The sequence below is a fragment of the Tiliqua scincoides genome, chromosome 3 (assembly GCF_035046505.1).
Source record: "Tiliqua scincoides isolate rTilSci1 chromosome 3, rTilSci1.hap2, whole genome shotgun sequence".
Classification (NCBI taxonomy): Eukaryota; Metazoa; Chordata; class Lepidosauria; order Squamata; family Scincidae; genus Tiliqua; species Tiliqua scincoides.
In genome coordinates, this window is record NC_089823.1 from 241,506,368 (window position 1) to 241,645,721 (window position 139,354).

A 139,354-nucleotide genomic window follows, 5' to 3' on the forward strand; every position below is an offset into this window, starting at 1 on the left:
AAAGTGAAAGCACCCCCTTTAGGGACACGATCCTGGGGATCGCTTCCCTGCCCTTGCCCCTCCCCCACAAAGAGAGTAAAGCTCTCTGGAAGTTTGATAACCACTGTCCTAGCAAATACCCCTGGGGGCTGGGGATAAGAACAGGCCCTCAGTTTGGCTGTACTTGTCGTAAGAGGCGACTAAACAGCCACCGGGTAGATGGGACTCGTCAGCCTGGGAAGGCAGCTCATCTGAGAGAAGGAAAACTCTGACCCCAAACCTCCACTGCCTTGTGGCTACATCCAGTTCTGGAAAAGGCTTCAGGAGTCAGCCTCGAGGCAAAATCCGGAGCCGGAGTCCCTGAGGCAGTTCATGGCTGAACACAGTCACGTTCTGGCAACTCCTGCGACGCCGCTGGAACCAACCGTATTGGCTCTGCCTTTCCATTGGACCATTTCAGCGACGTGGAGAGGGGGGATTTGCTGCATGGGTAACAGCCTATCCTCCTAACCAGTCTATCCTCCATATCTACTTAGCCAGGCTTCACGCTCTGGAGAGGACACTAACCACCATTCCGAGCGCAATACCATATTCTTCCGAGACTGAAGGATGCCAACAACGAGCAAATAATGTGGTGGGACCTGGGCTGGACAATGCTACTGTCAGGGGGCAGTGCCATAGGTAAGGGGGCGAAGAGAGTAGCAACTGCACCAGACAAAAGCTTTGGGGGGACAACAACCTTAGCTTGACAATAGTGGCCAAAATTGTGAAAACCTTAATATTGTTGAAGAATACAATCATGTTATATACTGGGGTGCCCAAACCCTGGCCAGGGGCCATTTGTGGCCCTCGAGGACTCTCAATTCAGCCCACGGGGAGCCCCCAGACTCCAATGAGCCTCTGGCTTTTCAGAGACTTGCTGGAGCCCCTGCTGGCCTGATGCAACTGCTCTGAGCATGAGGGCAACCTCTCATGTGAGCTGTGGGATGAGGGCTTCCTCTATTGCTTGCTGTTTCACGTCTGTGATGCTGCAGCAGCAGTGAAGGAAAGGCCGGCCTTGCTTTGAGCAAGGCCTTTTATAGGCCTTGAGCTATTGCAAGTGAGAGAGGCTGTAAAGGGCAAGGAAGCTTCCTTCCATAAATGGAAGTCTTGCCCTAATGAGGAGAATAAAAAGGAACATAAACTGTGGCAAAAGAAATGTAAGAAGGTGATATGGGAGGCCAAGCGAGACTAACGCATGCATGACGCATGGCCAGCAGCATTAAGGGGAATAATTAACGCTTCTTCAAATATGTTAGAAGCAGGAAAGCCGCCAGAGAAGTGGTTGGCCCCTGGATGGTGAGGGAGGGAAAGGGGAGATGAAAGGAGACTTAGAGATGGCAGAGAAATTAAATGAGTTCTTTGCATCTGTCTTCACGGCAGAAGACCTCGGGCAGATAATGCTGCCTGAATGGCCCCTCCTGACCAAGGAATTAAGTCAGTTAAGAGAGAAGATGTTTCAGATCTAATTGACATATTAAAGATCAATAAGTCACCGGGCCCTGATGACATCCACCCAAGAGTTATTAAGGAACTGAAGAATGGTTGCTGTTCTCTTGACTTGCAACTTGTCCCTCAAAACAGCCACGGTGCCAGAAGATTGGAGGATAGCAAATGTCACACCGATCTTTAAAAAGGGAAAGAGGGGGGACATAAGAACATAAGAACAGCCCCACTGGATCAGGCCATAGGCCCATCTAGTCCAGCTTCCTGTATCTCACAGCGGCCCACCAAATGCCCCAGGGAGCACACCAGATAACAAGAGACCTCATCCTGGTGCTCTCCCCTACATCTGGCATTCTAACTTAACCCATTCCTAAAATCAGGAGGTTGCGCATACACATCATGGCTTGTACGCCATAATGGATTTTTCCTCCAGAAACCCGTCCAATCCCCTTTTAAAGGCGTCTAGGCTAGACGCCAGCACCACATCCTGTGGCAAGGAGTTCCACAGACCGACCACGCGCTGAGTAAAGAAATATTTTCTTTTGTCTGTCCTAACCCGCCCAACACTCAATTTTAGTGGATGTCCCCTGGTTCTGGTATTATGTGAGAGTGTAAAGAGCATCTCCCTATCCACTCTGTCCATCCCCTGCATAATTTTGTATGTCTCAATCATGTCCCCCCTCAAGCGTCTCTTTTCTAGGCTGAAAAGGCCCAAACGCCGTAGCCTTTCCTCATAAGGAAGGTGCCCCAGCCCCGTAATCATCTTAGTCGCTCTCTTTTGCACCTTTTCCATTTCCACTATGTCTTTTTTGAGATGCGGCGACCAGAACTGGACACAATACTCCAGGTGTGGCCTTACCATAGATTTGTACAACGGCATTATAATACTAACCGTTTTGTTCTCAATACCCTTCCTAATGATCCCAAGCATAGAATTGGCCTTCTTCACTGCCACCGCACATTGGGTCGACACTTTCATCGACCTGTCCACCACCACCCCAAGATCTCTCTCCTGATCTGTCACAGACAGCTCAGAGCCCATCAGCCTATATCTTAAGTTTTGATTTTTTGCCCCAATGTGCATGACTTTACACTTACTGACATTGAAGCGCATCTGCCATTTTGCTGCCCATTCTGCCAGTCTGGAGAGATCCTTCTGGAGCTCCTCACAATCACTTCTGGTCTTTACCACTCGGAAAAGTTTGGTGTCATCTGCAAACTTAGCCACTTCACTGCTCAACCCTGTCTCCAGGTCATTTATGAAGAGGTTGAAAAGCACCGCTTCCAGGACAGATCCTTGGGGCACACCGCTTTTCACCTCTCTCCATTGTGAAAATTGCCCATTGACACCCACTCTCTGCTTCCTGGCCTCCAACCAGTTCTCAATCCACGAGAGGACCTGTCCTCTAATTCCCTGACTGTGGAGTTTTTTCAGTAGCCTTTGGTGAGGGACCGTGTCAAACGCCTTCTGAAAGTCCAGATATATAATGTCCACGGGTTCTCCCGCATCCACATGCCTGTTGACCTTTTCAAAGAATTCTATAAGGTTTGTGAGGCAAGACTTACCCTTACAGAAGCCATGCTGACTCTCCCTCAGCAAGGCCTGTTCGTCTATGTGTTTTGAGATCCTATCTTTGATGAGGCATTCCACCATCTTACCCGGTATGGATGTTAGGCTGACCGGCCTATAGTTTCCCGGGTCCCCCCTCTTTCCCTTTTTAAAAATAGGCGTGACATTTGCTATCCTCCAATCTTCTGGCACCGTGGCCGTTTTGAGGGACAAGTTGCATACCTTAGTCAAGAGATCTGCAACTTCATTCTTCAATTCCTTAATAACCCTTGGGTGTATGCCATCAGGGCCCGGTGACTTATTGATCTTTAATTTATCAATGAGGTCTGAAACATCTTCTCTTTTAACCTCTATCTGACTTAACTCCTCATTTAGGAGGGGCCGTTCGGGCAGCGGTATCTGCCCGAGGTCTTCTGCCGTGAAGACAGATGCAAAGAACTCATTTAATTTCTCTGCCATCTCTAAGTCTCCTTTTATCTCCCCTTTCCCTCCCTCACCATCCAGAGGGCCAACCGCTTCTCTGGCGGGTTTCCTGCTTCTAACATATTTGAAGAAGCTTTTATTATTCCCCTTAATGTTGCTGGCCATGCGTTCCTCATAGTCTCGCTTGGCCTCCCCTATCACCTTCTTAAATTTCTTTTGCCACAGTTTATGTTCCTTTTTATTCTCTTCATTAGGGCAAGACTTCCATTTACGGAAGGAAGCTTCCTTGCCCTTCACAGCTTCTCTAACTTGGCTGGTTAGCCATGCGGGCACTCTCTTGGATTTAGTGGAACCCTTCTTTCTTTGCGGTATACACCTCTGCTGGGCCTCTATTACTGTTGTTTTAAGCAGCCTCCATGCACTCTGGAGAGACTGGACTCTTTTTACCCTCCCTTTCAACCTCCTTCTAACCAGCCTCCTCATTTGAGGGAAGTCCGCCCGTCAGAAGTCAAGGGTTTTTGTTAGAGATTTGCCTGGTATTTTCCCCCCAACGTGCACGTCAAAACGGATCGCAGCATGATCACTGTTCCCCAATGGCTCAGTAACGTTTACATCTCTAACCAGGTCCTGCGTACTGCACAAAATTAAATCCAGAGTCACCTGTCCTCTGGTGGGCTCCGTGACTAGCTGCTCTAAGCCACAGTCATTTAGCACGTCAAGAAATCTGGTTTCCTTATCGTGACCAGAACACAAATTGACCCAGTCAATATGAGGATAATTGAAGTCCCCCATGATTACAACCCTGTCCTTCCTTGTCACCTCCCTGATCTGTTTCCTCATTTCAAGGTCCCCATCAGATTTCTGGTCTGGAGGACGATAGCACACCCCCAGTATTACATTGCTGCACAAGCCTGGTAATTTAACCCACAGAGATTCTACGGTGGAGTCGGACCCACCTTCAATCTCTACTTTGCTGGATTCTATCCCTTCCTTAACATAAAGGGCCACCCCACCTCCAACACGCCCCTGCCTGTCCCTCCTGTAGAGTTTATAGCCCGGGATTGCGGTATCCCACTGATTCTCCGCATTCCACCAGGTTTCCGTTATGCCCACTATGTCAATATTTTCCCTTGTCACCAGACATTCCAGTTCTCCCACCTTTGCTCGTAGACTTCGGGCATTCACATAAAAGCATTTATACACAGAATGCCCCAGGATGGGCTGCTTATTCGCTCCTTTGTCCCCGCATCCTCTCATTGTGCCAAACCGTCTATCACATCCCATCACCCTACCTTTCCCAATTTCTTCTCCTACCCTGCCTTTGTCTTGTTGTTCTCTAACCTCCCCATCCTCATCCCTATGGGATGAGGAGTCCCGAACCGGATACCCCTCGGCTCCTGTCGGCCTTCCCCCAGGGATCAGTTTAAAAGGACCTGGGAAACTATAGGCCGGTCAGCCTAACATCTATTCCAGGTAAGATGGTGGAATGCCTCATCAAAGATAGGATCTCAAAACACATAGACGAACAGGCCTTGCTGAGGGAGAATCAGCATGGCTTCTGTAAGGGTAAGTCTTGTCTCACAAACCTTTTAGAATACTTTGAAAAGGTCAACAGGCATGAGGATGTGGGAGAACCCGTGGACATTATATATCTGGACTTTCAGAAGGCGTTCGACGCGGTCCCTCACCAAAGGCTGCTGAGAAAACTCCACAGTCACGCAATTAGAGGGCAGGTCCTCTCATGGACTGAGACCTAGTTGAAGTCCAGGAAACAGAGAGTGGGTGTCAATGGGCAATTTTCACAATGGAGAGATGTGGAAAGCGGTGTGCCCCAAGGATCTGTCCTGGAAGCGGTGCTCTTCAACCTCTTCATAAATGACCTGGAGACAGGGTTGAGCACTGAGGTGGCTAAGTTTGCAGATGACTTTTTGCAGCACCCTTTCTGAGTGCTGAAGACCAGAAGTGATTGTGAGGAGCTCCAGAAGGATCTCTCCAGACTGGCAGAATGGGCAGCAAAATGGCAAATGCGCTTCAATGTCAGTAAGTGTAAAGACATGCACATTGGGACAAAAAAAATCCAAACTTCATGTTTAGGCTAATGGGGTGTGAGCTGCCTACGACAGATCAGGAGAGAAATCTTGGGGTGCTGGCGAATAGTTTGATGAATGTGTCAACCCAATTTGCAGCAGTGGTGAAAAAGGCTAATTCGATGCTTGGGATCATTAGAAAAGGTATTGAGAAAAGACAGCTAATATTATAATGCCCTTGTACAAATTGATGGCAAGGCCACACCTGGAGTATTGAGTTCAGTGCTGGTCCCCACATCTTAAAAATGCACCCAGGTGCATTTACACATACCGGGGGGGGGGGGAGGCTCACAGTCTCCCCTCTGCTGCAGTGGGCTCCAATGTGCACTCAGAGCCCACTTCCGGTTTTGGAAACGCCATACTCTTGTGCTCCAACCACAAACTGGAAGTGGGTGCCGACTGCAGATCGGACCCCAGTGGAGGGAGGCTCACTGAAGGGGCTGTGAGCCTCCAGGACCCTCCAGGGGGCTGCACAGTTCCCCAAGGTATATATAAATATGCCAGGGTGCCCAGAGTGCCGCAATGGCTGCGGGACAGTGGGAACATCCCCCCCCCATTCCAGATTCACCCCATTAAGACTTCCCTGTGCTTCTCAGACTCCTGGTGATTTTGAGAACCACTGTTTTAGGAGATGACAAGCTAAACAGAAACTCAGGGGTGTCAAACGTAAGGCCAATGGGCTGGATGTGGCCCCTGGAAGCTCTTTATCCAGCCCATTATAATAAGGCTCTCCTCCAGCGCCACCCTTTCAGCAGTGCCACTTCTGCCAAGGGCTTTGGGTGGGAGAGACAGAAGGAGGCCTCTAAAGGCAAGGAATGCTATGGGCAGAAATGGGTGGAAATTGTTATTTTTCCATGTATTTTGGTATTTTCCAAAGTTAGAAGTGCAGAATGGGTGTTGTGTGTTTTCATTTAAGGGTGCATTTTTATAAATTATATTCGCTTTAAAAGTGGACTAGGTCGGTGATACAGTGTCAGCAGATTCAGCCATGTGCATGTAGAGGTGTTAGAGAATGGTTTCATTTTAATCTTTTGCAGATTTTAGGTTTTGTTTTTACAAGAATGAGAAGTGCAGCGTTACCACTGAATAATCCCCTCTAGCTATGGGAGAAGGGGCAGAACCAGAGGGGTGAGGGAGGAAGGCGCAGCCGAGGTGCTGTGGGAGAGCCCAGTTGTCACATGGGCCATCCTTTCAGCGGCACAGCTTCTCCTTCGCAGAGCAGCTCTCAGCTGCTGAGCTGCACAATGAGGCTGCAGAAGAAGCTGCACGGCTGGAAGGGCAGCCCAGGTGATAACTGGGCTGCCTCACAACTTGAAAATATGACCAAGATTTGCACATTTTTCTCGTCTGACATCTGCAGCTAGTAAGAACAGAAGTATTTACTTTATATCCCAGCTTTCCCATGCCAAGCAAATGCCCAAGGCGGCTAACAAGGCTTTATAATCAAGTACAAGGTATAGCAACAGGTAGAAACATCAAATTAGGCCTTAAAAACATTAAATTTTCACATTATAATGGAACGTACCAAAACAGAGAACAGGTTAACTTTTTATTAGAGAATGTTTCAGTTTCATGAACAGAAAAGCAACTGGATAGCAAATATAAGATCCCAGAACACAGTTACATACAGTGAGAGAGTGTTGTCAGTCACAAACACAGAGCATTCAAGTCTGGTATGTAGGTCCGTTCCAGGGGGTTACATGGGGTGAGTTGGAAGTCCATAAGTCACTATATTTAAGGCTAGAGTGAGATGCGCTCACTCCCACCTTGCACATGGCCAGCAGTGCCAGGCCAGGCTTCTTCCGCCAAGGGCAGCCTCCGGTCGCGGGTCCTGGATCCAGGGGGTCCTCCGTGGGTGGCCTCCACGGTTGTCGCCGGCGTGTCTGGCTTCTGGGTGGGCTGTTCACACTTTGTAATAGTGAGGCACAGATCAGCATAAGGTGACATACAAAGCAGTAAGTAATTAGTTAAAGACAAAAAGAGAGTAATATAGGAAAGGAGTATGTCAGTCCTTCTGACAGCATGTGCAGGTGCAGTTTCTTAGATGGTATAGAGTCCAAGGTTGGAGGCGGGCAAGGCCCATCTCCTCAGTTCATGTAAGTCCAGGGAGGCAGTCAAGTCACAGCCGTATTTCAGAGGGCAAATATCTACTCAGCAGCCAAATGATAGACAAAACAGGTATGTTTTGATACAAAATTATGCACGGGAAGGATAGAGTGGATAGAGAGATGCTCTTTTCTCTCTCACACAACACCACAATGAGGGGACACCCACTAAAATTGAGTGTTGGGAGAGTTAGGACAGACAAAAGAAAGTATTTCTTTACTCAGCATGTGTTTGGTCTGTGGAACTCCTTGCCACAGGATGTGGTGACGGCATCTGCCCTGGATGCCTTTAAAAGGAGATTGGACAAGTGTCTGGAGGAAAAAACCCATTACGGGTTACAAGTCATGATGTGTATGTGCAACCTCCTGATTTTAGAAATGGGTTATGTATCAGAATGCCAGATGCAGGGGAGGGCACCAGGATGCAGGTCTCTTGTTATCTGGTGTGCTCCCTGGAGCATTTGGTGGGCTGCTGTGAGATACAGGAAGCTGGACTAGATGGGCCTATGACCTGATCCAGTGGGGCTGATCTTATGAGCCTTCGCCGAAAAGTCATGAGGGAGGGAGTAGATCTCAATCCCTGTGGAAGGGAATTCCATAGTTGTGGTGCCACTACAGAGAAGGCTTGCTCCAGAGCTGCCACCCCCTCTCACTTGAGACAAAGGTGGCACTTGTAAAAGAGCCCCCTCAGATGACCTAAGAGGGCAGGCTGGAATGTTTGCAAAGAGACAGTCTTTCAGATAGCCTGGACCCAGATCGTGGAGGGTGTTAAAGGTTAGAACTTACACCTTGAATTGGAACTGGAAGCAAATGGGCACTCAGTGTAGCGGCTGAAGCAGTCGTCATATTGACTGGCCCCCTGTAACCACTCAAGCTGCCGCATTCTGCACTAACGGCAGTTTCCAAACTGTTTTAGAGGGTAGTCCCACATAGAATGCACTGCAGTAGCTGTTTGCCCGGGTTGCACTAAAGAGGCTCCAGGTACTTGCAGAGAGCGTCTATCCAGAATTGCAGTGCGGATTCCGAGCCAACAGGTCCACCACTGATATGGTATTCACCCTTAGACAACTGCAGGAGAAATGCAGGGAACAACGACAGCCACTCTTTATAGCCTTCGTAGATCTCACGAAGGCTTTCGACCTGGTCAGCAGGGACGGCCTCTTCAAGATTCTCCCCAAGATTGGATGTCCACCCAGGCTCCTCAGCATCATCAGATCTTTCCACAAGGACATGAAAGGCACTGTTGTCTTCGATGGCTCCACATCAGACCCTTTGACATCCGAAGCGGAGTGAAGCAGGGCTGTGTTCTTGCGCCAACCTTGTTCGGGATTTTCTTCGCTGTCCTGCTGAAGCATGCCTTTGGAACTGCAACAGAAGGCATCTATCTCCGGACCAGATCAGACGGAAAGCTCTTCAACCTCTCCAGACTGAGAGCAAAGTCCAAAGTTCAGTTGAAATGTCTGCGTGAATTCCTCTTTGCTGATGATGCAGCTGTCACTACCCACTCTGCCAAAGATCTCCAGCAGCTCATGGATCGTTTTAGCAAGGCCTGCCAAGATTTTGGACTGACAATCAGCCTGAAGAAAACACAGGTCATGGTTCAGGATGTGGACTCACCTCCCTGCATTACAATCTCTGCGCATGAACTGGAGGTTGTCCATGACTTTGTGTACCTTGGCTCAACGATCTCCGACACTCTTTCTCTCGATACCGAGCTAAACAAATGCATCGGTAAAGCAACTACCACGTTTTCCAGACTCACAAAGAGAGTCTGGTCCAACAAGAAGCTGACGGAACATACCAAGATCCAAGTCTACAGAGCTTGCGTCCTGAGTACACTTCTGTACTGCAGCGAGTCAAGGACTCTTCGCTCACAACAGGAGAGGAAACTGAACGCTTTCCACATGCGCTGCCTCCAACGCATCCTCGGCATCACCTGGCAGGACAAAGTTCCAAACAACTCAGTCCTGGAACGAGCTGGAATCCCTAGCATGTATGCACTGCTGAAACAGTGATGCCTGCATTCGCTCGGTCATGTCGTGAGAATGGATGATGGCCAGATCCCAAAGGATCTCCTCTATGGAGAACTTGTGCAAGGAAAGCGCCCTACAGGTAGAACACAGCTGCGATACAAGGACATCTGCAAGAGGGATCTGAAGGCCTTAGGAGTGGACCTCAACAGGTGGGAAACCCTGGCCTCTGAGCGGCCTGCTTGGAGGCAGGCTGTGCAGCATGGCCTTTCCCAGTTTGAAGAGACACTTGGCCAACAGTCTGAGGCAAAGAGGCAAAGAAGGAAGGCCCATAGCCAGGGAGACAGACCAGGGACAGACTGCACTTGCTCCCAGTGTGGAAGGGATTGTCACTCCCTGATTGGCCTTTTCAGCCACACTAGATGCTGTGCCAGAACCACCATCCAGAGCGTGATACCATAGTCTTCCGAGACTGAAGGTTGCCAACAAGTCCAGTCTTAGTTACTAAAGCATGAGTCACCATAGCCATGTCCAAACAGCTCAAGTATGGAGTCAGTTGGCGCAGTAGCCTGAGCTAGGTGAACACACTTCTTGCAACTGCTGTCACCTGGTTCACCAGAGAGAGCTAAGAGTCCAGGAGAACTCCCAAGTTGCATACCTGTTCTTGTAAGAGGAATGGAACTCCATTCAGAGGGCAGATTATCAGTACCTGCATTGAGGGTTTCTTGATCAGGAGAACCTCTGTCTTTTCAGCAAGTAAGTTTCAGCTTATTGGCTTTCATCCAGTCCATAATGGCAACCAAATAGCACCCCAGGACTTTCACAGTTTCCTTGGAGCAGGATGGCAAAGCGAGATACAGTTGGGTGTCATCTGCATATTGGTGGCAGCCCACTCCAAATCCTTGGATGATCTCCCCCAGCTGTTTCATGTAGTTGTTAAAAAGCACAGGGGATAGGATAGACCGCTGAGGTACCCCATATTGTAATGGTCAAGGTACATCAGAAGAGCCCTACTGGATCAGGCCAAAGGCCCATCTAGTCAAACTTCCTGTATCTCACAGTGGCCCACCAGATGCCTCAGGCAGCACACAAGACCACAATGAGTGATGTGTTTCTTGTGAGAACAATGTTTATTTCTGGACATCTGCTTAATGATATCACTTCTGACCCTCTGTAGGTGCCATGAATGCTATTTGACCCAGGATACAAGACAGGTTTTACACCTCTACATAAACCAGCACTGTGACATGGCATCAAAGAAGGTGAATGTGATTCTCAGCTGCATCAATTGGTCACCGAAGGCATGTTTCAAGGGAGTGCTATGGAGTGCCTTGTCAAGTTCTGGGCACTGCAGTTTGAGAGGGATCCTGACAAACTGGAGCAGGTCCAGAGGTGGTGACTAGGATGGGGAGGGAGATGCAATCCGTGTCCTACCAGGACAGGTCAAAGGAGAGTTTAGTTTGGAGACAAGGTGGTTAAGAGGGGATGCACCTACCCACAAATATCTAAGAGGGTGTCCCACGTGGAAGGTGGAGTGGGCTTGTTCTCTGCTGCTCTGGGGCTAGTGGGACCAGGACAAATGGTCTTAAACCACAGCAAGGCAGCTATTCCACCCCAGTGGAGGCCAAAGGGCACATGGTGCCGCCTCCCACCACTTGCTGCCTGGGTGCTGAGCTAGAACTAGCCTCTCTGTGGCTGGCACAGCACTGGACTGGCACAGGTCCCCCTCTGGGCATTCTCTCCACTGCTGGTGGCTGCTGGGCCAGGTCCGGGCAGGCCGCCTTCACTGCTCAGAGCACAGCAAGAATATGGGGCCTCGTCCATCCTTTCCAGTTTCTGCCCTTTCTGCTGGGCAAGCAGGTTTGGGGCCAGTTGGAGGACTGCCATTCAACCCCCTCATTATGTCCTGGGTCTCCCGCTCCACGGAGCTTCATGCTCCAAGGCGGCCACTGGGGAGCAGCTGCTTTCTCACCAAGGCACCATCTGCAGCCAACTGCTTGGGGAATGAGACTAGCTGCTAAAATTAGCTGCCTGGAGAAGTGGGGGCTGTAGGAGGGCTGGCTGAAGTGCCTGTTGAGTCACAGCCTCCACCAGTGGCCAGCAGGGTCAGGCAGGAGTGCAAAGCACATGGTGGCAGCAGGCACCAGCTGTGGCCTGAGCCCCTGTGTGGCGGTGCTGGTTGCTGAGGCAGTTCCGGCTCCACAGGGCCTTAGCCTGGGGGGGGGCAGCAGCAGTAACAGCAGGCCCTGACCCCACTGGGATCAACACAGGCACACCTCACTGGCAGGGCCCTCTCAGCAGAGCACGTGGCCTGCTGATGCGCAGCCCCAGAGCCAGGAGGCCGCCTTGGCCGCCTGAGTAGTGCAGCAGCAGCGGGACCCCGTCGGCAAACTGGCTGGAAACCATCGGGAAAAGCGGGAGAAACCACCGTGTCCAGCCAGGCTTGGAAAGGGGCCGTGTTGCCAGCCAGCCCTGCCGGCCAGGCCAGAGCCTCGCGAGAAGCTCCTCGCCCTGCCGCCCACCAGCACGGGCAGGCTCGAGGAAGCCCTTCCTTCCCGGAGCGCCACCCTTCTGCGGACTCCTTGCCACGGAGCAGGCGACGGGAGCAGCCCGCGGGCACTGCCAGCTGGGGGGCTGGAGCGGGCGGAAGGGGCGAGTCCGGGCACTGCCCGACTGCCACAGAGCCTTCCCGTGGGGGAAGCAGGGTGGAAGGCGCCGGCTGGAGGCGGAAAGGCATGCACGGGCGCGGGGCAGCCCCCTTCGAGGAACACCACCAGAGAAGCGGCTGGGCCCCTGGAGGGGGGCAGGAGGGGGCAGCAGTGGCGTCACTCGGTTCGCGTCTCCCGGTGCATGCGCTGCATGAAACTGCGCACTGATTGATACATAACATGCTGCTCTTACTCCTCCAAACTGATTTGAGTGATTTTGGTCACTAGTGGTGCTACACCCCCCCCCCCCCCGTCAACTTACTAACACCTTATTGCGGCAGTTCTCAAACCTTTAGCACTGGGACCCACTTTTTAGAATGACAATCTGTCCAAGTGATGGGGGAAGTGATGTCATGGTGGAAGTGACATCATCTGGCAAATTAAAATAAATAAGTATAAATAATTAAAGCAGGGGTGCCCAAACCCCAGCCCGGGGGCCACTTGTGGCCCTCGAGGCCTCTCAATGCGGCCCTCAGGGAGCCCCCAGTCTCCAATGAGCCTCTGGCCCTCCAGAGATTTGTTGAAGCCCACACTGGCCCACCTTTCAGAGCGCGATACCATAGTCTTTCGAGACTGAAGGTTGCCAATACTTTCACACTGGCCCAACGCAACTTCTCTCAGCGTGAGGGCAACTGTTTGACCTCGCGTGTGAGCTGTGGGATGAGAGCTCCCTCCACTGCTTGCTCTTTCACATCTGTGATGCAGCAGTGGCAGCAAAGGAAAGGCAGCTCTTGCTTTGTGCAAGACCTTTTATAGGCATTGAGCTATTGCAAGACCTTCATTCATTCATATAAGTTCATCTTTAATATATTCATTTATGTACTTATGCAAATTTATTCAAATTTTAAATGTAAATTAATTCTTTTTTTTGGCTGTGTCAGAGAGCTGATGTGGCCCTCCTGCCAAAAACTTTGGACACCCCTGAATTAAAGTAAAACAAATAATTAAGTAAGCAGAAGCCAGCCCTGTTCCACCAAGTGAATTTCCACTGTAGCCTGCCTGCAGTAACACCCCCTCCAAAACCAGTCAGGTTTTCAGCCCTACCCAGTGCCCAGTTCAATTTAAGAGCTTCTGTTTAAACCAAATCACTGTCAGGATCCACCTGGCTTTGCAAGTCTCAAAAAAGTTCAGCTTATCAGCTGAAGCCTCTGTTTTGATCCTTTTTAGTAGGGGGAGTCTGCCTTCTGGAGCATTTGTTAAGCTCCAGTTCCATAAGATCAGGACCATTCCAGTAGCCTTGCACTCTCCTTCACCTGATCTTCCACACCAGCCAAGGCACGTGAGGTTTAGTTTCGCTTCCCATAGGGCTCCATACATTCATCTGCTTGGAGGGACTTCCTTCTCAGGTGTTTTTGGGGGCTGCATTCATTGGATCAGGACCATTCTGGTGTTGTTGGATTCCTCTCAGCCTGCACTTTCCGCTGGACTAAGGCACGTTCACCTACTCACGAGTAAATGCACGATATGGCTCACTTCCACTTTCCATAGCGATCCATGCATTTTTGTTCTCGTTTTTTTGGCCATAACTTTTGATAGAAAGGAGATATTTTACTCAGGTTTTTTGCATTGCATTCCGCTCGAAATTCCACATCCAACAGTATATAATACAGTGGGGTTACTCCTAACCACCACGACTTTAGCATGTTACCCCCCCCACATCACCCGGTGCGACCCGCGCCCCCGCAGCAACACCACAGGGAGGCAAAGAAAGTTCCTTGCATCTGTCTTCACAGCAGAGCTGGGCAGACACCTCTGGCGCTGCACTCGATGGGCTTCTGTTCTTTTGCCCAGACATCTGGAATGCCCCCCACAGAGCAGCCCCTGGAGAAAGTACTTCAGTACTTTCCTTTAACCCTTTGTGAACTTGGCTCACTGTTGGTAAAGCTTCCAATAAGATTCTTTAGCAGCAGCCCTCCTGATGGTGCCAATTGGTCACCTGCCAAATCCAGTTGTTACAAGAAGTGGTCAGGGCAATGTTGCCAAGCATGACATCTCCCATCACACACAAACCAGGGCATGCCGAACCCTTTGGCTTGGGTAACACTGGCACCCGTCCCACGGCCTCCTTGCTTCCACTGTCCACCTGGCATATTCCTGTCCTCAGTTTGAGGTCCTTTAACTGTACCCCAGCCCCAAAGAGGATGCGTATTCCTATCCCACAAATACAACATTTCCCAACCTCAACCTTGTCAATAAAAAACCCTTATTCAAAATGCAATGGAGTGGGTGTCCACACATCCTCCCTCCACTGGACCCCCTCCCTCTCTTGCTAGTCTTTCCAAGAATGCTGGAGAAACGTTGCCAAGGAGAGAGCTTACCCTGCAGCCAGGCTCACCACTCTTCTCCACATCTGGAGACCCATTCGCTGTTTTCTGGGGCCTGAAATCAGCGCTGCAGAGGCAGCATTCATATTTCTAAGCACTTGATCTTGCCACCACCCCTTCTCCATTTGCCTGTCAACAGGCATCTTGCGTGTCAGCATTCAGACAGGAGATACACCTTCTGAAAAAAGTTTCTCTCTCTGCTGCAGATTCTCCAACACTGCCGTTTAAACTGGGCACCTTCTGGGTTTTTCTGTGATCCTCAAAAGGGAGAAAATGGAACCTTTCAACTGTATTCTCTATATTGAAAAATGTCTCCTCCTGAAATAGTTCTAGCACTTGAGCCAAGACCAGATTCTGCCTCTCTCAAGCCAGAGGAAGAAACACCTGCTCAAAGAAACCACAACAGACAAGCAAATCACACTTTTATTTCAAATCACTTAAATCACAAAATTTGATTTTTACAAGGGTATTTACAACGTGCATTTACACAAAAATGCCTCTGGTACCTTCACAAAGCAGCAAAACTCGTTTTTACCTAGGAAGATGAAGTGTTACTTCTGAGTAAAGAAGACACAAAACAGCACAGTCCTGTCCCCCTAAAAGTTCTGAGATGATTGTGGGGGGCCCCCAGCACTGGAAGGTTTCACCCCAAGAACATTCTGGGGAGCTGGGGAGGGGGGGTGCAGTTATCTAATAATGTATCCAGCCGTCCAAGTTCATTGAACATGGTCTTTGATAAGCCTGACTATATGGAACACCACATTGGAGACATTCAAGAAGCATTTTCATCAGCTGTACAAACCTCTAGTTTTAAAACTTGGGAATCTGGAGGGATACAGTTGCACAACTCTCTTGAAAACCTCAAGACTTGGGGTGATCAAGGAAAGCATTTCCAGAACAAAGAGAGCTGGCAGCATTGAAGGGACAAGGGTTTTGTCAGCTCTTTCATACAACTGCGACATATCCAAACACAATACTCTACAGCAGATTCACTCATCCAGTTCAGGTGCACTGATCAGCACGGTCCTTAAAACACACTCCAGGAGAGAACAGAAATTTAAAAACCCAAGTGCAATTTGTTAAAAGGTACAAAGAAATAAACATCTTTGCTTAGTGCCTGCCTTTATCACCTCCTAGTCAAGTGTTGCTTGCAGCATATTTTACAGTAGAATTTAAAACTCAAATATACAAAACGAGAGAATTTTGCCCATGTCTCTCCCCCCTGCCCAGGCTGCAGTTGTGTAAAGCAGAGGAAAAGTGTGGTGGGCACTGACCTGTGGACCACTACAACATGCACCTTCCTAGAAAGGCGGGGGGGGGGGCTCTGCTTGCATGCAGCGGGCAGAGGAGGGGGAAGAGACACGCAGGAAAGGAGAACAGGGTTGCCCTGAGGGATGCCACGTCACAGAAAAGGTCTGGCCAGTTTCACTTCCAAATAACGTATCATCTCATAGTTGCTCGTTTCTTGAGCAAGCTGGTCCTTACGAAAGATCAACAAACATGACAACTTCTAATAAAAATAATAACTGGCCATATTTACAATCCTAGCACACCAAAAAGACAGATTTAACATTTTAGATCTGCATAACTTTCAAATAATTTAAAGGAGGAACTCTGAATCCAGGTTCTCAATGCAACACTGAGCTTTACAGCAGGAAGATCAAAACCACCTCTGAGGCAGTCCGTGAAAGAGACCAGTTCAGCTTTTGAATCTTTTTAGCAATGACAAGGACTTGAGGGCAGAACCAGGCTGAGTAGCTGGAGTCATTCCGAGGCACAAGGCCATTTCTGCCTTCTGCAGACCCAAAAGAGACAAACTTTCCTTTTCAAATGCCTTCAAGACAAGGAGCAAAGCTGGCACCTGGAGATGCTGCGAAGTGTTCATACAAAGTAACCCCAACCCCTGTAAGCCCCACAGGCTGGATTAGCCCCCCTCCTAGTTTACATTTATAGACTGCTCTGAGATCCAAATTCAGGCTTCCCCAGTCCACAACGTCCCTCAGCATCTCCTTCCTGGGGACACAAGCAGACGGTCTCCACAGTAGCAGCATCCAGCAGCCCTCCTCGCCTCGATCAACCCATGGCTTGCGCTCTCTCTCTCTCTCTCTCTCTCTCTCTCACACACACACACACACACACAAGTCACTGGCAAATTAGGCGAGGTGGATGTAAGTCACAGTTCCAAGGTCTAAAGATGCATAGCTTCATGGAAATAAAAGGTTGTGTTTTTTTTTACACATTTTAAATGGGGGGAAATGGTTGCAACAAGGGCTTTCCCATGTTGCACTGATGAGAAAACCCACACAGCTGATTCTGTCCTGAGGCATCAACAGCCTTCCCAACTCTCCAGCACCAAAAGCCCTCCAGGCCATGGAGCAGGGATGGCCAGGCACAAGGGAGGCAAGGAGGCAGGCAGGGCACATGTGCCCTAGAGTCTACAAGATGCAAGCAGGTCCCACTGTTAGGGGTGAGGTAGCAGCAGCAGCCCAGCACCCGGGCAATTTGCCCCCTTCCTGTGCAATGCTGTTGTCCCATCTCCCCACAGATCTCCCCAAAAGATCTCAGGACCATTTGCCACAATCTCTCAGTTATGGTCTCGTGCAACAACACAGAACTGGCCGTGACCCTCCAAGAGACGCTCTGAAGTGGAACATTTAAGAGATGCCCCAAGCAAGACTGCAAGACTTCTCACCCAACTTTGTGGAATTGTCCCCTCGGACTGGTTTCCACGTGCAGATACGGCACGCAGCTTTATGCCTGCTTACTGCAGATCTGTGCTAAAGAACCCTTGGGGAAGAGAGCAGGGGAAGAGCAGGCAGGGCCTGGACGGCCTGGACATCTGGCTCCTGCCCCTGGCAGTACAGCTGGGCTCACCATGTCAGTGTTTGTCCCTCCTCAAGCACCCTTCCTTGGCACCTAGCACCACCTAGTGGCAAGAAGCATATACAGCTGCTGAAGCCACTGCCAGCCAGGCCAGTTCACCAGCCTCCCAAACCCAGATGAGGCAAACCCAAGCAGGGATTGTTGGTGGCGGGAGAGGGCGTTTTGCTTGCTGGTTCCCAGTTATTGCATCTGAGTGCAAGGTCGTTAAGACAGCAGGAGTGTGCCAGTGACGAGCTGCCAGTCTGGCGGGCAAACGCAAAAGCGCTGCCCTGCCGGCCTCAGCACTAGCCCTGAGATCAACAGCACCAACAGTGCAGATGTGACTTCCTCCTCCCAACTCCAAGTCCTTCCTTGACAGAACCTGAAGCCGGCCCTGTTGCCTCAGCCAAGCACGGAGCTGGACACGGGCAAGGCCAGGGTGGGAGAGGCAGCACCACCTGCTTGGCAGCACCTGGGAAGAAACTGCCAAGTGTCTGGTGCCAGGACCATCCCTGGGCCACTGGGCAGACTGAGCAGCTGGCCCTTCTGTGGCCAAGAAGAGGGATCAGTGACCTGCCACCAGGGAACACTTCCAGAGGCACCAGACTGTCTGCGAGTCGCCTGCGTGTCAGCAAGTGCAGGCTTGAGGAGGAGGAGAGCTTTGGGTACCGTGAAGTGGAGACTTAACGCAGAACCCACAGATGGAACACGGGCCAAACATGCCAGGAAGGCACCCATCCGCTGCCTCATGCATCTCTGTCCGTGCGGTGCTGCACCGAGGGAGGGATGCCCAGGGGGACTCTGGAGTTCAGGTGATCAGCAACTGGAGACGTCCTGGGCACCCTGCAACAGGAAGCACCACGGCCACTCGCTGCTACGTCACCGTGACGATCTGACAGGGGCTGTTTCCTCCCTGGGCGGGGGCTCTGGCTTCTGTCGTCGTGCTGGGCTTGGGTGGCCACTCAGGGTCTACCAGCAGCTCCTGGGCCAAGTGCATGTATTTGGCTTTGGGAGGTTTCCTTCGAAAACCAAGCAGAGCAGGGAGGGTGCACCCCCACCAGCGATCCAGCACCTCCTGGAGAAAAAGAGAGCGCAACTGCTGGAAGCCACACTCCAGGGGAGGCAGCAAGACCAAAGTGCTTCTCTGGCCAGAACACGACCCCCACCCCCAGTATGCCATAGGCAAGCTCCTCAGGGTGCTCGGGAAGCAGGCGTGAGAAGGAGCCACCGGGTGGCAGCAGAGAGGAGGGCTGCACAGGAAAGAACCACAGCGCTGCCCGTCCTGCTGTAGCTCCTTAAGACGCCTGCTGCCATCGCGCCAAGGGACCCAACCAAGAGGAAGCCGTGTGGGGGACTGCCTATGGTGCACGGCTCGCCAGCTCAGTGGTGACTGCAGATGCCAACCTAACGCTGAGGGGCCTGAGGATCACCAACCACCCCGACTCCAACGCAGAGTGGCCGGGCAGGAAACTGGTGCTGCAGAACTCACGGCTCCTGCTTGAAACTGTGGCAAGCTGAGTGCTGCTGTGATGGGATGCAGGCACCAGGGCACGCGAAGACTGCATCACATCTCACGTCTGACCCCACCTCACCTGCCAGTGACCCCTGATTATGCCAGCTGATCCAAGACACCTGAGGCCTGCCTGCAGGTCTCCTCTGAACAGGAGAAAACTCTGAGGAGCTGGAAACTGGCAGGTCAGGACCTGGACTGGGACACTGCAGTGGTTCAAGTTCTGTCCTGGGACGCAGGCAGCCCCTGGCTCAGGCCTCTGCTCACGGGGCCCGGCCTTCGCGCAGACTCCACCCCACCTTGTGGCACCACTGCAGCTGAAAGGTGAGCTGTCCTGTGCTGTTGGGGCCTCCCTCCCCCCACCTCCACCCCCAAAAGTGTCAGCATCACAACCACCAGGCCGCTTGCCTAACCACCACCAGGGAGTGCTCAACCCTTTATTAAGGACACTGCAGAAGAGGAAGAAGAGGAGGAGTTTGTGGGCCTGGACAAGCATGCACTGGACAAGTCCCCCACCCCACACACAGTCCTCTCAGAACAGGCAGCAACCAGGACAGCTGCATGCGTGAACAGTAAAGCACGGAGTTCCAACCTGTGGTGGGTGGGAGGAGGAAGAGGAGGAGGAAGAGGCTGGGCGGAATTCCCCTTGCTTGTCTCGATTGAAGACAACTTTCCAAAGGACCGTGTCAAGGAGGAAACTCTGTGGCGTGTTGCAGGGAGCGGGAGAATCAAGAAGACGAGTGATCATTCAGGGTTAGTGAGGACGTCGCAAATAGCAGCAGCAGCAGCAGCAACACAGGGGCAATTCACGGAGTGCAGAAGAGGACAGCCCGTGGGGGGGGGGCAGTTTAGTCCAGCAGTGGGAAAGCAGCCACTTGCTCCTCGCTTGGGACGTGGGCCAGGCACATGGGGGACCCAGAAAGCAGTTCTGCTGCCCCCTGATCTTTTGATGATTCCCCAAGCACTCCTGCCTGACCAGTACTACACAGACCAGGCTGGAAACCTGCGCTGTGTTTCAGGTCAGCTCTTCCATCTCTTGCGTGGGTCTGCTCAGTCCAGTAGTTACCCATTTGCTGTACTGAGTTGCTCCAGCACAACTGGCAAGAGAGACCCTCAGGCAAAGCTCCCACCCTCTGCCCTCCACTCCCCAACCCACCCCGCTGCCACTCAACTCTTGCAGACACCCACCAAGTCCTTGTCCCTGGCTTCAAGCCCCAGCCTAGCCACCATGAGTCAGGGTTGTGTAACTGCAAACTCTGCAGTGGACCAGTGTGGGAGCAGACCATGGGACACCTGACTCCGGATCATCTACACAGACTGGCAGCAACTCTCCAGGGTTTGGGAGGTGGAGAATCTTTCTGAATCCTACACCTTCGGGCACCCGGGATTGATTCTGGGGCCTCCTGCAAGCAAAGCCCCCCCCCCATCTCAGCTTCCATTTTAGAAAGAAAATTAGAATGACTATTCTGCAGAACAATCACTCAAGTGTGCTCCAGCTGCTGAGTTTATATGGAGCACAGGATCTTTCTTTCCCTTGGTGCAGAATGTGCAGACACACAGTCCTAACCCACATGCAACCCTTTAGGAGGCAGCCCTGCTGCCCAGGGCATCTGAGGGAAAGAAGTGTTGCAATCGCATTAAGAACTCCTTCCACTTTTGGGGACACACCGGGCACCCTTGGTGGGCTTCAGCTCAGGCATGAGAGCAGCGCGCTGGCTGTTTCAAGTCATGCATGTTCTGACCTTTGGCCCAGAGCCAGTCCATACACTGGGGACCAGCGGATGCCTCCAGAGTGGAATACAGACTGCTCAACCCAGGTCTCCGCAGAAAACTCACTCTGGTCTCTCCCCCAAAGCCCCAAATGACTCACCTCCACCAGGACAGACATCAAGGTGTTAATGATGACAAGGAGGAGAATCGAGAAGCGCCATGAGGAGGGCAGGCACACAAGCTGCAAAACCAAGACCCATAGGTGAGAGGGGGGACATGCAGCAGTTGGGGGCTGGGGAGGGTCACCCTGGCAAGAGCCTCCCAGCTTCCCCTTGAGGCCATCCCACAACCAGGCACTGAGGGAGCCAAGACCCAGGAAGCAGTGCGGTGGGGAGCACCCTCTTACCTCTTCTGCCCCTGCCCCACGAAGCTGCTCAGACAGGGGGTCTAAGCAGGCACAAGGACACAAAGGAGGTTCTTCCCAGCCCAAGAAGTGGAAGGAGAGGAAAAAGCCAACCAAAATTTCTTCTAACTTCAATCCAGGTATATCCTAATTATCCACACATTTTTTACCTGTGGGTTTTATCTCAACTCAATGAGAAGGGCCTTTAATTTAATGGAAAAAAGTTGTTTAACAACAGCCTCATTAGCGCAGGAGAGGACAGCTGACAGACAATCCATCAGTAGTTCTCTTAGAACAGCTTTGCTTGAGGCAAGTGACCCCTTCCTTCCTCCTGAGCAAGTGAAAGAATGCAGTGAAGGGTCACTGCCTTTCTGGAGAATGATTTATTCTGCCTGAGGGCCTGCCTGATGCTTCTGTCTTGCATTACAAAGGTCAGCAAGGCTGTTTTTAAATTGCTGAGCAGAGGGACGTTGTTTTTTAAATGGATTTTCTTTAATGTGATTTTTGGTATCCAGTGGTGCTGGGAACAGAACCCTAGATATGGACTCAACCTGTATGCATAACCCTGGACAGAAGTGATCATGAGATCATAACAAGTAATTCAGACATATATGGATGAGACCTCCAACAGGACCAGACTCCTCGCATTCCCCAGCAAGCCCCTGCCCAGCCTCTTAAAAGGCCAGAAGTGCAAGGGTGGAGGAACGGAGGCCAGTCAGGGGCTTTTCTCAGGGCCTCAGGACCCAGCAGGGAAACAAATGGAAGTGGTACTCACACACCCCTCCCCAACAATCCCAGTTTTGAGAGGGACCCCAGGACAGAGGGTCAAACTCACCCACCACAAATGGTGGAGAGGAATTTTAAAGTGGATGGAGCCATTAGCAGATGTGGTTTTTATTCATTATCTGAGGGGAGGGCAGGAGTACTGTGCCCTCCCCCCAAGACAGAAGCAGGGCTCAAGCCCATTCCTCTAGAACAGGGGTGCCCAAACCCCAGCCCTGGGGCCACATGCAGCCCTCGAGGCTTCTCAATGCGGCCCTCAGGGAGCCCCCAGTCTCCAATAAGCCTCTGGCCCTCTGGAGATTGTTGGAGCCCGCACTGGCCCAACACAACCGCTCTCAGCGTGAGGGCGACTGTTTGACCTCTCAAGTGAGCTGTGGGATGAGGGCTCCCTCCACTGCTTGTTGTTTCATGTCTGTGATGCAGTAGCGGCAGCAAAGGAAAGGCCAGCCTTGCTTTGTGCAAGGCCTTTTATAGGCCTTGAGCTATTGCAAGACCTTCACTCATTCATATAAGTTCATCTTTAATATATTCATTTATGTAAACTTATGCAAATTTATTCACACTTTAAATGTAAATTAATTCCCCCCCCCCCGGCCCCTGACACAGTGTCAGAGAGATGATGTGGCCCTCCAGCCAAAAACTTTGGACACCCCTGCTCTAGAAGAAAGTTCCCATTGTGACCCCCCCCCCCCATAGCTGGCCCAGACAGCAGCATGACCTTGGACTCCTGTGCAACCAACACTTCATTCTGCAACTCCCCTCCAGGCCCTTCACACATTCCTCTTGTGGACTGCAAGGGGAGTGACGGCATAACCAGGTCAGCGTTGAGGCTTTCTGGGCGTCTGGAGCCCCTCCCTTTCTGGTGATCTCGACAGGGCACGAGGTGCCAACGTAGAGGACACGCATTGCTACATGGTCTCATGTGGTCCGAGGCAGGAGGTAACAGGCCCCACCCTCCACAGAACCATGTGCTGCCGGGAGGGAGTGGGGGAGACTCCCTCACGCTGGGGTACAGGGCGGGGATCTGTCGGGACGAGGGGAACAGGCAACAGTCCACCCTAGTCATACCTCAAGGTGCCAGTCAACAGCTTTCACTGGATGCAGCAGGATGAATAGGGTGAAGGCACAGAGAGCTGTCACGGAGACGACAAACAGGTCTGCAAGTGGGTGGAAAGAGAACAAGAGGTGGGCAACCTTCAGGGCACACTTGATGCCTGCCATCCTGCGCTGCAGGAACGCCTACTGGGGTCAGAATCCAGGGGCTCTCCTGCAGCACACCTGCCAAGCACGGCTCCCTCCCTTTGGGCAGACAGTAGGGTAGTGCGGCCCAGGGTCACCCCACCACTGGCCAGTGCCTCCCCTCCTGCCTTGCTCCTGTCTGTAGCCTAGTGCAGCTCTGCTCATCCACCCACTCACCCTCACCACTGCACTACTGCCTAACGGCTCCCACTTCCCAACCTTCCAAGCGCAGCCTTCCCAGAACGGGAGAAAGAGTGCTCCGTGGCCCTTGGGATTATGCCACACAGCGGGACTAAACAGGGCCCCTCAGGGAAGACTTTGTACCTCTACAGGGGGAAAGAGGCTGTGACCGAGACCTTCCTCTGCTGGAGTGAGAAGAGAACAACCTGGGCTTGGCCACGAATCCAGCAGGAAGGGCTGGGGTCACAGCTCCCTCTTTCACAGAGGCAGGGCGCCTGCCCTGGTGCCTTCTCTACACAGGAGCCCAACATCCGTGGGGTAGTCAGATGCCTCTGTTACCCAGGAGGAGAGGCCCGCTCCCCAGCCCCCTCTCCTTTGCCCCCTTGCTCGGGGGCCCTTGTTTTGCAGGGGTCCCTTGCAGAACAGGCACGTACAGTTCTTGTAGCAGGGCTGCCTGAAGGGCTTCCCCTTGGAGAAGGCCACGGCCACAGCCAGGTACTGGAAACTGGAGATGAAGAAGAGGGTGGTGTTCTCGTAGTTGCGAATGTTGTGCTCGTCGACTGCAGTCTCCACCAGGAGAGTCCTGTTCTGCACGGCGCTGGCAGCACGCGAGGCGTTACAGGCACTGCAACACACCAGAATCACAGGACACAGGATCAAAGGTCTGTGCATGGCCACCCTCCGCTGGCTGGCTGGCATCCCCTACTTCCCGGACACCTCTCAGAAGGAGGCATTCGCTGTAACTTCAAGGGCTTCCACAGCTGGATTTATCATCAAAGAAATCCTAAAGGGATCTAACAAGGCTTCCCAATTGCCTGGGAGCCTCTCTTTGCAGAGTCTTCTGACTCCTACCAAGCAAACAGCGAAACAGGCAGCGCCACCCTCCCCGCTTCTGGGACAGGGTCCGTGTGCACCAGCGCACAGGTAACCCCGTGTTGCGCTATAGAGGCACTGGTTCAAAGGAAAGGCACAGAGAGAAAGAGGGCGCTCATTCAGTGGGTCTCACCCCTCCCTCCCTCCTGATGCTCAAGGACCAGGACTGCATCCTCACCAGCCACCCAGCAAGGAAGGCGAGGCAGTGAGACAAGCTCAGAAGCAGCGCCACAGGGGCGTGCCCCAGCCAGCCAGCCAGCCAGCCAGCCAGCCAGCCAGCCACAGGGCTCAGGGAGGCTCTGTATCTGCAGCCAGTGCTTTCTTTGCATGCAAAGCGCCTGCCACATGTATTAACTTGGCGTTATCCTCACAACCCTCACGTAAGGTGAGTTAGCACCAGCACTCCCATATTGCAGATAGGGAAGACTGAGGCCAAGAGAGTGGGGCTTGGTCAAAGCCAGCTAGCGGGAATTCCTGGCAGAGCCCAGATTTGCAGCTCCGTCCCTGAGCCATGCCGTGACCCCAGCTCAGGCACTCCCAGCCACTTGGCTACTCAGGCTCAGAATGCAGAGGGACCCTAACCCTAGAGGCACTGGCCCACCTCAGCTGAAAGACTCTCCCCTCCACACACACACTCATTGACTCTTGATGGCCCAATAAGAAACCTAGCATGTGGTTGTCAAGACAGCGCAGGCTGGAAGGGCCAGAAGAGCCTGAGAAAAGCCACCTCCAGACCAGAGGCTGGCCAAGAACGGAAGGAGCCACGGGACTCTCCACACTCACGCTGCAGCCCCACTGCTCCTCGAAGGTGAGTGATGCCTTCACACCCAAGGCCCCCTGCACACGAGCCACAAGCAGGACAGTCTGTGGTGACTTACTCTGAGTGTGGGGTCCAGGCCTCGTACCACAGCTGCTGCCTGACCCACAGAAACCCCAGGGTTTGGAAGCCGAGGCACACGAGGATCTGAGAGAGGACAGAGCAGAGAAGAGGCGCCGAGATGAGGCCAGACGGCGGCCTCTGGGCCACAAGTTCCTTCCAGGCAGGATTCAGGCTCACTGCAGAAAAGGCAGGAAGCAATCAAAGCAGGGACGTCAGAAGTCTCCACTGGCATTCAGACGCACAGCCTCAACTGTTACACCAAGACAGGGCAAGCCTGGGGCACAGCGAGCTGAGGCCAGACCGAGGCCCTGCTGCAGCATCATATCAGCCACAGCCTCCAAGCCCATCCTTAGGGCTGGAAGTGTCCCATTCTCAGGGTCCCAGCACTGGGGGACACGTGGCGGTCCAGTCCAGGCAAATGGCTTGCTGCTTCTGTCACACCTGTAGTGTGCCAGGGACACCATTCTTTTTCCACACAGCGCTGCAGCCATCCATGGGGCAAGCGGAAGAGGCTGCATGGCTGGCTACGCACCTGACTGCATGCACCAGATCTCCCTCTGCAAGCAAGGGCTGCAGGAGTGCCCTGCAAACGGCTGGGGCGGGCGGCAGGCAAGTCACAGGCTACGAAGGGCTCTTTCAAGTGCAATACTCACTGGTGAAGACCACCACCAAGATGACTGCCAGGTCAATGAAAAGAAACTGTAGGTCTCCCAAATTGCTCTGGATCTGTGAAGGAAGCGGAAGGGAAGCTTTGCAGGAGACCAAGGCACACTTTGGGATGACACCCCAATTGTCCGAGCATCTGTCACAGTCCTCAAGGTTGACCCTGCCTTCCATCAAGGCAGCTCATCACAAGGTGACTGAACAGGCCAATTAAAAAGGCAAGCATAAGACAAAAACCACACCCACCACTACTGAAACACCACCGCTAAACAATTTGCCGCCACCGCTGAACACCAATTCCCGACAAAACCAAAGGGGGGAAAAGTCTTTGAATGTCTCCAGAAAGAGTGCTGGGCAGCCAGGCCCTTGCGGAGGGCTGACACTGGCCCACTGCGCCACCAAGGGAATGCTTAGGCTCACAGTCCAAGCACACTGGAAGGTGTGGGTCAGAGGCCACTCATGAATCCCCCACTATTAGGGACTTCCAAGGGCAGAACCAGCACCTTGAACTGAGCCCCAGAAATACACTGGCAGCCATTCACAAGAATCCAAAAGCGGCAGACCAGCTAGAAGCCTGCTGCACTTTGCCATGGGGAGCTCTTCCCCTTCCACAGAGCATGGTGCAGCAGGGAAGCAAACAGAAGATGGCCAACCACCAGTAGGCAAGACTCTCCCAGCAGGTTGAAGCCAGCAGGCTAGCTGCAGCTGATCAAAGGGGCCCCTGGACATCAAGGCCTTGAGAAATAGCCTCTCACTCCCAGACCGCACACCTGTGCAGGAAGGGAGGGGTTAGTGACTTGGAAAACTCAACGTGAGCTCACCAAGCTTGACCAGTCCCAGGCACCAAAAGGTTCATGGAGACTCCACTAGAGTCCTCGTGGATGTTCCCACCCTCTTCTTATGGTGGTGGGGGGATTCCACCCCATTATACTCAGGGAATGGTTCCCCTGGGCTTCCCAGTGGCACCCCCTCTCTCTGCCTAAAACAGGCATCCAAGCTCGGCAGCAGTGGCAGTCTCACTGTTCTGCCCCAGAGCCTCCTTGTATCTGATCTTTAAGAACATAAGAACATAAGAACAGCCCCACTGGATCAGGCCATAGGCCCATCTAGTCCAGCTTCCTGTATCTCACAGCGGCCCACCAAATGCCCCAGGGAGCACACCAGATAACAAGAGACCTCATCCTGGTGCTCTCCCCTACATCTGGCATTCTGACTTAACCCATTCCTAAAATCAGGAGGTTGCGCATACACATCATGGCTTGTACCCCATAATGGATTTTTCCTCCAGAAACTCGTCCAATCCCCTTTTAAAGGCGTCTAGGCTAGACGCCAGCACCACATCCTGTGGCAAGGAGTTCCACAGACCGACCACGCGCTGAGTAAAGAAATATTTTCTTTTGTCTGTCCTAACCCGCCCAACACTCAATTTGAGTGGATGTCCCCTGGTTCTGGTATTATGTGAGAGTGTAAAGAGCATCTCCCTATCCACTCTGTCCATCCCCTGCATAATTTTGTATGTCTCAATTATGTCCCCCCTCAAGCGTCTCTTTTCTAGGCTGAAGAGGCCCAAACGCCGTAGCCTTTCCTCATAAGGAAGGTGCCCCAGCCCCGTAATCATCTTAGTCACTCTCTTTTGCACCTTTTCCATTTCCACTATGTCTTTTTTGAGATGCGGCGACCAGAACTGGACACAATACTCCAGGTGTGGCCTTACCATCGATTTGTACAACGGCATTATAATATTAACCGTTTTGTTCTCAATACCCTTCCTAATGATCCCAAGCATAGAATTGGCCTTCTTCACTGCTGCCGCACATTGGGTCGACACTTTCATCGACCTGTCCACCACCACCCCAAGATCTCTCTCCTGATCTGTCACAGACAGCTCAGAACCCATCAGCCTATATCTAAAGTTTTGATTTTTTGCCCCAATGTGCATGACTTTACACTTACTGACATTGAAGCACATCTGCCATTTTGCTGCCCATTCTGCCAGTCTGGAGAGATCCTTCTGGAGCTCCTCACAATCACTTCTGGTCTTTACCACTCGGAAAAGTTTGGTGTCATCTGCAAACTTAGCCACTTCACTGCTCAACCCTGTCTCCAGGTCATTTATGAAGAGGTTGAAAAGCACCGGTCCCAGGACAGATCCTTGGGGCACACCGCTTTTCACCTCTCTCCATTGTGAAAATTGCCCATTGACACCCACTCTCTGCTTCCTGGCCTCCAACCAGTTCTCAATCCAGGAGAGGACCTGTCCTCTAATTCCCTGACTGTGGAGTTTTTTCAGTAGCCTTTGGTGAGGGACCGTGTCAAACGCCTTCTGAAAGTCCAGATATATAATGTCCACGGGTTCTCCCGCATCCACATGCCTGTTGACCTTTTCAAAGAATTCTATAAGGTTTGTGAGGCAAGACTTACCCTTACAGAAGCCATGCTGACTCTCCCTCAGCAAGGCCTGTTCGTCTATGTGTTTTGAGATCCTATCTTTGATGAGGCATTCCACCATCTTACCCGGTATAGATGTTAGGCTGACCGGCCTATAGTTTCCCGGGTCCCCCCTCTTTCCCTTTTTAAAAATAGGCGTGACATTTGCTATCCTCCAATCTTCTGGTACCGTGGCTGTTTTGAGGGACAAGTTGCATACCTTAGTCAAGAGATCTGCAACTTCATTCTTCAATTCCTTAATAACCCTTGGGTGTATGCCATCAGGGCCCGGTGACTTATTGATCTTTAATTTATCAATGAGGTCTGAAACATCTTCTCTTTTAACCTCTATCTGACTTAACTCCTCGGTCAGGAGGGGCCGTTCGGGCAGCGGTATCTGCCCAAGGTCTTCTGCCGTGAAGACAGATGCAAAGAACTCATTTAATTTCTCTGCCATCTCTAAGTCTCCTTTTATCTCCCCTTTCCCTCCCTCACCATCCAGAGGGCCAACCGCTTCTCTGGCGGGTTTCCTGCTTCTAACATATTTGAAGAAGCTTTTATTATTCCCCTTAATGTTGCTGGCCATGCGTTCCTCATAGTCTCGCTTGGCCTCCCCTATCACCTTCTTACATTTCTTTTGCCACAGTTTATGTTCCTTTTTATTCTCTTCATTAGGGCAAGACTTCCATTTACGGAAGGAAGCTTCCTTGCCCTTCACAGCCTCTCTAACTTGGCTGGTTAGCCATGCGGGCACTCTCCTGGATTTAGTGGAACCCTTCTTTCTTTGCGGTATACACCTCTGCTGGGCCTCTATTACTGTTGTTTTAAGCAGCCTCCATGCACTCTGGAGAGACTGGACTCTTTTTACCCTCCCTTTCAACCTCCTTCTAACCAGCCTCCTCATTTGAGGGAAGTCCGCCCGTCGGAAGTCAAGGGTTTTTGTTAGAGATTTGCCTGGTATTCTTCCCCCAACGTGCACGTCAAAACGGATCGCAGCATGATCACTGTTCCCCAATGGCTCAGTAACGTTTACATCTCTAACCAGGTCCTGCGTACCGCACAAAATTAAATCCAGAGTCACCTGTCCTCTGGTGGGCTCTGTGACTAGCTGATCTAAGCCACTTCTTTCCACTTCTGCTATACCTCCCAAGAAGGCTCTGCACCCCAATGACCTGAGGGCAATGGCTGTCTGGCGCAAAGCTCTGCAAAGAGTGGGTGTGAAGGAGGCCACGGGGCAGAATGGCAAGGCTTCACCACCACTGCTCCATGCCTGAGCTAATTATGTTCTTGCAGTGGATCTGGCCCACGAACCAGAGTCTGGAGGTCCCTGGCATGAGAAGATGCCTGTCCCTGGTGACAAGGGAAAACATTGACATAGTGGGCATAACGGAAACCTGGTGGAATGCGGAGAATCAGTGGGATACCGCAATCCCGGGCTATAAACTCTACAGGAGGGACTGGCAGGGGCGTGTTGGAGGTGGGGTGGCCCTTTATGTTAAGGAAGGGATAGAATCCAGCAAAGTAGAGATTGAAGGTGGGTCCGACTCCACCGTAGAATCTCTGTGGGTTAAATTACCAGGCTTGTGCAGCGATGTAATACTGGGGGCGTGCTATCGTCCTCCAGACCAGAAATCGGATGGGGACCTTGAAATGAGAAAACGGATCAGGGAGGTGACAAGGAGGGACAGGGTTGTAATCATGGGGGACTTCAATTATCCTCATATTGACTGGGTCAATTTGTGTTCTGGTGGTCACGATAAGGAAACCGGATTTCTTGACGTGCTAAATGACTGTGGCTTAGAGCAGCTAGTCACAGAGCCCACCAGAGGACAGGTGACTCTGGATTTAATTTTGTGCGGTACGCAGGACCTGGTTAGAGATGTCAATGTTACGGAGCCATTGGGGAACAGTGATCATGCTGCGATCTGTTTTGACATGCATGTTGGGGGAAGAATACCAGGCAAATCTCTAACAAAAACCCTTGACTTCCGATGGGCGGACTTCCCTCAAATGAGGAGGCTGGTTAGAAGGAGGTTGAAAGGGAGGGTAAAAAGAGTCCAGTCTCTCCAGAGTGCATGGAGGCTGCTTAAAACAACAGTAATAGAGGCCCAGCAGAGGTGTATACCACAAAGAAAGAAGGGTTCCACTAAATCCAGGAGAGTGCCTGCATGGCTAACCAGCCAAGTTAGAGAGGCTGTGAAGGGCAAGGAAGCTTCCTTCCGTAAATGGAAGTCTTGCCCTAATGAGGAGAATAAAAAGGAACATAAACTGTGGCAAAATAAATGTAAGAAGGTGATATGGGAGGCCAAGCGAGACTATGAGGAATGCATGGCCAGCAGCATTAAGGGGAATAATAAAAGCTTCTTCAAATATGTTAGAAGCAGGAAACCCGCCAGAGAAGCGGTTGGCCCTCTGGATGGTGAGGGAGGGAAAGGGGAGATAAAAGGAGACTTAGAGATGGCAGAGAAATTAAATGAGTTCCTTGCATCTTTCTTCATGGCAGAAGACCTCGGGCAGATACCGCTGCCCGAACGGCCCCTCCTGACCGAGGAGTTAAGTCAGATAGAGGTTAAAAGAGAAGATGTTTCAGACCTCTTTGATAAAATAAAGATCAATAAGTCACCGGGCCCTGATGGCATCCACCCAAGAGTTATTAAGGGATTGAAAAATGAAGTTGCTGATCTCTTGACCAAGATATGCAACTTGTCCCTCAAAACAGCCATGATGCCAGAAGATTGGAGGATAGCAAATGTCACGCCTATCTTTAAAAAGGGAAAGAGGGGGGACCCGGGAAACTATAAGCCGGTCAGCGTAACATCTATACCGGGTAAGATGGTGGAATGCCTCATCAAAGATAGGATCTCAAAACACACAGACGAACAAGGCTTGTGGGGGGAACACAAGAACAGCCCCACTGGATCAGGCCGTAGGCCCATCTAGTCCAGCTTCCTGTATCTCACAGCGGCCCCACCAAATGCCCCAGAGAGCACATCTGATTACAAGAGACCTGCACCCTGGTGCCCTCCCTTGCATCTGACGTAGCCCATTTCTAAAATCAGGAGGTTGCACATACGCATCATGGCTTGTAACCCATAATGGATTTTTCCTCCAGAAACTTGTCCAATCCGCTTTTAAAGGTGTCCAGGGCAGATGCTGTCACCACATCCTGTGGCAAGGAGTTCCACAGACCAACCACACGCTGAGTAAAGAAATATTTTCTTTTGTCTATCCAAACTCTTCCAACACTCAATTTTAGTGGATGTGTTCCCTGGTTCTGGTGTAACGTGAGAGTGTAAAGAGCATTTCTCTGTCCACTTTATCCTTCCCACTCTCTTTTGCACCTTTTCCATTTCCACTGTGTCCTTTTTGAGATCTCTCATTTTCCTGTATCAGTCAATACTTCAACTCTTAGGCCCAAATCCTAACCCACTTTCCAGCACTGGCATAGCAGTGCCAATGTGCTGCATCCTGCAGTTGGCTGGCACTCACGGAGGCCTCCTCAAGGTAAGGGAATGTTTGTTCCCTTACCTCGGAGCTGCATTGCCCTTATATTGGTGATGGAAAGTGGGTTAGGATTGTGCCATTAGTCAGTTGTGTGAGTGTCATCAAGTTGGCCACTGATTTTTTTGTTGGTTACTGATTTATTGGTGATCTGTACTGTTATATATTGAAATAATTAATTAATTTAATGGAGGTGACACCATGAGTTCCCACATCAGGTAGCACCAACACTAGAGATGCCACTGGTGGGAAACTTGGGTGTTGTTGGTCACTGGCTTAGATGACTTTAAAAATGATTCTAACCATTCATGGTGGACTAGAGGACTATCAGTGGCTATTAACCATAATGGCTACATCGAACCTCCAGATGTAGGGACAGTATGTCACCAAGTACTACATGTTGGGGAACAGCAGCAAGGGAGGGTACTGACTTTTACCCCTGCTTGTAGGAAATGTTCACTGTGTTTATTTTCTGGCCATTATTATTATTCATTTCATGTCATGACTCTTACTAAAAATAAGTTTGTTGTATACGGGTGGTGGTGGTGTCAAATGACCTGGTTATGCCTCTGAATACAGGCACTCAAAACCACATGGAAGCTCAACGGGAGAAGTCCTGGCTAGCAGGCAATTGTCCTACTGCACCCCCCGCAAGAGGCTCAGAGTCTGCCTCTGCCATCAGCGAGTCCCTCTCATAGCCTCAACTCCCCAGTTTGTAAGAGGAACTCAGGCCAACTGGTGTGGCAGTGAAGATGAGCAAAAGCAACAGGCCATACTCTTTGATGAGTTGGTCCAAACGAAGCTCTCCCTCTTGTCCCACCCATGCCTGCCAGTTGGGGGCGGAAGGTCTTCCTGCTATCGCAAACATGCTCAGAAACTGAAGAAAAACAGACCTGCAAAATCCTTTTGTGTTAAGACTCCAAATGCAATGGAGAAACTTACAGAGTACAGCAGGGTGACGCTGATGTACTGGATGATGCTGTACAAAGCCATGAATTTAAACACGCAGAAGGAAGTAATTAAAGCAGCCCGGCCTTCCCTGTGGAGACAAGATACCCACAGATTTGTCAGCAACACACCGTTGCGACAGCAAGAACGGTGCTTGCCGTACAAGAGGCCAAACGCTGAGTGCCAAGGAATCCCGCGCAGGGAGAGCAGAGGCACGGCGTGCTCCCAGCGGCAGGGAGCCCACGGCTACGGCAGGAGGTTGGTCTCCAGGTCCCGTCCAGGTCAGCCCTGTCCTGACACTGACCGGCGACAGCTTTTCCCTACCAGCCCTCCCCAGAGATCAGGCTTGGATTCGGCTTGGGGTTCAGCGCCACAAGCCCAGCGGCGCTACGGCAGCGAGCAAGGACCCTTCTGCAGGCTGTCACTGAGTGGCACCAGGACACTCCGGGGCACTCCTGGCTGCTTACCTGATCAGGCTTGGCACGCAGGAGATGCTGGGCGTCCGGGAGGTGAATGGCGATGCCACGGAGGCCTCCAGCTCAGACAGGGAAATGCCTCCGTGGGCCCTCTTCAGCGCCTGCCAGGAAAAGCAGGTGGAAAACCATCAGCACCTCGCTGCCGCCTCACCGGACAGGAGGATGCGCCAGGGAAGGCGGGTACTCACCCCACAGTCGTTGGCTCCATCACCGCACATACCCACGTAGTAGCTGCAAAAGGACAAGCTGAGTCAGAGCATGCCCTGCCACTGAGCCAGCTGGGGCCACGACAAGAGGAGAGAGTCTGGCAAGCCCTGGTGCCCTCCACACCACTGCCAGGAGCCAAACCGTCACAGCTTCAGGCAACAGAAAAGGAGCACCCTGTTGCAAGTGTGGGGTCTTATTCCCAATTGGAAAAACACAGCTACACCTATCACTGGGACACAGCCAGAAGGCTGGCCTTCTGATCCTCACTGTGCACCCTCTTGACTCAGGTTCCTTGCAGAGGCCACTGTCCAAGGCCTCCCTGTGCTTGCTGCTCCCTCCCTGAAAGGGATGCCTCCTGCCTCCCCACTTCTGAGCCAGGATCCCATTAACAGCCCTCAGCAGGAAGCCGACACTCTGTAGGAGAAGGTTCAGCAAGTGACCCTCACTCCCCAGGGAGCTCCGGTGGTGGGAAATGACGGAGAACGCGGCACAATCCCCCAGTTCCCAGTGGCTGAGAAATCTCTTCCTTCACACAAAAGCACTCTTCTCTCTCACACCAGCATCGCTTGCCTCCTTTCCTTCAAGACTAGGGACAGAAACGGAGCTCACAGTTGGTGGCTCTCAGAGTACAGGAGAAAACGGCACTTTAACTGACAGAAGTTCTAATAAGATCACCAGCTGAAAGTTTCCTCAGAGGCAAACTAAAGTGCATAGTCCAGTGGTTCCCAAGTCCTACTTGGACTTTGGGAATGCTGGAAGTCTTTGCTTGGGAGGGAGGGCAGCAATACAATCACTGCGATTGTGCTGCTGCTGGGCAGAGAGGGATTTTTCACTTACCTGGGGTCTGCTTTGGCTCTCTGGAGGGTTTGGGGAGTCTGCAACCCCCTCTGCAGCCCTCCCTGAGGTCTCAAAATGTGGGAAAAAAGAAAAAAAACCCACTTCCTGATCTGGAACAAAACCCGGAAGAGGGTTTGCCCTCCTTTCTTTCCACATTTTGAAGCCCTGGGTAGGGCTGCAGAGGGGGTCACAGACACCCCAGACCCTCCACAGAGCCATAGCAGCCCCCCAAGTGAAAACCCTTCCCTGCCTGGCAACAGCGCCATCATAGCAATCAAACTGCTGCCAATTACTGGGCCACTGCCTTAAAGATTGTCCTCTCAACCAATACACTGATATATGCTCCACTGGAATTCATGTGTCATTCACTACATGATTACACTCTTGGTAATCACTGGTAATATTTCTCGACTGTATCCATAAAAAACATGGTCAATATGAAACTAAACTCTGCATCATACTTTAGAAATTCATCAGTTTTGAGATTCTGGATCTCTACTCAAAGAGCAACACAATGTAGGACAAACCTATCTCATGCCACGCAAGACACCCAAGTTACACACTGCAAACTCCATTTATGTTCTCATCGGTGAAAACTGAAAAGGTTCACAGGAAGAATCCTGTACAGACACACACTTCAATTTTCATGAAATTACTTCTCTCTGCATATTCTTTACACACTCAATTATGATTTTTTTCTTCCAGCTTTTTCAACTGCAGTGTCTGGGGTTAAGATGGTTAGACATCTCTAGGGCAAGAACTGTCATGGTATGAGGTATGCTTGCCCTACAATGTGCTGCTCCTTGAGTACAAATACATAAATCTAATGATAACTGATGATTCTGTAAAAATGATGTAGGAATTTTCATACTTTTCATGTTATTGATGTTTGATATACTGTCAATCCTTGTTAATGATGCACTCCAGTTCCACAGATTTGCTTATACCAGGAGAACGAGACTTGACTTGTGCCATTCGCAGTCTGTTCTCGCTAATCCACAGCATTCTGAAGCTATGCGCACTATTCCCAGGCATCATTTTGAAACCATCCACTGTCTTTCTGAAGGTCTCCGCTGCTGGCAGGTTAGCTATCCCACCACCTAAACCCAGTGATCTGAGAACCCAGAAATCTGCGCTTGCAGATTTTGTATCTGCTGGAGTTTCCAGGAACCTAACCCCAGCGGATAACAAGAACTGACTGTATTATATAAAATGACGGCAATTGGTTATACATCTAAGTCTACACTTGAGGAAGAGATCTCTCAAACTGTGTTCTACTGGAGCCTTCATCCATAAAATACTGTTTTTTCTGCACTGTGGAGTCACCCTTTTTCTGGTCTGCATAAATGCCACGTTTCTGAGCTTTGCCCTCAGATCCAAAGTTGCCCCTGAAAACAGACCCTGCCTTCCAGGTTCAGAGCAAGGACTAGGCTGGGGCACCTTCCTTATGAGGAAAGGCTACAGCGTTTGGGCCTCTTCAGTCCAGAAAAGAGTTGAACTCTTTGCCACAAGTAGTAGTGATGGCATCTTGCCTGGATGCCTTTAAGAGGGAATTGGACAAATTTGTGGAGGAAAAGTTCGTTATGGATTACAAGTCATAGTAGATATGTGGAAGCTCTTGGTTTTAGAGGCAAGTTGCCTCTGACTGCCAGATGCAGGGAAGGGCACCAGGACGCAGGTTGTCTTGTGTGCTCCCTGAAGCATTTGGTGGGCCACTGTGAGATACAGGAAGCTGGACTAGATGGGTCTTTGGCCTGATCCAGCGGGGCTCTTCTTATGTTCTTATGCCAGCCAGATAGCCAGTATGGTAAGCCACTCAAAAGACCCCATACTGAGAAGACATTTGCCTCCTTCAAATGAGAGCAACTCCCACCAATTGCCCTTTCCCCATTAGCAGTTTTATTCTTTAAATCTGAAAACAAAAGCCTCAATCCTGAGGTGTGTCAGGCTGGCTGCAAATAACTGGGTCACACACAGTCTACAGTACGTTCAGACATACTCACTCGACATTCTGCAGAGCCTCCACCAGCTGCGTCTTCTGATCCGGCGCCATGCGAGCAAACACCGTGCCATGCAACACAAGCTGGAAAAGAGTGGTTCTGTCAACAACATCATGAAAAGGTAGCACTTCCAGAAACACTTACAGCATGCACCAAAGTCTACACATTTCACCCTTTTCCTCCAGAAACATCATTTTGTAAATAGAGGGGAAATTTTTGCAGTACTGCAGAGAAGCCGTTTTGGGAATCTTGCGTACCGTTCTGATCCCCCCATCTCAAAATAGGTATTTTAGACCTGGAAAAGATGTAGAAAACAGACAGCAAAACTATCAGAGGGCTGGAGCAACTTCCTTACAAAGCAAGCAAGGCTGCAGCCGTTGGGACCTTTCAGCTCAGAAGATGACGTGTGGGGGAGGCACACTGTGGAGAAACACACTCTTCTGGCTGACCAGGTGAAACCAGTGGGCAGGAGATTAAGGATGGACACAATAACAGTCCTTTTTTACATAGCACATCCTTAACTTACTGAGTTTAATCTTTTAGAATTCTTTGAAAAGGTCAACAGGCATGTGGATGAGGGAGAACCCGTGGACATTATATGTCTGGACTTTCAGAAGGCGTTCTCACCAAAGGCTACTGAAAAAACTCCACAGTCAGGGAATTAGAGGACAGGTCCTCTCGTGGATTGAGAACTGGTTGGAGGCCAGGAAGCAGAGAGTGGGTGTCAATGGGCAATTTTCACAATGGAGAGAGGTGAAAAGCGGTGTGCCCCAAGGATCTGTCCTGGGACCGGTGCTTTTCAACCTCTTCATAAATGACCTGGAGACAGGGTTGAGCAGTGAGGTGGCTAAGTTTGCAGACGACACCAAACTTTTCCGAGTGGTGAAGACCAGAAGTGATTGTGAGGAGCTCCAGAAGGATCTCTCCAAACTGGCGGAATGTGCAGCAAAATGGCAGATGCGCTTCAATGTCAGTAAGTGTAAAGTCATGCACATTGGGGCAAAAAATCAAAACTTTAGATATAGGCTGATGGGTTCTGAGCTGTCTGTGACAGATCAGGAGAGAGATCTTGGGGGGGTGGTGGACAGGTCGATGAAAGTGTCGACCCAATGTGCGGCGGCAGTGAAGAAGGCCAATTCTATGCTTGGGATCATTAGAAAAGGTATTGAGAACAAAATTATTTGTTCTCTGAGTTCTCTGAGCTCAAATGGAACTCTGGCCGTTTGGTCTGACCACATTAATGAGGTTGGCACCGAACATTGAAAGCCTCTGAGAAGGACAGTCTAGCCAGGAGCTGCTTGCTTGGCGACTGTAGTACCACAGGGGTGTTTAGAAATGCCAGATCGAGCAAAGAAAACCTTTGGGGCAAAGACTGCTCCAGCTGAAGGGAACAACACACTTCATTTGCAACCATGCACGTGTTCGCTCTCTTCCAAACATGGGAGGGGAGATGCCCCAATCGGCCAGCTCTTCACATCTGCAATACAGAAGGCTGCTGTATTGGAAAAGCACCCCAGAGACAGACCTTAGGGACAAGATCCTGAAAGTGCTCCTGGATCACTGCAAACGACTTCCCATTCATCGCAAAATGGTATTTGGTCAGCTGCAGGTCCTCAAGGCTCTCATGGGCCAACTTGACAGGGATATCCTGTAACAAACAAGGGAGTCATGGCACTTCACTTGGTTGCAAGTTCCCTTGGACCAAACTTCTGACCTGATCTAGCACTGCTGGTGAGAGAAACCTCTTTATAAGAGACAGGAATAGCGAACCCAGAGATACGCCCATCTGGAAGACCAAGCAGGCATCAGGGAGGGAGAGAAGAGGCTCTTGTAGAGGCTCAGCTAAATATACAGAAAAGATGCTGCACAGAGCAGAACCCGCAGAGAAGAGTCTGTTCCGCCATCAAGAGGCCTCCCAAGTGATACTAACTAGCAGGGATGAACACCTGATCCGTTGGGCAGATTTCAGCTTTCTGCCTGATGAGATGAGAAAGCTCACCTTGAATTTTGATTTTTCTTAACCTGATTTTAAATTACAGATTCTTTCCAAGACTGAGAGGGAGGCATCATCTGGAAAACATATTTCTTTAAAATACTTATATTCTACCTTTCCTCCCATAAATTGGAACATCCCAGGCAGCTCACAATAGAAGTTTAAAAAATACAGAAAGTACAATAAAATAAATTTTTTAAAAATCAAACGCTAAAAGCAGAAAAACAGGAGATAATAAAAACAAAAGGTAGCAGATGACAATACAGTTTACAGTTAAAACAACTGGCACAAAGAAGCCAGGATGGAAGTCTGAGCAGGAAGGTCTTCAGGCCCTGCTCAAAGGTTGACAACAAAGTACTGACCTTGACCAGGGATGGCGCAACGGGGGCTGCTGAACCCCTCCCATACAGTATGGCCATCTTTGCTTAGGCATGCACATAAGTTCCCCCCCTCCCCCGAACAAAACTTCGGGGCACCTGACTTTCCTGAAAACAGGAGAAGGACTCACAGGAGGAAAGGGCACTTTGCCATCCCCATGCCCTGCTGCAGCCTCTTGTGGAGTTTCCCTTTTAAGGGTCTCCTTCCCCCTTTAAACTCTGTGCAAAGGAGCCGGAGGAAGGGCATGAAAGCCAATGACCCAGTTCCTACTTGCTGTGTCTGTGGGGGGCTGCAGGGAGGCAGCAATGGACTCACTCTGAGGGCTACTCTGAACCTGCCGCTCCCCCATCACCAGCTGGGCTGGCTATGGAAAAGGGAAGGTGCTCCACTATTGGGGCACCTCAAGAGAGAAGGCCTCACCTCTTGGGCCCAGCAACCTGGACACCATAAGGTCCTCCTGGGCAAGCAGGTTTATACCAGTCCTTTAGAAACCTGGTCCCAGAAAAAGGGCTTAAGGAGTTCCACAGTGTCAAACCACCAGGACTCGGCCACCACATGGGCCTCTGCCCTTTGCACCAGCTGCTGCCCCCGACAGGACCCTCCCTGGGGCCCACCACAGAAGGAAAGAAAGTCCAGATAAGCAAGGAGAGCCTCAAGAGAGCTCTAGTCACCCAGTTACCTCCAGGGCAATGGCTGGTGGGGTACTGGCCCCTTTGGCAAGGGCATCTGCATAATGCCAGTTGATCCTGGCGGTCTGCCCGTCCTTTGGAGGTAGTGCTTCGGCAATGATCACCTTGTCTCGAGGTAGAATCATCCCACAATCTCTGGCCACAGAGATGGCAGTCAGCATGTTGTCACCTAGTGAGCAAGCAGAAGACATGTTGCCCAGGCTTCCTCCCCAGACTCCTGGCTTCACTCTGCATCCCACAACCGTTGTGTTCTGTGCTAAGCAAAGGGGACTCTTTTCACACCTCCAGTAAAACAGGGCAGCACCAGCCAGCCCAATCCTAAGCTTCTCTACTTTCCCTCCAAAGAGCTTAATTTTTTTAAATTTGTGTGCTTTTGACAATATTTGGCTGTAAAGATTTTCACAAAACTTGGCACAAAAGTACACAAAACCCGTTAAAAATAAATTTTCAACTTGAAATTTGTAGTACGGTCCAGTTTGTGCCTCACTTTCACTGCAGGCCGTCTCCATCAGACATCATAGATTAATGTATCCACAACTTAAGAATTGTGAGCTGTCAAAGAGGCCCAGGCCACCATAGGGGGGCCACCATAGGAGAGCTGCCACAAGAGGAGCACCACGGGGCAGCCTCGGTAACAGGTCAGCAGGTGGGTGCTTCTTAAAGCCAGAAAGACTGTGTGCCCAGGTGTCCATAATGAAGAGGCCTGTGAGCCTTCATGCTGCCAGTCAAGTCACATCCAGGCAAGCTGGTCTTGAGCCTCCAGACCCCTGGTCGCTCTAGTCCAGGGCTGGCAGCCGCTAACGCGCCCTGTCACAGTTCCCTCTAATCCTCCCGCCACGCCAACTATGCAGAGACTGCTTATGGCTGCAAGGGGGTGGCTCTGGAGCACTCAGCCATGATGACATCATTGAGCTCTGAAGCACCCAGAGGGGAACGTCTACTAGAGCTGCACAGCCTTGTTGCTTAAAGGAAATGCTGACCCACATCATTGACCCCCCACCCTTGAGATATCCCTGTGTTGAGAGAAGCTGCAGATGAGCTCTTCTGCAGCCAAAGCAGCTGGTGGTGGTCCTCCCCCACCCTGTGTGGGCTTGCCCCACTTTCATCAGTGCTGCGTGACAAAGCACACCCTCCCCCCTTCTTCCTGGTGGGCACACACCTTAATCAACACCCACTGTACCCTCTTCCTCCTTCAGAGAGAAAACCAAGGGGAGAGGGCTGCACTGGGCTCCACTTTGGAATGGGAGGGATTTGCACTCCAGAAGGGGGAGAGTGCCATTCCCACGAGCCACTCCCAAAGGACTGCCCTGGAGCAGCAGGTCACTGCATTTGAACTCCCACAACAAAAAAGGAATCCGCACTGAGGAAGGCTGGGGTTCGCAGTTGGCTGGAAAGGGCCGAAATAACGGTTGCTGGCAAACCTGTGACCATGACGGTGCGGATATTGGCTCTGTGCAAATCTTCAAGTACAGCCGGAGTCTCTTGCTTGAGTTTATTCTGCATTATGATTAACCCCATGAAATCCATGCTGCCCTCAATGGCATCTCTGCAGCGAAACCGGGGGAGGGGAAGCAGGGGGGAAACCGCAGACACTGTTAAGGGAAGCATAACTACTGCCAGTCAGCAATTCAACTGAAGGCAAAAACCACCCACATGCAGCAGCCAGCAAAGAGAGATGCGATTCCAAGGCAGCCAAATCCAACTCTGGCTGCCAAGAGCTTGATGATCCAAACTGGATCAAGGGGCAGTTCACTGTCAGGCAAGATTCCTTGCAAGTGCAGGATGATGTCTGCCGGGGCACCACGTTCTAGCCCCACAGGCGCCTGCAGTTGCACCTAGTAAGGCATCAAGTGACGAGGTGTAAGGAAGAACTAGGGTCAAGTCAATGCACAGCAGTAGCAAGAAGGGCAGGTTCAAAGGAAGGAACTGTAACAGTAGTGCTGCCAGATCAGGCTCCGTCAGGGAAACAGACCTGGGCCAGTGTCCCCATTCCCACAGCGGCCCACTGGCCAGAGAGAGGCTGGCCTTGCTCCCATCAGGGCTCCCTGCAAGGGGCTTCCGAGGCAGCACGAGGTCCTAGTGACCGGCTGTTCTATGGCCTCCTTATAATGTGGTTTGGGAAATGTCTAGAACAGGGGAAAAAAATAAAACTGCCAGCGAGTCCAGGATGGAACCAGAACAGCTCTTCCTTGACCTCCATGCTAGCTTAGGGGCTTGTGTTTTTTAAATGAAAAGTACATTTCGAGGACTTAGGAAATCTCTGTGGAGGACAGGCCCATTAGTGGCTACAGACAGAACCACCAACACAATCAGAGACCACATTCTTCTAAAGACCAGGCACTACCAACTAGAGGAAGGGGGAAACCAGAGAGGCCCTGGTGGGCCAAAGGTCTGATCCAACACAGAAATGCAGGTGCTCATGGCTGTCCCGCTCACCAGCACCTTGGCTGCTCTGCCACAAGCCCCTGCCAGTCCCAGAGCAACTACAGCAGAGCTCCAACAAGTGGTGGCTGAAAAGCCACGGCTGCCTCATGTTTGGAGACTCGCCTTCTGGAAGTGACCACAGTTTAACGCAGGGTATAAATTCAAATTATCTATTTAAGACAGGGGTGCTCACACTTTTTTGGCTCGAGAGCTACTTTGAAACCCAGCAAGGCCCGGAGATCTACCAGGGGGGAAGGAAGCGTCTGACAGACACCCCCTTTAATGTATGGAGCCCCTGCTGGAGTCTAGTCAGTTTTGTCAGTTTTGTTGCTGCATGCCTGAAGAGCAGCTAAAGTGTCCGTTTCAGTGTCAGTTTAGTGTCAGCTAAATATGTCAGTTTTGTCTAGTCACTAGACGAAACTGACATATTAACAGTTTGGAGAGACAGGGCTCCGCGATCTACTCATTTTGCCTCGCGATCTACCGGTAGATCGCGATCCACCTATTGAGCGCCCCTGATTTAAGACATTTATAAGCTGCTGCTCTATATAAAAACTCACAGCTGTACACCAACAAATCAACCACAAAAGCAGTAGCAGAAGAATAAACCTTTTTGTAACCTGCATGCACAACACACCCTTCAAAGCAAGAGCAGCAGAGGTGAATGTTAACACCGCCACTAAGAATCAAAGTAGCGAACTCATAACAATACAAAACTGAAGAGTTGTACAAAGCCTCAGTGAGCAAGCAGGTTTTAACTTGCCTCCTGCACGACAAAAAGAGTTGGTGTCACTCCTACTGGTTGGGGAAGGACGTTCCACTGCCAGTAGTGAGGAGCCCCTTCGTGGTCGCCACCCATGTGACTTCACCTGGTCAGAGCATCTAAGGAAGGGCTACCAACGCGGATCTTGAACTGTTTGCACAGGAATTTTGCATATCACCCATATCCCCATGCAGGGAACTCCCCCTTTCCAAGCAGAGACTGCACAGGGCCCCTCTGCATTCAGCCTGGGCAAGAGGGTGATGCCAAATAAGACCCCGCGGTGTCACAACTGCTGCCCCTTGTCTCCACTCACCGGCCAACATTCTGGACTTTGTGCCAGGTGAGCTTGGATTCCAGCCTCCTGTGCGCCAGAGCAATGACGCGAAAGCCCTGCTTCGTGTACTCTTCCAGCACCCTCTCAAAGTCCACGGGGACTGGAAACAAGACAAAATACAGAAATTCCTCATCATACAAGCTTAATTACTTCCATGAAAGCCAGAAACATTTTTCACACAAGATCACATGTTCTAATTTCCAGTTGGTTCCTGAAACCAAATGTTCACCCTTCCCCCCCAAAACCCAAAGAGCACAGAACAATATCCCAATATGAAAACAATACAATTTCTACTCAACTATTTATGCAATTACCTTAGAGTAGTACCAGAATTATTAGTTAACACTCTCCCAACAGTTGATTTGCACCTTGGTCATCTCTGAAGGGGCAGCAGCTGGCACCGGTTTTCGGTGAGCACAAGACACAGAGCAGGACTGATACGGTCACTAAACTTGGGGTGTCAAACATAAGACCCACAGGCTGGATACGGCCCTCGGAAGCCATATATGCAGCCCCCATGAAAACTGGACTCTACCAGCACTGCCATCATCTGCTCTCAGCTGCAAAATGATGCCTTGGCAGAAGCAGCCCTGCTGAAAGGGCAGCACTGGGAGAGCCCACTGACTGCATGGGCCACCCTTCCAGCAGCACCACTTCTGCTGAGATGCTGGGAGGGAGGGAGGCCTCAGAAGGCAAGGAACTGTACTGGGGAAAGAGCAGGCCAAGGGGGATAAGGGAGGCACTGGGACAGCTGTATTATCAGTGCGAAGAAGTAGTGCTTCATGAACCAAGGTCTTGTCCAATCAGAACTATGTGCGTTTAGTGAATTTTCAGGTATGAATCTGCATACCTTGTAATAGCAAAACCAGGGCCCAGGCCTCTTTCGCCTTAAGGGGCGGGGGCAGTGAGGAGGCAGCAATGCAGTCCCCAGGATCGTGCCGCTCAGGGAGCTGCAGGAGCTTGGCTGTACTTACCAGAGCCTCCTGCAGCCTCCTGGGGGTGTGGGGAGCCCTGTGCGACCTTCTGCAGGGCTCCCCAAAGCTTTGAAAGCGAATGCGGAGCAATCACACCCCGCCTCCGCTAAACTGGAAGTGGAGCGTGATCGCTCCACTTTCACTTTCAATGATTCGGGGAGCCCTGCAGAAGGTTGCGCAGGGCTCCCCGCACCCCCCCAGGAGGCTGCAGGAGGATCTGGTAAGTACAGACAAGCCCCTGCAGCCCCCTGAGCGGTGCAATCCTGGGGATCATGTCACACTGCCTTCCCCCACTCCTGCAAGAACTCAGAGTGGTTTTCAAACTCCTGGAGAGTCTGAAAACCGCTGCCATACAGTGATTGCTCATATAAACAATGAGGAATTATTACAATCGTGCAATGCAGCAGGAAGAATTAAGCCCTTCCATCTAAGCAAGTCATTCGCCTTTTACCTGTTTCCTGCTTGCACAATCCAGCCACCACCTCCGGGGCCCCCTTCATGTAGGCATCCATCCTTTTCTGTCCAAGGACTCTTGCCACAATGCACATTCGTTGCAAAGCAGAGGAGAACGGAAACTGTCGCACAATGCCTATTTCATAGACAGCCTAACCAGGTGGGAATAAATCACCATCAGTCTTGGCATTTCCGCTGCACTTTGAACGTGCAAAGCGCCCTCACGCCATGTTTATCACCACTAAGATGAGCCATTCTGAAAAGGGCAGGATGCTGGTGCCAGGAGCCGCTGTCCTCAGGCCACCCAGTCAGTGCTGGTGGCAGGGCGAGATCTGAACTGAGACGTCTCAGTTTGCAGCTCACTCTCTCAGCGCCACCAGGCAGAAGGAAACCAACTGGGGCATTGGGCCTACCTGCCCCTCTCCAAGACCCTTTATGAGGGAAGGGGAAGGTCACAAACAACCAAGATGCTGACGACACTCACCGAAAGCTCAAAGAGCTCCTGCAAAGAAAGGAGAGGACAGTCATTACCATTTTTCTGACCTCTCCTTCATGGCTTTGCAGCACCCAAGTGACAGCACCCCTCCAGAAGCTTTGCCAGAGATGGGGAAGTACATTCTCTTTCAGCCACTCTCATGCAGTCTCCACCCACCTGCAAATATTCTGACTGTGGGAATCATTCTACACACTGATCACCACAAATGCCAGCTGTTTCAATTTGGGGTCTCTTGCCTAGAGCTCTGGTCCATCTGATCCATTTCACCACAGCTGGACTGGATCTTGGGGTCAGGTGAACCAGAGGTCTAGGAATGATCCCCAAGTCAAAACAAAGCCAGAGCTCAATGGCACTCGTCCCCCCTGTTTTCCACACAGAAGGTACCGGCTGCTTCAGTTTCTGGCAAAGTCCCCAAGCAGGGAGGTGAAAGACCTTGGTCTGCTTGGCACCCCAAAGCACTGATGATCCTGAGCTGGGTGGACCAGGGGCCTGCTCCAGGCAGCAGCAGCACTCTCGCCCGGTACACAGATAGAGGCCGCCGGCCTTGTGCTCGAGAGAGTCAGATGCACAGAACGGAGCCCTTGTGACCAAGGGGAGTGGAGAGGAGGCCTCTATGACTGCTCACCATTTCTTCATGGGTGGCAGGTTTGGATTCCGGCAGCAGCTGCTTAGGCGGCCGGACCACAGTTGGCATAATTCGATTGTGAAGAGCAGTCTCCTCTTCTGTGGCTTCTTCAAGTATCTGAGTGACACAAACACACTTGCTCTAGTAAGTCCTACCATTTCAGCAGCCCTGATGGCCAGTGACACTTCTTAAGACCAACTTGTGCATTAAATGGATGGAGGGTACAAACTGGGCTGCAAATCCCTGGTCACAAAGCATTCAGTCCTCATGACCACCAAGCCAGGGCCCCTCGACTTTTGCTGCCTGCCTGGGACTGCAAACACAGGCCAAGGTGGGGACGACAAGCACCTGAGAGGTCACAACCCATGACTGTGGATGCCTGACCCAGGATGAATTCAGCACCGAAAACTTGCCCCGGGCACTTTGCTCAACAGGGCCCAGGCCCCCATGAGAGAATCCTTCTCCAGGCAAAACCCACCTTTCCAAGATGCCTCAGTACAATCCTTACTGAAATGTCCAAACCCACAGAACAGCATCAGTTAGGTTTATTTCTCCCCACTGACCCTACCCCTTCCTTTGCTGCTGCCCCTTTGGTGAATTTCAGGCAGTAAGTCCTTTGCAACAAGATCTTAGTCTCTTGCCCTCTGCAAATTGCCATGCGTACTGATGGCATCATACAGAAGCTCTTTGCCTGCATCGTGCCAGAGGGATTGTGAAACTGTTCTAGAACAGCCCAAAGCATCTTACAACCTCAAAACCACAGCAAACAGACGCAAGTGGAAGACACTTGCAGAGAACACCAAGATGGTATACAAGTCTGCCCTTGTATGTGGATTCCGGAACTGCGGATTTAACTCACCACAAGTTCCGAACCCACAGTGGAGGGCAAGACCAGAGCTCCCAGACATGATCGGAGGTGTTCTCCGGTTGCATCTGGGAGGCTTGTGAGACCCGTATAAGCAAGTGCACATTAGGAAGCTATTCCCCTGAGTCTTACACTTAAGAGACAGCCAACTCTCTGGCATGTTGAGCTGCTGCTCCTTGGGCAGATGTTGCTACTCACCCATCCGGTGGCTTCAAACATCTTCAAATCTAGCGGGTCTCCTGAAAGCACTCCATCAATCTTTGTGAGAGAGTGACAGGTTGCCATGCAGGCAACAAAGGAGGACTTGAGCAAGCTCTCGCTGCAAGCATTTTCTTCTGGCAAAAGGAAGCTGAAGACAAAAACAGTCACTCAGTGTAGTACTACTGTTCTCACGCTCATCAACACCAGTAGTTCAAGGAGCGGATTCATGTTCTACTGTGTTTCGGTCTACTTCTAAACACAGACACCCAAAGTCCATCCTGAGCATGTTTCATGGAAATGCTAATGAGCAACACTGAGCTTTGTACAGAATACAAAATGGATTTGGACAATCAAGCTCTTGGGAGGTTCAGTTAATCTAATTAGCACTGTAATTTAAAGCATGATAAAGTTCCTCCCCCCATGACAGAAGAGCTCGAATTGTATCACCTGACCAAGGCCTAGGTCCCTTAAAGTCCAACACTACCAACGGGTGGGTCCTGCACAGAAACAGGAGCGCCTACTTCATGGTGGATAAAGGCTTTTCCTGATCATGACAAGTACCTGCCACGCCCTTCCAGCTCTACTCACACACAGACACATCTATCTTGAGTACCACCTGGCAGCTGAGCTTCTCTACTTACTGAGCATTTTCGACCCTCTGGATCCCCCAAAGATCAAGACCATCTTCCGTAAGAGTGCCGGTCTACTGGGGGATAAAAGGGGAAACTTAAGAAGAGAATACTTGGACCGCGAGCACAAGCACAAAGTGCAACATCTAAAATGTGGCCCAGAATGTGATCCAGAGGCCCTGCTGCAGCGCTGCAGCCCAGGTGAAGCAGGCCAGGCACTGTCATCTGCCTAGAGGAGACTCTGCAGCAGCTCTGCTCTGATCTGGTCTAATCTGGACAAAAGAGATGGCCAGGAGAGAGAAGAAGCACATTTTGCAAAGCTTTTCACCCATGTGCACATGCAGCCACACACTTCTGTAATTTTCCATAACCCTCTGCACAAGTGTGAAAAGTCAGCAAGGCATCAGGGAGACAGACCCCTCCACATCTCTCAGGCAAACGGGCATGAACGTTGAGGGGAGCTGCCCATTGGGAGGCTCACCCACATACAGATTACAGGAAGTCGTGCAGTGCAAAGCACACATTTGCACCATGATGCCCATCCCAGTCCCCATTCCATCACAACTGGTCACTCATAACTAGGAGGCAAAATGCTTGCCATACAACACTGGTTGGCAATGAAACTGCCAGGACACCTAGAGAAGGCAGGAAGTGTCCGCTCAGCTGCCAGTGCCCCAATTCATGCCCTCCTAGCCCCAAACTGCTTTTGGTGGGTCACAAAACAGACAAGCTGATAGTTGACAAGGAAAAACTACCGAGCGCTATGGAAAGGGAAACTGAGCCACATGCGTATGCTTACTCGTGAGTAGATGAGTAAGCCTACTCTTATCAAAGGCATAAAAACATAAGAACAACCTCGCTGGATCCGGCCATAGGCCCATCTAGTCCGGCTTCCTGTATCTCACAGCGGCCCACCAAATCCCCCAGGGAGCACACCAGACAACGAGACCTCCATCCTGGTGCCCTCCCTTGCATCTGGCACAGCCCATTTCTAAAATCAGGAGGTTGCACATACACGTCACTTCTTGTAAACCGCAATGGATTTTTCCTCCAGAAATTTGTCCAATCCCCTTTTAAAGGTGTCTAGGCCTGACATCACCACATCCCTTGGCAACGAGTTCCACAGACCAACCACATGCTGAGTAAAGTAATATTTTATTTCGTCTGTCCTAACTCTCCCAACACTCAATTTTAGTGGATGTCCCCTCGTTGTGGTGTTGTGTGAGAGGGAAAACAGCATATCTCTCTCCACTCTGTCCATCCCCTGCATAATTTTGTATGTCTCAATCATGTCCCCCCTCAGTCGCCTCCTTTCTAGGCTGAAGAGACCCAAACGCCGTAGCCTTTCCTCATAAGGAAGGTGCCCCAGCCCCGTAATCATCTTAGTCGCTCTCTTTTGCACCTTTTCCATTTCCACTATGTCTTTTTTGAGATGTGGGGACCAGAACTGGATGCAATACTCCAGGTGTGGCCTTACCATCAATTTGTAAGGCCCAGCAAAGGGGACCGCAAGGTCACCAGAATGATCCTAATCCAAAGAACACGGAGCTCAACAAATGCGCCAGAGTGCAGTCCCCTCCACCACAGTGAAAGGGATAAAAAAAGAGGTTTGGACACCTGGTAAAGTGAAGCTTTTAAAAAAGTTTTGTACAGCTGGTGGGTCCCGACAGTGTTGTTTGAAAAAGTGGGTCCTAGTGCTGAAAAGTCTGGGAGCCACTGCCCTAGCCCAAAGCAGCACAGATCCGGGAAGGAATGAGTAGGAACACAAAGAGCAGAAAAGACAGGCTCGGTCACACACTCCCTTCCCCTTCCCTGTGCACCCCCACAGAAAGGCAACTCCAAGAACAAAAAGAGAGCTGACAGAATCCAGGATCCATGGAAGATATGCCCCTTCTGGGCACCTTTCTTCGAGTCCAGATACTTCCTTTAGCACTAGTCATTCCAGGTTCATCACCTGTGAAATCTGTGTAATTACTGCTGTTCTGGTTTTAAATTATCTAGATTTTTTAATAATTCAATACTGTTTTACGTATTAAGTTCTGCAAGCTGCCTTCAGCTTTAGGGAAGGTGGGGTATAAATGTTTAAATACATTAAATCTCCCACCCCCCCATCGTGCTAGGTGAAGAAACTCTCAGGATGTGAATGCACCGAATCAAAGGAGATCTGTGCTAGAAAGAGGGACTCTGCAGCCTCTGATGAAACAAAAGCCCGTTAGTGGTGGCCTCCCTTCTGCTTATTTGGGATCATAACTAACCCCTGGGGAAAACGTCTGTCTACCTAATTATTGAATTTTTGGATTTTTCACCATTTTATCTCAATAGGGCCTTTAATTAAAAGAAAAAAGTCATTTAACAATAGCCTCGTTAATGCGGGAGATGGCAGCTGACAGAAAACCCATGGATCATTCTCTCTCCAGGAGCTTAGAATAGGTTCAAGTGGTCCCTCCCATCCCCCTGAGCACGTAAAAGAACTCAAATGGAAGTGATTATTACCTCCTCTTTGCATTCTTTCCCTAAGCTGTGCTCCTGGCAAAGAGAGGCAGCACTATGCCTCTGAATTCAGTTGCAGGACAAGCACGACAGGCAAGAAGCCTGCCTGGTGTGGGAGCAGGACACTCGTCACATCCTTGCAGTACTGGAAGGGAGGGTACGGCAGGATTTGGGGACAGGCTGGACATGAGGAAGGAAAGCGAGAAGGAAGTCCAAGAAAAAGCCCAGGCTAGCGGCCTGTCTGAAAGTGCACACTAACACAGTTCATGGATGCCAATAAGCTCAGGGAACAGCAAAGCCTCCAAGCTGAAGAGCTAGAGCTGGGATACAGGACTGGGTGGTGGGAAGGAAGGGAGCCCTGGGGCAGCAGAGTCACACAGCTGCATGCCAAGGGGACAGCTGTGCCACAGCTTGCCCTGAGACAGCACATATCAAGAGCAGAGCAGACTCCTGAGAGACCCCAACAGAGGGGGGGGGTGCAAGAAGGATAAACATCCCCCTGTGAAATCCCTGAAGGACAAACGGGAGACATGGGAGGAGAGCCACAAGAACGTGGCACCAGCGGCATCCACAAATGCTGCTGCCAAGATGAATGGGCTCATCTGTATTGATGAGAAGGAACTCTGCTACTTTTCTCACCACAAACTGACAAGACTGCCTCTCTGAAAGTTGCAACCAAGGCAGAGTGGAAGCCAAGCTAGAGAGAGCAACCAGCTGTGCTGAAGGTCTAGGAGGACAAGGACAGAGCCAAGACCTGCAGATTCAGCAAGGAGAATTTATAGGTGTCTTTATAGGTGACAATTATACAATTTATAGGTGTTGTATTTATAGGTGTCTTAAAAAGGCGTTGTGAGACATTCAGAGAAGCCTGATGGACCTCAGCAGGGCAAACGTCTGGGATCCCTCCCAGCAGCACTAGAGACCCCAGTGGCACCAGAGCACCACGCCCATCGTGGATGCCAACACATACTGGGGTTAGAGGAACGGAATTGTCTTTGGCCAGGGAGCAAATTTCTTCCAAGCCAAGCTGCCATGATTGCCAAAGACTCAACTTGGCCCAAGGCAGGTGGGGAGACAGGGCCACAGACGCAAAGGCACTCAGGTGTCACCAGAGCTCATGCTGCACTGGTTTCCCAAAATGGGGACAGCACTAGTCCCCAGTTGTTGACAGTTACTGAAGTACTGACACACCTCTTCTGTCGGGCAACAGAAGAGGGTGATGACTGAGCAAAACCTAATGAAGGAGGTCTTCAGAAGTGCTCCCTTCCCAAAGGCTTGGCCCATCGCCAGGTGAGCATGCTGAGCTGCACAGGTTGAGGCTGAAACATCTCCACTCCTTAGGAGCTGCTCTCCTACTCAGCCTAATCCACACACTGCACCAAGCAGCAAAGGGGCTCCCTCTGAAGCCTTATTCTCAACTCAGCACAGGGCTCCCCAAGCAAAAGATTTAACAAATAACTTGAACCTTGTCAAAGCAGACGAGATTCAGCTGGCCACAAATGTTTATTCTCTGAGGGCTGATACAGAAGATGCCAATTTTCTTCAACCGCCTTTGTGCGTAAACAATCCCAGCAGTCATTGCAGCAGGAAGGGCCGGAGGAACAGTGATAGTGATGATGTCCAGAGACTCAATTACTATGATGTGGGCTGAAACCTGCAGTGGAATAACAACAGTCAGTGCACTCCCAACACACAAGTCATTTGCTGCTAGCAAAACCCATGCGGACCCAGATAAGCTCAGTGCCCAGTGGCCCCTGCACTGAAGCATCATGACATGCAACAGGAGTTGCCTCACTAGAGGGGAACAAGGAACCACATGCAACCTCAAAGTGCGCTAGCCAGGACAGTGCCCAATTTGACACTCAGGCTGTGGGTCCCTCCCAAGGGGCTGGCAGGCAGCCAGTTCCCTACCTGAGACACACAATCTGGCCGCTCTACATCCTGTACCTGGAGATTTCCCTGCTGAAGTGCTTTGCCACAAAGTGGTGGGTCCTCGAGGTCTTCCCATCAATCCCTGGCTAAGGCGTTTGGGGCCAGGGTCAGGATGAGGAGAAACCAACCCAGAAAACTCCTCAGAGCTCCTCAGAACCTGACCACAAAGCAGGTGAGGGCAATCTGTCTTTGGGGTGCTCTAAAAAGGTATCAAGCAGGAATGAGAGGGGGCCCTTGTGTTATCTGGAGTCTAATGAGAATGAGCAGGGGCAGGATGAACAACAGAAATGTTTTGGTTGGAAGCTACAGAGACCCATTTCCTCATAAATGGAATTGCCAAGAGACCAAGAACTCTGGAACTCTAATGTGACTTACCACAAGCAGCTCCATAAACCCCCTTACTATATTCTGGAGATACTAGGACTCCGATCAGAGGAGGAAAGAGAAAAAGGGACAGAAGCTGTACCTGGTAAATGATGCTGATAACAACTGTGTAGAGAAATCCAACACCTGCCACGCCCACCAGGCAGAGAAGGAACATGTAGGCATCTCGGTAGAGCTTAAAATCTGTGGGCTTTGGGTACAGGATGGAACGGACCAGCTGCCCCTTGGAAGTGCTGAAGCCTGAAATGGGGGACAGGTCAGATACACAAATCCTACACCAAAAAAAACCTCCCTCCTGGCGTAAACATGGTGAAGACATGGTATTCTGTGTGGAGTACACACCCTGAAGAGCAAGTCTGTCTGGGAAAGGCCCCAAGGTTCCATCTTCCAGGATGAGGACATCTTCCAAAAGGAAAGTCAGAGAACAGCAGGCTTCACCACCAAGAGGGGTGACTCTCACCAGGGAGGGACAGCCCATGGGTGGAGGGCATCCTTTGGGCAGGCAGGGTTCGGCAATCAGGACAGAGCAAGGCTTCTGCCTGGATGCTCAACAAGAGTGGGGGGGGGGGGCAAGAGAGAACTCTTGAATCCAGCAACCAACAACTAGGCTGCTGGCAGGGTGAAGCAGCATCCCATGGAGCTTGGCAGGTCTGAGCCAGGACAGTCATGCCTCCTGCTGTGCCCAAAAGTCATCCATTCTCTTCAAGCGCCAGGCAAGTGAAGGGTGTGTGTCTAATACATACCTGTTCTGACCACAACAGCCTTGACAAGCTCCCCAGTGTAGAAGCGGGTCTGGATGACGGCTGTGCCACAGAACAAGGTGTGCCTCCTGTGCTCCTCTGGGCTGTACACTTCGTCCTCCAGGGATCTGGGGTCCCCAGCGGGGTTTGGCAGGTTGGTCTTGGTAACTGGAACACTTTCACCTGAAACCAGAGGAGAGCTTGGCTGGCAGAGGTAGGGGCGCCCTAGCCACTGGAAAGGCTGCAAGCCCATTCCCAGCTCTGGGCCTGCCAGGCCAGTCATTCTGCATTACCTGTCAACATGCTCTCATTCACAATGCAAGTTCCACTGACAAGCACTGCATCACAAGGCATGATCATCCCATTCAATGGGAGTACTATGACGTCTCCAGGTACAAGGTCTGTCGACAGGATCTCTTCTACGCCTGCAAGTTACAAGTACAGGGGAAAATAAGCAGAGGAACCAAAACTGTCACGGGGCCAAGGCATCTGCCTAGCAATTCTTTGATTAGGCTAATGGCACTCACATGTGGCCTCTTCAAGCAAGTAGCTCCCCCAGCACACGAACGTAAACCCCTGAATCAAATGTCTATTTCTTACAGTCTCATGGGAAGGCTGGTCTGTGTCCACAGGAAAGTCCTACCTTCCTTGTGTTTCAGTGGACAAGGGTCTGGAGGATGCTCTGCTCTCGGAGAACAGCCAACTCTCTCAGCCCTTCAAACCCACATATCCTTCTCCAAAACTGCGAGGTGCTGATCCCAAGGAGTCCTGAGTCACCTCAACACTGGACAGTGGGAGTGTGCCTGGTCACGGCCCCAGGTCCGCGTTCCACAGACTAATTACACACTTTGTAAAGAAATATTTTCTTTTGTCTGTTCTAACTCTCCCAGCACTCAAGTTTAGTGGATATCCCCTGATTCCTGTGTTATGTGAGTGGGTAAAGAGCACTTGATCCATGCCCTGCATAATTCCCCTGCATCCTCCCTCCCTCTCTAATAAGGGAATCTCCCCTTCCACAGGAGGGAGAGAATTTGTGTGGAGGTGGAGGCCAGAGTGTCAGCAGGGGATCACTTCAGGCACCATCTCCTTCTCTAGGGGAGCCAAAAAGCCAAAGAGTCCGACCTTCTCCTTCAGGTTTATGTTGATAGTTTGTGGAAATGTCCAGCATGACCAAAGACTACGAGATCTGCAAAGATGTGCATTTACACGTGCTCCCAAACACGCAACATGTATGTCTCCACAGCCTGCATATGAACATGGAGGTCTCTCAAGTGTTTGGAAGGAGCATCCTTCCAAGCTTGGAGAGCACAACACACACACACACACCCCACCACCACCACCACCACGGGGAGACACAGGTGGCATGGATCTAGCCTAGACGCCTTTAGAAGGGGATTGGACAAGTTTCTGGAGGAAAAATCCATTATGGGGTACAAGCCATGATGTGTATGCGCAACCTCCTGATTTTAGAAATGGGCTATGTCAGAATGCCAGATGCAGGGGAGGGCACCAGGATGAGGTCTCTTGTTATCTGGTGTGCTCCTTGGGGCATTTGGTGGGCCGCTGTGAGATACAAGAAGCTGGACTAGATGGGCCTATGGCCTGATCCAGCGGGGCTGTTCTTATGTTCTTAACTACAATTCCCAGGAGGCCTTGCAGGTCTCTTGTTATCTGGTGTGCTCCCCGGGGCATTTGGTGGGCCGCTGTGAGATACAAGAAGCTGGACTAGATGGGCCTATGGCCTGATCCAGTGGGGCTGTTCTTATGTTCTTATACTTATGCAGCTGCACATACAAGAGAGAACCACCAGCCATGTGCCATTTAGAAGAGATGGCACCCTCTGAGTTGGCCCAAGGAACCTTCCAAGGGCAGGTCTGTGTGACTGGGGACAGCAGATCGCCTGCTTGCAGTAGTGTCCTCCACTTGCCTCCATTTGTCAATGCAATCACTGTTCCAAAAGTGCCACAAGACTCACGCGCTCTCCCCCAAGGAAAGCAGACTCAGGCCACACTCTGCCCGGAGATGCCCCACTGCCACACTGACGCTTTTCCATGGCCTTTGGAACTTGGGGGCTGGTATGAGTACTGAACCCCAACAGCAGCAGCACTTGCAGGGTGAGGAAAGCAGAGGATGAACCCGTGAAACAAACTAGGGGCAGACTGGAAGGTTGCCCTTTAGATCAGAAGCAAGGCGCTGACATGGTGGCATCAGCAGCACATGCGGGAAGAGAGAAGCTGACAGAAGACCCAGAGCGGCTCTCAAAGAAGGCTCCCTCAAGCCCAACAAAGGACCGCCTTCCCTGAAGCAACACTGCGGAGATCCGGCTGCTGCTCAAACCACACGCTTGGAGAACCCCCCTCTCCGTGCATCCGGGCTTCAGCCAGCAGCCATGTCCTGGCTCTCAAAGGGGAAAGCAGGAGACCACAACCAGTGTCATGAGGAAGCTGCGTGGGTGGGGAGCACTGAGAACGCTCCCCTGCCACAGCATGCCAGACTGGGGGAGGCCTCGCCCTTTTGGCAGGGAAGCCCCCACTCACAGTCCTACTGCCAGGAGTTCAGGCAGAGAATCCACCAGGACAGCGACCCCACCACTTCTCAGGTGACTGCCAAGCTCTGGCTGCTCACTTGCCCACTCTACCTTGATTGGCTCTGCTGACCGTCACCCGGATGATGCTGTGAGCTGCCACCATGTCATGGAGCATCATGTATTGCTGCAGAAGAAAGGGGGGGAGAGAAGACAACAACATCACTCACCAGGAGCACCAGCCCCTCCCCCTTGCATTTTTCTGCAAGCAAGAGACCACAACTGAACATGTCCTTTCCTGAAAGAGGCCAGTGAAGTGGCTTGGCAGGCCAGAGAAGAGCAGACACCTGAGGGTGGGGAAGGGATCACCCAGCCATAGGTACCCAGCAGCCTGGTGATGACAGGAGACTAAGGGGGGCATGGTAATCCAGCTGAGGCTTTCCCCACTGAAACACCCTGCCCTCCTTCCATTAGGGAATGGAGGTCACTGTCCAGAATAGTCTCCATCCAGGCACTGACCAGCCCCAGGCCAGGGCGGCTGCTGTTCCAGATGCGCTCAAGACCATTTCCTCAGACCACGATGGAGAATCTGTTGGTTGGCAGACCTACCAAGTAGGGAACAGGTGCCCAATCTGCTCGGGGAGGGGTGGTGGCACCCTCCATTCCCCCCTCCCAAAGAAGCACACTTTACAGCCAAGGAGCCTACCAGCAAGTGGCAGGCCCAGTGCGAAGAGCTTTCTTCCAGGCAGACTCAGTGTGCCAGCGGCACCCAGGGAACAACTGCCTCCCACTATTCAAGCCACAGCAGAACCACAGGCCCAGGGTGGCCTCTGAAGGCTGACCAGAAAGCAGGAGGCAGCCCCAGCCCTGACTCACCACACAACCTCAGTCCCAAGAGAATTGCATGAGGGATCCCAGCTGATTTCCAGACAGAATTCCAAGTGCAGATTTTGCTACAAAAGAACACATTTGACTGGTGGCCCTCCCTACATTTTAATGCTGCTCACCCAAGGAGGACCTGCTGAGGGCGCGATCAACACCAGAAGGTCAGCAGACAGCAACAAGGACTGGAATCTTCTCCCAGGGGGAGCACTCCAACTCCCTGCCAAGCCACTTCACTGGCCTCTTCCAGGAAAGGACTTGTTCAGTCGGGGTCTCTCGCTTGCAGAAAACTGTACCTGCTCTACAAGACTGCCATTTTTAGCGTGGTTTTGTTATCTAGATTTTTTTCAAAGCTGCACTGATGGAAGGCACCGTGGATACTTGCCTCTAAGGCAAGAAATTTCTGCCAATAAAACAGCCTCAAATTATCTCCTCGCCTTATCCGCAGATCACTCAGGGGTCAGGGCTGTTCGGGCATGTTGTGGGAGCTAGAAGCACAGAGGAGAGCAAAAGGACATGGAGAAGAATACCAGAGATACTCGTATGTAAGGCGAGCCAAAGTTAATCCTCTGTTCTCCTCCTGAGAAGAAAAGCAAGCCAGGATTCTAGTCTTACATTGAAATCAAACAAGTCTCGTTCTCTTTAGCAGACCCTTCTGTAGCCTCGCTCCATTTTGCGAATGTTTAGCAGAGGTCTGGTTTTTAAAAAAACAGGATGTAATCCTCTTTCCATTTTAAACAAAGTCTCAGGCTACAATTCAGTGAACCATTACTTAAGAACAACACCCACGGAAAGCAAAGGGTTTATTTCTGAATATGGTTGCACCTGTTTGTAGCTGCGCTTGCTCATGCTCAGTCCTTGTTGCTCGTCTCTCCACTGTGAATTGAATTGCGCACTCCTAGTTATGCATTATATGTTGTATGTTATATGTAGAGCCTCTGGTTTAACACAGCAGGCACCTCACAGAAAGATCTGATTAAGGGTTCTACTGGTATGTTGTTTACAGTGCACCTACTCTGATAGCGTTTACAAATAGGTTGTGAAGACCAAAATTTAAAAAGTTAATACCAATGTATCTTATCATCTTTTACTATTATGTTTAATAAATTAGAGACTGTACAGTTCTAGGCTACAATTACTGATAGTATTATTTACTACCAATTATTTTTCAGGATCTAGCCTTGGATAAAAATCACACAAAATTATAGTCAGGCTGCCCCCTAAAGTTTAACCCCGTCCCCCCATTTATCTGCAGGTCATAGAAACTTCTATACTTTGGCTCAAACCTTATCTGTGAGATTGACTTACACTAAAATATCTATGGTATGTATTTTATATCGTTTCCATTTTACAAAGAGACAGAGCAAAGCCAAACACAGGCACCCCCAGAGGAATAGGATTTTTGGACAAAGCATTTTAGAGCTTTAGCATTTTGCTCTCTCTTCAGCCCAGTCAGGGTTCCGGGCTTTGAACTCAGTGACTAGGCAGCAGCCTGAGCACAAGGAAGCCTGGCTAATCCCCAGGTGACGCTTTCCCCCCTCTGAATGTCAGAGAACACCTAACCAAAAGAAAGAGAAAAACCCTGCCTGGCCTGGTCTGGGCAACATTCACAGGACAGAAGCTTTAGAGAGAAGAAGAGGCTAAGGCACTGGTTTGCCCACAAGCCTGACCCCAAAGGGCATCCAAACGCTTCCAGAAAGGTGTGAAAACGTCTCTTCTTTCTGAATCACGTACACTTTATACACAAGATGCATGCGCTGTTTCCAACAAAGTGGCCCTTCCTTCTGGCTACTGGGGGAGTTGCTGCACACAGCTGTCAACAGGCATGTGGATGCGGGAGAACCCGTGGACATTATATATCTGGACTTTCAGAAGGCGTTTGACACGGTCCCTCACCAAAGGCTACTGAAAAAACTCCACAGTCAGGGAATTAGAGGACAGGTCCTCTCGTGGATTGAGAACTGGTTGAAGGCCAGGAAGCAGAGAGTGGGTGTCAATGGGCAATTTTCACAATGGAGAGAGGTGAAAAGCGGTGTGCCCCAAGGATCTGTCCTGGGACCGGTGCTTTTCAACCTCTTCATAAATGACCTGGAGACAGGGTTGAGCAGTGAAGTGGCTAAGTTTGCAGACGACACCAAACTTTTCCGAGTGGTAAAGACCAGAAGTGATTGTGAGGAGCTCCAGAAGGATCTCTCCAGACTGGCAGAATGGGCAGCAAAATGGCAGATGCGCTTCAATGTCAGTAAGTGTAAAGTCATGCACATTGGGGCAAAAAATCAAAACTTTAGATATAGGCTGATGGGTTCTGAGCTGTCTGTGACAGATCAGGAGAGAGATCTTGGGGTGGTGGTGGACAGGTCGATGAAAGTGTCGACCCAATGTGCGGCGGCAGTGAAGAAGGCCAATTCTATGCTTGGGATCATTAGGAAGGGTATTGAGAACAAAACGGTTAGTATTATAATGCCGTTGTACAAATCGATGGTAAGGCCACACCTGGAGTATTGTGTCCAGTTCTGGTCGCCGCATCTCAAAAAAGACATAGTGGAAATGGAAAAGGTGCAAAAGAGAGCGACTAAGATGATTACGGGGCTGGGGCACCTTCCTTATGAGGAAAGGCTACGGCGTTTGGGCCTCTTCAGCCTAGAAAAGAGACGCTTGAGGGGGGACATGATTGAGACATACAAAATTATGCAGGGGATGGACAGAGTGGATAGGGAGATGCTCTTTACACTCTCACATAATACCAGAACCAGGGGACATCCACTAAAATTGAGTGTTGGGCGGGTTAGGACAGACAAAAGAAAATATTTCTTTACTCAGCGCGTGGTCGGTCTGTGGAACTCCTTGCCACAGGATGTGGTGCTGGCGTCTAGCCTAGACGCCTTTAAAAGGGGATTGGACGAGTTTCTGGAGGAAAAATCCATTATGGGGTACAAGCCATGATGTGTATGCGCAACCTCCTGATTTTAGGAATGGGTTAAGTCAGAATGCCAGATGTAGGGGAGAGCACCAGGATGAGGTCTCTTGTTATCTGGTGTGCTCCCTGGGGCATTTGGTGGGCCGCTGTGAGATACAGGAAGCTGGACTAGATGGGCCTATGGCCTGATCCAGTGGGGCTGTTCTTATGTTCTTATGTGACCACAGGTGGTGATGTCATGTCAACACAGTGACCACTCAGGAAGTATTTGGAGAACCGCTTCCCGATAAAAAGGTTTCAAACTTTCAGACACTCTTGCTGCCAAGAATGTTTTGCAAGGTGGCAGATCTCAGTCAGACATTCCAGTCAAACTGGAAGGGAAGACACTTATTGCTCTACATCCCTCAGAGTCAAGTGACACCGAGCAGCAGCCGTGCCTGAAGCTGAAAGGTGACAGGAGGGGAAATGCAGAAGAGACAGGGACGCACCACTTGGCTAATGAGCAGGAACCCACCTTTCGGATGGTGTAAAGAGAGCTGACAACGGAGATCAGAGACATGAGCACAATCGCTGCGGCATAGTAGTAATATTCGTCTGTGCTCCACAAGATCACACTGAACAGCTGGAAAATGTAAAAAGGATTCAGCACCTGAAAGAGAGACACACACCGTGTTACACCCTTCACAAGAAGTAGGTTAACTCAAAGTGCAAATTATTAACATTATTATTAACAGTATTTATATGCCGCTTTTCAACTAAAAGTTCACAAAGCGGTTTACAGAGAAAAATCAAATAACTAAATGGCTCCCTGTCCCAAAAGGGCTCACAATCTGAAAAGATGCAAATGAATACCAGCAGACAGCCACTAGAAAAGACACTGCTGGGGTGAGGAGGGCCAGTTACTCTCCCCCTGCTAAAAAAAGGAGCACCCACTTGAAAAAGTGCCTCTTACCCAATTAGCGGGGTCGATTAATTAATTAAAATTAATGTCGCTCGTCCAAGGTGAGTCCTGCTGAGGGCGCTGTCACAGCCAGAACTCTCAGTGAACTCTCCTTAATTCTTAGCACCTCAGCTTTAAAAGGCAGTCATCCTTCTCTGGGATGATCTAAAATGTCTGTCTTTCTCTCTGTGCCTGAGCAACATGGATCAAAAATAACTACTGTTCTCCTAAGGAAGGGGAACCAGGTCCCCACACACATACAAGCCCATGGAGGATGAATGGAAGCGGAATGAGCAGGCAGCAGCCAAACCAAGCCTGCAGAGGCTGTCTCTTCTCACTTGTCTCATGCAAGTTTCCATGCGGAGTACAACTGCAGCAGGTCAGCACCCCCACCACCATCGCAAGCTGCTCCCCAGAGGGCTAAACCACACAATGAGGAAAGCCTTCTCAAAAGCAGCCAGCCCCCACCTAGCTGCAGGAGGATGGCCACGTACCCTGTGGCAGCAGAAACTGCAGCACTACAGACAGTCCTGCAGCACCTGAAAGGACAAGCAGGTTTAAGTCTTGCGTTTAAGCGGAAACAAATGTGTTCATCTTTAAGGTGCCACAGAACTGTCTCTCTCACAATGCCCCAGTACAATACCTAGGGCCAAATGGCAAGCAAGACAGTGCTGCCTGCAGATCACTTGCACCAGCCTGGTTCCTGAACCAGAAGCAATAATGGAAAGCGTTCAAGAGAAGCCGCCACTCACAGCGCACCCGACTTCATGTCAGAGCATGCAGCTCCCATTCCGTGCTTGTGAGTGGTGAATAAAAAGGCTCACCAAGAACAAGCCACAACCATCCCCAAAGCCTGCCACCACTGGCCACGAGTGTTCCTACTCAGTTGCAACACCAGTCCAGCAAGGAGGGCAATCGAGCATTCGCTCCAGCTCCGTCAGCGCCAACTGCGCTCCCACTCACCATCCCACAACACCGCCAACAGCAGCAGCAACACCTTTCTCACCTCCTTGATTAACAGCTTAAAGACCGAAGGCACTTTCACAGCAATTTCATTGACCCCGTAGAACAATTTCCTGTATAAAAGGGGGATGGAAAGAACAAAAGCATCACTGTTCTGCACCCCTGACTGGGTGAAGACACCCAGTGACTGAAACGAGCAGCCAGGAGGCAGCAGGCAGCACAGGGACTGTGCATCTTGTCATGGCTTATCTGAGCAGCTGGTCTCCCACTGGCCAGAGGAGGCTCGGAGGTTTCCAAAACCACCTGAGATCCTGCCACAGCCATTTCCCAGGGGAAAACAGAACAAAGGGACAGCCTCCTTTGAGAGCCTCTCCTGGCCACACTGCTTGGTGTTCCTGGGCTGTGCCTCCTTCCCCTTGCTTCAGCAACTGGATCTCAACCCTCGACTAGCACAGACAAGGTCTCATGGCCACTGGCACAATTAGAGAGGCAACTTCAACACAAGTGGCTGAGGACGCTGCCCTTCCCAGCCCAATGCCATGGGGTGGAAGAGTCAGTGGCTTACTTACTTCCTGCTTGCAAGAGCAGCAAAAAAGCAATTAGGTGCCAAACCCCTGTGACAGTAGGGCGATGGTGCTTCAATTCCTGGGGGCCAGCAGCAAGTTCTCAGGGGTCAGAACAGGAGGGCAGTTGTCCCTTCTCCAGCCCCAGACCTCTCAGTGCTGGAGTTTCCTAGCTTAGATCTATTCAAATCTGTAAGTTAAATGCTGCTTCTTCACTTTTGCTTTTGCTCCTTTGCAAGCCCTACACACAGAATGCACACAGCTCAACACAGCTTCTTTTGCCACCACCATCTGCAACAGAGTGCCGGACATGGCTGTTTTTGACAGGCTATCACCAGGGGAGGGGGATCACATGTTCATGGCGCATACCTGTACTCCCTCATCCCCTTGGTCAGGCCTGCACTGTGCTCACTGTGAATCGAAGAGCAGGACGTGGATTCATCCAGACCCCTAAAGAAAAGGGAGACAAGGGAGTGACTGAACTGGTGTGCCAGCTTTGAAGAAGTCCTGGGAGAAGTTTTGGCACCCCGGGCCTAGAGCATGGAGGACATCTGCCAGAAGGAGCGGTGGGAAATAGATGTGGCTCTTACTTGATGGAGCGGAAGTTTTGGGCCACCTCGTTCCAGAAGTACCTCACGCTGTGGTGGGTGAAGCATCGGATCTAGAAGACACACAAATACTGTCAGGCATCCGAGGAGCGCTACTCCAGCACTCTCAGAGATGACCACAGTCAAAGATCCCCCTGGTGCTGCCCCACCTGCTGCCTGCCACAGGGCCATTTTCTCACCATGCAGCCAGCACACTGCCTCAGCCACGCAGGCGGACCCAGGAGGTGCACTCTTCTTCACAACCCTGTCAGCCCACAGCCACAGCAGGTCTGGCAGGTCATGCTCAAGACTGAGCAGTTTGCTCCTCTGGCTGGGGTGGGAGTAGGTGTGGGTGGACCTTTCTAGCATGACCTTGAGTGTGACCAAGGGTTTCACCTTGTCAGTCCACTTTGTCAGAACTCTGCTGCCTCCCCCAAAACTCCTCTAGCAGAAAGTGGCTGATCCATCGCATCAGACAGAGGCAAACCAAACACTGTTTCTAAAGCTGCTGTTGTTTCCACTGCAGACGCTGGTACCTCCTGCAGGTGGGCCTGGGAGACGCTGCTCAAGTCATTTGCATCCTCTCCTGAAGGGCTGACATAGATACGACTGCTGCAGCCGTTGGTTATTTTCTCTGCCACACATTTTGGAGTCTGGAGTGGGTTGAGACCCAAAGAGAGCACAATGCGAACCTTGGCACAAAACCAGATCTGGAACTCATCCTTTTTAAAAAGAAAGAGAGAGGAGAAAGTGTGTGTAAAAAGTGAACAATAAGCTTCAACATCCTCAGATGAACTAATGGCTGCTTAACACGACCAGTGCACTCATATTTGAGAAAGACCACCCACCACTGCACTGCGAAGGGAGTCCAGTCTAGAACTGGATCTCATCAGTAGTGAGTAGGCAGGAGAACAACATACTCTCAGGTCAGGGGACAGAGAACCTTCAGAAGTCCCTCCCCACAACATGCACAGAAACCTGCACGGTAGTTTTTCTGACAATGTGCGGGGCCTTCGATTTCTCTCCTCCCTCCCTCCCCCACCCCATTTCTCAAATCACAAGCTGGTCCTTCTGACCATGTGTGCAATCTGCAGTCACGTTCCCCTTCTGGGAGCCAGCCTGTGCTCTCCTTCTGCTCACGACCAGACATGCGCCAGTTGGCAGGCTCAGGCCCGCTACCGCAACAGCCACAGCCTGAGGCTCAGACCAACAGTGTAAAATGGTGGGCACTTTCCAGGGCACATGAGCATGTTATGAAGTCATAACCATGTGGGTTTTGTGCCATGGAGTATCCAAGCAGCCCTTACCCACTTCTGCCATGGAATCCCTTTCCCACTCGTGCCCCTCTTAAGCATACACTCAGATTCCCACGAGGGTTTCTGAGCATATGGTTGCAAAGCCCACATGGGGCTGGAGATTTCTGAGTTTGGCAGGTGAGGTGGTGCCCTCGATGTCCCCCCTGGAAGCCCTTCTGTGCCGCAGCTCTCTGCTCTTGGCCTGAAAGGGCAGCCATTTCTGTGGCAAGGAGGGGAGGCAGCAGCAAGCGCTTTGCTCTGCTTGGGAGTGCGAAGGGGAGGGATAAGCCAACAGTGTTTCCATCCTCTTCCCACTGGGGGGGGTGCTGCCTGCTCATATTGCCCTACCCAAGGTGACTCAGAAGTCGGTCGCATTGTGTTCTACAGGGCTTACTCCCTGAGAAGTGTGCATAGGGCTGTGGCCTGGTGGAAAGGGATGGCAGCAGGCCCAATGCGGTGCATGTGCCCAGGCCATAAGCTGACTGCTACTGCACACACTGCCATGTCACCCACTCATAGCCACCATGCAGAGCCTCCTTTCACCTGCACCCTCAGGGTGTGCAGCCTCAACCTCACAATGACAGCCTGTTACGTCATACAAGGGGAAAAACCCATTTTCTTCTGACACCTTTTTGCATGGGGTACGAGACATATGCCTTATCCTTTAAAGCAGCAATTATTAACCGCTGTGTCGCGGCAAACTGGTGTGCCACGAGGCAGGCTCAGATGTGATGCGGGGCCAGAGGAGGCAGGTAGCAGCCATGCCGGGGGGGGGGGAGAGAAGCGGCTGCTTTGACCCTCACACGGCAGCCAGCGAAAAAGGAGCAGCCACAACTGCTTTGCATCTCCTGCTGCTGAGTGAGAGGACGGCTGCAAATGAGAGGATCCTCATTTACCTGGAAGTAAGCCCTGCTGACTATTATGGGGCTTACTTCCGAGTAGACACACCTAGGATTGGGTATCAAGTCCACCCCACATGCTGACTGGGCAGCTAGAGAAGCCCACAGAGTGAGCGAGAAGGAGGGAGGCAGGAGCAGGCAAGCAGGCAGGAAGCGAGCGAGTCTGCTGAGGCCACCAGCCCGAGAACTGGCTGGCTAAAAGGGTCCTGGAGCCCCAGTTGCCTGCAACTCCCCAAAGCGACCCTCCCTGCCTTGTCTTTTGCCTTTTAGGGGAAGGGCTTTGGGCCACAGTCCTATCCACACTTACCTGGGAGTAAGCCCCATTGACTATAGTAGGGCCTACTTCTGAGTAGATATGCCTAGAATCTGGCTTTTGGTCACACTTTTTCCCCCTTAAATACAGGAGCAGGCAATTGGCACTTCTCCCCTCTCCACTCCCTCCCACAGGCACATCCCCCCAAATCTCATAATCGCAGTCAGCACCTCTCTTACTGTCCCTCCCTTCGCTCCTCTGCACCTTTCCAAGGTCCAGAATCACTTTCCTCACATTCTCCCCCCCCCCACTCCAGCTGAATCCTGCACTTCTTTCTATCATGTGTTTTCATGCCCCTCCCCCCACTGTGTGCTCAGTCTGACCTCTCTATGTATGTCAGCACTCTCTGGCGTTACACTTTAATAACAACATTTTTCCTCCTTCCCAGAATCACATATACTCCAAACTTCGTACTCAGCCAAACTTCTTGGCTGCAATCCTAACCACACTTTCCTGAGAGTAAGCTCCATTGAACAAAATACAACTTACTTCTGAGTAGACCTGGTTAGGATTGTGCCCCTTGTCATGTAATGATTTAATTGTATTAATTATATTAATTAAAAATTAATTGTAATGTAGTAATTTAATGTAAGTAAAAAACTGGTAGTGTGCCTTGACAATTTTAGTGCTCTGTCAGTGTGCCGCGAGCTGAAGAAGATTTAAAATGGCTGCTTTAAACAGCTTAATGGCAGAGCTCTTTTTGTTCAGAATATACCCACAATATAACTCTGGCTAACTCTTCCCTCTTTAGAAGCACTTTCACCATGAAGATTCCACTTGGCCATCCTGCACATGTGAAACCTCTCCCTCTGGATAGTCAATTCAAACACATGTCTGACGTGGAGAAATTTCTAAGCACACACCTTTTCTCACTTGCGCGCCCTTGGTATTCAACTGATTCTCTGGATTCTTTTTCTACTTCAGGGCCAATTACTGTAGAGAATTGGCATCTCTCCAAACAATTGCAGTCACCTGTTTCCCCCTTTCCCCTCCAAGGTGCCTCATAAGAACATAAGAGGAGCCCATCTAGTCCAGCTTCCTGTATATCAGTGGCCCACCAAATGCCCCAGGGAGCACACAAGACAACAGACACGATCTGCATCCCGGTGCCCTCCCCTGCATCTGGCAGTCAAAGGCAGCTTGCCTCTAAAACCAAGAGCTTACACATGCCTACTATGACTTGTAACCCGTAATGAAATTTTCCTCCAGAAATTCATCCCATCCCCTCTTAAAGGCATCCAGGCAAGATGCCATCACTACTTCCTGTGGCAAAGAGTTCCACAAACTAATGACACGCTGGATAAAGAAATATTTTCTTCTGTCTGTCCTAACTCTGCCAACACTCAACTTTCGTGGATGTCCCCTGGTTCTGGTGTTATGTGAGAGGGAAAAGAGTGTCTCTCTATCCACTCTGTCTATCCCCTGCAAAATTTTGTATGTCTCAATCATGTTCCCCCTCAGGCGCCTCTTTTTCAGACTGAAAAGCCCCAAATGCTGTAGCTTTTCCTCATAAGGAAGGTGCCCCAGCCCAGCAATCATTTTGGTTGCTCTCTTTTGCACCTTTTCCAACTCCACTTTATCCTTTTTGAGATGTGGCAACCAGAACTAGACACAATACTCCAGATGTGGCCTTACCATCTATTTGTACAACGGCATTACAGTATTAGCCGTCTTATTCTCAATGCCTTTCCTAATGATCCCAAGCCCCAAGAATTAGCCCTCTTCACTGCCGTCACACATTGGTTTGACACTTTCATTGAGCTGTCCACAAGCACCCCAAGATCTCTCTCCTGATCTGTCTCAGACAGCTCAGAACCCATTATTAGACTATATGTAAAGTTTTGGTTCTTTGCCCCAACGTACATGACTTTACACTTATTTACACTGAAACATATTTGCCATTTTGCTGCCTATTCTGCCAGTTTGGAGAGATCCTTCCGGAGCTCCTCACAATCTCTTCTGGTCTTCACCACTCAGAAAAGTTTGGTGTCATCTGCAAACTTGGCCACCTCGCTGCTTAGCCCTCCCTCCAGGTCATTTATGAACAGGTTGAAAAGTACAGGTCCCAGGACAGATCCTTGGGGCACTCCACTTTCCACATCTCTCCATTGTGAAAATTGCCCATTGACACCCACTCTCTGCTTCCTGGGCCTCAACCAGTTCCTAATCCAGGAGAGGACCTGCCCTCTAATTCTCTGACTGTGGAGTTTTGTCAGCAGCCTCACCTATGGTGACAAGTTGTCTGGAAAGGACAACCTTGCAGGACTGGGACCGGCTCACTGGGGCTCTACCCAGTGCTCGGTGGGTTTTAGGTGCTTTTAGGGACAGAAGTTACCGAGTATGAAACAGGAGTTACAGGATCTCCAAGCACACCAGGACGCTTTCCCCACCTTTCCCAGGGATGCAAAGTAGGATGACTGTTGGATTTCCGTCACTATTCAAACCATGTGGATGGATGGGGTGACTCAGCACTGGCCAGTGAAGGCCTTGAAGCTGCTTCACAAAACCCAACCTCTCCTACATGGAAATGACTGCAGGAGGGGGAAGACTGGGGGGCACTGGGATCGCTGCAGCTCCTGAGCTACCAAGCTCCATGGGGCTGCCTTGGCTTTCGCTACAAAACACGCAAAGAGCAGAGCAAGGGGCTTGACAGTTGTGGTTTTGACAAGTTTCCCAAACAGAAGTCAAGAGTTCTGGCAGAGTTTCAAAAGGGGGGGAATCCCTCAAGACCACACCTTTCTAGGACAATGGACAAGCACTGGTGCAAGTGCTGAGGCACCGCCGGGCTTCTCCTTGCCCAAGTGGGAGCCTTTGGGCCCCAGAGCACCAGCTCACCGTAGTTCTCAGCAGCACCACTTCACAGCCTCTTAGCGGAGTCCTTGTGCACGTTGCTTTCACCCGCCACTCAGGCATCCAGTAGAGGAGAAGGAGTAGGAAGCCGCCAGTACAGAGCACTCCCATGGTGACCAAAGCCAGCTTCCAACGACACAGGTTGTAACCGTAAATCTCCTGCATGGAGACAGAGAAGCCCATCAGGTGGTCAATGGCACCCTGACGCTTTGGGAGAAGAGTCTAGAATTAAACTCATTGTGCAGATCCAGCACTCGCGGGAGCAGCTGGAAGGACAGCCATTCTCCTGTGCGGGAAATGGGCAGTTTCTGGATATCTGGATCGGAGGCTCTGCCTCAACGCTGCCACTGGCAGAACTGTGGTCTGGGATCACCAGGGGCAGGGCCTGTTCCAGCACTGGGGCCCCTGCAATGCAACACCCTCTGCCTAGCACATTGGGTGAGTATGCTCTGTCCATGCATTGCTGAATTGCTGGGGGCAGAGCTGGGGGCCAGGAGGTCTGGCTGCTTTTACATAACTTCCTTGTTGCTTTTATTGCTCTTTGACCATCTCAGAGTCAGTGCACCTCTTTCACCTGGCTCCAATTCCTGCGAGCACCACTCAGGCAGTGGCACTCCCAAATTAAAACCAACAGCTCGGCTGTGCAGTAGCTGCCCTAACACAAGCAAACATTCAGCTTCATGCCTAGAACAAAGCAGCGGCACTTCTGCCCTGTTGCATGGAAGACACACAAGGCACTTCTGCCCTGTTGCACGGAACGGCCAAAACCTTTTCAGCTCCATTTGGTCTGTTTCTTGCAGCTGTTCGCCCTGGAAAGGAAAGAAAAGCACTTCTCTTTTCACACAAGCAGCAAGACCCTGGTCCCAGTTACCATCTCATCTTCCTGGCCTCTGTTGATGAGCTTCTCCTCATTTTCCATGTTCAGCACAAGGCAGAGAGGTTCTCGGGTCTGTCAGGAAGACCTGGATGAAAGAAGGAAGGAAACACAAGCCCTGAAGGCATGTCTCTCAAGATGGGTGCAAAGGTCAGCTGCTGAAGGGGTCTGTCTGTCACACTAGCTTCGGTCATGGGACAGGCGGCTGCTGGGACATGGCCGGGGCCTGTTTCCACAGTGCAACAAGCTGAGAGCAGCCCTCATCCAAGAGACCCTCATGGGCCTCTTCTTCCCTTGGGGCTTCATCAGCATACGGCGTGGAAAATTCAGCTTTCTTCAGTGAATGTAGGTGGGGAGGGAGTCCAAGATAGACAGCGGCAGGCAGCAGCCCGACCCCCACCCAAGCAGGTAGGCTATGGCAGAACCAAGCAGCCACCTCAATGCTTGTGCCTGGTGGGCCTCCAGGTGGCAATGGGGAGGCCAGGATCACTTTCCCCACTCGCCAGGTAAACTTCTGAAGACTGCAGCTCACCTCTGCTCAGAAGCAGCCTGGATGTGCCGCTGGATGGAATTTGGCCTCAGAAGCACAATCTGGCCAGGCCCAGCCACTCTGCAGAGAGTAGACCCCTTGGACACCCCACAGTTACTGCCCTGAGTCCCTCAGAGGAAGTGTGGTGAGAGTCCAGTTCAGCACCCCAGCACTGCTCAGGCAGAAGCTTTGGGGAGGGAGGGGAGTACCTTTCATTCCCCATGTGGGAACATCAAGGGGAAAGGCTGGACCCCCCCCCATCTGTACTCCCTTAGAAAAGTGCATCACTTTTGCACTGGGTTCCACAATCATTTTTTATTGCTGCCAAAATACTGTAACAGAACGAGACCATGCAGATGCCACCTCCCCTTTGTCCATCACTGCGATCAAGTCCCACCCAAGAAAAGCATGTCTAGCTGGAAATCCATCAAGACAAATGACCTGTGCCTCACTGCACTTCAGCAATGTGCGTGTAGGCGAAACGCTCATGACCCAAATACTGGCTCCTGAGCACATGCAGTCCACCAGCACAAGACAGAGGAGTTCCTGGTCAGGAGAAGAGCCAAACTGGGCCTCCTCGTGAAAGCTCAGGTTTATCATGAGCTGCTTTGGGGATCAAATGGCAGAATCCAAATCCCCAACTAAATGGTGATTAAGCGCAGCAACCCTCTGGGGGATGTGCTGCATCCGAGGTCATACACAGTTGGTTTCACTTTCACGTTAACACAGACACAGTCACCCACACACGGGTGCAATGTTTTGATGACCACAAGATGCCAACATCACATCACGGATTTTGGCAGATTTTGAGTTTCTTGATGCTCGAGTTGCTTGTTGATTTGCCAAACGTTTATTGTTGGCCTTCAAAGAGGGTTCATGGGGTGCAGTGGGGGAAGCGTCTTGGGCAACTGGGGAGGCAATACTGGATATTTCAGGCATGCCACTGTGGCAGGATCTTGCCTGCATTGGTCAGATCTGCCTCCCAAGTTGCCCAAGAGGCTCTCCCTCTTTATTGGCTGTGGTCAGCAGAGGCAGCTCTGGCCAGCAGCAAGTATGATGTGCCGACACTGGACATATCCAAGAGCTGGCACACTTCTCTTTCCACTAAGCCTTATTTGGTTCCTACCCATGAATCCCACCCTCCCACCAGTGAAACCCATAAACCCCCCCCCCCATGTGAGGTGCACACATGAGGTGCATGCTGGATGAAAGAGCCCCACACCTCACGAGCCATCACTGGATAAACAGTCAATGTTCAGAAAAAACTTGGGATCACCAGACATCCTTCTGCTGCTGCCGCCGCCTTCACTTCTCCTTCAAATGGCCCTTCAAATTTAACATCAAAGTCCTCACTGCAGAGACTCGCTTTTATCATTGTGCTGTATAGGCCCCCACAGCTACAAGCACTTTTGACTACATGAATCTTTGCAATGTACCGAATTGGCCTGCACAAAGCCGGTTTAGAGCTGGTCTTTGGAATCTGATTTGGGATCCCAAAACAAGCCCCCTTACCAAGATCTCCCCTCAGTTCAGACTTCCATATTGAAAACTACTTTGGTGTATTACCCAGGCTTACCTAGCTAAGAATGCCTGAAGAATTTAAGTTCTAACTTCAAAATCGTATTAAAAAGGGAGAAATGTAAGAGATGGTCTTTGCACAGATCCCAAAAGAGAAGCGTGAAATCATCCTGGAACCAGGTAGCGTGTTTGAACCAAGCCATCACACAGTTGCACCTCCGTCACACACAAGATGTTAAACCAGCTTTAATGGGGGGGGGGAGTAAGCAATAGCCCTGTAAATTACAAATTTCTCTGTAAACCGCTTTGTGAACTTTTGTTGAAAAGTGGTGCATAAATACCACTGTTGTTGTTAATAATAATAATAATAATAATAAAATCTTACTAGCTAGTGCCCTAAATTCATGAAAGGCTTTTAACAGGATGTACAACAATACCTTTTGGGTTAAAACCACCAGGCAAAGAAACAACCCACAACCTCAGCCTCTTCACAGATCAAAGTCAAATGAAGTAAGGGTTACACCAAGTGATCAAGTAAGGGTTACATCAAGGGTTGTATCATCAAGTGATCATCCATTAACAGCACTGCAATGAGGCCCATTTTAGCCCTGGGTACTTGTGTGCCCAGTATTGCTTTCCTGGGCACAATACCCCAATAAGAGCGTTCAGGTTACTTGCCAGGGTAACCTGATTCAATTCCATTCACCTGCCTGTGTTGCTTGAAAACCTCTGCTGCCCCCTTCCCATCCCCAAACGTTAACCCCGAAGAGCAGAGAATGGACGTGGAACTATGGACGGTCCACGTACTCCCCTTTTGCAAGCAAATGTCTGGGCAAGACCACCCCTCCAAGACCCTACACAACATTCTGACCCTTTCGAAAAAGAACTGGGAAAGGAGCAGCAAGAAGCCAGGCGACAGAGAAACAATGCTGAGGAGAGGCTCTGCCTCAGAGGCTCTCTGAGGAGAAGTAAGAAGTTGCTAGTTAGTCACACACCGAGGCACACATGTCAAGAGACAGTTAAGAGGCAGAAAATCACCCTCTGACAGAGAAAGGAGAAAACACTTGCCCAATACATTCCTAAAGTCACTGTAGTGCATGGCTTCACAAGGCAAGCAGCCCACCCTGCTCTGAAGTGACCAACACAGAAGGTCAAAGGAAGGCTTTGCTTTCAGCTTAGAAGCACCCTCCAAAAGCCCCAAAGCCAACACTCCCCTACATCAGATCCGGGAGTGCCCTGCAGACCAGTCAAAGTCACTTCAAGTGCCTGGCAAGATACTGCAGCCTGTGAATTTCTGAGACAGGCCCCACATTTTGTTCAAAACCTCCAAACAAAACTACAAATTCCAAGCTGCTAGTCCTGGTTGTACATCTTACAGCCTTCAAGGATTGAAGCAGCACCTGTGTGCGTGCAAGCTCCCCAGCCAGTCAGGCAGTGCACAACAGGCAGCAGGTTCCTCTCTTCAGTGCCTCCCTGCAGCCTCTCCCCGGTTTTTATCACCGAGTCTGACGTGGAGCCAGCCCTTCTTAAGAGCCATCACCCCATCTGGAAGGGAAGTCCCACCAATGAACTATTTTGTCTAAAGTAACCCTTCAGAAAAGGGAAAAGGGTCGCCAACTGCTGCTGGAGATGCCTTATCAGAGGAGCATTTGGCATTGCTTGGCGGGAGATTTTTTTCGGCCACAGACAATTGCAAGCTTGAGTGAGGCTGAGCTGGAGGATGTGTCTGCGGCCCCCAGACTGCTGGTGCAGCTCAAGCTATTCAAAGTGGACAAACGACCCCCTGGAAGCTAAAGCCCCAGCCCCACACGCACCCATCAGCCCTGATGTTATCTCCACTGTTGGGAGCATGTAGGATACCAAACCCTTCCTCCTTCACACAATGGGCAGCTTTGTGCTCAAAATGGGAGTAAACAGGCAGTGCAGAGACAAAAACGGGGCCCAGGCGCCAAGGCTGTGCAGATGGACTCCGGGTGCAGCTGCCCGTTATCATTTGCCCTACGAACTGCACCTCACAGCTAAAATTAGCTTGCCCCCATATGCACGCGCCAACTGCGCACGCCAAGGCAGCCCAGGATCACAAGGACCAAGAAGGCCAAATGAAACCTCCACCATGGCTCTCCACCCACTTAGACCAGGGGTGTCCAAAGTTTTTGGCAGGAGGGCCACATCACCTCTCCGACACTGTGTCGGGGGCCGGGGGGGGGGGAAAAAGAATTAATTTACATTTAAAATTTGAATACATTTACATAAACGAATACATTAAAGATGAACTTATATGAATGAATGAAAGTCTTGAAATAGTTCAAGGCCTATGCAAGGCCGTGCACGAAGCAAGGCTGGCCTTTCCTTTGCTGCCACTACTGCATCTCGGACTTGAAACGGCAAGCAGAGGAGGAAACCCTCATCCCACAGCTCACACGAGAGGTCAAACAGTCGCCCTCACGCTGAGAGCAATTGCATCAGGCCAGTGCTGGTACCAACACATCTCCAGAGGGCCAGAGGCTCACTGGAGACTGGAGGCTCCCTCAGGTCCACTCTGAGAGGCCTCGAGGGCCGCAAGTGGCCCCAGGGCCAGGGTTTGGGCACCCCTGACTTAGACACTACACTCCAGCGTTGGTCACCAGGAAAGTCAAAGACTAATCTTGCCAAGACAGAGTTGAGCAGGCCCTTCAGCACCACACTTCAGGAATGGATATGCAGCAAAGACCTCTCCCTCAGCCAACCTCTCTTCTTGCTTGTGGTGATCGATCTTCCAAGGGCTCAACCCGTAATCACACAAGCCAATGCAGAAATTGTTGAGGTCCCCTCTCTGCAGTGCTGGCCAACGACTTTGCTTTTTGGTTTTTTACCTCCTGCTCTCACAGTACAACTGCTCCACTGCAGCTGCCACTCCCACTGTGACAGCTCACACACATGGCATCACTTTGGATAGCCAGGAAGCTCCACTGCACTGGGCGCAGGAAACCACTTCACACTGCTCTCCCCCACCAATTCTGCTGTGCAAGGCAGCTATGAGTTGGGACTCAGAGGCTACATGTGCAAACACTCATCCCAGGTAACTTGTAAGAACATAAAAAAATAAAAAGAGCCATCTGGATCAGGCCAAGGGCCCATCTAGTTCAGTTTCCTGTATCTCACAGCGGTCCACCAAATGCCCCAGGGAGCACACAAGACAACAGATACAATCTGTGTCCCAGTGCCCTCCCCTGCATCTGGCAATCAGAGGCAGCCTGCCTCTAAAACCAAGAGCTTACAAGTAACATACCTGCTATGACTTGTAACCTGTAACAAATGTAGTGTAGTTTCTGTTGAAGCTCCTTTGCAGAAATCAGAGCTCCAGGACGTTGTTTCAGTCCAGGTGCACTTTAAAGCCCACCTTTGGGCACAATCATGCAGCAGACACCGTCCTTCCTATGTGCTGCTGCTGCTGCAGCACAGCCAGTCTGCCTACACCGAGCAGCATGTGAAAAGGGCAGGGATACTGCAAGTCACCCCACACTGCACTCCTGGCCACAAGGAAGACCTGACACTCAAAGACAGGGCACTGCGCTGCACGCAGAAGGGTCCAGGGTCAACTCCAACAGCACCTCCAGGGAAAATCCCCAGAGCTCCTGCTCCTGCTCCTCCTCCCCAGAGCATTATTGGGAGGACATGCCAAGGCAGACCGACCCAGAACAGCAGCAGCCAGGGGAAGGCAGCGGCACTGCATGTCCAGAGAGGGACCCCACAGAGCACCACAATTCCTTGCACGTTCCTCCAAAGCACCAGCCCCACTGAGAGGGGAGGAGAAGTTCCCCACGATGCTAAACACAGAGCCACAGCCCAACCCTACCCTTCACGCCCCCACCCCACCCCCACTGGTGCTGCCACACAAAAAACAAGTGCACAGTATCCCGGGGGGGGGGGGAGAATCATAAGATTTCTGAGGAGAAAGGGGATTAAAAACCCTTTACAGTACACCTCAGTAAGCCTCCTGCTCTGCAATGGGTCTCCTTGGATCTGTGCCAGCAATTTCACTGGCGGAAATCCAAGGAGAGATACGGGAAGGGGGTGCCCATGAAGAAGACAGGAACCGGATTGCGCCATCATCATCAGATCCATCCCTTCCTGTAGCCTCTCCACCCCCATTTTGCCACCCAGTTCTGCCCCCTTCCTGCCCCTGTTCTGCCCTCCCGCGTCTCCCACTGGCTTATGTGCTCCAGCGTGTGGCCAGTGATGCTCCCTGGCACACATGGGAAGGCTCTGGCCTTCCTGCTGGCATTGAGCAGTACGCTACCCACCACACTGCCAAAGTGCACTTTACGGGTGAATTGCAACAGAGCCCCATAGTGCTGGGCCTCCAGGACACAGCATGTGCTATAGATGCAGGTAAAACGTTACGCGACCCAAGGCACCGTTCCTTGCTATTCTTTCATGCACAAGGCCTGAAAAGGAAACTGGGGATTCAACCCAGGTGAGGCCAGAGAAGCCTGCTGGCGAGGAGGCAGCTGTATGCAGTCTGCAGGGAGAACAATTCACATGACTCCAGCAGGGCTGATGGCTTTGAGGTGCCTCCTGGAACACAGAAAGCAACTTGAAGAATAGAAATCCAGTGCACTGACTAGCGCAGGGGTGTCAGACATAAGGCCCGGGGGCCACATCAATTTATCAGGCCCTTGGGCTCTCCCACCACCTGGGAGACCTGCTGAGCTGTCACTGTTGAAAGGTCAGCCCCCCCCCCGTGATAATTGGGCTTTTCCATATCTTGAAAATATGATCAAGGTTTGTGTAATTTTCTCTTCTGCAGCTAATGAGTTCCTAAGTGAGAAAAAAAGTGCTGATTTCTGGACATGACCTGCTTCATGACATCATTTCTTGCTTCATGACATCAATTCTGGCCCTCAGCAGGCGCCATAAATGCCTGCATTCCACTGTATGAAATGAGTTTGACACCCCAGAACTAGCGAATATTTCCTTCTTGCAGAAATTAGTAATAACAACAACTGGTATTTATATACCACCTTTCTGACCATTGGATTACTCCTTTGGGCTTATTTGAGGTGGTTTACACAGGCAGGCTTTATTGTAAACCTCCGGGTTTTACAATCACAAGTAAGTTCTGTCTTTCGAGAACAAACTACACTCCAGGTGGATCTAATCACGGTCTGGAGAACGTTCTGGCCACACAATTCTTCCCATACCAACAAACAGCTTCTTTCCCCCTCACAGATGAGAGAAGTTAGATGTTCATTTGCTTTCTAACCATCCCAAACCTTTCCCATGCTCACTGAAGGGGACGAAGGAAAACAAACACTTCGTGACCATATTTTTGTCAACAAGACAGTTACCAAACAGGAAATACTCGAGCGAGCAAAGCGACAGCAAGGAAGCCCCCCATCTCCACCAAGGCACCCCCAGACACATGCAAGTCAGGCCGCTATCAACAGATCAAGCTCAGTCGCTCATGAGCTCACCCGCCCCGCCCCAGTCCAGGGCCACCAGAATATCCTTCAGTAAGGGAGCTGCTGACCCTGCCAGTCATCTCCAGGTCAACTCTGCCTCCGAGGTGGCAAGAGGAGGCCAGGCCAGCCCCGCCCCACCCCTGCTGGCACTGGAGGGGGCTGGATGCACTCAAGCACCACTTTGCTTCAAATGGACCAGGCTCAGCAAACTGCTCAGGACAGATGAAGGGATAGTCGAGGAAGGGAGCAAGAAGTCACTGATTAAAGGGAAAGAGGAGGGACAGGAAAGTGGGAGGAGAGGAGAAATGGCCTCTTCACCTGCCAGGCAGACGGGGCTACAGTGTCCCTGTGCAGAGCAAGACAGGGCTGCCCAGTTTCAGATGTGGGGGGAAGGCAAATGAAGTCAAAAAAGGGCCTGTGGGTGGGCAGAGACAGCAGCTCCTCGAAAGGCGAGAGTGCCTACTGAAGCAAGAGGTTATCCACGCCGGAAACAGGCCGTGTGGAAGTTTCTGTGGAGGGAAAATGGAGGGAGAGGAAATGATGACACTGCTCCCCAGGCTGGGGTCGTAGCAGGACTTCAGACAAAGAGCACAAGGTCTTTCCTGGGTGCAGAATGATATGCAGAGCGTGCAGCCAGGAATTTCCTGGGCTTGAGTGAGTGCAGGCGTGTCCATCCAGGAGGGCATAAAAGCTTAACTGCACCCCAGTTGAGGACAAGAGACAGGGCAGGGGAGCAGGCTGCACCCATTTGTAGGGTGTGGGCGAGAAAGGTTTCTTGGAGAGGGCATCAGGAAAGCCCGAACAGCTGGCCTGGGCAGTGTCTGGTTTCAGTTATTAGGCAGGATGACTTATGCTCACCAGCCAGATTACATCAAGGTGGGGAGCCTGAGTTTGCAAAACCTTAGACTAGAAGGTGACACCAAGATGCCCTGCAGAACCGCAGCTTTCCATTCCAACTGCTGGCCCTTCATTAGAGGAAGCCTAGCCTTACCCCCTCCAGGGCAAATGCCTGGCAAACTCTCAGGAATGTCACTTAAGGAACCAAGTTGGAGTGAGGAGGGAATGTGCACATACTGGAAAGTGAGCTTATTGGGAACACAGCAACACCAGCTACACGACCCCTTTTTGCTAGTGCCTTTTCCACCCTTCAAACTGGCCACTAGCCCAGAAAATTTTTGGTTAATACCTTAGCAGAAGCTACCAAGCTATTTTCTACCTTAAGAAAATAATCCAAAGGGTGTGACAGTTTCAGTTCAACAATCCAGCTATATTGATGAACATGAATACTGTGGGTGTTAACAAGGAACTCACCCAATATGTCATTTGCATAGCCCACTAGGTTCTATGTCATGCTTGTTACCTCCTAATTCAGGGATGGCCAACCTGTGGCATGTGTACCACTAGCGGCCCGTGGACATTTTCTAAGTGCCACGTGCAGAAGAGCCGATTCCCCCATCAGACAAAGTACGGACCAGCTCTGCGCAAAGACCGCTGCTGAGCCAGAGCTAGAACAGGCCATTTGGCCACTGGTCACCTTCATGCAAGGCATGCTGGGGTGCGACCACCTCAGCCTGACATTTGGCAAGGGCTGCTGGCAGCTGACCAGCTGAGGCCTTTATGTTCAGCCAGTTCACAGGGTTGGGCGCAGAGGCATCACCAACAATGTTTGGTGCAGTGACACCAGACAAAGCGTGGCAGGTCTGCCTGCTACCAGAGGCAAACAGTGCAGGGCCTAGCCTCCTCTCAACAGCGGGGCCACTGCACCATCCTGGGACACTACAAGTGGCAGGGAGAGTGACACATTCAAAGATTCTGTACACTAAACATGTCGTGTGGCATGCTGCAAGTTAGCCACCCCATCCTAAGTTAGTTCTAGTATTGGGGGGGGGGCAACAGGACTGAGGCAAGGGACACTCTGGATGCACCTACCCTAACTTGCTTTCCACAAGCCAAATGCACCAAGAGCATTTTCTACAGGGACGGTCTTCCATTCCCATAGCCAGCTGGAGCCCTTAGGATACCACCAGCAAGGAACAGACGCGCGAAGGATACAAGACCACCAGGAGATCTCTTCAGGGCGCCTACCAAAGAGTCAAGGGAAATACAGAAATGGGAAGAGGACATCCAATTCAAGGAAGTCACCTGGATGGACACTTTGCAATCCTGTCTGCCATGAGGTGCCTCTGCAAACCAGCCATGCCTGACAAACAGCCCCATGTATCAGATGAACTAAAGATTTCCTCCTGTGCACACAGTTCTGGCTCCAGGGCTTCTTGCTCAGGCTTCCACAAATCAATGTCAGGAAGCAGCAGTGGGAGGGGCCTCTTCACTGACTTCCCACCCCCTAAGAGAAAGCCTCAGCCTTCTCGTTTGACCTTGCATGGAGGGGAGATTCAACTAAAGATCATCCTGGGGCATTCCGCAATTTCCTCCTGAGAGTACTGAGAACACTTCAGTCGTTCCAGTGGCAGCGTCCCTTCCAGGGTTACCTGTAAGTTGGGGGGGGGGCATTTTTGTCAGGACCGCAGCACAGGAGAAAAGGGTGAAATGCTCCCCCAGCACACCACCATCCCAGTCACCTCCCTCCCCCATCTGTTCTTTATCCCCCCCCCCCCACACACACTCACACACAGAGAGAAACAGGCAAGGACTTTGCTCCTCTGATGCAGTTTGGACTTGAGCACACTCAGCTTCCCCAACCGCAGTCTTCTGAGCAGACTCAGAGATATGACCACTTCCATGCCAGCCTCCTAGGCCCCACGGTAGACTCTCTCCACAGTCCAAAGGGCCAGGCTGCTGAATAGCAAACAAAGCTTCCCACCACAGTACTCCCTCGACAAGCCTGGCACAATAAGCATGACATCATGGCTGGATGAATACCTGGAAATTTTACAAGGATACCAGTGACTCTCCAACAAAGCTCCCCTCTCACTGCCCTTTCCATCACTTCCCATCTTAGGCTTTCTGGTATAATGTGGGCTTTGTCTCCAGATTTAAGCTTAAGTAAAACCATTGTAACTTACAAGCACCAACCAAAAAAGTATTTACATTTGTTAAAAAGTGCATTCCTTACAGTATTATGTGTTTTGTGGACTGCAGCACATGTAGAACACCCACCCTGTATTCACTGGAGAAAGAGAGGATTACAACCCCAAGCAGCCATTATCACAGAAAGAGCCACATCACATCATTGCTTTGCTGGTTCAGGCAGGAGCCTGTTCTAGTCAAGAGTAAGACTATCTCCCCGCTGGCCTCCCACTCTGCACCTGCTTCACTTCACTGTTAGGCTGTGGCTCCTGCAGAGCATCTACTCAGCAGGCACTGGATCTCACTGCAGGCAGGCCAAGGGCATTAGCTGGTCCTGAGTCCTGCCTCTTGCCCAAGTGCGGCTAATCTACTCTCTTGTTTCTTTCCTGAGCTCCGCTGCTCCTGCTAACATGTCCTGCAAGAGGACTCAGCAACAGAGAGGCCAGTCTTGGAAAGGTTCATTCCTCCCAGCCTAGTCAATCTGGGGCAGGTTCAGCTCCAGGTCAAGCTGCGAGGCAGAGAAATACAGCCAGCCCCGGTCAGCTTCAGAAACTTCCCATTCTCAAAAGCGTCCATGTTTAAACACTGCAGCAAAGCAGCTCCCCAAATGCTACCTCCTCTGCCTGGCGCTTTCCTTGTCCGCTCCATGTCCCATATTGCGGATACTCTCCAGAGAGCCTGGCCAGAGCAGGTGACAGGCTTCCAGGCCGGCACACTGGAGAGCCGCCCAGCAGCTGCTCCCCATGAGCACTCCTGGCTGCTGCCAGCCCATCTCGGGCCAAACTGAAAAAAGGAATGCAACATCATAATCCCAAAGAAGTGAGCGTGTGTGTGCACAGAGGATTGTGGACAGCAGCAGACTCCAGGAGGAAAACGGCCCCTGACACGCTGCTGGGAGATGCAGAGCCAGAGTTGGGGCCAAGAGGCCACTGACACAAGCTCACAGGAGTGGCCCTGCTGGATCAGGCCTTCTGGGACCCACCTGGCCCAGCATCCTTGCTTCCCACAGTGCCCCAGGAAGTCCAATTTGTGAGAGGGCAGCTTCTCTCCCAACAACACTTCCCAGGAATCCCAAGGGTTTCGGGCATCGATGCCGCTACATCACGCCTGCCGATTGAGTGCCCCAGCATGTCAGTGGATCCCTTTCCAATTGCACTGGGCCATCCATGAGCTCAGAAACAGAATCTGAAGCATCTCCAGAAAACAGCTAAGGAACCAGTGGAGGAGAGGTCTCCACCACCTCTTCCCCACCATGTTGCTCGGAAGGTTCTGACTTTACGGCCTCCGCCTGCATTGAGGGAAGGACTGCCCCACTAATACGTCTTCTGGGGTGGGAAACCCAGGCCCGCCCCATTCTTGCAGTGCTTCCCAAGAGAGGCTGTGTGTTCCCAGCACTCAGCAGACATGCCCAGGAGCCAGTGCTTGCTTCCAGCCAACCTCGTCTGGAAGTTCCTGCTAACTCCACCCAAGGTCAGGGTGTGCCAGGCAGAAGGAGGCTACCTTGCAGCTGCACAAATTACACAAAACAAACAAGAGAACCATAACAGGAGAAGTGGACATGTCCAGAGCTGAGCAGAAAGTGGGGCTGCAGACTCCAAGGCCAGCCAAAAAGAAGCCGGGCAAGCCCAAGCCCCAAGGGCTGGAGTGAGTCCAGGACCTTGGGCCTTCCACACATCCCCAGTCAGCAGAAAGTCGCCCCCCAAGAGGCTTCAAATTCCCTAATTCATCATCAGAAATATCTGTACAGAGGGGGGCCCGTTACCCCCATCTATAAACCTAGGGAACCAATCAGGCTTGACCTATGCCATCAGAAACTTGAGGCCACCTGGGCCCTTTAAACTTCCCATTCTTGGGACTTGAGGAGGGGGGGTTCATGTTCCCATGAACTGGCATAGCAGCAGATTATTTGTGTACTGGAGGAGCTCTACAACAACAGAGGAATCACAACTGGACTGACTCAGCCACCTCTTCAGGACACTGAACTTCACTGGGGGGGGGGGGCAGGAGACAGAAAGGTCTAAAACAGTGATTTTCAACCTCTCTCATCTCAGGGTACACTGACAAAGTGCTAAAATTGTCAATTCACACCATTAGTTTTTTTACAATTGACAGCGCTCACCATACTGCCAGCAGGGAGCTCACATCCCCCAACAGCACTACTAACAAATTACCCTCACCCAAACTCCTGCGGCATACCTGCAGACCATTCACAGCACGACACTGTGCCACAGCACAGCAGTTGAAAATCACTGGTCTAAAACAAACAGAAGAAATGAGCAAGAATCAGGGACAGTCACCACCACATGCAAGCCTCCCGTCTGCCAGTTGGCGTTGCATGCTCCTTCTCCACTGCAGCTGTTTGGGGGCTTGACCTGAACTCTGCTCAAGTCAAACTGGTGGGCAGAGGACCAGGCAGAATCCTCAGCACCGGACAGACTCCCTCTTCAAAGAACTTGCTTCCACAGCAGGCCTTCCAAGCAACAGAGAGACCCCTGCTGGCTCTCTCCCTTCTCCGTACGCCAGCCTGCCTCTCCCAAGCCCTCTGAGCATGCCAGAAAGCTCAACGGAGAAGAGAAGGAATGCAGCAAGGGCGACGAGAACTATAACTTGCTACTATGTCAGCTCATCATTTACGCATCCCTGACGAAAGCTGAACATCGCTGAAAATGGTGAATTAAACCGCTCTCTTCTCCCAGGACTTTCAAAAAGACAGAGCAGTCCACAGGAGAAGTCACTGCATGGCTGTTCTCAAAAAAGTATATGGATTTTCTATGTTAACAGGACAATTTAGAGTTGGAAAAAATAGGTGGACAACAATGTCATGGGAACACCCCAGAGAGTGACTGACCAACATGTGACAGACCAAACACCAAAAGCAACCAGCATTGCTGTAACACAGGGTTCACAACGCCACTCTGGGAAGCTGGCTCAAAAGGATACTGGGGTCAAAACCATCCAAAATCACTGAGAGGTTCAGCAGAACTACCAGAACTGCCCTCTTCCCACTAATTTCCTGGCACAGATCAACAACCCAAGAAACCAAGGCCCAGCCTGAACCCAGACTGAAGAAGACCCATCTCAAGCAACTCCTGGTTATGCTAACAGGTTAGCACACCTCAATGTTTTCAACAAGCACCACTGTTCCACGCCCACCTTCTTGTAACCTTCCAGCCCAAGCCCATACCACCTGAAAGGTGGGGGCACCACTGAGGCTCAGGTGGGTGGCATGCCAGTCCACAGGCCTGGCAAGCAAGCATACCAAGAGATTGTCCAATCCTACTGCCAACCCCTGATGAAAGCTGATTTTCAGCAGTAGAGCCCCAATTCACATGGGCAGGAAAAAACGCAAAACCAGAAACAGGAGCAAGCCAGGCTGACAGAGTGGCAACGCTCATCAAATTTGAACTTCTGATCAAATTCTGATCTAATCCACTCTATTTCTCAGACAGCCAAATAACTGCAAAGGCCAATCCAAGGCACGCAAGTTTGTCTGGACCTCCTTGCTGTGGTGCTGACACTGCGCAGGCAAAGCACCATCCAGCAGTTCTTTCAAGGATCAAAGGTCCCAAGATGGCCTGGTCCAGAGCAGCCACGAGGCAAGGCCCACTGCGACTAGTTTGCAAAACGCTTCACAGACACGCTCTTCGCTCTCCAACTGATGCGTCTGCGAACAAGTCTTCAGCGGAGCTTCTGAAGCAGGGCAGGCACAGGCATCGGTCACCACTTGCAGCTTACTCACTGAAGCACGAGCGTTTGGGTGTGGCTACCTGAGAATGCCAGCTGCAGGGCGCAGGTGAGTCCCGGGTGCTCCCTGAAGCACTGGTGGGCCAGGTGGGCCTTCAGGCGGATCCAGGGCCCTTCCCGTAAGCCTTGATGGCGCCTGTTCCAGAGAGGGCCCGCTGCAGGCCACAGCTGCGATGAGGCTTCCTGTTCTGGGGGTCTGCGGCCAGGCGCAGGGAGGGGGGCAGCAGTCCGCGAGCGGGAGTGCTGCTGGAGCCCCGGCCTGCCTGCTGACCTGCTCAGGGCGCTCCTCCCCTCACCTGCACTCCCGCCCTGCCGGCAAGCCGCCTCTCCTTCCGGGGCGGCTCAGCGAGCGCACGTGGCGCCGCGCTCCCGGCAAGCGGCCTGAGCGGCCTCCGGGGCGGAGACGAGCCCCGCGGACGGCCGGCCCCTCGTGCCCAGGAGCGCAGGCCGGAGCACGAGCGGCACTCCCGGCCGGCCAGGGACTGCGGTGGGGAGGCAGGGCCTCCGGAGCCGCCTCGCAGGCACGCCGCACGCCCGTGACCGGTCCGCAGGCGCGGGAGCAGGCCGGAGCCGCTCGCCGACACCCAAGCGCGCCGCAGAGGGCTCCGTCCACGCGGGCGGCGGGAGGAGGCGCCTGGGGAGCGCGGCCCCGGCGCGGGGCGAAGCACGAGGCGCGGCCCCTCCGCAGACCGGCCGGCCGGCCGGCAGGGCGGAGTGCTGCCCCGCCCGGCGCGCCCTCCTCTCCTCTCCTCTCCTCACCTGCCTCCGCCGCGCCCTCCGCGCCGGCCGGCCGGCCACCCGCCAGGCCTCCCCGCGCAGCAGCCGCTCCGCCCCCGGCGGCGACAGGAAGTGACGTCAGCCGCAGGCCTCGAGCTCTGCCCCGCACCTCCGCGTCACGCGGGCCGCCTCCCGCCAGGCCGGCCACGTGCGCGCAGCCGCGAGCCCCGAGCCCCGAGCCCGCCCGGCCGGCCAGGGCCGCAGAGCCGGCTGCGGAGGAGCTCGTCCGGCCCGGCGCGACCCTCCCGCAGGGACGCGGAGCCCCCGGAGCCCCGGGCCAGCAGGGAGCGGGCAGCACCACCAGAGCCCCGCGCCCCGCCTCTGCAAGCAGCGCGGCCCGCGCCTGGAAGGAAGAGTGGGCTAGGAACGGGGGGACCTTGTCGCTTTGCGGTGGGGGGGTTGCCAGAGGCTCACCCAGTTGCCTAGGCTGCCTCTCCTCCCCCTCCCCACTGACTGCACACTGAGCTGCACTGCCACCTTCCTGAGCACATTCTGCCCCAGAGGCAGGATGGCAGGTGCCCTATTTCACAAGAGGTGCTTGCAGAGGGTGGTCGTGGGGACCGCTTGCTCCTCTCTGGGGGGCCTCGTCCATGATTCCTGGAGCCAAACTCAGCACTGCACAGCCAGTTCGCATTTGGAGGAGGCCCTTACCCTTGCCCAGTTTATTTCAGTGTGAAATACAGCCAGCCTGAGCCCTGCCAGAGGGTGTTTGGTTGTGGCAGTTCAACAGGAACCACCAGTCATCCTGGTGCTCCCAGGGCTCCTTCTTGGCTCTTGCCCAGAGTTCTAGGCTTGACCCTGTCTTTGGGCAGAAGATGTACCACACAGCCCACAATGGGCCCAGCCAGCAGCTCTAGTGTAGGGAGGGGGCTCAGTCATTGTTTAGGTGTCGGGAATTATCCCACTCCCAGTCCTCTGCCTTATCAGGAGGGCAGCGAAAGCCCGCAGGCTCCCTGCAGATGGAAGGGCTGCAAGCAGTTGGACACCCCCCCCCCTTGCACTGCTATTGTCCTAGTAGTGAGAGGGCAGAAACTGGGTGGGTGAGCAGGACTCACCAGGTCAGAGAGCGCTGGCCAGGAGGCCCTTCCCTTGGCTTTCTCTGCCAGGCTGGGCTGGGCTAGATGTGCAGCCACAATAGCCTGAGGAAGCTTCTCTCCCCCCCCAACTGAAAGGCCCAGTCCAGGCAGCAGTGGAGACTCTTGTCAGAAGAGTCTTTCTCAGCACCACTTTCTGGCCCTCTGAGACTCTCTCCACACACAGGCAGAGACCAGCCAAGGCCCCCAAACCAGCTTCCTCTAGCCTGGGACGTACTTGTTTGTGGCATACCTGACAGGAAGGAAGTTTTTTCCCCTGCACCACACAGCTAGAAATTATTAGCTTGCCAAGACACCCACTTTGAGACTCCACAGGAGCAAAAACAAGTTGCAATAGTCAGAAGGGCTGGGGCACCTCTGGCAGAGCCTTTTCCCTCACACCTCCAGTTGATTGAATCTGGAATGCAGTGTGACTTCCATCTGCTGCTCCCCCCCCAACAGCAGCTCCACTTTGCACACAGCCCCCCCCCCATGTATAGCAATTCCAATCTACAAAGAACAATTGATGTTTAAATCTCACCTGTTGGCAATGAAACATCCTAGAAGGTGATGGGGAGCCATGCAAGAGAATTGGATGGGCCCTTCCTCCAAGTGAGGCTTCTGCTGGAGTTCTTGGGCCATTCAAACCCTCCACTCCCTGCCCCAGCAAAACTGCACAGAAAGGAGGAAGTGTAAATTGAGTTTAGATTCACCTTGGAGGTTAAATGAAAAGATTGCTTTTCACTTGTAAGAGGCAAACTGGGCACAGCCAGCAGGAGGCCCCTGCCCACTGTGCACCCCTCTCTGCCACAAGCCAGCCCAGTGTACTGCAGCTCCTTGGCCTGGTAAGCGCACAAGCTTGGAGGCGCACTCAGGTCTCTGTGTTTTCTGGCCACATTACGAAAAGCCCATTGAGTAAGGGAATGTCCTTGCTGCTGGGCTGCTGGCTTCTCCATGGCTCACTTGCCTGTGCTGCTGGAGCATTCTGGGCAGGCCCTCAGTAGCATGAATTCCTGCCCTCAGCAGCATGAATCACAGAACCCTTTCTTGCACCTGTTTTTTTTTGGAGGGGGGGGGGTTGTGCCTTGGGAATACTTGCTGTCTGCTGTGCTGTATCATCTCACAGAAGCCAGAGCAGCCATAAGAGTCCTTAGCCAGCAGGGGGCAGGACCCTGCACCCACTCCTCTGCTCCAGCCCCACTTGCCAGCTGCCCTCTGGCTGAAATCTGAGATGAAAGCAGCAGTAGGTGTATCTTCCCCATCTTGAAGCCCCTTCACGTCCATGACCAAAACAAAAAACCATTGCAGACGTTCATGCAGAAATGCCTGACTTTGGGGGGACAGGGATGCAGCAGAGTAAGTACCCACATGGGTACTGTGGTGGCTGCTGCTCCCACTTTTTGCTGTCACTCCATATCCCCCCCCTCTGTGCATGGCAAAGGAGGGTGGGGTAGCCAAAGGGTCGGGACATTCTGCTGTGCATCAAGCCTGAGGGCAGACCAGACACTGCCCAGTGCAGGTGCTCCAAACAGGCCCCCCTCCTTCAGCAGGGCAAAAAACCGGGAGCGCAAGTGGAGAAGGACTAAGGGCCCAGTCCTATCCAATTTTCCAGTGCTGGTGCTGCTGTGCCAATGGGGTATGCAATGCTTCCTGTGATGGGAAGGCAGTCACAGTGGCCTCCTCAAGGTATGGGAACATTTGTTCCCTTACCTCGGGACTGCATTGAGGCAGCACCGGTGCTGGAAAGTTGAATAGGATTGGGCCCTAAGAGCCCCTGGAACCAGCAGGCATTGGGGGGGGGGGAGAGCAATTGGTCACCAAGGGCCCACCTGGCCTGCTGGCTCCAGAGTTCAAAAGGGCCAAGGGGGATCTCGAGGGGAAATGGGCTATGTCAGAATGCCAGATGCAAGGGAGGGTGCCAGAATGAGGTCTCTTGTTATCTGGTGTGCTCCCTGGGGCATTTGGTGGGGCCGGTGTGAGATACAGGAAGCTGGACTAGATGGGCCTATGGCCTGATCCAGTGGGGCTGTTCTTATGTTCACACAGCCTCTGCCTGCCCCAGCATGTCCCCCTCCCAGAAAAACTGCCCCCCTACCAACAAGTCCTGCTGTCACCACTACCTGAGAACCTGTGAGATGCAGAGTGTAGCTTTAGCCAAGTCTTCTGACAGGAAAGGGTTTTTGTCGGGCACCAGCCCCCAGCAGCAGGGCAGGAGAGAAGCCCCTCCAACACCCCATGCTTTCTCCCCATACAGTACCACCCCCCCCCAAATCATAGCTAGGGGCCTCTGCTGCCATGGACGGAGCCCCATCCTGCTGTACAGCTGCATCCAAATAGGCCTCTCCTGCACACTATAAGGCCACAGCTCTAAGAGGCAACGGAAGCCGCTTGCACGCCCAGTGTGGGACCCACCAGCATGAGGCCAGGAGCTGTCACGGTTACCAGCAAGCTGCCTCCAGGAGGGCCTCTGGCTGTTGATCAGAGAAGAATGGGCACTGGTGGCAGCAAGCAGAGGTGCCCCTCAGTCCCGGCCAGGTCAGTCCGGCACAGCAGAAAGGCTGTCAGTGGCCAGACCATTGCCCAGGGAGGACCCATCTGAAACAAGACCCAAACAGCAGCAGCTGCCCCTCTAACAGCCCTCTGCCTCCTCCAGGACTTCTTTGCCACTTGCTGAAACCGCTGAAACCCCCCCCCCCCCAAATGACAGAGAAGGGAAGTTTTTGCATTCTCAAGTTCTTGCACTGAAAGGGAAGGGACATGGGAGCAGCTGGGCAGCAGCAGTCCTTCTCCTTCGAGGCTGCAAGCCAAGGTGGGACGCACCAGCCTCCCTAGTTGGCTGCAAATCTGCCCCATGACGGCTACTACTCTTGGCTGCCCGTGAAGTCAAAGTTGCCATTTGCAAAGACTCTTTGGCCTGGACCTGCCCCACTGCAAGCCCCTGAGGAAAATGGGGGCAGGCAGAAGCGCTCTGCCCTGGGATAAGAATAGGGCATGGCATCAGGAGTGCCCTCCTGGCATGCCCTCCCCCCCGCTCTTCCTGCACCCTGGAAGGGACTGTGAGATGTTCTGTGCCACCACCTTTTGCAGACCTCCTTCCACTGCCAGTTCTGAGCTTGCCAAGGCCACCCCATTCCTGTCACCTGGCACACCCTGCTGCTTGGGGCAGGACTGGTGGAGACCATGCCACCCCTCCAACAAGCCCTGGTCTCTTCACAGGGGCAGCTGAGAGAGCTGCCTTCCCTGCAAGCAGCTGATTCATCTGGGACACAGCGCCGTGCTCTAGCTCTGACTCCCCACAGCAAACAGCCAGGAGCAGGCCCTCCAGCTGAGCACTTGGGAGGGCCACGCCAGCCTAAGTGCTTCCCTGCACTTTGGGTGACTTCAGTGCGTGGGAGGGTCACTTGCAGTTTGGATCCCAACCAACTCCAAACAGAAACCACCTTTAATCTCTGCTTGTGATTTTGTTGCCCCCACAGGACTCCCCCGCAGGATACCACAAAAGCACAAGCATGCTGCTTTGGAGGGGGGGCTCAGTTCACAACATGGCCTGTCACTTTAATAAGCCCATTCTGAACCAGCCCGTGTCTTTACCACAGTGTCCCACCTTGCCCCATTGAGGACCTGCTGCTCTCAGAGGGAGAAATAGGATCTTCTGCTCTTCAGCCTGCATCCAGGTCTCCACAGCTACCTGGCTGGCACTTCTGGGAATGACCCACCACCCTCTTGCACCTGAGAGAAGCAGTGGGTGCAGGGGATTCTAAAAACACCTCCAGGCTGTCAGATGGCAGCAGCCCACAGCAAGGGACCTCTGGGTTGAAAGACTTCATGTGTTGAAAACAAGATGCCCAGCAAGTGGAAATGCAAGAACAGTTTATTGTAGAGAGTGGACCACTGTCTCTCTCCGAGGACAAGCAGCCGCTTCCGAGGACAAGGCAAGAGTGCCTTCCAAGCAGCTCCTCCACCTCCTGGTCAGGAAAACACCTGGCTGCTCCAAGGCCTCTCCTGGAGGTCCTGGCAAGCTGTCATCCCAAATCTCTTATCGGAGTAGCTCTGGCTGGGGGGAGAACTACAGAGCTCCTCCACTAAGGGAAGGACCTCCACTCTGTGCTCTCCCTCTCCAAAAGAGGACAAGAGGCTCCTATTCTGTTAGCTCAAGGGTCATGCCTCCAAGTGCTTAGTGACACGGCGAATCTTCTCCTTCTTGTTTCTGTTACCATGTTTCTTCCAGGGCTTTCCTGGGCTCTGCCCCAAGACAGGGGGTGAGTCAACACCAGCTCTGGACCCCATCACAGCCTGGACACCTCTCGTCAAGGCCCGGACATTCTCCTGGAATGGAGACAGCTCCTGTCACTGGCACAGAAGAACCACCACCCCCTCCCCCAGGACAGGGCCAGTGTCTCTCCCGCATCCTTTCCAGGCCGCACACACGTATGAACATGCAAAGGTGTACACTCATGCACACACCCTCTCCTTGCTACCTGATGGAAGAAGGCCTTGTCCACCACATTTTCAATCTGCTTGGCCTTGGGGTTCTCTCCAGGCTGCACTTCTGCCCCACCCTCTGCATTCTTGCTGGGACCATTCCTCTCTTGGTAGGACTGGAAGTCTTTGGGGTCAACACCAGGGGGAGGATGGCAGTAAAGCAGCTTGCCCTGTGAAGGAAGAGTGGGTGGGGTGAGTCTCACCTCTGCTCCAGCAAGAGGCCCAGAGGGGCCCTTGCCGCCACCTCCCCACCACCTGGCATGAGGCCCAAGTCTCTGCCTGCTAGCAGCTGACTGCCTTTTCCAAGCTGCCCCCCTCCCCAGAGCTGCTTCACAAGAGGAACAGATAAAGCTGTCAGGGAACCCCAACGAGCAGGCTAGTCTCAGGTCCTGGATGGTGGTCTTGGGGAAGACACTGATGACAATGACGCCCTCCTTCTGCCTTGGAAGAACTTCCTTGCTGACTCACAGCCTGAAAGGGAGCCTCACCTGCTCCGACAGTGGCTGTTTTTGCATGAGATGTACACAGGGAGGCTCTGTCTAGTTCTCCCATTCGTCTAGTCCCTCTGAATAAAAGGAAAACCATTGGCATCCTAGGTGAGGCAAAACCACCTCTGTACATGTTTTGTGCCACCATAAGAGTCGCCTTGACAGGCAAGAAAGATGAGAGAGAAATATCTCAGACTCAAGAACAAATCAAGCTACGCTCAGGGTGGATGCAGAAGCAGCCCAGGGAGAAGAAGAGTTCTCAGAGGAGGCTGCAGCCCCTGTTCCCAAGGCCTTCCCTTCCCGGATCAGCACAGCACAGGCCCTGCTTGTGCTCAGAAAAAGGACCCCTCTCCCCAGACACAGCAGCGTCTTCAAGAGGCTTGTCAGCTCTCCTTCTCGTTGCCCAACAACGTAACTATTTAGCATGTAACTTTTTAAAAATGAATATTGCAAAACATTTTCAGAATGTCGTGAGCATTTTTCTGGAAGTTATTTCTGAGATATTTCAAATTTTCCCTTATGTTCTCTAGTGTGCTGACGGGGTACAGAGAGAGGAGCAGCATTTGAAGCCTCTACCTCTCTATCGCTGCCATCTGCCTCCATGCCTGCACCACAGAGCCCAGTGCTGCCACCCAGAACTGCCGCTTTCCTCCCCGGCTCACGCTTACCTTGACGTAGTCCTTCAACACACAGCGGGCTGAGCGAGGCTGGTCCACCTGTCCATGATCTGTCATGAAGCCCCTCATGCCTGTGCAGGGGAGGAAGACCAGGAGATTGCAAGAGAAGCGACCGCAGCTCAGGGAGATAAAGCTCTTGCTGGACAGGGGCCCCCTGAGCCAAGGACACGGATGGCTGAGAGAGAAAACCCTTCCAATTGAGAACTACAGAGCAGAGAGACAGAGGCTGGCTGGCCTATGTGGACACCTCTGGGCAGATGCCCAACTGAATCACCACACAGCCAAGGGGGAAGGGACCCTGGTCAGCAGGTCTAACATGCAGCCCCTGGCTCCTAAGTGATTCACAGGCCCAACAAAGAGCCCTTCAGAGAGACAGGAACTCAGGCAGGGAACAGGCCTCAAGAGCCAAGCTGTCTACCCAAACGTCAGATTGGTGGAGAACAGTGGGGTCTCTCTCCAGATCACACACATTTCAGGTCATGGTGAGTTGGGGGAGAGGCCCCTGAACCACCACCACCCAGCTCTGTGAGGATGGCCAGTCCTACCCTGGTCTGTCTGGGAGCAAGGGCAGGGGCAGGACACCCAGCTAGTTGCCTCACTCACACCCGTAGGCCGTCAGCAGCTCCTCTGCCGTGGGTGGCCGATCCGGTGCATCGTCCTCACGAGGCCTCACAATGTTGATCCCGTAGGTTGCCTCCAAAACACGTCGTGGGATTCGCTGGCAAACGTAGGCAAGTGAAGGAACAAGAAAAGGAACCGTGACAGGTGAGCCAGCCAGCTGTTCCCACCCCTGCCTCCCCACTGACGAAATCCCCCAGAATGTCTGCTCCAAACACTGAACTCAAGTGGTGCATTTCAAGTGTCCTCAGCAACCTGCTCCCCCAGCCAAAGAGCAGAGGGTTATGAAGCTGCCCAATCTGCACTCATGCCACAAGCAGACACAGCCCCACTGCACCCCGGCACCAGGCTGCCCATGCTCCACTGGTTTATTTCATGCCCTGCCTTTCTCCCAGTTAGGGCAAACAAGGCGCCTTACAGAATTCAACACAATTAGAACAAGACAAAGCCCAATGGACTGCATAAAGCAATTAAAAATTATGTGTGATTAAAACGCCAGTCCATCATGTACGGTGTCAAATGTCATTCTAAATTAAAAGGTGTTATGGCCACACCAAAAGGTCTCCAAGGAGGGAGCAGAACTCCAAGGGGAGGGAATTCCACAGTCAGGGTGCCACCACTGAGAAGCCACCGTCCACCTCCACTAATGGTGGCATGGCCCCCAGCTGACCACAGAGGATGGGTCATGTGAGCGGGATCTTGGAGTTGCAACGGATCACAGGATGAACATGAGTCAGCAGTGTGATGCGGCTGCAAAGTAGGTGAATGTAATTTTAGCTGCATTAACAGTACCGTAGCTTCCAAGTCACGAGAAGTTGTGGTTCCTCTTTACTCTGCTCTGGCTAGACCTCACCTGGAGTGCTGTGTGCAGTTCTGGGCACCCCACTTTAAGAGAGATGCAGCCAAACTGGAGCAGGTTCAGAGGAGAGCGACGAGGATGATCAGGGGGCTGGAGGACAAGCCCTACGAGGAAAGGTGGAGGGAACTTGGCGTGTTCAACCTGGAGAAGAGAAGGCTGAGAGCTCTCTTCAAATACCTAACGGGCTGTCATGTGGAAGAAGGGAATAATTTATTCTCAGCTGTCTCTGAAAGCAGAACTAGAACCCCAAGTCTCTGGATGGCCTCTCCCAACAGCTTCCTATGGACGTTAAATAGCACAGGAGATAGAATTGAACCTTGCAGCACCCCTCCCTTCCAAGGCCAGGACACCATCCCCCAGTACCACCTTCTGGGATCTGTCAGCCAGGAAGGAACAGAACCACCCCAAATGGTGCCTCTAAGCCCCAAACCAACAGGAAGCCATGGTCAATGCTGCCAAAAGCCACTGAACATAAGAAGAGCCCCGCTGGATCAGGCCATAGGCCCATCTAGTCCAGCTTCCTGAATCTCACAGCGGCCCACCAAATGCCTCAGGGAGCAAACCAGATAACAAGAGACCTGCATCCTGGTGCCCTCCCTGCATCTGGCATTCTGAAAGGTCCAGCAGGACTAAAAGGGACGCACTCCCCTGTCTGGTCCCCATCACAATTTATCTACCAAGGTGACCAAAGCCATCTCTCTCCTGAACACTGGCCAGAAGTCAGATTGAAAAGCTCTAAATTGTCAGCTTCCTCCAGGACCCCTGGAGCTGGGGCGCCATCACCCACTAGAACACCTTGCCCAAACCTGGGATGTTTAAGACGGACTGAAAATCATTCAGTATGGTAGAGTCCAATATGGTATTTCTTCAGGAAGGGACACACCACTGCTCACTTCAATGGCAGTGGCATCCTTCCCTCAGTCAACCCTCCCTGGGCAGATCTAATCAGCCATGCCAGGGAAGAGTTGAGCAGGCAAGCAGATGGTCTCACACTCCAAGGAGTCCTGTCCACACCCTCAGGTTCTACAAGCTGAAAAGAATCCCAGGAGACAGAACTGACAGACGCCAAAGGAACGTCATTAGATACTCCTAATGTATAGTCCAAGCCGTGCTGGATTTGATCAACTTTATCCGCAAAGTGCTTCACCAACTCAGCACATTGGGCCTTCTGTGTGTTTCTCCCAATCTGCTGGGAGATCACAGACTACATGAAAAAGCCCAGCAGGATGATTTGCTGCTGATGCGACGGTGGCAGAGAAGAACAGCCTCTTGGCTGCCGCACAGCCACGAACAGGCTCTCAAATGAGCTCTCACTGGTGTGTGGCGAGATGCAGCACCCGTCTTCTGCCACTGTTGCTCCAGGCGTCTGCCCTGCCGATTAATCTCCCGCAGCTCCTCGGAGCAGTTGGTCTCACTCTGCAGTTGGGCAGAGGATGCTCAGGCTCCCCTCATCTCCCCATTACAGAGATCAACCAGGGCACTGGGTGAGTCACCAACTCTGGCAATGGGAAGTCCCCCAGAGGCTTCAGGAATCCATCTCAGCCTCAGAGGCAGACCATACAACATGGTCCCGTCTCTGTGGATGTGGAAAACCATGAACAAGCCTAAGGCTGCAATCCTAACCACATGTTCCTGAGAGTAAACCCCACTGAACAAAATAGGACTTACTTCTGAGTAGACCTGGTTAGGATTGTGCCCTAAATCTCACCAGGAAGTGATCTATCCATGGCAAAGGAGTAATCTTACTCTCCTCCACATCCAGATCACCACTGAAGTGCCCAGCAGTGAACAACAGGTGAAGGGTGTGTCCCGCATCATTCATTGGAGCAGATACCCCGAGACACAAGCCAGACATGCCCTGGCGGCCATGAAGTTCTGAGCTGCAGCTGTCCCCAGGACATCCAAGCTCTGTCCCTTAACATGCAACATACAGCCTTCTCCCCCCTCCCATGCTGACCTGGTTCCTCCTGATCTCCTTAAGAATATCCTACCGCTGCACAAGGGCGAAGGGAGGAGAGCTGGTAGTTGATGGTCCAAAGAGCATCCCTCCACAACTTCTCTGGATGAGCCATTCCTCAACAGGCTGCGGGCCCCTCCTCAAGCCTACAATCTCCTTGATGGCTGCTGTGCTCTCAACCTTTGTGCGCTAATCCAGTTCTAAGCACCCACCTCCCCTTCTTCACCCTGCCCCACCCAACACTCTGGGATTGCAGAGCCCTAGGAATGCAAGAATCTCTGGCCAGCCTAAGATGATTACGGGGCTGGGGCACCTTCCTTATGAGGAAAGGCTACGGCGTTTGGGCCTCTTCAGCCTAGAAAAGAGGCGCCTGAGGGGGGACATGATTGAGACATACAAAATTATGCAGGGGATGGACAGAGTGGATAGGGAGATGCTCTTTACACTCTCACATAATACCAGAACCAGGGGACATCCACTAAAATTGAGTGTTGGGCGGGTTAGGACAGACAAAAGAAAATATTTCTTTACTCAGCGCGTGGTCGGTCTGTGGAACTCCTTGCCACAGGATGTGGTGCTGGCGTCTAGCCTAGACGCCTTTAAAAGGGGATTGGACGAGTTTCTGGAGGAAAAATCCATTACGGGTTACAAGACATGATGTGTATGTGCAACCTCCTGATTTTAGAAATGGGCTATGTCAGATGCAAGGGAGGGCACCAGGATGAGGTCTCTTGTTAACTGGTGTGCTCCTTGGGGCATTTGGTGGGCTGCTGTGAGATACAGGAAGCTGGACTAGATGGGACTATCGCCTGATCCAGCGGGGCTGTTCTTATGTTCTTATGTTAATTAGACAGGTGCAGGACAAAAACTGCTTTAGTCAGGAGGCTGCCCCAGTGCTCCTGCATCCCAGCTAAAATCTGCACACAGCCAGTCACAGCAAAATTCTGCCAATGACCCAAGTGGCCTCCCTACAGCAGAGCAAAAGATATGAGAGAGACAGGGGGGACATGGTCCCTCAGTTGGTCTATGGGCAGGATCCCACTGCAGGTCATCTCGGCCTTCGTGGAGACAAAGGAGGGCATCACCAGGCCAGGACAGTCACAGAGGCACAGGCCGGGCTCCACATACAGCGTCTGCAAGATACAACCAAGCAGGCCTCAGCCACATCACCCCTCCCACTTCCCCCTCCTCGCTTCTCTTTGGAAAGCAGAAAGGGAACCTGCCAGGCACCTTCTTCTATCTTAGCCGCCCTGGGTCCCTTTGGGGAGAAGGGCGGGATAAAAATAAAGTTTATTATTATTATTATCTCCAAGTGCTGAGTGAAGAGAAGAGCAGCAACAAGCCATGCCTGCCTGCCTGCATCTGGGCTCACTGCCCTGGGAGCCTTAAGGAGACTACAACAACAGGTCAACCCAAGAGATTCTAGAGGACATGGGATGCTCCCCCCTCCCAAAAAAAAATACAGGGTCAGCTCTTGGGGCTGCACTACCAGAGGGGGAAAAAAGGGCCTTCTCAGACACCTGATGGGGACAGCTCCACAGACAGCCAGCCCTGACAGAGGTGGCAGCTGGATGAAGGCATCGCTGTGCACTAGTCCATTGCCTCGTCACCCCGTCTGCTTTCTCCCACAACAACCCCATCCTCTCTCCCTCCCCCAGCCCCAGGTAGTCTGGACAGGCTCAGCAGGGGTACGTTTCCCCCCTCCCCAGGTACCACCTTGACCATGAGGAACATGGAATTTCCTTCCACCCTCCGACAGCAGCTGACGGTGATGGTTCTCAGGGACTACTGGGAAAGGCTGCTGTGCAACTCAGGACACCGCAGAAGCCAAGCTGGTTTCCTGGCTCAACATCTGGGTTATTGCAAGTTATATGGCCCTGCAGGGCCCCTGGGCTCCCAGCACTGACCCGAGGAGAGCCAGCCAGTGGCGCCAGCTTGCCCCATTCTGGCAGTACCTGGAAATGCTTTGTGTGTCCTGGCGTGGCCGACACCGACACCTTTTTCTTTCCAAGGATGGTGTTGATTGTCGAACTCTTCCCGACATTGGGGTAACCCACCTGGGAAGGAAGAACAGGGCTGGCACTCAGGCAGGGCTCTTGTGCCTGCTGCTCCAGAGAGGGGCCAACCAGGCTCTGCCACGGCTCTGGGAAGCAGCCAGGACATCCAAGAGAACTTGGAAGAATGTGGAAGTTCTCTTGAGTGAAGAAACAGAGACAGAAGTGGAAGTCAGGAGGCTGATAGGAATCTGTCCCATCATGAAGAGATGAAGAACCAATCTGGTCCCACATGTGGGGAAATGTGATCAGGAGAGATTTGATACCTGCCCAGGAACCAGCAGCAAGCTGCGGGGGTGGGGGGGGAGAAGCACCTGGTCAGAGCTCCTGTGGCCGCTGCCTTTGCAGCCACTCAGATTCCCAAGCACCAAGGGATTTCTGCCTGAGGGACACACCCTGCTGTCCAGGATGCTGACCTCCTTAAATCCCAGCTGTGCCTGCTTGAGGCAAGTCAGGTGCCATGCAGAGGTGCTCTCCTCCCAACCACAACTGGGACTTGGCATCTGAAACCAGCTCCCCAAGCAGGGGCTTGGTTCTGTAGATCTTTATGGGGGGGGGGGGGGAGGAGGAATAGTCATTTTGTCCTTGGCCACTACAGTGCTGGACATGCTTGCTAGAGCAGCCCTCTACAAGCCACCCTGCCTGGCCCTGCCTGGGAAGTGGCCCCTCCCGCTCTCCCCCACACTGGTTCTGGTGAAGGAAGCAGCTGTTGAGGGTCCCAGGCTTTGAGAGGAGATGGAGCAACAATCTCAAGCAGCCATGCCAACTTACCAGCCCCAAGGTGACTTCTCCATTGCGGACCGTCTTCCCAGTGTGTACAGCCTTCAAGATCTCCAGGAGTTCATCTCTGGACACCAAGCAGCTGCTGTTTCTGATGGGCTGGCCTTGCTGGAGCCCCGGCTCCTGGACTTCAGCATCGCAAGACCCCTTTTCTTTCAAGACCCCAGCACCACCTGCCTCGTCTTCAGAACAGGTCAGCCAGGCATCCTCCTCACAGTCCTCGTACACATCCTCCTGGCTGCTGTCGTGCTCATCGTATCCAGGGGGCCACGGGGAAGACCCAAGCCTGCCTCCACCACTGCTGTGTGCAGCCTGCAGTTCCTCCTGGCTGGGATCTAGGAGCTCCACAGTATTCATCTCCTGAGCAAATGGACACCAAATACACATCATGGAGTGTCCTCCCCCTTCCACAGAAAAAGCAGGAAGTTGCCAGTACAAACCTTCAGAGTCACACGTGGCTTAGGGCCAGCATGCCTGATAGACGCCTACCTGGTTGCACACAGGAGCCAACTCAGCTCTCTGGCCCACCTCTGACACAAAATGGACAGGGCTTCCTCTGTGGTGGCACCACTGCAGCTCTGGAACAATCTGTCCAGGGAAGCCCGCCAGATCCCCCCCCTCACTGCTTTCAAGCATCCTGTGCCATCAAGACCCATTTATTATACAAGGATTTTCACTAAATAGTTTTTAACAGATTTAATGTGTTTCTATCACTGTTTAATTATTCTTTTCAATTATGGTTGTTGGCAGTCCTGCAATGACTCTGTTCTAAAAGGTGGGGTATATCTCTTGCCAACAGCTCTAGCTTTTCCAGAGGAACAGGACTGGCTGAAAGTAAAAGAGAACATGTGGGTGCATGGATCCAACATGCAAGGCGAGAGAACCCCCTATTGCCAGAGTTAAGGTAGGCCCCTGAACTTTGAGGGCATAAATACACCTGGAAGAGCCTCAACTCTGCCTGGAAGTGGAGGGCTCTCAGTCAAGGTGGATGCAAGTATCCACTGTGCCAACAGGAGGGTGCTGTGGCAGAACATCCGAAGGCCTGGATAACTGCCTGGAAGACACCCCCCCACACACACACACACTTGCCATGGCTCAGCAAAGTCACCTGAAGGCCAGCTGCCAGACGCCTCTCCTCCGCCAGGGCTGACCAGAATACCACCCTCACGCCTTCCCCCTCGAAGAAGCGTGCCCAGGCAGACCGCTGCTCCTCACTCAGCAAGTCAGCCTTGTTCAACAGCACGAGGTTCTCCTTGGCAGGGCTGAGTTCTTTCACGTAACGCTCCTAACCAGGCACAAACAAGACAAGAGAAGTCGATCACCAACAAGGAGGCAGCAGAAGCACAGAGCTGCTGGAATCGCTCTGCCAGATCGCCCAATGAAGCAGCAATCCATTCGTCCATCCCCAGTTTCCCTAGTGGCAACTGTGGCTTCCTTGAGCCACTTGCATGAACTACAGGCTCCTTGCTCTGTGCTCTCACATTCCCACCTGCCATTGTCCCCAGGTGCTCATCTGACATCGGAGCAGTACATTTAATGTAAAGCCAGAGCTGGGTTCCCAACTAGGGAAGCAAGAGAGAGCTGGCTGGGGGGAGCCACCGAGAGCAAAGTATAAGTCATGACACTGGCGACTCCAAGAAATGTCCTTCCCTCCAGTGCCAGGAGGATGCTCTGATTTCGAGTACATGCTGGAGTCAGGGAGGTTTTCCCAAGAGTCTCCTTTTCCCTTTATTTTGGAACACTGAATTGGGCTGCCTGTTCCAGCCTTGTTCCATTTCCGTCCCCAATAAATCTTTGCTTTGATGTGATGAAAACCACTGGAGCCTCCTGCCTCCAAGGGCTCCAGTGTGTGGATGAGAGAGGGAGAAGGGAAGCAAGGAGAGCAGTCAAGAAGCTCCCCACATCTCCCCCTCCTCCAGGAACTCAAGTAGCAGGCAGGCAGGCAGGCAGGCCCCCTGCTGGGCAAAAAGCTGGAAGTGCAATCCTGAGCCTGCATTTCCAGTGGGCAGTTGGTGGTGGAATCTGCCTCAGATACACATTCCAGGTTTGACTGTACGTAGGGGATTGATGTGACCTCACAGTGGGGAGAAGCTCCAGATTTCCCAGGGGCACGTGTGGTCTCTCTCAGCACTACCCAGGATATCTCCTCAGCTCAGTATATTCAGCAAATCCCATACAATTGTCGGGCACAAATCAAGGATCAGTAGAACCTTCTATGACTGCAGCATCACAGGAGCAATCAAGTGAGCAAACAAGCAACCTGGAGTCGATCCGCCAAGAACAGAGGGCTTTTTAGTATAGGGTGCTACCACACCTCTCACACTGCTCAAGGGAGATCAAGTGAGCCCGCCTCACCTACCAAATCTGGGCACCTGAAGAGGAGCGGGTTCCGGGCATCCACTATCTGCACCACAACATCACTGTAAAAGAAGAGGAAAATGCCATTTCCATGGGCCAAAATCACTCACCCATCCCAGTAACCCAGCGCTTCTGGGCTCTCTGGCAGAGTCCCCAATGGCATTCACAAGGAAGGGCAGAGGAAAAAGCAACAACACTGTTTGGGATCCTGGAGAGCAAGTCATTTAAGGGAACCAGTAGGAGCCAACTCAGGGAATCTCCTGACAAGGCAGAGCTGCACCGAGTGGGGATCCATTTTCAACCCTCATGAAGGAGTGTTCAGATTCCAGGCATTCTCTGGGCTCCCAGGCCCACAACCCCAGTCCCCCCCCCCAACTACTTTCACTGCTATCAGTTCCTCAGCCCCCCACCCTGTGGTCACTGGAACATGCCACTTGCAGCTGCCAGGGCTGTGGCACCATTCCCAGCAGGGGTGTGTGGCGCTCACAGCACACGATGGAACATTACCTTCTTTCCAGTACACGCCACAACTGCCGCCAAAACTCCAGGTTACGTTCAAACGGGGTCAGAAGGAGCTTCTGTTCTTCCTCCAGTCTGGAGAGGGAGCAAGAACCATTGCATTGGAGAGGTTGACAAACAGTTCTTCACCCAGGTCTTAGAGCATTCTAACAGTAGTTTCCATATTCCATGCCTGCACCATCACCTGTTGCTGAAGGAGGTGGCATCAGCAATCCCTACAATAGCATCTGTTGACCATGCATCAGAGCATGGGTATAAAGGAACAGCAGGTCCTTCGACACACTGCTTCCAACATCCCCTTGTGCAGGATCTTCTGCTTCAAGAAGTCTCACCTCTCAGGATGAGAGGTGGCCCATAAGGGATAGACAGGGCTATGCCTGTAGAATTCCTTGGGTCCCCTCCAGAGAAGAAAAGTGGGACAGAAACACAGTAGTAATAATAATTCCACAACCCTCTTGAGTCTTGCAGGTGTCAGCTGAAAATGTAAAGAGTCTTCTTGTGCCTTGCAAACCAAGCCACTTGTGTCAGCATAACCTCTGGTGAGTTACGGTCCACTTCTCCAAGGGCAGAGCAGACCAGGGGTCCTCTGCTGACACAGGCAGGCAGGCAGGCAGGGGGGCAGAGGAACGGTGGAAGAGGGGATCAAAGAGCTCTAGGAGGAAAGAGGCAGCCCCTAGCTCTGCCTTGAAGAGCTTTGCCTAGCTCTGCTTCCTCCCTCCCACTGCCTTGAACAGCTGCCTCCCTCCTTCAAAGGAGAGAATGCTACAGGCGTCTGAAGAAGCAGACCGGAGCCCCAAAAAATTATGTTGGAAATAGACGGGCTGGTCTTGGAAAGTGTCACCACCGGGGCCTCTGTTTTGGCTGCCACAGACACACACAGCTGCCACCCTGCTGAAGCTGGAAGTGTGGCTGTTTACTAAGCGGGGCTTAGTAAAGCCTTTCACCTAACCCACCACCCCCACATTTAAGCTACTTGCAATCTGTTTTTCTGCTGGGGTTGCCAAGACCATCAAGCTGGAGAAAAGCAATTTATCTCATCACTCCCAGGCCCGACACCTCACACTGGGCCCACTGCGCTTATACCCAGGTGCCATCGGCACACTTTGCCGAGGTTAGGGCATCCCTGGGCAGGCATGGCCACCAATGCCAGCAGGGGTGCCTGGCACCAGCTGTTCCCTTGGATCTCTCTACAGCATCAAGCAGCAAGGTAGCTGCTGTGGGACTCAAGACAGACAGCGGGGCCACCGCCTTTTCTCCAGCAGCAACGCACAACAGAACTGCTTCTTTGGCTGTCTTGAGCCCCACAGCCAGATCTGGAAACACTTTTGTTCTGCTACTGCTTTAGTTTCATGTCACATTTTGAGCTACGTTTCTGGCCATCCCTTTTAACGTTTTAAACTGTTGTCAGCAGCCTAAGTAATTAGCGTTGACTGGAGGAGTGCAAATATAAACTAAGAAACGCCTCCAATCAGGAAGAGCCTGCTTACTGACTTGAATGTTTTTTACACTGACTCCCCCACTTACGGAAAACAAAATAAGATGCTTAGACACACAAGAATCCCAGGAATCTACCAGGGATACAACCTTCTGTGCTGGCAACATGCTAGAGGCCAGTGCACCACAGAAAGGTCACAATAGTTTGGTGCTGGCATCCCTTCTTTGTGAGTCTCTCCAGACCTAGAGATTTTAACTATGAGCACTCTCCAGACTCCTGACTGAAGCCCTGCAGAGCTGCTGCCACTCAGTGCCAGAAAAGCTGAGCCAGCAGGACCCGGCATGGGCTGACCCGCCACAAGGTAGCCTCCTATGGGGCACCAGGACGAGACACTCACTGCGCCAGCCGCCGCCTCCACTCCAGGAAGCCATCTCTTTCTGCTTGATTTAACATTTCAGGGCTGGTTTGCTTGTCCCAGCGTGGTCTGAAATAACCAATCACAAAAGGAAAACATGAAAATTCAGATAGCTTTTCAACTGAGCCCCTCCCAGCCACTGACAAGCCTGTAAAATTATTGATTGCCTGTATGGGAAGTGAGTGAGTGTGTGGGTGGGTGTATATGTTTAACACTGTTTTCTGGAAGTGCTTCAAGCAGGGCTGTGGATGCCAACACCACCCAAAAACTCAGATAACACCACAAGCCAGTTAGCGCTAGAATGGTGTAGTGGTTCAGGAGCTGGACTTAAACCTGTAAGATCCAGGTTCAAATCCTCATTCAGCCGTGAAGCTTTCTGGGAGACAAGGGTTATTAAGGAATTGAAGAATGAAGTTGCAGATCTCTTGACTAAGGTATGCAACTTGTCCCTCAAAACGGCCATGGTGCCAGAAGATTGGAGGATAGCAAATGTCACGCCTATTTTTAAAAAGGGAAAGAGGGGGGACCCGGGAAACTATAGGCCGGTCAGCCTAACATCCATACCGGGTAAGATGGTGGAATGCCTCATCAAAGATAGGATCTCAAAACACATAGACGAACAGGCCTTGCTGAGGGAGAGTCAGCATGGCTTCTGTAAGGGTAAGTCTTGCCTCACGAACCTTATAGAATTCTTTGAAAAGGTCAACAGGCATGTGGATGCGGGAGAACCCGTGGACATTATATATCTGGACTTTCGGAAGGCATTCGACACGGTCCCTCACCAAAGGCTACTGAAAAAACTCCACAGTCAGGGAATTAGAGGACAGGTCCTCTCATGGATTGAGAACTGGTTGGAGGCCAGGAAGCAGAGAGTGGGTGTCAATGGGCAATTTTCACAATGGAGAGAGGTGAAAAGCGGTGTGCCCCAAGGATCTGTCCTGGGACCGGTGCTTTTCAACCTCTTCATAAATGACCTGGAGACAGGGTTGAGCAGTGAAGTGGCTAAGTTTGCAGATGACACCAAACTTTTCCGAGTGGTAAAGACCAGAAGTGATTGTGAGGAGCTCCAGAAGGATCTCTCCAGACTGGCAGAATGGGCAGCAAAATGGCAGATGCGCTTCAATGTCAGTAAGTGTAAAGTCATGCACATTGGGGCAAAAAATCAAAACTTTAGATATAGGCTGATGGGTTCTGAGCTGTCTGTGACAGATCAGGAGAGAGATCTTGGGGTGGTGGTGGACAGGTCGATGAAAGTGTCGACCCAATGTGCGGCGGCAGTGAAGAAGGCCAATTCTATGCTTGGGATCATTAGGAAGGGTATTGAGAACAAAATGGCTAGTATTATAATGCCGTTGTACAAATCGATGGTAAGGCCACACCTGGAGTATTGTGTCCAGTTCTGGTCGCCGCATCTCAAAAAAGACATAGTGGAAATGGAAAAGGTGCAAAAGAGAGCGACTAAGATGATTACGGGGCTGGGGCACCTTCCTTATGAGGAAAGGCTACGGCGTTTGGGCCTCTTCAGCCTAGAAAAGAGACGCTTGAGGGGGGACATGATTGAGACATACAAAATTATGCAGGGGATGGACAGAGTGGATAGGGAGATGCTCTTTACACTCTCACATAATACCAGAACCAGGGGACATCCACTAAAATTGAGTGTTGGGCGGGTTAGGACAGACAAAAGAAAATATTTCTTTACTCAGCGCGTGGTCGGTCTGTGGAACTCCTTGCCACAGGATGTGGTGCTAGCGTCTAGCCTAGACGCCTTTAAAAGGGGATTGGACGAGTTTCTGGAGGAAAAATCCATTATGGGGTACAAGCCATGATGTGTATGCGCAACCTCCTGATTTTAGGAATGGGTTAAGTCAGAATGCCAGATGTAGGGGAGGGCACCAGGATGAGGTCTCTTGTTATCTGGTGTGCTTCCTGGGGCATTTGGTGGGCCGCTGTGAGATACAGGAAGCTGGACTAGATGGGCCTATGGCCTGATCCAGTGGGGCTGTTCTTATGTTCTTACTTTGGGACAGCCTCACCTACCTCACAGGGTTGTTGGGAGGATAAAAGGAAGAGAGAGCAGGGTGGTATAAAAATGTGAAAAGGACACAAATATTAATAAAGTGGAAAGGTTTCAGGAGGTTGCTGTGACAACCATAAAGGAATTACAAAGTAGGTACAACAGATAGAAAGCATTAGGGCAGAGGGCGGAGAACATTTCGAAAGCTACCATCCTGTACACACGTTCCTGGGAGCAAGCCCTGCTGGACACCATAGGACTTGCTTCTGAGTAGATATGACATGCACAGAGTTGTACCGCAAATCTTCAAGAATATCCAAGGGGCAGGAGGACAAGAGCTGGTGACAGAAGTCCTCCAGACCAGTTCTTCAGATTTCCAGTGAAAGTGGAGGGCAAAGAACAGACACAGAACTTTGCGACCAGCAGCCGCCCCAGAAGGTGCCAGGGCCCGGCTCAGCTCCAAGCCACGCTCCTGCTGCCTGGGAGCCTGCAGGCTCTCCTGGGCTCCGCTCTGCTGTCCTGGCTCTGAGAGCAGAGCGGCAGGCTGGCCCCGGAGGCCAGAAACGCAGGCAGCGGCGCAACCTGCAGCACAGCCCTGGCGAGGGCGCCCCGCTGCCCAGCCCGCTCGGAGGCGTCCCACTGCCGGCAGCGGGCCTGCGCCCCGGGATGCCAGGCGGTCCCCGCGCAGCGCTCTCGCTCACCTCCGCGGGATGCACAGGAAGTGCTGGTGCTGCTCCTGCAGCCGCCGGGCCTCCCGGGCCTCCTCGGCCGTCAGCAGCCCGGGCCGGGGCCGGGCGGGGACCAGCCGCGCGTCCAGCTTCTCTGCGGAGAGCAAGCGGTGTCAGGGCGCAGAAGGGCCGCGGAGCCGGCCGCGCCCCGCCCGCCGGCCCGCGGGACTCACCTGCCGCAAAGCGGGTGCCCGCCAGCGCCGCCGTCGCCAGGAACTCCTCCAGGGAACTCTGCTCGGTGACCGACTCGGGGCCCGGCCGGGCCGGGGCGCCGCCGCCGCTCTCGCTCGCGTGCCGCTGTGGGGGGGAGGGGAGGAGGGCGGCCGGTCAGCGAGGCCGCGCTCGCTCGCCCCCCCCCGGCCCGGCCCCCCCGCGTGCCCCCTTTCCCGCTCCCACTCACCCAGCCGTCGCCGGCCCGGAGGCCGCCCCGCGCCCGGCCGCGCTCCCGCTGCAGGGCCCGGCCCAGGCCGGCCGCCGCCTTCTTCTTCCCCATGCCGGCGCCGCGCTCGCCGGAACTGGCGCTTCCGCTGACGAGCAGGCGGCGCGCCGGCCCGACGCTCGCCGGCAGTTCCGGGGGAGGAGCGGAGCCCTGGCCGGGCTCCTGCGGAACTCCCTGCCACTCCGCCTTCCCAGGGGAGCGGCAGAGCCGCGGGGGAAACGCGCAGGTCCTGCTCTCGGAGCGGCTGCCTCGGAACAGGGATGTGCTGGGGGGGACAGGTGAGGCAGAGCCTCCCGCCAGAGGCCTTCAGAAAGACCCGCACCACAACCCCGCTTTTCGAAGGACTCCGGTGGGGAGGCTCTGCCTCACCTGGCCGCCGCCCCCGCACATCCTTGCCTGGCAGTGCCAGATGGGGGAGGGCACCAGGGTGCAGGTCTCTTGTCCTGTGTGCTTCCAGAGGCACCGGGCGGGCTGCTGTGAGATGCAGGAGCTGGGCTGGGTGGGCTCTTCCTAGGAGGACCTCCTCTCCCCTCCCCCAATTCCACCCTCACTGCAAACTAGCCACGAATATAGCTGCATGTAGAGCTGCAGGTCTCTCTGCCACGTGTGCTCCCTGGTGGGAGATGCAGGAAGCTGCACTAGGTGGCCCTCTTTGGCCTGATCCAGCAGGGCTCTTTTCCTGGCATTCACCATATCCTCAGCCCTGCCACACTGAAGAGGAAGCATGAGCCCAGGCACCTCCACACTGGCGACGCCCTCCCAGAACACCTCCAGCGCCCTCGGAAACCCCGCACAGCTCAGCAATGGGGGGAGAAACACACGGCACCCCCCCAGTCCCAGGTCAGAGAGAGTCCACCAGGGTGAATGAAGCGGGGACAGGGGCAGGCACACGCCCCAAGGGAGGCCATCCCTGGGTCCACAACCCAGGAATGAGAAACACAGCACCGGTTGCTGCTGCCAACCAGGCAGACTGGATGTCCCAGTGACCCTAGATGTCACTGCACCCCTCCTGCCATCAGTGTGGGAGCTCCTGGGGCACAGGCATAAAAGAGGCAAAGCAGAGCCCCAACACCTGGAGCTGAAGCCCCTCATTCCACTGACGCAACACTTGCGTCCCAAAATACTTTTCTGAGTACATAAGACGAAGCAGCCCTCTCGGGAGTGGGCAGCCATGTGAAATGAACGTGGGGCCACTCCCTGTGGGAGAGTTCAGTTGCCGGAAGGAGCCTTTCTGCCAGGAGAGGCCCAGCACAGCTGTGGTAAGTCAGTACTGACAGCTTGCTGCACAAAGACCCAGGACATAAGGACATAAGAACAGCCCCACTGGATCAGGCCATAGGCCCATCTAGTCTAGCTTCCTGTATCTCACAGCGGCCCACCAAATGCCCCAGGGAGTGCACCAGATAACAAGAGACCTGCAAGGCGTCCTGGGAATTGTAGTTAAGAACATAAGAACAGCCCCACTGGATCAGGCCATAGGCCCATCTAGTCCAGCTTCCTGTATCTCACAGCGGCCCACCAAATGCCCCAGGGAGTGCAACAGATAACAAGAGACCTGCATCCCAGTGCCCTCCCTTGACCCACACAGATGAGACAGGTGCAAGCTAACAAGGGACTTGCTTGTGCCTGATTGGCCAGAAACGCCCATGGCAGGCAGAAGTAGGGGGGCAGGTCCAAAACCCAGACCAGCTGGTCCACACAACTGCTGCCTAACCCAGCCAGAGCAGAATGCAGGCAAAGCGCAGCCTGTAGACCATGTAGCATTTGGCAGCACCAGAAACAAGTACAGCTGGCTGGGGGGCTATAGCCCACACAGACCCATTACAGGGCACTGCATGTTTGCTGAAACAGAGACGCCTGCGTTGGCTTGGTCATGTCGTGAGAATGGATGATGGCCGGATCCCAAAGGATCTCCTCTATGGAGAACTCGTGCAAGGAAAGCGCCCTACAGGTAGACCACAGCTGCGATACAAGGACATCTGCAAGAGGGATCTGAAGGCCTTAGGGATGGACCTCAACAAGTGGGAAACCGTGGCCTCTGAGCGGCCTGCTTGGAGGCAGGCTGTGCAGCATGGCCTTTCCCAGTTTGAAGAGACACTTGGCCAACAGTCTGAGGCTAAGAGGCAAAGAAGGAAGGCCCATAGCCAGGGAGACAGACCAGGGACAGACTGCACTTGCTCCCGGTGTGGAAGGGATTGTCACTCCCGGATTGGCCTTTTCAGCCACACTAGACGCTGTGCCAGAACCACCTTTCAGAGCGCGATACCATAGTCTTTCGAGACTGAAGGTTGCCAATATACTATGGGCCAAGCAGTGGGCTTGCATATCTCAGAATGCCAAATGCAAGGGAGGGCACCAGCATGCAGGTCTCTTGTTGTCTCATGGGCAGGAGGTCTGGTCTAGAGGGTAGAGCCTCCGTTAGCCTGAAGATAACACCAGAAGGTTGCCAGTTCGAGGACACAGGCAGCTCCCTGAACGGCTGAGAATGGCGAGACCTTGAAGCAGCTGACAAGTGATTCCACCTGCTCTTCGTGTGAGCAAGAAGCGTCTTGGCTGCCCTCCATGTGAGAGATGGAGCTGCTTGTCAGCCTGCTGGGAGAACTGGAGGCCAGAAGTGAGACCAAACCAGGAAGATCCACCTGAAATGTTGTTGGTTCTTGAAAGAGAGAACCTCCATGATTGTAAAAATCCCCTTGAGGGGTTTAGAAATGCCTGCCTATGTAAACCGCCTTGAATAAACTCAGAGGAGTAATCCAATGACCAGAAAGGAGGTATATAAACACCAAGTTGTTGTTGTTGTTGTTGTTGTTATCATGTAGTTCCCTGAGGCATCTGGTGGGCCTCTGTGAAATACAGGAAGCTGGACTAGATGGGCCTTTGCCCTGATCCAGTGGGGCTTTTATGTTCTAATATGACATGGGGCCACTGTTGCAGCAGCCTGCTCCCTTAGCCACACTCACCTGCACCCAATGCCCTTGACATCTTTGCTGGCATCTCCCCCCCCCCCAATTTATGTCACGCTGCTGTCCTCCCACAGGCCCCACAGATGCCTGCCTGATACATCACAGCAGCAGGGAATAGGTGACTCGTGACCTGTGAGGAGCCTCCTCCTCCCCCCGGGAACACACACACACTGACATCTGCTCAGACTAAGTGTGAACCCTGTCTTGGGTCTGGGCACAGAGCAGAGGATTTCCGGTGGCTGGCCAGAGCCAGTCAAGCTGGAGCCCAGTTCAGGGATCTGGAGGAGGGGGGCTGAGCCTCTCTTTGAGGGTGCATCTGATGCTGGGACAGCTTGGTTTTGATTACAAATGAGATGGAGTGAATGCCCAATTATTGTACAGTGTGGACAGATTCTGAACAGTGCATGCCGGCTTACCACTGGCACACACTGTCACAAATGTAAAGCCCTTTGCGAGCCCTTACCACAGTCCCACCACAGTCCCATGCCAAAGGGGTGAGCGGGGGTGTGGAGAGAGGACAGTGCAGACTCTGAGCCCAACATAAGAACAGCCCCACTGGATCAGGCTGTAGGCCCATCTAGTTCAGCTTCCTATATCTTACAGTGGCCCACCAAATGCCCAGGGAACACACAAGACAGCAAGAGACCTCATCCTGGTGCCCCCTCTTGCATCTGGCATTCTGAGATAACTCATTGTCATAACCCATAGCCCAAGCTCTATAGAAAGTCAGAAACAGAACACAACTGACAGTGGCCAGCCCTGGTGGGGCTCCACTGCTTGAGCCTGAAGTTCCTGCGCCTCTGGGTCAGCGGCCTTCTTCCTCCGCTGTGCATGCACCCTCATCGGTTCTTTCTGTTTGCGCCTTGCTTTTAACTCTCCTGTCACTGCCTCCTCCTCTTGAGCATCATCTGTCTGCTTTTTCCTTCCTTGGCAGGCACCGTTCCATGACCTTCTATTTGGCAGATCTTGATGGGTCCCATCCTTATTACTGCCCTGCCTCCCTTGTTCTTGGCCAAATGTTTGTTTATGGTGCCAGGATGTTGTGGTACTAATCCTGTTTAGGGATCCCTGATGTTTCTGATACGCTGGAGACTTTTCTTGGGAGCCAAAGTGTCTGAATTCAAAGGGGAACTGCACTCCAGGCCTCGGGCTTGCTTGGGGAGTTGGGAAACCTCAGACGGTTAGACCTTTGACCAGCTGACCTCAGCCACACTCTCTGGTCCGTACCAGCATCCTGACATCTTTGTATATATAACAGCCATTCAGAACAAAAAGTGACTCATGATCCAGACTTTTTTGGAACAGTTGTATTTTTTCTCACTTCTTTTGACTTGCACAGGTTCTACAAACTGGCTGCATTTTAGGAAGGAATGAGGCCCCCGTCCACTAGCTTGACTGGAACCATGTGGGTCCTCCCCTTCCCACATGGCCTCCTTCATCACCCATTCCATGTGGTGTCATGATTCTGAGATTGGAACCCTCTCAATTCAATGACAAGTGAAAGATCCCATGGAGAAGACAGATTGGGGAAGGGAAATTCCCTCAAACCATGTCTCAGTGTTCCCCAGGCAGCCTGCACCCCATGGGAGAGGAACCCCAGGAACAAGATCCACCACCCCTGCTCCATCTTGAGGAAGCTGCTCTGCCCGTTACATGAAAATCCCCTTTTCCCTTCCAAGTTGTGTTTTTACATCTGGTTATGTATTTTGGACTAACATGCAGGCCTAAAACTTCTCTTACAGGCCACAAAAGGAGTCAAATCATAAGCTCATGTTGTTGGCCACCTTCAGTCTGGGAAGACTCATTTTCTCTAGAGACACTGGAAATGTCTTTATTGTTTAAGTCAATCACTGAATATGCAAACACCTTAAAGGAGGAGGACTTTGGCAGCAAAGTCTATCACCTATTGTTAACTAAATCACAGCCATTAAGCTACCTCCAGACTCCAAAATCCAGTAGCAACAGGAAGCAAGCTACTCCCCCCTACCCCAGAGTCAGGCTTTGCTGAAAGCTGATTTCTGGACCCTTCCACCCTTTGTTTTACATACTCCACGTGTACCTGTGTGTATACTGAGCATGTGCACAGCTCTGGGATACTTCCGGTCAGTTTAGGTCAGCTTCCAGGTCAGACAACCCCTTAAGAGTAAGCTCAGAGCACATGCCTCTCTCTCTCTCTCTCTCTCTCTCTCTCTCTCTCTCTCTCTGGCTGCCCTCCCATGGGAGTGGTCCTTCCTAGGACTCTTTCCCATCCAACTGCTCCCCGGACAGGTAAATATATCTTGCGTCTAAACTCTCTCCCTTCCATCCTATCTATTCCTCCCTTCTTCCCCATCTTTAGTTAGCAAACTGGGTTTAGCAGATTAAGGAACCCCTAAAATACTTCCCTACACCCTATCCGTTTCTGATTCCTTTTCGGATGCACCCAAATACATAGCACATGCAGCCACCACAAGCTAGGTAGACTAGACACAAGTACTAGAAATCTATACTTATCAATTATCCATGTGTATTATGTTTACCTTTGTGTGATTTTGCAATAAAAATATAATCCTTTGATTGAAAGTTACCTTTCTCCCAGTCTCCTCCTTAAGCTAAACAAGGGATTTCTTTGCTCTACCCTGTCTTGTTATCCAGCCTATGGTCCTAAAAGTTTCCAAAAGGTTAATATACTAATTCCCCTAAACAAAACAGCCCTTTTGGTAACACCCCTCTCTTCAAATCTTGAGGACAGGCATGTGGATGCAGGAGAACCTGTGTTGGGAGAGTTAGGACAGACAGAAGAAAATATTTCTTTACCCAGCATGTAATTAGTCTGTGGAACTCCTTACCACAGGAAGTAGTGATGGCACCTTGCCTGGATGCCTTTAAGAGGGGATTGGATAAATTTCTGGAGGAAAAGTTCATTATGGGTTACAAGTCATGGTAGGTCTGTGCAAGCTCTTGGTTTTAGGGGCAGGCTGCCTCTGATTGCCAGATGCAGGAGAGGGCACCAGGACACAGGTTTTGTCTGTTGTTTTGTGCGCTCCCTGGGCCATTTGGTGGGCCACTGTGAGATACAGGAAGCTGGACTAGATGGGCTTTTGGCCTGATCCAGCAAGGATCTTATGTTCTTAACCTGTGGATATTATATATCTGGTTTTCAGAAGGCATTTGACACAGTCCCTCACCAAAAGCTGCTGAGAAAACCTCAGAGAAAAAGAAGGCAAGTCCTCTCATGGATTAGGAACTGGTTGAGGACCAGGAAACAGAGAGGGGATGTCAATGCACAATTTTCACGACAGAGAGAGGTGAAAAGAAGTATGCCTCAAGAATCTCTTGGAAGTGGTGCTTTTCGATAAATGACCTGGAAGTTTTGGCCTCCTCCTTAAAGGGAACCTGGACAGATTGAGGGAGGAAAAGTTCAGGTGAAGAAAAGTGCAGAGAAAAGCCAAGATGACTACATGTGACCTCCAGGGTTCAGAGACAATCTGCCTCTGCATGCCAGGTGCGAGGGAGTGGCAACAGGATGCAAGTTTCTGATCCTGTGTGCTCCCTCAAGGATCAGAGGCAAGAATCACGACTAGAAAGTCACATTTTTCAGAATGGTTCAGAGCCCAATCCTATGAATGTCTACTCAGAAGTACATCCAATTATAGTCAATGGGGCTTACTCCCAGGAAAATATGGCTAGGATTGTATCCTCAGTAACCAGAAGACAGGCCTGGTCCTGGCAGGCCAAGTTGGCTCAGGACTGCGTGAGACGGTTGCAGACCCTCAGGAACCCTGGGAGCAGAGAAACCCCTCCCCCTCCCCTGGCAGAGTCCCACCCTGAGGCCAGCTGAGGTGAGAAACAACTAATAAGAACAGCCCCACTGGATCAGGCCATAGGCCCATCTAGTCCAGCTTCCTGTATCTCAGTGGCCCACCAAATGCCTCAGGGAGCACACCAGATAACAAGAGACCTGCATCTGACATAGCCCATTTCTAAAATCAGGAGGTTGCACATACACATCATGGCTTGTAACCCATAATGGATTTTTCCTCCAGAAACTTGTCCAATCCCTTTTAAAGGTATCTAGGCCAGATACTGTCACCACATCCTGTGGCAAGGAGTTCCACAGACCAACCACACGCTGAGTAAAGAAATATTTTCTTTTGTCTGTCCTAACCCTCCCAACACTCAATTTTAGTGGATGTCCCCTGGTTCTGGTGTTATGTGAGAGTGTAAAGAGCATCTCTCTATCCACTTTATCCTTCCTGTGCATAATTTTGTATTTCTCAATCATGTCCCCCCCTCAGGCGCCTCTTTTCTAGGCTGAAAAGAGAGGTCCAAACGCCGTAGCCTTTCCTCATAAGGGAGGTGCCCCAGCCCACTAATCATCTTAGTCGCTCTCTTTTGCACCTTTTCCATTTCCACTATGTCCTTTTTGAGATGTGGCCACCAGAACTGGACACAATACTCCAGGTGTGGCCCGACCATCGATTTGTACAACAGCATTATAATATGAGCCGTTTTGTTCTCAATACCATTTCTAATGATCCCAAGCATAGAATTGGCCTCCCTCACTGCTGCCGCACATTGGGTCGACACTTTCATCGACCTGTCCACCACCACCCCAAGATCTCTCTCCTGATCTGTCACAGACAGCTCAGAACCCATTAGCATATATGTGTTGATTTTTTTGCCGCAATGTGCATGACTTTACACTTACTGACATTGAAATGCATCTGCCATTTTGCTGCCCAGTCTCCCAGTTTGGAGGGATCCTTCTGGAGCTCCTCACAATCACTTCTGGTCTTCACCACTCGGAAAAGTTTGGTGTCATCTGCAAACTTGGCCACCTTGCTGCTTAGCCCTGCCTCCAGGTCATTTAAGAAAAGCACCAGTCCCAGGAGTCGGGTGGGAAGAACCATAGAATCATAGAGGTGGAAGGGGACCTACAAGGTCATCTAGTTCAACGCTCTGCCTGTAGCAAGAAATCCTCCTAGAGCATCTCCAACAGGTGCTTGTCAAGTCTCTGCTTGAGGATCTCCAGAGACAGGAGAGTCCACTACCTCCCTCAGCAATTTGTTCCACTGCTGAACCGCCCTTAGTCAGGGATTTCTTCCTGACATCCAATCGGAATGTCTTCTCTTGCAGTTTGTAGCCGTTTGATCTAGTTCTACTTTCAGAGGCAGCTGAGAACAAATTTGTCCCTTCTTCCATATGACAGCCCTTTAGGTATTTGAAGAGAGCTCTCATATCCCCTCTCAGCCTTCTCTTCTCCAGGCTGAACGTACCAAATTCCCTCAACCTTTCCTCATAGGGCTTGTTCTCCAGCCCTCTGATCATAGCTCTTCAATGAACCCACTCCAGTTTAGCTGCATCTCTATTTAAGTGAGGTGCCCAGAATTGGATACAGTGCTCCAGGTGAGATCTTATTATCCAGGTTATTTTTGCCTGTGCAGAACCTGGCATTTTTCCCTGTTGAAATTCTCACTCATTTCAGCCCAGTATTCCAGTTTTTCCAGGTTTTCCTGAATGCCTCTATTGCGTTTGCTACTCCTCCCAGCTTGGTGTCACCCGCAAATTTGATGAGACGCCCTTGTATCTCTTCATCTAAGTCACTGATGAGGATGTTAAAGAGAACTGGGCCCAAGACAGAGCCCTGGGATATCCCACTCGAAACTGTCCTCCAGGTTGACTCAAAACCACTGACAAACACCCTCTGTATATGGCCATCCAACCAGCTCAGCTCTGCTAGATCCGGAGCTCCGCACAGAGCCTCTCAGCTCAACACAGAACTCTTTATGCCCACTAGATAGTGGATGCAGAGTCAAGAAGTCCCATTGTGTACCATAAGGCACATTTGTGGGGCTTAGTGCTAGCCCAGTGCTGGACCTAGTCCACCGCGAGCCTGCGCTGCGCCAGCACCAGTGGGAGGCCAGCGGTCTGCCGCTCATCGGTTGCCTGAATCACCTAGTGGTGGAAAGGTAAGTGGGAGTGTGGGGAGAGGCAGGGAGGAGACATTCCGGGGTGGGGTACGCAGGACCTGCTCTTCAACCTCTTCATAAATGACCTGGAGACAGGGGTGAGCAGTGAAGTGGCTAAGTTTGCAGACGACACCAAACTTTTCCGAGTGGTGAAGACCAGAAGTGACTGTGAGGAGCTCCAGAAGGATCTCTCCAGACTGGCAGAATGGGCAGCAAAATGGCAGGTGCGCTTCAATGTCAGTAAGTGTAAGGTCATGCACATTGGGGCAAAAAATCAAAACTTTAGATATAGGCTGATGGGTTCTGAGCTGTCTGTGACAGATCAGGAGAGAGATCTTGGGGTGGTGGTGGACAGGTCGATGAAAGTGTCGACCCAATGTGCGGCGGCAATAAAGAAGGCCAATTCTATGCTTGGGATCATTAGGAAGGGTATTGAGAACAAAACGGTTAGTATTATAATGCCGTTGTACAAATCGATGGTAAGGCCACACCTGGAGTATTGTGTCCAGTTCTGGTCGCCGCATCACAAAAAAGACATAGTGGAAATGGAAAAGGTGCAAAAGAGAGCGACTAAGATGATTACGGGGCTGGGGCACCTTCCTTATGAGGAAAGGCTACGGCATTTGGGCCTCTTCAGCCTAGAAAAGAGACGCTTGAGGGGGGACATGATTGAGACATACAGAATTATGCAGGGGATGGACAGAGTGGATAGGGAGATGCTCTTTACACTCTCATATAACACCAGAACCAGGGGACATCCACTAAAATTGAGTGTTGGGAGAGTTAGAACAGACAAAAGAAAATTTTTCTTTACTCAGCGTGTGGTCGGTCTGTGGAACTCCTTGCCACAGGATGTGGTGATGGCGTCTAGCCTGGACGCCTTTAAAAGGGGATTGGACAAGTTTCTGGAGGAAAAATCCGTTAAGGGTTACAAGCCATGATGTGTATGCGCAACCTCCTGATTTTAGAAATGGGTTATGTCAGAATGCCAGATGCAGGGGAGGGCACCAGGATGAGGTCTCTTGTTATCTGGTGTGCTCCCTGGGGCATTTGGTGGGCCGCTGTGAGATACAGGAAGCTGGACTAGATGGGCCTATGGCCTGATCCAGTGGGGCTGTTCTTATGTTCTTATGGGGGGAGGTGGGCAGAGGGCTGGCGGAGGGCAGGGAGATGTGGTGGGGGAGGAAACGAGGAGGGAGGAGGTGGTACCGGTGGAGCTTGTCTCCACTGGATCCAGAGCCCCTTGTCAAGCTGCTTGGTCCGACATGGAACTGTTACTCTGTGCCTGCTCGACAGCAGGTGCAGAATTGAGTAGCCTCATTGTGGGGCTACTTTCCTTATGTGGGGGAGAGCATGTTGGATGCCGCAGCTCTCATTCTGGTGCTGTGGCAGCCTGGCGCTCTGGGTAGCACCTGACTGGGCTGTGAGACACATATGGTTAGAAACAGCCTGGTGGACCAGAAGCACTTCTTCAAACACATGCGAAGCAGGAAAGCTGCCCTGGAGGTGGCTGGACCCTTAGGTGACAAAGGCGTAAAAGGAAGACTTAAAGTGGGCAGGGGGCTGCAGAGAGGTGGAGCAAAGTCAGTCTGCCTGCCAGTCTTCACTACTGAAGACACAGGCAGACCCCGTGCCTGGACTGCCCTTCTCAGGGACAGTGTCTAATGACCAGGGCCCAGCGGAAGCAAGGTGCTGACAAGTGGGGGGTTCGGGGGCAGCCTACAAGGAGGCAGGCGCCAGAGCCCTCTGGAATGCTTTGGAGCTGCCAACAGGATGGGGCTGGAGGCGGCCAGCGAGAGGGTCTCTGGACAAAGCCTCTCCCCAAAGGCGCGATCAGGGAAGGTCCTGGGAGCTGCTTCCAGGTCAGGGAGCAGGGAGGGAGGGAAGGGCCAAGACACATTGAGAAATGGGCTATGTCAGATGCAGGGAGGGCACCAGGATGCAGGCCTCTTGCTGCCTTGTGTGCTCCCTGGGCATTTGGTGGGCCGCTGTGAAATGCAGGAGCTGGACTAGATGGGCCTCTGGCCTGATCCAGCGCGGCTGTTCTAATGTTCTTATGACGGCCAGGCCCGGCCACAGTGCAGGGCCACAGGCCGGCTGGGCACGCTGCTGGGCTGCGGCCGGTCCCGGGGAGAGGGCCGAGCAGCAGCCCGCGGCCGGGCCCCGACTGGCGCAGGCGGCGCGAAGACCAGGGCTGGGGCGCCGGGTGCCGCTGCCCGGGAGCGCTGCGCGGGCGGCCTGGCCGGCGAGGCCCGCCCCCCAGGACCGGGCGCGGGCGGCGTCCTGCGGCGCTGGCTCCTCCCCGGCCGCGCGCGCCCCCTGCCGGCCTCTATTTAGCCGCGGCGCCGCCTGCAGCCGCAGCACTCGCTCCGGCGGCGGGGATGTGAGCGCCGGGGATGGCGACGCGGCGCGGGGGGCGCGCGCGGCTGCGGCGGCGGCTGCCGGCGACGTCCTGCCCGGCCGCGCCGCTCCTCCGGCGCCCTCGGGATGCGCGGGCGGCGGGCGCTGCGGCGGGCGCGTCCAGCTGAGCAGCAGCAGCGCCCCGGGCCGGCCGCGCCGTCGGGCAGCGCCGCGATGCTTCCCTGGAAGAGGCACAAGTTCGAGCTGCTGGCGGCGGACGAGGAGCGGCGCGCGCCGCCGCCGCCGCCCCCGTCGAAGGCGCGCGGGCAGTGCCCGGCGGGCGCGGCGGAGGGCGCGCTGAGCCGGGTGGGCGGCCTGTTCCGCCGCAGGCGCAGGACGTTCCGCGTGAGCGGCGAGGCGCCCGCCTTCTCGGTGCTGTACCTGGGCAACGCGGCCACGCTGCAGGCCAAGGGCGAGGGCTGCACCGACGCCGCCGTGGGCAGGATCTGGGCGCGCAGCGAGGCCGGCCGGCTGGGCGCGCGCATGCGGCTGACGGTGGGGCCGCAGGGCCTGCGCCTGGCGCCCGCCGAGGCCGGGGCCGGGCCGCGGCCGGGCCACCTGTACCTGCTGCACCGCGTGACCTACTGCGTGGCCGACCCGCGCCTGCCGCGCCTCTTCGCCTGGGTGTACCGGCACGAGGCGCGGCACAAGGCGGTGCTGCTGCGCTGCCACGCGGCGCTGCTGTCCCGGCCGGAGAAGGCGCGCGCGCTGGCGCTGCTGCTCTTCCAGACCTCCGCGGCCGCGCTGGCCGAGTTCCGCCGCCTGAAGAGGCGCGCCGACGCGCGGCACCAGCAGCTGCAGCAGGCCGGCCGCGCCGCCGACGGCGCCCTCCCGCTCGTGCCGCTGCGCAGGCTGCTGCTGCGCGGGCCCGCCGGCTGCTACAAGCCGCCCGCCGAGCGCGGACGCGCCGCGCCCCGCCTCGGCCCCATCTCCGAGGACTCGCTGGGCGAGGAGCTGGAGGCGCGCGCCCACGCGGGGCCGCCGCCGGAGGAGGACGGCGGCTGGGACGAGCCGGAGGGCGCCGCGGGCGAGCCGGAGGCCTGCAGCGGCGAGGACGACGACGACGACGAGCTGCTGCTCCCGCCGGCCGGCCCGGGGCGCGAGGCGGCGGCGGGGCCCGGCCTGGGCCGGCTCATCCGCGGCCTGGGCGCGCTGGCCATCGGCAACGACGTGGAGCTGCTGCGCGCCGACCTGCGCGTCACCCGCCTCCTCTCCGGCGACAGCACCGGCAGCGAGTCCTCCATCGACAGCAGCGGCCGCGACGGCGGCTCCCCGCCGCCCCCGGAGCCCGACAGCGGCTGACGGCCGGCCGCCCCGACCCGCCGCCGAATTCGAATGCTGCTGCCCTGGGAAGGAAGCTCGCCGCGGAAGGGCCGCGCCTGCGATGCTTCCCTTGGGGCGTCTGACGGGACTGTTGCTCCCCCACCGCGCCCCCCCCGGTTTTCCAGGAGCGCCTGCCGTGTTCGGAGCCGGCCGCCGCCAGGGTGCTGGACCCCCGGGACTGCCGGCTGGGTGAGGGCGCTGTGTTTGCAGTTCCAGGGCCGGAGCGCTGCCCGCCGCCCTCCTGCCCTTGCTTAACCCCCCCCCGCGCCTGTTGCGCAACCGCCGGCCCTGCTGCCCCTGCGGAGACACTGGCACCGCGGAGCCTCTGCATGGCGCCCTTCTGTGTCTTCTGCTGCGCGAAAGGAAAGCGGACGTGGCCGCCTGGACCTGGCCCTGCGCGGGAGCCCACCGGGGCCTCGCCGCCTTTCGGGACTTCTCTGGGCTTCTTGTGCCGCGAGTGGAGCCAATAAAGGGAGGCGAGGCAGAGCCTGCTGTGCGGTGTGTGTTTGCTGCGCGCTGGGCCCGCGGGGCAGCCACTGGCAAGCACACGTGTCCTCGCCAGCCGGACACCCGACTGCCAGGCGCTTGGCCGCCTTTCTTTAAAGGCCGCTGGGGAGGGGAATTGAGGCCCCCCCGCCACACACGGGGGGGGCAGAGTCATCTGGCCTTCTTGGGGCTTCCAGCAGGTTTGGGGAAGGGACCAGCAGGTAGCTGGTGTGGAGAACAGGCTGGCAGGCCCTCCCCATTGCACCACCACCCTCATCCCGCTCAGGTGCACAGGCCTGGCATGAGGGGAGCAGCAGGGAGAGGAAATTTGGTCAGGAAAGGGGCGGCCAGAATTCACTACTCCCCTTAGGGTCTCTGAAAGCAAATTCTCAGCCCCCCCCTCCCGTTGCATTTCAGTCAGAACAAGTGTTGGAAGAGCCACTGCTGGAGCCCCACCTCCCCTTCGTCTGAATGGGGCTGACTGACTGACTGCCCTCCCAGGGAGCTTCATGGCTGCTGCAGAAAGAGTTGGTTCCAGGCGCCCCTGCTCTGCCCAGGGCTCCTTGCACTGCATTTTTCTGGCTTAAAGGGTGTTGCTGGCTCTGGAAGTCCTGCAGAGCGAGGAGGGAGAAGGCAGAGGCCTCATCTGGGACTGAGGGGAGCTGAATGGTTTTGCCAGCTTCAGGCTTCCCTTACTGGCTCTCCCTTGTCCCTTGCTGAACCCTGAGGACCAAACTGAGGTGTCCTTGTACAGGCAGCCGTTCCAGTGACCCCCAAGAAGTTAATGGAGGCTCCCACTCCTGCTGGGACTCGGTCTACTCGTAAAAGCTGGCACGGCAAGTGGGGGGGGTTCAGCAGCAGGGGCGTCTGTAAGAGTAGCCGTCCTGCCTTGTCTTGAGCAAAGGAGCAGCAGCTGGCCTGCTGGAACTTCAGTGAGGGGACTGAATTGGATCAGTGAGGAAGTGCGGCTGTTTCTCTCTCAAATACAGAAGACCCCCCCCCATGCGGAATGTCTAAAGGTGCCACAAATTTCGTGCCAGCAAGATGGGGTGATGAGGGTCTGGGCACAGTTGCATACATGGGGCATCCCCCCCCCCACACCTTCCCTTTCTCTGATATACAGATTTTTGTGGCTGAAACATCCCAAACAGGAGGAAGCAGTGCAGATTCTCCAGGGCTGCTGGCCTAGAAGGAGCAGCACCCCCAGCCAGGAGAGATGAGTGGGATAGCCAACTTTTCTCCCCAACAAGGCTCCTGTCCCTTTAACACCTGCATAACAGGCAAAAAAACCCAGCCATTCTCATTGCTGCCTCTGTGCCAGAAATAGGTCAGCATGTGTATTTCTGCCACCCCCATGGCTGCCCAGGCACCAAAGTGCCGCCAGGAGCAAGATGGCATGGCCTCTTGTGAAGAGCAGCTGGCCAGAGTGCAGCAACTCATGGCCAACAGGAGTTTCTTCCCTGTCATGCTTTAAACAATGAATCAGTTCATGAATATTGCAGTATCTCAGTGCAGCATGGGTCATGTATTTGACAGCCAGATGTCTCAGAGGAATGAAGTCCTTACATCCCATGTTGCATCCACCATGAATTTTGTTCCCTCACTTCAATCATTCTATCATTCCATGTGGCAGGGAGTTCTGCAGGCTGATGCTGTGCTGTGGGCATTCTTGGAAGGCCCTTTGTGAAGCATCGCTTTGAGTCTCTGCCTTCTGGCCCATCTTCACTGCACCTTATAGATTAGAGGCGCCCAGCCTGCTGCTCCTGGTTTGTGGCACAGTATTCCCGCACAGCCCTGATTTATCAAGCAGAGGCAAATTCAGCCAAGGTGTGCCAATGCTCTGAGTTGTATCCTTCCAACTACAAAAGTTGGTTTCAGAATTTGGGAGTGAAAGTGCAGCATTTTATACATGCACACTGTCATGTAGTTGGATCAGGCCTGGGTGGACTGGGTCTGGCTCTTTCCCAGCACGACAAGGAATGGCATCTGTGGTGATTTCAGCGCTTCTTCCAGCTCTGGGACTGATCCTTTGCCCAAGGCCCCCATCCACTTGGCAGGCAAGAGCACACTGGACTGTGTATCTCCCCCTTCTCCAAATAGAGCTCCTTACTGCCTCACCACCATGGATTTGGCTAAAATGTGCCCGAGGTAGGTGCTGCTACATCTCACCAGCAGTCTCAGGGCTGCCTCTGGACATCCCACTTGATGGTTAGAGCAAAAGTGGCCTCGTGGTTCTGAGGCTGCTGCCTCCCAGTGCCGTGGTTCCTCCTGGGCCTGATCTGTTCCCCATCTCAGCAGCTCTTTCTTCCGCAAGATCTGTTCAGGCTCCACCGAGCTTCAGGTAACAGCTGGGTGTGCAGCCACCACAGCCACTGCCGCCAGAGAAACTGCTCCCTGGGGACAGTGGGGCAAGAGCAGAAACTGCACCATTGGAGGATTCTAGCCAAAGAGGACCGTGGTGGGGCGATTTCAAGTAGGGCACACTCAGGCGGCACAGCACCTGGGACTTTCCTGGCCTTGCAATGGCTGTTCAGGCCGTGGCTTGCCAGCCTCAGCAAAGTGCTGAGCAAGTGTTTCTTGCTCCCCAGACCACCACTGCTGGAGGGTTGGTGTGCCACCTTTTGCACACAATGCCAACAGGATGAGCAGCAGGGTAGGGCCATTCCCCCACCCACACAGATGAGCAGAGGGAGCCCCCATGGGACAGACTCCCACCTGCTGGCCACAGAGGCTGCCCTGTGACAAGGAACATGCCTCCCCACGCCACATGGGAACCCCACATTGTACACAGGGAGGCGAAAGCTGGGTGTGTGTTGATGGCCCCCTGCACTTCTCAGCCCTGACCCATGCCCAGGCCAGCAGGTGTCCAGGGGGCCTCCTTCCTTCCAACCTGGGCAGTCTTTGGGAAGCATACACATTGTGGCCAGTTTCTGTACAGGTAAAGCCCCTCACCCTAGTCTCCAGCCAGCCCCCAAAGTGTCACACACACACATACACAGAGTGGTGAATGAATGTCATTTGGCACCCAGAGCCCATAAATTTTTGACACCCCACCCCCCAATATGACAATCTGAGCTGCAAGTCCAGGTGGCATCCCAGGTCTACCCGCCCAGCAAATCTTGGCCACAGATGTCAAAGTTAAACCTGGAGCCCAGATCTACCCACCTGGAAGAGGCAGCTCCAGAGGGCAGGCAGAATGGGAGTCCAGGTCTACCCAGCAGGGAGCTCTGGGCTCCAAGTCCAGGTCTATCCACTCAGCAAACCTCAGCCATGGAAGCCAAACCGGGAGCCCAGGTCTATCTGCCTGGTTGACCTGGGCTCTGAAGATTGTGCTCATGCCCGTCCCTGTGACATACTGCCCCCCGTATCTGATGACTTATGGTGTCACCCCCGTTAACTTTATTTCACTACAGAGCAATACAGGTTACCCAACCAATCAGTTATCAACAAGAAAAAGAGTGGCCAACTTGATGACACTCACACAACTGAATAGGAGTTCTAGTATGAGCTCTGATACATGGAAAAGGGAGCTGACTCATAACAACATCTTCTTGGTTCCCTGCTGTGTTACCAAAACACCTCATTAGCTCTCAGAACACTCGGGCTCATTGGTAAGTTTTGAGTTGAGCAAATCCACTTTTTGTAGCGTAAGAGAGTTGCGTTTTTCTTTTTTGGTTATTCGGCTATAGCTTTTGATAGAACACAGATATTTCAGTGCAGTTTGTTTCATTGCATTCTGTTGTAAATCATGCATCAAATGGTCTATAACGTGATGGTATTATTTCTAAAAACCACAATTTTGATCACTAGTAGTGTTACCCCCCCCCACCCCACACACACACACCAGGTGTCGTCTTACTAACACCTTATTGCAGTGGTTCTCAAACTCTTAGCACTGGGACCCACTTTTTAGAATGACAATCTGTCAGGGACTCACTGGAGGTGATTCTTGGTCAGATGTGACATCACCAAAGAAATTAAAATAAATATAATTAAAGTAAAACAAATGCTAAATAAAAATAATAAAATAAAGGGAAGCCAGCCCTGTTCCACCAAGTGCATTTTCTCTGTAGCATGCCTGCAATCACAACCCCCCCCAAGAAAAATCAGTTAAGATTTTCAACCCTACCCAGTGCCCAGTTCAATTTAAGTTCTTCTATGTAAACTATAACACCATCAGGACACCCCTAGCATTACAAGTCTAAAAAAGAAAAAAAAATTCACCTTACCAGCCCAAGTCCCTGTTTTATTCTTTTCTTTGAGGGGCGGGGGTGATCTGCCTTCTGGAGCATTTGCTGAGCTCCACTTTCACCAGATTGGGACTGTTCTGGTGGCTTTGCATTCCTCTTTCCCTGACCCGACCATGACCCAAGGCACCTTTGCTTAATTGTGAGCAAACACCAACTTGTAGCTTAGTTTTGCTTTCCATAGGGCTCAATACATTTGTCAGCTCTTAGAGGCAGGGACTTCCTTCTCGGGTGTTATTTGGGGGGTGCATTTATTGGATCAGGACCATTCTGGTGTCGTTGGATTCCTCTCAGCCTGCCCTTTCCAATGGACTATGGCAAGCTTACCTACTCATGAGTAAACACACAATATGGCTCAGTTTCACTTTCCATAGAGCTCCATGCATTTAATGCCTTTTGTTACAGTTGCATTTTTGTTTTTTGGGCCATAATTTTGGATAGAATGGAGATACTTCACTCCAATTCTGTCACTGCATTTTGCTGCAAAGTACATAACCAACAGTATGCATGAGGGGGTTACTCCAAACAACCACAATTTTAGCAATTTTGCTCACTAGTGGTGTCACCGCCCCAGAGGCTGGCACCTGGGGCCGACAGCCCCCTTGGCCCCTTACTGTGTCAGCGCGCACACACATCCATACCTGTGCGCTTCATCCTACACAAGCCTTTCTTGCTCTGCTATCCCCCACTGGATCACAGGGAGTTTTGTGGCCTGGAATTTCTACTCCTGGAGCTACAGGAAGGCTGGACAGGAAGGCGCCCCCCCTTTTCCTCTTTCTGCCTCATCCTGGAAAGACATCTTCCCCTTCTGTTTCCAGGCTCTTTTCCATGTTTCCGTGTGTGTGTGTGTGTGTGTGTGTGTGTGTGTGAGAGAGAGAGAGAGAGAGCGCCATATGCCCTGTCTCGTCTCAAGGTCTCTGCTACTACCCACCCTCCCAGTGTAGGTCCCTGCTACCTTCTTGGCCACACTTGCTTTCAAAGCTCAGCCAGCCCTCCCTATTGGTTGTGCTCCTGCCTACTCATTCAGGGTATTTCCTCCCTCTCTGGAGCCCTTAGGCTGGAGTGGGAAAGAAAGCTCAAGGAACAGAGGCAAGGACAGCGAGCATGACTGCAGGCCCCTGGAGGAGGGAGGAGGAGAAGTGGGTTGTGTAGTTCCCCCTCCCCCAGAGGTCAGGAGGAGTGGGGTTTGCAGACTGCGCTCCATCCTTGTGGGGAAGAGAACCTGCTCACCGCAAGCGTTTGCTCGTGGAGATGCTCTGCCCGGTGGCATAGCTAGAGGGGGTGCAAAGCACTAAGTTTTGCAGGGAGTTTCACCACGGAGCGCAAGCAGCCCCTCCCACTCTCCTTTGGAGCCAGTCTGGGCTGCTAGAGCAAAACGGAGGCATCTGCCCAGAAGGCCTCCCTGGCACACTCCCAGAAGGCGTACACCATTTTGCTGCCATCGCCTGGAATAGCTCTGAAGGAGGGGGAGGGGCCACCTGCATGCTGCAGTGAGGCTCCCTACAAAACTTTGCGCTTCGCACCCCCACTAGCTACACCACTGGCTCTGCCCCGCAGGCAGAGGGTGCTGGATGGGCCTGATGCACAGGCAGCATTACTGGTGGGGATGCGATGACAAGGCCAGCTTTGCTCAACTGCCACCAAGGCCCTCCAAGCAACACATGCAGCTGCTCTGTGGGAAGACATAGCTGAGAGTCACAGCCATGGGTTTCAACTCATGGGATCTGCAGCCACCACAATCCAGGGCTCTCCTTGTGGCACAAGCCTCACAGGCCCTATTTATTTATTTTATTTTATTGGATTTGTATTCCGCCTTTCTCCCCAAAGGGCACCCAAGGCGACCTTCCTCTCTTCAAAGACCTTCTGGTTTGGCAAAAATTCCGGCTGCACTTGTCTGCTGAAAGAGGTGGGAGCTCCCCTCGGTTGTGCCCTCCGAGGACAGGAAACATCCTGCTTCACAGCCCAACCTTGAGGGTGCCCTATGCTGGCGGCAGGCACATTCTGTCAGTGGAAGGCCTACATGGCTGGCACTACAAGAGCAGTAGCAAGGTGTACAGTGCTGGCACCAGTGCGGCCCACCACTGCTGGGGGAGGCGGCCTGGGGGTGGGCTGGAGAGGGAGGACTGGGGCAGGGGCAAGGCTGCCTGGAGGCCTGTCAGAGGGGGGCAGGGGGCACTCACTGGTGGCAACAGTACCACTGATATCCTATGCCCCTGCCCACCAACACCAAGCCCCCTTGCACTTGCACCACCAAAGAGCTGCACCAAATCCAAGTAGACCCATTGGGGGCCCCGGTGTTGTAGAGGAGGTTTGTAAGAATTTTGCTCACTTGCATCTCTGTTGCACAGTGGTCCCCACTGTGGTCCCCAGGATGCAGCAGAGGCTGCATCAGTGCCTTGATGCCCAGCGGGCTGGCCAAGAATAGGACTGGGCTGGGAGGCATTTGCTGTGATTCTTTGTGGATCCCCCCCTTGTTTTCTGCAGTTCTGCTCTTCAACCAAGGAAGTGGGTTTCCTCCAAGAGGAAATTCCTTCTTGAGAAAATGGGGGCCCCTCTCTGGTTCCAAGCAGGCAGCTCCCCCCAGAAGTAAAGCTTATTTGTTTGGGGCCTGATTAAGCAGTTCCTGAGGGTCACCCTCCTGTTCAGAACCAGGGAAGGGAGCTTTTGGACATGCCCTGCCTGCAAGCCCAGTCACCCGCTTCATTCATCCGTGCCCACTGGAGGCAGGTCAAGTGTGCCTCTGCCTCAGGGCCCCCCCCCCCACTGCAGGTTCTGCAGCTGCAGCAAGTGTGAGGACAGGTGACTTTTCAGCGGGGAACATGGCCAAAGACGGAAAGTGTGGCAGAAGCAGCATGTTCAGGATCAGGGACATGCTCTGTGGACAGTGGCTCAAGCAAAGACAAGGGGCTTAATCTTCACAAAACTGATTCATGGTATAGATCTCAATGCAAAGTCCAGAAACCATCTTCAACAGCGTGGCTACTGCGCGCCACACCAGCAATCGCCTATTACATGGACACAGTAAATAATGACTTGCATCCACAAAGCGTGAAGGGGTGCCAGCAGCCACTTCCTTGTGCTTCTCCTACACACAGGCTGTGGGGGGATCAATCCTGGCAAGGAAGGCCACCATCACAACAGCTGCCTTCCCAGAAAGGGGCCAGTCTCTGCTGCAAGCTCTGCTGCGCAAGGCCCTCCAGTCGGCCACTGCCCTCACCAGTCCCACTCCTGGGCTGTCCTGCCCACAGGTCCTTGGTGCCCACAGGTCCACAGAAGCCCAAAAGACCACCCTGCCCACCACACTGGCTGCCTCCCTGCCAGCTCAACACTGTCCTCTGCATGGGATCGCAAGCAGTTCCCTGCAGCTTTGGACACCTGATGGGATGGCTCATGGGGTGACAACAGGCTCCATGCACCCCCAGGGCACTCAGCCACTCATCTAATGCAGACACTCCTGGCAGCAGAGAAGTTAACCCACTGGGGTCCCTTGGTTCTGTGGCGCTTCCTCCTCTGCACCACTCCTGAAGCACAGAGGCAGATGACAACCACCCCACAGTTTACACAGAGAGTGTCAAAGAAGGGTACAGTTGTCCTGGAGAGCCCAGATCAATTGTTGCCCTCCATGACCAGCTTGCAATTCCTCCTCAGGTCCTTTGCCTTGCTCCGACATGCCTCCAGGCCCCTGTGGCAACCCACGTCACATGGAAGTCTACAGACTCACTGACTAAGAGGGGGCGAGTGGGAAAGTGACACTTGGGTATATGGTGGCAAGTGCCGATTACCACGTGGGTTTCTGCACATTTGGCCTGGACCTTTGGGGCCAAGTAAAAGATCTGCAGGGCCAGCTCACACCTGACGCACTCAGAGAAGTCACTTCTGCAAAATGCAGGTGGGTCCATTCCTCTCCCTTCTCCTCCTCCACACAATTGTTTGGAACAAGTTGGCTCAAGACCTCTGAACAGAGCACTGTCCTGGCCAAAGGTGACCCCCTGGCAGAAGGGGCAGTTCGAGGGAGGAGGCCCACAGCCCCCCCTTATTGGATGCAGTAGCTGCCCATGCCTCCTGTCACAGTTCAAGAGCAGAGCTCTTCAAATTAAGCCTGTGCATCATGTGCCACATGCAGAGGCAGCTGCATTACCAACCCAAATGCATACATACTTGCCTGCCCTGGTCTGCTGACAGAGAAGGTCAAGGCAGCCTCTCTGGCACTTACTAGACAAAGGCTGGGATGTCAGAAATGTTCTGGTCCACTCTCCAGGCGGAGTCCAGTGCAGAGGCTGCTTTAGTCCAGCCACTAGCCAGTCCACTCCCAAGAAAGAAGGGCCTGGGAGGAGGGGCAGAAAGGTTCTGGCTGCCCATGTGCTCAGTGCGTTTAATGCCCAATGGCTGACCATTTGGTTCTGGGGGATTCTATCCCACTTGAAAGGTTGAGCCCAGCCACATGACCAGTGCTTCTGCAAGACGTGTGCTGGGGCCAGCACAGACGCCCCCGGCTTGTGTCCAGGCTGCACAGCGCACCATGGCGCAGATCATTTCCAAATGGCCTTTCAAGAACCATTTCTGGCATCAGGCCTGTTCCTGCTTCCACCTCCATGGGAGTGCTCTAGTAACCCCTGAAGAAAGAACACAACATCACTCCCTACTAGTCCCTCCCCACCATCAGGCCCGATGACCTCCCTTCTTTCCTGCCTCCCTTTCAACTTGTTTGGGGCTCACAGACAGTGCTGCACTTAGGGCAGGGACAGACAAGCCCCCCACCTCCAGCCCCCCCAGACTTTGTTCCACTGAACATAAGAAGAGCCCCGCTGAATCAGGCCAATGGCCCATCTAGTCCAGCTTCCTGTATCTCACAGTGGCCCACCAAATGCGTCAGCGGGAGCACACAAGACAACAGGAGACCTGCATCCTGGTGCCCTCCCCTGCATCTGGCATTCTGAGGTAGCCCACTTCTAAAATCAGGAGGTTGCACATACCCATCGTGGCTTGTAATCTGTGAAGGACTCTCCTCCAGAAATTGGCAGGCTCCTATAGGCTGGATACCAGGTAGCCTGAAGGGTTCTCCTGTGTCCCCCTGGATCCAGTCTTGTTGCACAGAAGAGGCATTTCCCACATCTGGACAGGCACGACAGCCCAAGAACTGGCTATCTCCCTCCCAGCACATTTGCAGCGAGGTTCAGGTGGTGATCTGCACATCTTGAAGAATGGCAAACCTCAGCACAGCAACTTGCAGTAATGAGCAAGGGTGCCCTGAGAGTAGCCGCAGCACCAGGCAGCAGGGGGGTTCTGGGGCCAAGCCCCCAAGTGCACCAGGCCCCCAGAAGTTCCCAAAGCTCTCCAGTAGCAAAGGTGGGTGGCAGCACCTCCACCTCCAAAGGAGAATGGGGAGATCTCTGCTTGCTCCCCACTGGCCAGTGAGAGGCTCCCCCAGAGTTTGCCCTTCACTGACAACACAGGTCTCTGGAACATGTTCTCCTTCTCAGATGGGTGCTTCAGAGGCGGGGGGGGGGGGTTCTCAAGTGGCCATGGCCCATCAGACCTCAGCCAGCACTGGGCCCGGTCAGTCCCTGGTGCTCCCCGGCTTCCAGTGCCAGGGCTCAGTCCTGGAAGGCATGTGAGGCCAAAGACATGGGGCTCACTCAGGCAGAGGCCACATGCTTTGTACGCAGAAGGTCCTCTGCTCAGCCCCTGCTGCTTTCAGACAGAGCCTGGGATTCCAGACAGCTGTCGTCACCTGACACTTAGCCTCATAACAGTCTGTCTCAGCACTGATGGCAGCTTCAGAAGTTCAACACTGGGAACAGATGACAAGGAAGACAGCACCTCTGGGCACGTGCTTAACAAGTCTGGGATTCAAGGACAGGTTCCTTGCCTGCTGTGAAGCATGGAGCGCCCTGCTTCTGCCCAGGTGGTGCCCCAGCCCTGCTGAAGGCCTTGCAAGCCACACATCCAGCTTGCAGCTGCCAGAGACAACATTCGGACCTCCTCAACTCTTCATCATTGCTCTTTCCAGGAGGTTGTTGGACAGGCAACCTCCAGCCTTGACTATGAACTGCCTGTTGGTGCTTCTCTTTCGAATTGTGGCTCAAGGCACTGTAAACTGCCTAGGGACATTCAGTCTCAGCCTTCTTTAAAGCCCACCAGGCGCTGTCTTTGAGTGCTTCTGTCACACATGTGAGCAGACATGTCTTGGCCATTGCTTTTCCACTTGTCCTCACCTGGGACCTCCCCTGCTGTTTCTGCTGCATCTGCTGCTTCAAAACGAGGGCACAATCGTACTGAAAAACCAGCCACGCGGGTGGTCCTCGCTCAGCAAAGCGGCTGCTCCTCCAAGGCAGGAGTTGCTGTGTCAGTCCTGCAAGGACAGAAGTACAGAGGGGTTGCCTCTCTCAGCTGTGGCCAGCCGAGGGCAATGCTGTGCACAGAAGGAGGAAAGGGTTCATGACACTCCCAGACTAAGCTGGGACCCCCCTCTCCAGACCAGAGCTGGGGGCAGGTAACCTGCATACCTGTCTGGGGCACTGGGCATCGCAGGCACACCTGGCAGCAAAACGCCTCTACAAGGTTCCAGGACACTTTTGAGTGGTGCTCTGTGTACACACAGCATTTTGCACAGGACCTGATCAGCGCAGACACGTGTGCTCAGGCTCATCATCCTGCATCAAGACTGCGATAAAGTCTGCTGACAGGCTGTGCATAAAATGCCACTAAAAGGGGGAATGCAAAGTTGACCCATGGAGGGAAGTACTGAAGGGACTTGACGTGCCATCGGTCCAGGGTCAGTGAAGAAGGGGGAGACACCAGTCTGTGGGGAAGGCAGACCTTCTGCACGGACACCCCGTCACCCGGATCCAAGAGGGCTGCTCTCATGCCAGGCTAAACCATGTGACAGCAGTAAGGGGCGTGTTGGCAAAGAATCATTTGGCTGTCCTTTTCTTCTTGTTTTGGTATTCCTGGACCGGTCGCAGCACAGGTGCCACTCGCACCAATCGGTCCTCTCTGGGCAGCCCAACACTTGGAATACTTAAAGCAGGCTTCCTCACACCCCTGGCACTCCCCCCTCCTTGCCTTTCTAATCTTTCCCACAGCCAATGCTTCCCAAGCACATTCATCTTGAGGCCCCTGGTGGTCACTGGAGCAAAGGCCCCACCCACCGTGAGGTCTTCTGCCACATGCAGGCGTCCAGGCAGAATGATGTGAGCAGACAGGAATGCTCGCTGGAGCCTGGGAGGAGCAGGGTGGACGGCCAGCGCGAGGCCTGCAGTGAGTAAGGAGGTGGGTGTTCTCTAGCAGAGCGGATGAGACTGAGCGCAGAGGCACAAGAGCAGGCAGCAGCTGGCTGGGCTGATGGACAGCTGCTAGTTATCGGATCACACATGTGAATCAGGAGGTTTTTGGCACAGCTTCTGGAAAGCACTTGGCATTGTCTGGGGTGAAAGCCTCTGCCGACATGTGCACAGGAGCCAGCCCTCCCTGGGCAAACAAGACAAGATGTTCTTCTAGTCAAAAATGAAGGCAGGGGGGCCTGGGCGGGGGACCAAGGCCAAGCCCCTGGGAGAGCGCAGAGAGAAGGGTGCTGTACGATGCCAAGGAAATCTGCTTGCCAAGAAGAAGCATCTCCGAAGGGAACCAGCAAGGAGATGAAGAAGAGCCCCGCCATGGCTTCCTCTCCCACCACTTCTTGGCACCTGAAAGTCCTTCTGGCAGAAGGGGAGGGGCTCATCTCCAGGCCCTCTTCTCTGCCTGGCCTGGGGCAGGAGGGGGCTGTCAAGCAGAACGCTGCCCCCTGCAGCCGCCAGGTGTGGCCCGTGTGCGGGGTGCCTGCGGGGTGCCAGGGGCCTCAGTGGGGATTCTGGCCACAGGCTCAGGCGCCCCGCCCCGGCCTGAAGAAGCCGCTGGGCTGCACTCGCATCCCATGGCGGAGAGCCGGGCCTCCAGCCGCGTGCCTCTCGGGCGTCTGCGCAGGCCTGGCGCGCGCTGGCCCGAGGAGGCCCCTGCAGTCCTGCCTGGCGCGGCGGGCTCCTCTCCCCTGGGCCGGGGCGGCGCGAGCAGAGTCCGCCCCGCCCCGCCGGGACCCCTGCGCGGCCCCGCCTCGCCTTCTGAGTCGCGGCCCAGGCGCGCTGCCCGGGCAGGACGGAGCGCTCCCGAGGAAGGCCCGCCTGCCCCGCCGCGGCCGCGCGCGAACTGCGGGGGAGCGCTGGGCCCCTCGCGGGGAGCGCCTCCCGCTCCAGGCCGACCCGGCGCCTGCGCCGCGCTTCCCGCTCGGCCAGCGGCTCCTGAGCGGCTCAGCCCGCTAAATTTAGCGGCCGCAGCAGTAAGGAGCTCAGCCCCGCTGAGCCGCCGGCAGCTGCTCCGCCCGCGCCTCGCCTCGCCCCCCTCCTCGCCCGCTGGGAAGAGCGGTCCTCTGCCCCCTCTAGGCCGCGTGCAGGATCGGGCCTCACCCCAAAGGAGGCCAAGCAGGCTGCGGCTCCTGCCTGCGAGAGCAGTGAACTCTGCACATGCTCAGAGCTACTTTGCTCCATCACGCATTTCAGAGCCCTGGCTGGAAAACAGGCTCTGGGGCTGAGCAGGAGTGAGGCCTGGCAGAACCGAGCCCCGGGGCGCGCAGGGAACGGCTGGGCTCTGGCTCTGCACACCGCGTCTCAGCTGGGAGTCCCTGCAGCTGCGCAGCACCGACTGCCTGTGTCTTCATGACATCGAAGGCCGTCCCCGCCGGGCCCGAAGTGATTGCGGTGGGCGATGCCACCGCCACCAGTGCCCTCCAGGTTCAGGGCTCGCTCAGAGCAGTTGCGAGCCACTCTCAGCAGGCCTCTGCTTCTTCCGGCAAGGAAAGCACCTGCTGGCCACTGAGAGGGGCTTGCGACCACTCCAGGCAGCCAGCCTGAGGGGAAGGTCCTGAGGTGGTTAGAAGGCCTCCTTGAGCAGCAGTCTCTTCTCTGTCCCCCTCACGGGCGCGTGGCTGTGACCTGCTGAAAGGTAAACAGCTTTTTTACCTTTCTTCAGCGGGAAAAGGGAGGAAGGCCGTTGGCCGCTCAGCAGCTTGCAACCAAGTGCCCTCGAGGCCCAGGGCAGGCCAGGGAAGCGAGGAGGCATCCTCTCCACTGCAGCATCTGCTCTGGGTCGACACTTCCCTCCCCTCGTGGGTGCTTGGTTGCAGAACACGGATTGCTAGAGGGCAGGGGAGAGCGCTCCCTCCCCAAGCATGCCACCCAAGGACACAGGACCCCGCTGCGCCCCTCAGGCCCCCCTGCCTCCCTGTCTCTGCCCCAGCCAGACCTTCCTGGTCTAGGTGTCTCCATGCTATGTGCCAAGTACTGGGCCATTTGCAGGGTTGAGGAGGAGAGTGGCAAAGACAGAGCTCCAAGTTCAGTCACCCCAGCAGAGATTCTTGGAGGAGCTGGGCAGTGGTGCTGGTGGCTCAGCCAAGGAGTGCCCTTCCCACCCTCCAACCCCCACAGCCCTGGCATTGGTTTCGCTTCCAGCAGCAGAGGGACCTCTGGACCGGAACTCTCTGTCACAACAGGAAACCCCTGACTCTCTCATCCCTTTTGCCAGCTGGGGCAGAAACAGCGCTGTTGGGGGCAGGGGGGGACAGCAGTGCCTGGGAGAGGAAGATTGGTCAGGTGGCAGGCCATTGGGATGGTCCCCCGCCCCAGATACAGGGTTGCAGGCTTTCCCAGAGGCAAATAAGAGCACTTGTCTTGATGTGTGTTGTCTATTTAAATAATATGAACTTTCATTATTTAGCACAGATACTGACGGGGGGGGGGGAGGATCAAAATCCCTCCTTTCCAGAGATGAAAAGACAGCTGGAGACTATGAGGGGTCATCATCATCATGTTGGCAACCTTCAGTCTCGAAAGACTATGGTATCGCGCTCTGAAAGGTGGTTCTGGCACAGTGTCTAGTGTGGCTGAAAAGGCCAATTCAGGAGTGACAATCCCTTCCACACTGGGAGCAAGTGCAGTCTGTCCCTGATCTGTCTCCCTGGCTGTGGGCCTTCCTTCTTTGCCTCTTAGCCTCAGACTGTTGGCAAAGTGTCTCTTCAAACTGGGAAAGGCCATGCTGCACAGCCTGCCTCCAAGCGGGCCGCTCAGAGGCCAGGATTTCCCACTTGTTGAGGTCCACTCCTAAGGCCTTCAGATCCCTCTTGCAGATGTCCTTGTATCGCAGCTGTGGTCTACCTGTAGGGCGCTTTCCTTGCACGAGTTCTCCATAGAGGAGATCCTTTGGGATCCGGCCATCATCCATTCTCACAACATGACCGAGCCAACGCAGGCGTCATGGTTTCAGCAGTGCGTACATGCTAGGGATTCCAGCACATTCCAGGACTGTGTTGTTTGGAACTTTGTCCTGCCAGGTGATGCCGAGAATGCATCGGAGGCAGCGCATGTGGAAAGCGTTCAGTTTCCTCTCCTGTTGTGAGCGAAGAGTCCATGACTCACTGCAGTACAGAAGTGTACTCAGGACGCAAGCTCTGTAGACCTGGATCTTGGTATGTTCCGTCAGCTTCTTGTTGGACCAGACTCTCTTTGTGAGTCTGGAAAACGTGGTAGCTGCTTTACCGATGCGTTTGTTTAGCTCGGTATCGAGAGAAAGAGTGTCGGAGATCGTTAAGCCAAGGTACACAAAGTCATGGACAACCTCCAGTTCATGCACAGAGATTGTAATGCAGGGAGGTGAGTCCACATCCTGAACCATGACCTGTGTTTTCTTCAGGCTGATCGTCAGTCCAAAATCTTGGCAGGCCTTGCTAAAACGATCCATGAGCTGCTGGAGATCTTTGGCAGAGTGGGTAGTGACAGCTGCATCGTTGGCAAAGAGGAAGTCACGCAGACATTTCAGCTGAACTTTGGACTTTGCTCTCAGTCCGGGGAGGTTGAAGAGCTTTCCGTCTGATCTGGTCCGGAGATAGATGCCTTCTGTTGCAGTTCCAAAGGCATGCTTCAGCAGGACAGTAAAGAAAATCCCAAACAAGGTTGGTGCAAGAACACAGCCCTGCTTCATGCCGCTTCGGATGTCAAAGGGGTCTGATGTGGAGCCATCGAAGACAACAGTGCCTTTCATGTCCTTGTGGAAAGATCTGATGATGCAGATGGAGATGGCAGAGTCGGTGCATATGCACTGATGAGAGTGACAAGTCCTGCTGATGAGTGGAGCTGCAGGGACAAAATTCTTTCACTTCCCGCAGTAGGTGGGATGATGGATTCTAGTAGGGTATTTCTGACCACAAAGCCAACACCATGTTCCCTGGTCTCGTTTGGTGGTTTTCCCTGCCAGAAAGATGAGAAATTTATCTCCTTGACAGATCCGGAATCTGGCAGCCTAGTCTCTTGAAGGGCGACAATGTCCATCTGCAGTCTGCCCAGCTCCATGCCGATGACAGCTGTTTTGCATGCGTCGTCTATTTCTTGCAGGTCGTCAGAAAAGCCAGGTGCCGTTGTCCTAACGTTCCAGGTGCCCAGCTTTAGGGCGGGAGTTTTCTGTTGCCTGGTGCAGAGTTGTCGATCCGCTTTTCAGTTCTGACCCTAAACCCCACGCACCCCGTGAGGTTAACAGACTGTAGTGAGGCAGCACCTTACTGGCTGGGGACTACCCAGCTTAAGGCAGGCGGTAGCTGCCCAATGAGATGCAATTATCTCTCCCACCGTCGGAAGCAGCCCCTGGCATCACGCTCTACGCCAATCGAGTGAAGACTTATAACTGGTAAACTGCTGCTTCCCATGTTGTGCCAATGCCATATGGCGAAGTTGAAGTGTCCTCTCCAGTGCACAAAGCCTGGGTAAAGAAGGTATGGAGGATAGGCTGTTACCCATGCAGCAAATCCCCCCTCTCCATGTCGCTGGAATAGCCCGATGGAAAGGCAGAAGCCAATACGGTTGGTTCCAGCGGCGTTGCAGGAGTTGCCAGAACGTGACTGTGTTCAGCCATGAACTGTCTCAAGGACTCCGGCTCCAGATTTTGCCTCAAGGTTGACTCCTGAAGCTTTTTCCATAACTGGATGTAGCCACAAGGCAGTGGAGGTTTGGGATCAGAGTTTTCCTTCTCTCTGATGAGCTGCCTTCCCTGGCTAACCAGTCCCATCTACCTGGTAGCTGTTTAGTCACCTCTTATGACAAGTACAGTCGAACCGAGGGCCTATTCTTGTCGCCCAGCCCCCAGGGGACTTCCCTCAAGTGCTTCTCAACAGACTTCTCAAGTGCTGCACAGCTTAATGTCCAGCCCACAGGTGTACATCTTTGATCCCTGTTGCGTATATGCAATACGCACTCCCGTAATACAATGCAATATGCAATCCGCACTCCCGGAAATACGCACTCCCAGAAATACGTAAATATGTCACTCCCGGATTGGCCCTTTCAGCCACACTAGACGCTGTGCCAGAACCACCTTTCAGAGCACGATACCAGAGTCTTTTGAGACTGAAGGTTGCCAATATTATATGCAATACTGGGCAGAAATGGCTTAAGATGAAAGTTATCCCAAGAAACCCCCCTCCCCACACACACACACACACACACACACACACACACACACACACACACACACACACACACACAGAGGAGTCTGGGAGTTCTTTTAGGAAGGCCCTTCTATGGGCTCCCTCTCTCAGAAGCCTGGCAGACAGCAACCTGCGCAAGTCATTCTTGGTGGTGGCCCCCAAGCACATGTGACTTTGTCTCAGTCTGGTTTATTTTGTGTTTGAATCACTGCTCTTGCTTGTTGTTGGGGGGTTTTTGTTCTCCTTGTCCTGTGTTACATTTGATAAATCTGCTAAGAAAGCAGCTCCTGAGCAGGGGAGAAGGCCAGGCTGGAGAGTTTCAGAACAAACAGCCTATATGCCTAACAATAATTTCTAGTCCTGGCACTTGTGCATGTGCTGGAAAGGTGGGCCTGTCTGAGCACTACCCATGGAAGAGTCCAGCTCTCCTCTTCCTGCTCCTGGGATGTGTTCTCACTGGGTTATCTGAGCACTCCCTGAAGTCCCCACCACCACACACGGAACATTCACCAAGCAGCACTGGGAAGAGATTAGCAGCCAGCTGGGCAGAAGAGTACTGCAGGCTTCCGCTCTAGCAAACAAAAGCCCACTTGGCCACTTGGCCGGCCAGCAGATCTCCCCAGGGCCTGGGAGGAAAGTGCAAGCTGGGAAGCAGGCCTGGGTCCAAGCACATCAATGTGCTCACGAGGAAGGGAGCCAGGTTGGCTTGGAACCTGTGCTTGAGGACCTGACCACCTTGCAGACACCTGCTGCTTACCAGGGCGGGCCGTGGTGAGGCATCAGCATCAACAGCCGCTGGAGGAAGAGAGCAAGGAGGGGGTGGCTATTCCTGGCCCCCCTCTCTGGAAGGAGCACGAGTCTGCTAGCCCAGGCAGGACTCAGCTCGGGAATCCATCCCAAGACAAATGTGGCAGCAGGGAAACTGCGCTTTGCGTGGAGTGTGGCATTTGTAACCATGGTTAATGCAGGATAGAGCCTTTTCAAATGTCCATCCTCTTCCCCATGGGTCGGACTCTGGATCACAGGCCCTGGAAATTGAGGATTGACCAGGGCCACAGCTCGGTCCTGGGAAACGTGACAGATGAGTGCCTCTAGGCAAGTGTTGAGTGCCTTTAACTCTGACAAGCTCTCTTAGGAGAGAAATCGACATTCACATTGAAAAGAAATGAAATGGTTGATGGAGTACAGCACTGTGGACCTTCCACATACAGAGAACGTGACTGTCTGTGCACTGCTGTGTCTGCTCCGTCGTGTGGCTTGGGGTTATGATGGGATGTCTGTTCTGAAACTTTCCTGCTCCTCTCTGGAAGATCTGAAGACGCATCGCTCATTGGCAATTTGGCAACCAGTCTTTGGGTTGTGCCAAGAAGGGCCTCGTCCCCCTTGGGGAGATCCCTTGGAGGTGGCCTCAGGACCAGCCACTCTGTCCTGCCCAGGCTGCCCAGAGGTGCGGTTTCCCCTCCCCCCAGACATGCAAGATAGCAGTCACATCTCCACCCCTTCATCTGCCCTGCTCTGGGGCTCTGCCTGCCAACCGACAGCCTCATACTGCTTAATCCCTGCAGAGGAAGAGGGGTGGGGGGAGCGCCTTGGCTGACCTTCCCAGCTTCACTCCCCCCCTCCCCCCCCACTTCCTGGTTCAATCCTACACACTCAACTCTTCCTTGCATAGCATACAGGGCTGAGCAAGGCCTCGGATGTGGGAGGAAGTGACAGCACTAGGCAGGTCATTGTTATCAACCCCAGGAAAAGGTTTACTGGGGATCCAAATCCACAAAAGAAGAAGGAAACAGACCGCCAAATTTGTCTTGTGATCAAGAGGCAAAGTTCCAAAGTAATCACAACCGTCTGACTCTTACTTCAGGCCAATTCCAGAATCCACCCAGGAGTGGCCCGTCCATTAGGGTCACCGGCAAATTGCAGGGGGATTCAGGGTGCCTGTCAGGATGCCCTTTGACTCAAGCGTGCCACCACTACCACCACCTTCCTCCAGCCCACCAAGGACATGATCTGCATTGACAGCTTTCAGCCCACTAAACACCACCCACCTCCTTTCATTGCTCCTGGCGCAGTTTCCTCAAATGCAGGCGTAAAGGACTTCCTGTTTGATTGTACAGGAAGGTGCCCCCACAGTCAGTGTGCGAGTGGTGGAGTTCTGATGGCTGCACTTGTCCAAAGCTGACTCAGGCAGCTCTGATGCATCTTTCTGGGTTTCTGGGCCAAGTCTGCAGCAAAGGGGCTGGCAACTGGCAACACAGAGCAGAAGCAGTGTGGCTGAAGGGAAGGAAGTGTGTGTCCCAGTGCGCATACTGTGTGGTGTGGGAGTTGTGCAAGAAGGGTTGAGAAAGGAAATGAAGTAGCTCCTGGGACAAAATGGAAGGAGAACTGCACACTTATCTTTTCTGGAAAGGGAAACCGAAATGCCCAGGAGCCTGTTTTTCAGTCACCCGTGAAAAGAAGGGGCTCCTGCTCAAGCCATGAGACCAGGGAGGTGATCTGCCCCCAGGGCTTCACTGCCTTTGGGACTGGCTGCCCCACAGCTCTCCCAGACCCCTGCAATTTGGAGGTTTCAGTCCGGGCCAGCTTTAAGCCAACTGGGCTCCATGCCTAAAGGCGCCTTGCACGAGGGTAGAGGTGTCCAAACTTTTGCCAGGAGGGCAACATCATCTCTCTGTCACTGTGTCGGAGGGCCAGGAGAAAAAGAATTTACCTTTCAAATTTGAATAAATTTACATAAATGAATATATTACAGATGGAACTTATATGAATGAATGAAGGTCTTGAATTGCTCAAGGCCTATAAAAGGCCTTGCACAAAGAAAGGCTGGCCTTTCCTTCACTGCTGCTACAGCATCACAGACGTGAAACAGCAAGCAATGGAGGAAGCCCTCATCCCACAACTCACATGAGAGGTTGCCATCATGCTGAGAGAACATAAGAACAGCCCCACTGGATCAGGCCATAGGCCCATCTACTCCAGCTTCCTGAATCCCACAGCGGCCCACCAAATGCCCCGGGAGCACACCAGATAACGAGAGACCTGCATCCTGGTGCCTCCCTTGCACCTGACATAGCCCATTTCTAAAATCAGGAGGTTGCACATACACATCATGGCCTGTAACCCGTAATGGATATTTCCTCCAGAAACTTGTCCAATCCCCTTTTAAAGGCATCCAGGCCAGATGCCGTCACCACATCCTGTGGCAAGGAGTTCCACAGACCGACCACATGCTGAGTAAAGAAATATTTTCTTTTGTCTGTTCTAACTCTCCCAACACTCAATTTTAATGGATGTCCCCTGGTGCTGGTGTTGTGCGAGAGGAAAAAGAGCATCTCTCTATCCACTTTATCCTTCCCATGCATAATTTTATATGTCTCAATCATGTCCCCCCTCAGGCGCCTCTTTTCTAGGCTGAAGAGGCCCAAACGCCTTTCCTCATAAGGAAGGTGCCCCAGCCCAGTAATCATCTTAGTCACTCTCTTTTGCTCCTTTTCCATTTCCACTATGTCTTTTTTGAGACGGAGTGAACAGAAGTGGACGCAATACTCCAGGTGTGGCCTTACCATCGATTTGTACAACGACATTATAATATGAGCCATTTTGTTCTCAATACCCTTCCTAATGATCCCAAGCATAGAACCAGCCTTCTTCACTGCCGCCGCACATTGGGTCGACACTTTCATCAACCTGTCCACCACCACCCCAAGATCTCTCTCCTGATCAGAGAGCTCAGAACCCACCAGCCTATATGTGAAGTTTTGATTCTTTGGCCCAATGTGCATGACTTTACACTTACTTACATTGAAATGCATCTGCCATTTTGCTGCCCATTCTGCCAGTCTGGAGAGATCCTTCTGGAGCTCCTCACAATCACTTCTGGTCTTCACCACTCGGAAAAGTTTGGTGTCGTCTGCAAACTTTGCCACCTCACTGCTCACCCCTGTCTCCAGATCATTTATGAAGAGTTTGAAAAGCACTGGTCCACAGTCTGGGAAATAGAGGGCAGGTCCTCTCCTGGATTGAGACCTGGTTGAAGACCAGGAAACAGAGCATTGGTGGGCAATTTTCACAATGGGCAATTCTCACAATGGAGAGATGTGAAAAGCAGTGTGCCCCAAGGATCTGTCCTGGGACCGGTGCTCTTCGACCTTTACTCAGCATGTGGTCAGTCTGTGGAACTTCTTGCTGCAGGATGTGGTGACGGCATCTGGCCTGGATGCCTTTAAAAGGGGATTGGACAAGTTTCTGGAGGAAAAATCCATTACGGGTTACAAGCCATGATGCGTATGTGCAACCTCCTGATTTTAGAAATGGACTATGTCAGAATGACAGATGCAAGGGAAGGCACCATGATGAGGTCTCTGGTGTGCTCCCTGCAGCATTTGGTGAGCCGCTGTGAGATACAGGAAGCTGGACTAGATGGGCCTATGGCCTGATCCAGTGGGGCTGCTCTTATGTTCTTATGACCTGCCCTCTAATTCCCCGACTGTGGAGTTTTCTCAGCAGCCTTTGGTGAGGGACCGTGTCAAATGCCTTCTGAAAGTCCAGATATACAATGTCTACGGGTTCTCCCGCATCCACATGCCTGTTGACCTTTTCAAAGAATTCTTAAGGTACATGAGGCAAGACTTACCCTTACAGAAGCCAGGCTGATTCTCCCTCAGCAAGGCCTGTTCGTCTATGTGTTTGGAAATCCTATCTTTGATGAGGCATTCCACCATCTTACCCAGTATAGATGTTAGTCTGACCGGCCTATAGTTTCCTGGGTCCCCCCTCCTTCCCTTTTTAAAGATCGGCGTGACATTTGCTATCCTCCAATCCTCTGGCACTGTGGCCATTTTGAGGGACAAATTGCATATCTTAGTCAAGAGATCAGCAACTTCATTTGCATTTGCAACTGAGAGAAGTTGCATTGGGCCAGCAATTGGCTCCAGCAAGTCTCCGAAAGGCCAGAGGCTCATAGGAGACTGAGAGATACCTGCAGACAAGACTGGGAGCCCCCAAGGGCTGCAAATGGCCCCTGGGCCAGGGCTTGGGCACCCCTGCACTAGGGTAATCTAGTCTTGTCAAATACACATAGCAACCCATGGCACCTAACACCACATGGCAGGTCTTGCAAAGTACAGCAATGATTTTAATTTTCTTCTGAATTCTTAAAAAGTCAGCACACTTGGCCCTCAGTATCTGCAGAGGACCCATTCCTGCCCCCCCCAACGGATAATCCAATCCACGGGTGAGGCCATCAGATATCCTCTGGATGTCCCATCCAGGAGGTGTTCTGAGGCCTGGGAAGGCCACGTGCACAGAAGCCCAGGGCTACTGTGAGGGTGCGCCCAGAGGATGGCTTGCAAAGCAAGGACTTGAGGGTCCTGGATTCAGGCTGGTCCCGCGTGCCCCCCCACTGCTCATGGCAGCCATTT

The 139,354-nt window shown here is 52.9% G+C and overlaps 3 protein-coding genes across 5 annotated transcripts; 1 reads left to right on the forward strand and 2 right to left on the reverse strand.

Moving 5' to 3' along the window:
* Positions 1-15,550: 15,550 nt before the first annotated feature.
* ATP13A3 (ATPase 13A3) lies at positions 15,551-84,863 on the reverse strand. 3 transcript variants are annotated; one of them, XM_066619409.1, is made up of 33 exons: positions 84,781-84,863; positions 68,125-68,215; positions 67,239-67,412; positions 62,433-62,618; positions 61,900-61,970; positions 61,679-61,759; positions 60,790-60,859; positions 59,358-59,492; positions 55,159-55,231; positions 52,814-52,945; positions 52,524-52,703; positions 51,863-52,020; positions 50,930-51,118; positions 46,987-47,048; positions 46,343-46,493; positions 45,280-45,396; positions 44,643-44,660; positions 44,157-44,310; positions 42,711-42,831; positions 40,632-40,756; positions 39,201-39,379; positions 37,676-37,798; positions 36,154-36,233; positions 33,295-33,337; positions 33,098-33,207; positions 32,625-32,721; positions 25,745-25,817; positions 25,090-25,267; positions 23,773-23,963; positions 22,988-23,076; positions 20,894-20,974; positions 19,616-19,723; positions 15,551-18,588 (listed from the first exon to the last, which is right to left on the reverse strand). In XM_066619409.1, exons 2-33 carry the CDS (start codon positions 68,170-68,172, stop codon positions 18,388-18,390), a joined length of 3,798 nt encoding a protein of 1,265 aa, XP_066475506.1. In that variant the 5' UTR covers positions 68,173-68,215; positions 84,781-84,863; the 3' UTR covers positions 15,551-18,387. The 3 variants fall into 3 exon arrangements, with proteins under 3 accessions (XP_066475506.1, XP_066475505.1, XP_066475507.1); XM_066619408.1 differs by lacking the exon at positions 84,781-84,863 and adding an exon at positions 83,149-83,222; XM_066619410.1 differs by lacking the exons at positions 19,616-19,723; positions 84,781-84,863 and adding an exon at positions 83,149-83,222.
* A 3,229-nt stretch (positions 84,864-88,092) lies between these two features.
* On the reverse strand, positions 88,093-104,119 carry LSG1 (large 60S subunit nuclear export GTPase 1). Its single transcript, XM_066621591.1, has 14 exons — positions 104,027-104,119; positions 103,800-103,923; positions 103,600-103,720; positions 100,864-100,950; positions 99,020-99,106; positions 98,514-98,574; positions 97,263-97,439; positions 96,146-96,514; positions 95,276-95,377; positions 94,310-94,453; positions 90,490-90,613; positions 89,878-89,957; positions 88,718-88,891; positions 88,093-88,565 (listed from the first exon to the last, which is right to left on the reverse strand). Exons 1-14 carry the CDS (start codon positions 104,117-104,119, stop codon positions 88,398-88,400), a joined length of 1,911 nt encoding a protein of 636 aa, XP_066477688.1. The 3' UTR covers positions 88,093-88,397.
* Positions 104,120-115,508: 11,389 nt separating this feature from the next.
* Positions 115,509-116,783, forward strand: LOC136645881 (protein FAM43A-like). The gene has a single exon (XM_066622332.1). It carries the CDS (start codon positions 115,554-115,556, stop codon positions 116,679-116,681), a length of 1,128 nt encoding a protein of 375 aa, XP_066478429.1. The 5' UTR covers positions 115,509-115,553; the 3' UTR covers positions 116,682-116,783.
* The last annotated feature ends 22,571 nt before the right edge of the window (positions 116,784-139,354 follow it).

What these genes read in the sequence shown, in the direction of transcription:
- ATP13A3 (XM_066619409.1), bottom strand. Translation starts at nt 68,172, where the DNA reads ATGGAAAATGAGGAGAAGCTCATCAACAGAGGCCAGGAAGATGAGATG. An exon ending in ATTGTGCAAGCAGGAAACAG is followed by an intron (nt 42,832 to 44,156) that starts GTAAAAGGCGAA and finishes TCTTGTTTCCAG; the next exon opens with TCCCCGTGGACTTTGAGAGG. An exon ending in GCGTCACCCTGCTGTACTCT is followed by an intron (nt 25,818 to 32,624) that starts GTAAGTTTCTCC and finishes CTTCCTTCACAG; the next exon opens with ATCCAGAGCAATTTGGGAGA.
- LOC136645881 (XM_066622332.1), top strand. Translation starts at nt 115,554, where the DNA reads ATGCTTCCCTGGAAGAGGCACAAGTTCGAGCTGCTGGCGGCGGACGAG.
- LSG1 (XM_066621591.1), bottom strand. Translation starts at nt 104,119, where the DNA reads ATGGGGAAGAAGAAGGCGGCGGCCGGCCTGGGCCGGGCCCTGCAGCGG. An exon ending in TCTTCAGGTGCCCAGATTTG is followed by an intron (nt 97,440 to 98,513) that starts GTAGGTGAGGCG and finishes GTGCCTGGTTAG; the next exon opens with GAGCGTTACGTGAAAGAACT. An exon ending in ACAAGGCCTTCTTCCATCAG is followed by an intron (nt 88,566 to 88,717) that starts GTAGCAAGGAGA and finishes TCTCCATTCCAG; the next exon opens with GAGAATGTCCGGGCCTTGAC.